Source organism: Macaca mulatta, chromosome 20 (assembly GCF_049350105.2).
Source record: "Macaca mulatta isolate MMU2019108-1 chromosome 20, T2T-MMU8v2.0, whole genome shotgun sequence".
In the NCBI taxonomy this organism is placed as follows: Eukaryota; Metazoa; Chordata; class Mammalia; order Primates; family Cercopithecidae; genus Macaca; species Macaca mulatta.
In genome coordinates, this window is record NC_133425.1 from 82,564,320 (window position 1) to 82,686,215 (window position 121,896).

The 121,896-nt window shown below is 47.8% G+C and overlaps 2 protein-coding genes and 1 non-coding gene across 5 annotated transcripts; 2 read left to right on the top strand and 1 right to left on the bottom strand.

Annotated features, from left to right (window-relative positions):
- Positions 1-30,901: 30,901 nt before the first annotated feature.
- On the bottom strand, positions 30,902-121,376 carry C20H16orf95 (chromosome 20 C16orf95 homolog). Of its 3 annotated transcripts, XR_013412010.1 has the most exons (8): positions 118,440-118,745; positions 117,154-117,205; positions 116,352-116,477; positions 110,112-110,148; positions 105,279-105,465; positions 102,320-102,497; positions 102,070-102,186; positions 30,902-34,378 (listed from the first exon to the last, which is right to left on the bottom strand). XR_013412010.1 is itself a non-coding variant. In XM_077986635.1 (7 exons), exons 2-7 carry the CDS (start codon positions 118,540-118,542, stop codon positions 102,479-102,481), a joined length of 570 nt encoding a protein of 189 aa, XP_077842761.1. In that variant the 5' UTR covers positions 118,543-119,849; positions 120,179-121,376; the 3' UTR covers positions 102,231-102,478. The 3 variants fall into 3 exon arrangements, 2 of the variants coding, with proteins under 2 accessions (XP_077842761.1, XP_014982240.1); XM_077986635.1 differs by lacking the exons at positions 30,902-34,378; positions 102,070-102,186 and adding an exon at positions 120,179-121,376 and having other exon boundaries at positions 102,231-102,497; positions 118,394-119,849; XM_015126754.3 differs by lacking the exons at positions 30,902-34,378; positions 102,070-102,186 and adding an exon at positions 111,058-111,204 and having other exon boundaries at positions 102,231-102,497.
- Positions 68,195-69,351, top strand: LOC144338150 (large ribosomal subunit protein eL39-like). The gene has a single exon (XM_077986615.1). It carries the CDS (start codon positions 69,060-69,062, stop codon positions 69,285-69,287), a length of 228 nt encoding a protein of 75 aa, XP_077842741.1. The 5' UTR covers positions 68,195-69,059; the 3' UTR covers positions 69,288-69,351.
- LOC114674521 (small nucleolar RNA U13) lies at positions 116,105-116,208 on the top strand. Its single transcript, XR_003725671.1, has one exon. It is a non-coding gene; the product is annotated as a small nucleolar RNA U13 (small nucleolar RNA).
- Positions 121,377-121,896: the final 520 nt, after the last annotated feature.

The window sequence follows — 121,896 nt, forward strand, 5'->3', positions numbered from 1 at the left end:
GCAAAAGAGCAAAACCTGCTTCAAAAATAAATGACACCAATAACAACAAAACACCCACACCAACAACAACAAAACACCCACACCACCAACAAAAAGCCCACAACAAAAAACACCCACAACAAAACACCCACACCAACAAAAAACACCCACAACAAAAAAACTAACAACAACAAAAAAAACCCCACACCACCAACAAAAAACACCGACAAAAAAAACCCACAACAAAAAACCCCACACCAACAACAAAAAAACACAACAACAGAAATACACCCAACAAAAAAATCCACACTGCCAACAAAAAAACCCACAACAAAAAAATACCCACAACAAAACACCCATGACAACTAAAAACACCCACACCAACAACAACAAAACACCCACAACAAAAAACCATAACAACAAAACACCAACAACAAAAAAAACCATGACAAAAAAACACCCACAACAAAAAAACACCTACACCAACAAAAAAACACCCATAACAACAAACACCCACAACAACAACAAAACACCCACAACAAAAAACACCCATGTCAACAACAAAAAAAACCCACAACAAAACACCAACACCAACAAAAACACCCACAACAGCAAAAAAAAAACCCAACAACAAAAAAGCACTCACGACAAAACACCCACACCAACAACAAAAAAACACCCACACCAACAACAAAAAAACACCCACACCAACAACAAAAAAATCCACAACAAAAAACACCCACACCAAAACAAAAAAACACCAACAAAAAAACCCACACCAAAACAAAAAACACAACAAAAAAAACCCACAACAACAAAAAACACCCACAACAAAAAACACCCATAACAAGAAAACACCCACAACAATAACAAAAAACCCACATCAACAAAAAAACCCCACAACAACCAAAAAAACCCACAACAAAAAATCCACCAACAAAAAACACCCACAAAAAAAAACCCACACCAACAAAAAACACTCACAACAACAACGAAAAACACACCACCAACAAAAAAACACCCACAGCAAAAAAACACCCACACCAACAAAAAAACCCACAACGACAACAAAACACCCACACCAACAACAAAAAAAACCACAGCAATAACAAAAAGCCCACAACAACAAAAAAACACCCACACCACTTTGGATGCATCATGAGAGATTCTCAGGCACTAAGTCTCACCCTCAGACTCCTGCTACTGAACGTTCGTTCTTGGGCTCATTTTCAGTAATACACAGTCTCAGAGCTCCAGAGCAGCCCGCCCAGCCTTCCCAGCATCAACACGCATCTTCCTAAACAATGCTGTTGGGCAGTAGTAAAATACTTACTAAGAGCACACTACGTACCGGGCACACTACGTACTGGGTGACAGCCCCAGGGACCTGTCAGCGAATGGAGACCCAGCCCTCAACTCCCAGTCTCACGAGGGAATAGACACAAAAGGCACATCTGCGAATGGCCAGGACAGGCCTTGGGCAGCCCTGCTGAGGACTGGAGCTGTGGCCCCCGGGAGCACTGCCCGGGCGGGGGTCCTTGAGCCAGAATCATCAGCCAAAGAGAAGTCTGAGCTGCAACTTAAATGAGAAAGGCAATGTTGAGGATGCACTTACCACAGCCAGAGCTGCGACAGAGAAGACTCTGAGGGGACACTAGAGCCATATGTGATTGAGGGGTAGTCCCATCCACTCTACATCCCCTCCATCCCTCAGTGCTGGGTCTGGGCTAGGACAGACATGGAAGAAGGCCATTGAGTGTAGCCACTAAGAGTTCAGGTGCTGGGTCAGACACACCCAGGTGCCACTCTGACCTGCCACCTCTCCGCCCAGTGTTCTCAGCCAAGTCACCTCCCCTAACCACAGTCTCCCTCACCTGTAAAGTGGAGAGAATGATCACGTTTGTCCACAGATCTTTGCTCTCCTGATCATTTACCCCAGAGAAGTTCAAACTGAGGTTCACACAAAATCTGTACACAAATGTTCATACCAACTCTGCCTGTAATTGCCAAGAGGTAGAACAAGCCCAGTTGTCCTTCAACAGGTGAAGGCATGAACTGTGGTTCATCCGCTCTGTGGGGTGCTACTCAGCAAGAAAAAGGAACAAAAGAAAAAAGAAGGAGCTAGGCCGGGCGCGGTGGCTCAAGCCTGTAATCCCAGCACTTTGGGAGGCCGAGACGGGCGGATCACGAGGTCAGGAGATCGAGACCATCCTGGCTAACACGGTGAAACCCTGTCTCTACTAAAAAAATATATATATATACAAAAAAATTAGCCGGGCAAGGTGGCGGGCGCCTGTAGTCCCAGCTACTCGGGAGGCTGAGGCAGGAGAATGGCGGGAACCCGGGAGGCGGAGCTTGCAGTGAGCCGAGATTGCACCACTGCACTCCAGCCTGGGTGACAGGGCGAGACTCCGTCTCAAAAAAAAAAAAGAAAAAAGAAAGAAAAAGAAGGAGCTAATGACACACAGGACAACTTGGGAGGACCTCCAGGAAACTATGATAAATGAAAAAAGACAATCCCAAAAGGTTACTCTACGATTGCATTTATGTAACATTTTTGAAACGTTACATAAAACATTTCATAACATTTAAAGTGTTACATAACATTTTAGAAATAGAACACAGGTAAGTGGTTGCCAGGGGTCAGGGAGAGGGGTGGGAGATGGGATGGGAGGAAGGTGGGTTGTTCCCCTCTTTGTGTCCATGTGCATTCAATGTTTAGCCCCTACTTATAAGCGAGAATATGCACTATTTGGTTTTCTGTTGCCGCATTGATTTGCTTAGGATAGTGGCCTCCAGCTCCATCCATATTGCTGCAAAGGACATTATCTCGTTCTTTTTTATGGCTGTGTCATATTCCGTGGTGTGTATGTACCACATTTTCTTTATCCAGTCTACCATTCACGGGCATTTAGGTTGATTCAATCTCTTTGCTATTGACTACACCCATTTTAAGGAGGCGGAGACTGAGGCCACACAGCTCATAAGCAGCAGTGTCCAGCTGGACCTGAGCTCTCCGACTCCAAAGCCTATACATTTTTCAGGAGCCTCAGGAGGCTGAGCCACGTCGCACTGGCAGCCCACACCCTGGAATGAGTCAGTCCCCAGGGAGCAGAGCAGCATCCATCTTAACCGCTTGTGGAGGTGAGGCCCGATGAATTTCTCATGCTACCTTTTTTTTTTTTTTTTTTTAAACAAAGTCTTGCTCTGTCGCCATCTTGGCTCACCGCAACCTCTACGTCCTGGGTTGCAATGATTCTCCTGCCTCAGCCTCCCAGGTAGCTGGGATTATAGGCTTATGTCACCACACCCAACTAATTTTTGTTTTTTCAGTAGAGATGTGGTTTCACCATGTTGGCCAGGCTGGTTTCAAACTCCTGACCTCATGATCCACCCGCCTCGGCCTCCCAAACTGCTGGGATTACAGGCGTGAGCCACCGGGCCCGGCTCTCATGCTACTTTTAAAAGCTCCTGGCCCCTCAAATCCCATCACAACCATTCTACCACCCGCCTCTGACCTCCCAGCTCCTGCCCCTGCCTGTGTTCCAGTCCCTCGCGCCCCCTTGCTGGCACTGCCACACCCTAGTGACTTTTATTCTCCCAAGCACACTCAGTTTCATGTAAAACCATGGAGTGTAACAGGCACTCCACTCTGTGTTCTATCCTCGCTTCCTTCTTTGGGGAAACTGCCCCTCCCAGCTCCAGTCTCGGGGCACCCACACATGTCAGCACATGATTGGCCCAAAGAGTGGGCATGTGATCTATGCCAGTCCAGTGAAAGTCTGCCCTGGGATTTTCCACCATAGAACAGGACAGATATTCTCTGTCCCTTCCTTGTTTTTATGCATTAAATTGGTTAAGGTTTCCCTCGATTTTTTTGTATGCTGAGTAACTTTGATTTGTATCTGGAATTTGGGGGAAATTTGAGGACGATGCTGGAAGGATAAGAGCTCAGAGTGTTCCCTGGCCATAGGCACCCCACCTTATGAAGCAAGCCTCAACACAGCTGAGGAAACAGAATGACAATTCAGAGAGAGGTGGAGACCTGTGATGGAGGGGAGAGATGGCAATATGACAGCATTTGCATTTCTGGATTTAGACGTCCCTGGGACCAGCCATTCCTACATTTTCCCCGGTTCAGTTAAGTGAGTAAATGAACACTGTTTTACTTAAGCTTTGAATTTAACAGGCTTCCACTTGCAGCCATAACTGTCCCAACCAAAACAGTGAAGAAGCCATCAGAAGGGCCTGGGATGGAGGATGAGGTGGAGTCAGCACTCTCCACCGTCTTCTCCACTGAATGCAGCCGGGATGTCCGACAAGAATGCATGAAGCAGTCGTATGAGGACTCTGAACTGTAGACCCAGCAGGCAGACTAGAAAAAAATTCAGTTTCACTGAACTAGAGGTGAGTCTCCCATTATTTCCCCCAGTATCCCCAGCCTAGACTCAAAGTGACCTGAAACTGAACACGGGTATCAGGCTCAGAGAAAGAGTGCTTCAAGAGAGGGAAGGGAGACAATTAGGGAAATCCCATTTTCCTTTTTAGTTTCTTCTGTTCTGTTACCCCCCAGTTGTCCAACAAGTCCGTGGCTTTACTAATGACAATGACTACAGCATGGCCCATGGGCCCCTGAAACTCAGGGTAGGCAGAACCTTCCTCTCTGATAAGAAAAATCTGTGTTTGCAGGAGGTCGGGGGGACCCCAGGTGTTCTCTCTCTCTCTCTCTCTCGCTTTCACTCTCGCTCTGTCTCTCTCTCTCCTCTCTCTCGCTTTCGCTCTCGCTGTCTCTCTCTCTCTTCTCTCTCTCGCTCTGTCTCTCTCTCTCTGTCTCTGTACTCCCACCTCCCAGTCCCGGACTTGGCCACAGTCATGAGAAGTATGTGGCAAAACAGAATAACTGACGTCTCAGCTTTCTGAGTGGACGACCCCAAAAGGAAGCCCCAGGGAGCCCAAAAAATGCCGGGGACATTGCAGAGAGGGCAGAGATCAGGAAAGAGAGAGTTTAAAGTTGTTCATGAATCCTGGGCTCACCCTTAAACCGCACAGGCACGCATTTGACCCTACACAGCAGACCCAAGACACTGAGAACTGAGCTCGAGGATAAACCATCGCCAGGCCCAGGCCTGGCCACTGGGTGGTGCACGCACAGGCCAGCTCTGAAGAGCACTGCCCTGCTTCAACGACTGAGTGACCACTGGGAGCACAGCTCACAAAGGCTGCTTGGAACTTGTTGCCTGAATCCAAACACCTTGATTGGCCAATGAAACCAAACTATCAGCATCCTCCATGGCATTTACACGAGACCTAGAGCCTCATAATATAGGATGCAAAATTCCAGGATACAGATCAAAGTTACTCAGCATATGAAAATACAGGAAAGTCTTAACTTGCACAAGTCAGGATAAGGAACAGACCCCAACACCAAGATGATGACAGCGTTAGAATGATCAGAAAAAGCCAGGCATGGTGGCTCACACCTGTAATCCCAGCACTTCGGGAGGCTGAGGTGGGCAGATTACTTGAGGTCAGGAGTACAAGACCAACCTGGCCAATATGGTGAAACTCTGTCCCTACTAAAAATACAAAAATTAGACAGACATGGTGGCAGGTGCCTGTAATCCCAGCTACTCGGGAGGCTGAGGCGGGAGAATAGCTTGAACCCAGGAGGCGGAAGTTGCAGTGAGCCGAGATCATGCCACCGCACTCCAGACTGGGCGACAGAGTGAGACTGCATCTCAAAAAAATGAAGAAGAAAGAAGAAGAAAGAAGAAAGAAGAAGAATGATCAGAAAAGACTTCGAAGCAGTTATTATAGAAATACTCCAAGAAGTAAGGGCAAACACTGGTAAAGCAAATGGAAAGATAGAAAGTGTAAGTAAAGAAAGAGAAGGTATGCAAAAAAAAAAAAAACCAAACTGAACTGTTAGAACTAAACAATATGATAACCAAAATTTTAAAACTCACCGGATGGGCTCAATAACAAAATCAAGATAACAGAGCAATGAGTCATTAAATATGAGGATAAATTAATAGAAATCATCCAATCTGAATAACAAAGGGAAAAAGAAGCAAAATTTTAAAACCAGAAAAAGACAAGTAAACAGAGACTGAAGCACCTGTACCAGATGCCTGATGTCCACATCGTGGGAATTCTAGACAGAGAAGGGAAAGAAAGCAGGAGAGAAAAACATGGGAGGAAAGAAACGTCTCTAATTTGTCAAAAAGCAAAACCTCCAAATTCAAAAAGTTCAGTGAATCCCATAAAAGGATATACTCAAAGAAACCCATGCCTAGACACATCAGAGTCAAAATGCTGAAAGCAAAAAACAAAGAAAAAATCTTGAAAGCAGCCAGAGAAAAACAATGTATCAGGAAAATAATGAAGCAAAAATTGATAGGACCAAAAGAAGAAACAGACAAATGATCACTTGTAGCTGGAGACTTCAATCTTATTCTCTAGGTAATTGAGAGAATAAACACGATGTCAGCAAAGATAAAAATGAACAGAATGGCACCATCAAGCAACTGGATGTCATTTACATTTACACCACACCAACAACAGCAAAAAAGGAAGAAAAAGAAAAACCTTCTCTTTGAGTACAAATAGAACATTCACAACGGCTGGGCATGGTGGCCCACACCTGTAATTCCAGTACTTTTTTTTCTCTTGAGACAAGGGAGACAAGGTCTTGTTCTGTCACTCAGGCTGGAGTGCAGTGGCACAATCTCAGCTCACTGCAGCCTCGACCTCTGGGCTGAAGCGATCCTCCTGCCTCAGCCTCCTGAGTAGCTGGGACTACAAGCACACACCAACACATTTGGCTAGTTTTTAAATGTTTTGTAGAGATAGGGGCATCAGGATTACAGGTGCGAACTACCACACCCTGCCTAATCTCAGTACTTTAGGAGGCCAAGGCAGGAGGATCACTTGAGGCCAGGAGTTTGAGACCAGCCTGGGCAATATAGTGAGATCCTGTCTCTACAAAAAATTTAAAAGTTAGCCTGGTGTGGCAGCGCTTGCTTGTGGTCTCAGCTACTCAGAGGGCTGAAGCAGGAGGGTAACTGAAGCCCAGGAGACTGAGGCTGCAGTGAGCTATCATCACACCACTGCACTCCAGCCTGGGCAACAGGGTAAGACTTTGTCTCTTAAAAAAAAAAAAAATTACAAAGCGATTTTTCTGGTTCCTAACACAAAACATCAACTAATTTAAAAGAATTAAAGTAATTTTAAAAAATTCAAATTGTAATAATACAAAGTATGGTCTCTGAAAATAATGAAATTAAAACAGAAGTCAGTTACAGAAAACTAAAAAAATTTCCAAAACTTTGGAAATTAAATAAAACACTTCTAAATTATTCATGGGTCAAAGAGAAGCTCTGGAGGGAGGTTGGAAAGTATTTTTAATTGAATGAGGGTGAAACTACAAGATATAAAATTTGTGGAATTCAGCTAAAGTGCTGGCAGACAAATTTATATCATCAAATGCTTACATTAAAAAAAGAAGAAAGGGCTGAGACTGATCATCTGAGCTTCCACCTTTAGAAACTATAAAAAGCAGAGCAAAATCAGCCAGGGCGAGTTGAAGGAAATCAGTAAGAAAAGCAGAAACCAAAGAGATTGAAAAGAGAAAAATAATAGAGAAAAATCAATGAAACAAAAAGCTGACTCAAAATAATTAATAAAATTCTAGCAAGAATGACAAGGAAAAATAGAAGGCATATATTATCAGTATTAGAAATTCAAGAAAGTATTCAATAAGACCCTCAGACACTAAAGGGATAATCAGGGAATACTACTGTGCTAGTCCATTCTTGCATTGCTATGAAGGAAACATCTGAGGCTGGGTAATTTATAAAGAAAAGAGGTTTAGGCCAGGTGTAGTGGCTCATACCTGTAATCCCAGCACCTTGGGAGGCTGAGACAGGAGGATTGCCTGAGCTCAGGAGTTCAAGATCAGCCTGGCCAACATGGTGAAACCCCGTCTCTATTAAAAATACAAAAATTAGCCGGGTGTGGTGGCGGGCACCTGTAGTCCCAGCTACTCAGGAGGCTGAAGCAGGAGAATCGCTTGAGCCCGGGAAGCAGAGGTTGCAGTGAGCCAAGTTTGCACAACTGCACTCTAGCCTGGGTGACAGAGCAAGACTCTGTCTCAAAAAAAAAAAAAAAAAAAATAGTTGCCCAGGAAAGAGGTTGGGGGAGGGTGAGAGAGAAGACAAAAGGGCACCAGAACACTCTGGAGGTGATGGCATGTTCACTGTCTGAACTGCTGTGATGGCTTCATAGGTGACTACATACATCAAAGCACCAAACTCTATGATCTAAATACGTGCAGTTCATTTTTCTTCCTCAACAGGAAGAAAAATAACCCAATTCAAAATGGACAAGAGACTTTAACAGCTGCTTCATCAGAGAGGATACATGGATGATGAGTAAGTACATAACAGGTCTCCCTCATTAGACGTCAGGGAATTGCAAATTAAGACCAGGATGACACCCCATCGCACACTCGCTAAAACAGTTAAAACGAAAAATGCAACAATGCCAAGTGCCAGTGAAGAAAGGGAGAAACAGGAACAGTCATATGCTGCTCACAGTGTAAAATGGTGCAGTCACCCTGGAGAAGTCTGGCAGTTTTTTAAAAAGTTAAATATATACCTACCATAGGACCCGGCAATCTCACTCCGAGGTAATTACCCAAGAGAAATAAAGACAAATGTTCACACAAAAACCTGCACACAAATGTTTGTAGCTGCTTTATTCATAATCACCCCACATTGGAAGGAACCCAAATGTCCTTCAACTGGTGAACGGATAAACGGAATGTCGTACGTCCAAACAATGAAATGTTACTCAGAAAGAGAAGACAGATGAATCAGTGATACACACAATGACCCGGATGGATCAGAGGCCTTATGCTGAGTGGAAAAAGTGAGGCTCAAAAGGTTCCATACCCTTAGGGTTCCATTTATAAGGCATTCTGGAAGAGACGAAATTCTTGTGATGAAGAACTGATTAGTGGGCGCCAAGAGTGAGTGATGAGGGGAGGGTGAAACTTCACAGGGATGGCCCGCGGGAGTTTTTGGAGTGATGAAACCGCTTGTGTCCTGACTGTAATGAGGGCTGCACAAATCTACACATGTGTTAACATGTACAACAAAAAGAAAGTCAATGTTCCTGTCATTTTTAAAACAAACAAAACGAAGCAAGCAGAAGAGAGTGATTAGCATCACAGCTCCCCGGCCCGCTGGCCCCCACCCTAGACCCAGTGCTGATGAACAGAAATGTCCCCCAAACCACGGGAGTCAGGCCCAGCAGAGTGCGACCCTGACTGCACTGGCTGATGTCTGGGGAGAGGGGAGAGCTCCTGCCCTTGCAAACTGGAGACAATTTGCATATTGGCTGGAAGTTGCATAACTATATTTCTCTTGCTCAGACAATTGGATCTGGAATCTCCAAATGACGTAATAATTATACAGCCTGAGGAATCTGAACAGCATGGAGGAGAAACCCCAGCAAAAGTCAGCAGAGGAGAAGTTCTACCCAGACTGGGAAACGGGAGCCTGACCAGAAGTCTTGCGGCTGCTTTCCTTCGGAAGACTGCAAGTTCTCAGCCAGGGCACTGTTGAACCCTGCAGTGATGGGGGTGGGGGTGGACATCTGCTGCAAAGGGCAGACGTGGATAAAATTCCCCACGTTGTTTCTACTGGGCACCTCTGCCATCATCAGATGGTTCTTGACCCTGCAGAGCTGTCACAATCATGGCAGAACAGTTTGCCCTCCTGGCCCCAGGGCCTAGATGTAGCAGCTCCTCCAGTCACTATGACAACCAAAACCATCCTGTGCATTTCCCAACAGCCCTTGGGTGGTACCACCCCCAATTAATGACTGTTCAAGAGGTCAGGAAAAGAGAGTGACGCTTAAGTCAGAAGCAACTGCTTCCTCCACCCTGATGTGGAAGGGTGTCACCAAAGTCCTGGGGGACACTGTGAATATACTAAATTCACCAAACTGAACACTTTAAAATGGTTAAGTTTGTACACTTCTATGAATGTCACCTCAATTTTTAAAATACCTCCTCAGCAATTACATTTAGGAAACACCAACAAGAACAGAGAAAGACACAAACCAGGGGTCCCATCCTGTATGCTAGAAGGATGCATAAACCCTGTAGGAACTTACATCCCCTGGCAAAAAGGGAAGGAAAAAGGGTGCAGAAAAAATTGACCCCCTGACAAAAAAGAGATAGAATTTTAAACCAGATATGGATGAGTTCCTTGGAACAGAAAGATGTGATCTCACAGCTCTGAGTGAAAACAGAACCTCAAGAGTTCAGTTTAATTATTTACAAATAAGGAAAAACACATTTGTGCACACCTGACTTAGAAACTGTGAGTCAATATCGGTACTGCAAGCCTGGTTTCATTCCCATTGTATGAACAAGTCTTGGGAAGGCTAAACCACTTATCCAGGAGTTACAGTTAATACCTCATACGTGAACCTGGGCAGCCTAACCCCAGAGCCCCAGCTCATACTCATTCCTTCTACCACCTCCCAGGTGAAGAGAGTTCACCTGAGCAACGGAGCAGAGAATTAAAATACATGTATGTTTGTAGAAATATGCAAAACTTGCATCATGGAGATGATGATAGTGATAATGGTGATGGTGGTGACAGTGATAATGGTGATAATGGTGATGGTAATGATGGTGGCATCAGTAATGGTGGTGATGATAGTGATGGTGATGATGGTGATGATGATGGTGATAATGGTGATGATGATGGTGGTGATGGTGATGGGTGATGACAATGGTGATGGTGGTGATGGTGATGATGATGGTGGTGATGGTGATGATGGTGGTGATGATGATGGTATGATCATGGTGATGGTGATGACAATGGTGATGATGGTGGTGATGGTGATGACAATGGTGATGGTGGTGATGGTGATGATGGTGATAATGGTGATGGTAATGATGGTGGCATCAGTAATGGTAGTGATGATGATGGTGATGGTGGGGATAATGGTGATGATGGTGATGATGATGGTGATAATAGTGATGATAATGGTAATCATGGTGATGATGGTAACGGTGGTGATGGTGATGATGATGATGGTGAATGGTGGTGATGATGGTTATGGTGATAATGGTGGTGATGGTGATTATGATGGTGATGGTTATGGTGATGGTGATGGTGATGATGATGGTGGTGATGGCAATGATGGTGACTATTTCAGTCTTCTCAGGCTGTCACAACAAAATACCATTGTGATTATGATGGTGATGGTTATGGTGATGGTGATGGTGATGATGATGGTGGTGATGGCAATGATGGTGACTATTTCAGTCTTCTCAGGCTGTCACAACAAAATACCATAGACTGGGTGGCTTAAATAACAGAAATTTATTTCTCACAGTTCTTGAGGCTGGGAAGTTCAAGATCACAGTGCCAACATGGTCAGGTTCTGGTGAAGGCTGTCTTCCTGACTTGTAGACAGCTACATTTCCCTGTGTCTTCACAGGGCGAGGAGAAAGAAAGAGAGAGAGGAAAAGGGAGAGGGAGACAGAAGGGGAAGTGGAGGAAAGAGAGAGAGAGAGAGAGAGACAGTACACATACACTCTGGTGTTTCTTCTTATACTGACATTAAACCCATCATGGAGGCTCCACCCTCATGACCTCATCCAAACCTAATTACCTGTCAAAGGCCCCATTTCCAAATGCCATCAAGTTAGACGTTAGGGCTTCAACATGCAAATTTGGGGTGGGGGGCACATTCAGTCCATAATAGTGACGATGATGATGATGATTATAGAGACGGTGACAATATGCATGGCACAGGGTGGCCTTAATGATTTATTCAGGAAAAGTATTAAAAATGCTTTCTACAATTCTTGGCACTAAGACCTCAGTGAATGCCAGCTATGATGACTGTTGTTATTGCAATAAGATGCTGATTTTAAATCTGACTAAGCAATTTTATGTATATTTATAAGCATCCCTCAATATGTGACCTGTATTAGCTGAGACCCTTTAGTTTGTAAATAGCTGATTTTTGCCAATTGGGGAAATTAACTGCTTCTCTTAACCAGAAGGTCTAGCTTCCATTAACATAGACGAAGAGGCTCAAACAATGTCTCCAAATCTTGGTCTCCAAATCTGTCCCTCTGATGGTTTTCTCTGAGCCAGGGTCATTTTAAGTAGACTATCCCTGGGGGTGGTAAGGAACTTCTGGCATCCTCAAGCTCAAATCCTCACAGTTCAGCAATCCCAGGACAAAGAGAATTTCTCTTTCTCAGGGCTACAATAAAAGATTCCTCAAGGGATCTCAATTAGTCATTTGGGATAAATAACATTTCTGGACCAATCACAATGGTCAGAAAGGGTGGAGTATTCTGGAACTCCTGGCCTCAAGGGATCTTCCAGCCTTGGCTTCCTAAAGGGCTAGGATTACAGGCATGAGCCACCGCACCCAGGCTAGGATGGAGTGTTCTCATGGCTGACACTGGGTCACATGCCCACCTCAAACCAGGTGGACTGGAAGTGGAGGGAACATGATTCTTTTAAGGGAAACTCAGGTGCTAGTAACAGGAGAGATGAGTGCTGAGAGGGCACAATCAACAGCTGAGCACTGCATGCTCAATAATGGACAAGCCTGCTCAATAGGGAAAACATCTACTTACCTGTTGACTGTTTGCCATACACCAAGCAAGGGTGTTGTGCTCTTCAGCCTATCTCCTGCCGAAGACCCAAGTAGAACTGAAGAAACTGGGCTTCCTACCCAGCCCCTAAGAGAAAACCTTAGGCCACCACAGCCTTGGATGAGAGAAGACATTCCCTTCCTTGGTTCTTCCATTACAGCAATGAACTCACAATGAAGGGGAGGAACTGCCCAGTTGGGCAGCGCGATGGGAAGGAGCCCACCCACGACTGTGGATGTTTAACCGAAGCCTTCCTGTAGGACAGTGGGAAAGACTGGGTGGCCTGAGGGCAAGGTATGCTGGGTGGGTCTCCTTACTCAGAAAGGCCAGCACCAGCAAACCACCAGGTCAAAGTTTGTCCCCGGAGAGCCCTCGGTTTGAGTTCATTCTTCTCAAGTGATATCATGAGGCATCTTTCTTCTGGAGGAGGAAAGAAAGTATTTCCCCCAGGAATGATCAATTGAAAGGTTGCTTCTGACATTAGGCAGATCACAGGAGCTGCAGAATTGAAAGCGGAGTGTGAATGAATGTGTGTGAGTGTGTAGTAGAAGGAGAAAGAATTAAGTGTGGACTTTTAGCATGAGATACTGTTCTTGACATCAGTTTCATTAATTTATATAGTGGATAAATTGTATGCTTACTCAGTAATCCACAGACTCAGCACACTGGATTATTAAAGAGTCTACCTTACTTTGAGGGTATCTGTGAGAATGTGTATGTATGTGAGTGTGTGTGAGAGAGGGTGTGTGTATGTATGTGTGTGTGATATTATATGAGCAGGGAAAGGGAGAGTGTAGGGAGACTTCAGGTCATCCTAGAAATGAATCCTCTAAAACTAATTACGATAATCGCTAGCATTCATTGAGCATGTCCTATGCACTAAGCATGCAGTGAGTGCTCTCCAAATCTTGTCTCCTTTGATCTCAGGGCAGCCAAATGGGGTGAGGGATGGACTATTGTGGTTATTTATTTCATATGAGGGGACTGCTGCTCAGAAAAGTTGACCAAAGTGGCCAACATTGCTATCTAGACCTGGGACCCAAACCCAAATCTGTCTGCTTCTTACACTGCAATCCTCCCACCAGATCCTCGGCCTCCCACTACCTGAAAAATGGTTTTTCTCTGTCTCCTCACCTAGGAATGGAAATATCACTGAAACTAAATAAAACGACCCTCTAGTCCAGTGGGTGCAAACTGGGGACTTCAGTTGGATTCACCCCTCAGGTGGCTTGTTTGGCCACCACCTTGTTTGGTAAAAATTTGGATTTGATTATCTTCGGGCAGCCTGTCATAGTCTCACCATTCCACATTTCCATGTACCCCCAAATTCCAATCAGGTATGTTATCTGCCTGGCTACTACAGGCATTAGAGTTCATGACCAAATGCTAGTCCTAATTGTCAGGTGGCTCTTTGTAAAAGTGAACTGTGACTTCTGCCCTCCTTGATATAGCTCTACCTTCTGTACATAGATGTTGTCTAATTCATCTTTCCCATGATGATGAGGATCATGGTGGCGGTGGTGATACTGTGGCAATGGCAAAACGATGATGATTTTGGTGATGGTGGTGAAGATGATCATGATTATGATGATAGTAGGGATGGTGATGATGATGCTGGTGACATTAATGATGGTGAGGAGAAGGAGGATAGGGGAATGGTAATGGTAAGGAGGATGATGGTGATAATGGTAACAGTGAGGATGGTAAATGATGATAAGGATGGGAGCTCCAGTGGTGCAATCGGTTCTGCACACAGTACTTATATGATGATAAGGATGGTGGCAGTAACAGTAAGGATTACGGTAAGGATGGTGATAATGATGGTGAGGATGTCAGTGATGGTGATGGTGATGATGATGGTGAAGGTGATGACGGCGATAGTGAAAATGATGACAGTGTCGATGGTGATGTGGTGATGATAGTGATGGTGCTAATAATGGTGACGGTGCTGATGGTGAGGTGATGATGATGGTGATGGTGCTAATAAGGATGACGGTGTTGATGGTGAGGTGATGATGATGGTGATGGTGCTAATAAGGATGATGGTGGTGATGGTGATGTGGTGTCATTTAGGGTTTAATCACAGAAGTGGAAACACTGAGAAATATAGAACAAGGGACTTGTTATAGGTACTCAATGTCACTCATTCATGGGAGCCTGTTAAACTCCCAAGACTTCCATGGAAGGTTGTTGGCTGTGGTTGGTGCTGGGCCTGAAGTCAGCAGGGCAGACAGTCAGGAGGATGGATGTGAAATGAGGGAGAGCAAAGACAAGTCAGCCCCGCATCTGCTTCTCACAGTCTCCCATTTTGCTGATCCAGGTCTCCCACATGAAAAGATGGTGCCTTCCATCATGAAGCTGCTCTCACCCCATTCCTAGATTTCAAAACCTAAAGTGGAAAATCCAGGTTGCTGGAGAAGCCACAAACAACTGCCACCCCACACCAGCCAGGTGAGAGAAAAGATCGGTGACAATGTGTGTGAGCTGCAACAAGACTTTCCCTGTAGCCACCTTCGGGGCATAAAGAAGGGTCTCCTGTAGCCCCTACTGACCTGGATCCACAGACACAAAAATCTGGGAAATGTAGTTCCAGCTGGCCTAACTGTGATGGCAAGAGAAATAACAATAACGAAAGACACATGCACTTAGGATCTATACCAAGCGTCTCCCATGTACCATTTCATTTAACTCCAATTTCATCCACATAGCTCTGATGGGCTTGTGTGGTTTCAACTCCGTTTTACAAAGCAGTGGTTAAGTGACTTGCCCCAGTTCCCTCAGCTGGAGAATATCTGAGCTGGGATTCCACCCTGCGCACATCTCCATTGTGTAACCTGAAGCTGCCAGTGTATGCTCATCATGTCTGGCCCAAGACAAAGCCAACTCTTGGCTGTGGCTTTATGTCAGTGTAAAGACATGTTTTGGAATTTTAAAACAATTCATGGGCCCTTCTTTATCACCTTCTCAGAGCTCTCAGGGTTCTAGGGCGCAGTATGGGATGTGTTGATCTAGAATAAAATTGTTCAGACATGAAGGTGCACCACCGAGGTCCTCAGCTGCAGGGAATGTGGTCAGTTAGCCGTCTGGCCCTTTTGGGGGCCTATTCCAGCTTCAGAGAGCCACCTATCCCAAGCTGCACCCTTCCTGGGGCAGCCACATCTCATGTCTAAAAGGCAGGAGTGGAAGCACCTTGGCGTTTAGTCCAAGGCAGATGCTCTGATGGACAGATAGTTCTTGCTCCAGGCACCCCACCAGACTGGCCAAGGTTCTATGAGATTACGTCAAAGTCTTACTTCTCCCTCCGCCCAACCCTGTTTGTTCTGCCTTCCTTTCACGGGTATTGATCCAAAGAAAAACTTGTACCCCAAACTGTCTCAGAATCGATTCCCAGAGAGCCCAACCTGTGACAGGTACGGTGAAGAATGTTGTCCTTTTTGCCCTCAGTTATACAGTCTCGGGGCGGGTGGATCATGGGTACGTTTGTTAGACATCCTCCCAAACCCATCTCTGATACCCTCAGTTCTCTGAGTCAGGGCTGTGGGTTGACAATGGAGACCGAAAGGAAGAAGGAAGAAAGGAGTGAAGGAAAGAGGGAAGAAAAGAGGAGGGAAGAGGAAGGGAGAGAGGGAAAGAGAAGGGAAGAAGCCAGCACCTCCCCAGACCCCACAGTTCCCTCCTGACTGAACACACTGCAGACAATCAATGTATCACTCCTTTTCCCAACTGAAAAGAAAAATGTCTTAAAGACCAGAAGAAGGTCAGGAACGCAGAGGTCTTTAACGCTGAGCCTGGCACCCAGGCCCTGTGTGGTAGCAGCTGCTCTTGCCCCATCGTGAGGGATTTTGCAGGCTTATTTCCATTGTGTGATGAAAGCACATCAGGCCATAACTCTTACGTGTACACGACCTCACTCTTCAACACACACTTTTGTGAAGGTGTTGGGAGAGAGCTCAATCTCCCGTCTTAGGGCCTGACTTCCGACTTGCTGCGGGGTCAACAAATCCCACTTTGCTTGGTAACAAGGAGACCCTCATCCCTCCCACGGGGTTCACCTTTCCATTGACAGTTCAGCAGAAAAGGCCTTTGGGTTTGACCACCACCCTCTGAGCGCTCTGCAGCAGGAGGACAACATCAGAGAGGACTTGAGGCCCTGTTTCCTCACCAGAAGGAGGGTGGCTGACACAGCGATAATCACCCCCAACCTGGAGGCCCAGACCAGAATGACCCCAAACCCCTGGGGACAAGGCCAGAAAGTGGACGTGGCCACACAGACAGGTAAGGGTCACCTGAGAGGTGAGGTGCAGTCTGGAAGGTGCTGGACCACACTGCCCAAATTCCAAGGAGAGAGATGTCCACATGGATGTCCCACAGATAATCAGGAAGCCTCACGCCCTCGCCCTGGGCAGGGGTGGCAGCTCCTCCGACTTGCCTCTCGGCTCACAGAAGTTGAAATCTACCAAGGACATGCATGGCACACGGGCGTGTACACACACACGTCTGACTCACACCTCATCCTCCCTTTCACTTCAGCTGGGGAAGGAGGTGGAAAGGTGACGTTCAAGACTGGAGGGTAATTTGCCCAAGAATGCAGCGAGCAAACATCTTAAAACACCACGGAGAGCCTCTGAAAACTGATTAGAACCATTTGTGTGGCCAACAAGAATGAGGGCCGCCGAGAACTGGAAGCCGGGGACAATATCTGCTCTGTTCTCGCGCATAGCAGATGCCAGCGCGGCTTCTGACTTTATAGCTTTTTCTTGGCCTGTGCGGATGAAGGAGGCTGATTGAAACCGGGCCGGCGCTGGATGGGGAGCAGCCTCCCCGAATGTGGCACAGGACCTTGCAGCCAGGCTGTCCTCCTCGCCGGCTCTGGCTCCGCTGGCCACGCACGACGGGCGGGCGGATCTCTCACTCTCTCCTCGGCTCGACGCCGGGACCCCAGGCCAGGCTGAGAAGCAGAGCCTGGCGGCATCTGTCAGCCTCCAGGGAGCTCACACGAGCCCCAGAAACGGGAGAAAGACACGCGGGTCTCCCACAGCCCCTCCCGCAGCGGGGCCTTGGGAGGGGCCGCCCAGGCCGGGGCTGAGCTGCGCGCACTCGCTGTGTGGTCTGCCCTGAGCCCCAGACTTTCCAACCGTCCACTTCACCGGCGGTGACTCAGGCTTGGGTAAGAAAACACCCGGTTTCCCAGCAGACTGGGACCGAGGGGCCCGGAACCCAGGCGCGGTGTCCCTGGTGCCCACTGAGGGGCTGGCATTTAAGGCGCCTGCCGGCCCCTCGCCCTTTCCTGGGGCCTTTCGGAGAATCCGCGCAGCGCCCGCTTCCCTGCCAGGGGGTGAGGCCCACGGGAGGAAGCTGGAATGCGGACTGGAAAATGAAAATGCCCTGTTAACGAGCAGCCAGAAAAGACGGGAAACGCCAGAGTTTCCAGGAAGGGGCTTTGGAGAGCGGGCGCTCGGGCCCTGGGCCTCAGTGGCCGTGTGCAGAAAATGAGGGCAGAGCCCGGTGGCTGAGGCCGGCCCAGGCCACCCAAGGTGTGAGTGGCACAGCTGGGCTCAGACCTCCGACCCCAATTCAGGGCTCCTTCCGCTATGGCGAGCCCACCACCCACCACCCGCGCAGAGCCCCTGACAGCTTCCCCAAGCGAGGCGGCGGCCCTAGAGAGGCTGCTCTGCTCCCCTAAGAAGGGGAGGGCTCCAGGCAGGCACCATCCCACCTGCTTTTCACGTAGCCACCTGAAGCAGAGCTGACCCTACAGCATGGCATGGAACCCACCACAAAGCAGAGCACAGATCTGATTCCAACACGGATCTGACCCCCAGGTGTGGACCTAACCCCCAGTACAGACCTGACCCCCGGGCACAGACCTGACCCCAGAGCCCAGATCTGACCCCGAGCTCGGACCTGACCCTAAGCTTAGATCTGACCCTGAGCGTGGATCTGACCCCAGAGTGTGGATCTGACCCAGAGCACGCACCTGACCCCCAGAGTGCAGATCTGACACCTAGTAGGGATCTGACTCCTGAACACATCCAATTCAGGCTCTGAAAGCTGTGTGGCCCCTTCCTTCCTCCCAGTGTGTTACGTGTTGTGTTTCATGCTCAAGGAAGGGTGTGTATGTGTGTGTGTGAGAGAGATAAAAGTTATGTGTGAGAGTGTACATGGATATGTGTATGAGAGTATGAGTGAGGGTGTGAGATTGAGAATGAATGTGTATGTGAGTGTGTGTGACAGGGAGTGTGCAAGTGTATGAGCGTGACTCTGGACAAGTGTGTGCATGCAGACATGTGTTTTGAGAGTGAATGTGTTTTGAGTGTGTGTGAGTGCATATGTATGTGAGAATATGTGAGTGCATGAGTGCATGTGTTTGTGTGACTGCATGTGTGTGTGAATGTGAGACTGTGCGTGTGTGAATGTGTGAGTGCATGTGTGAATGTGAGTTTGTGCAAGTGTGTGTGTGAATATATGTGAGTGCCTATGTGTATGTGTGAAGAGTGCATAAATGTGAGTGAGTGCATGTGTGTATTTGTAAATGTGAGTCTATGTGTATGTGAGGAATGCATAAGTGTGTGTGAGTACAGGTGTGTGATGGAGTGTATGTGTGAAGAGTGCATAAGTGTGTGTGTGAATGCACATGTATGTGTGTGAGAGCATGTGTGAGTGTATGTGTGAATGTGAGTGCATGTGTACGAGTGTGTGTGAAGAGTGCATAAGTGTGAGTGCACATGTATGTGAGTGTGTGAGAGCATGTGTGTGAGTGTGTGTGTGAATGTGAGTGCATGTGTACGAGTGTGTGTGAAGAGTGCATAAGTGTGAGTGCATGTGTGAGAGGGTATGTGACAGCATGTGTGTGTGTGATATTTACTGAGCCCCACACCCACTCCCATCCTAGACGGCCACGCACCCCTGTGCTGGGCACTAACAATACAGAGGCCACGAGGTTATAACTCCCGCCCCAAAGAAGTGACAATCGAATGCAGCGCAAGAGGCACAGACCCAGAGTTCCTCCAGGGCGGGGACAGAATGTCCTCTCCCTCCCGAAGCTCAGGGCTGAGCACGTGACTGATGCTAACATGCAAGGTTGGTGGTTGGTGGCTTGTTGTTGGCTGGCTGTTGATTAGCTGGTTGGTTGGTTGGTTGGTTGGTTAGTTGGTTGGGTGGGTGGATCATTGTTCATTGGTTGGTTGGTTAGTGATGTTAGTTGGTTGGCTGAAAACAAAAACCGGATAAGCCACCATGGTACCCTAAACAGAACATGGACTTTAGGGTCAGAGAGCATGAATCCCACTCGTAACTCTGCCTTTTCCAAGCTCTGTGGTCATGAGACAGCCCCTTCACACTGACATTTCCACGCCATAGGTTCCTCATCTGTAAAACAGGGATAATGGTAGCTGCTTTGCAGTTAACACAAATAAAGTGACTAGGACATTAAGGGCACTCAGTAAATGGCAGATACTGTCACTAATTTTCCAACATGGAAACGAAGGATTAGATTCTGGAGTGTGTAAGACATCTTTCCTGCAACCCCCAACGTGACATCACTCGAGATTCTGCACACCATCTCCACATAGGCTCATGATTAAAAAACAGGAGTCACAACCATTGCACAATATGAGCCAGCCTATAACTTACAAAGTACACAGAACTCTTGCAGGAATTTCAAAGCCCATGGAGCTCAAAGCCCCCCTCCTCTGGCCATTTGGGATTAATGACTAGCCCGAAATGCACATATCTCATAGAGAGAAGGCTCTCCAAAGGTCACCAGCACATGACTCAGAAGCATCCAAAACACTTCGCAGTTTGCAAAGCACTTTCACATATATTATGTCATGTGCCCTCAGTGCACTCCTGAAAGGTAGACAGGGCTCAGTTAGTCTCCCCATTTACAGATGAGGAAACTGAGGCTCAGAGAAGAAAAGTTACTGAAGTCACACAGCAGAGTACAAGATACAAGCTGCCTTTCCAATACTGAGGCACATGGCCAATGTCTTAAAGCCCAAATGGGCTGGACATGGTGGCTCATGTCTGTAATCCCAGCACTTTGGGAGGCCAAGGTGGGAGGATTTCTTGAGCCCAGGAGTTCAAGACCAGCCCTGGTAACACAGCAAGACCCCATCATTACAAAAAGAAAAAAAAAAATTAGTCAGGCATAGTGACGAGTGCCTGTTATCCCAGTTACTTGGGAAGCTGAGATGAGAGGATCATCTGAGCCTGGGAGGCCAAGGCTGCAGTGAGCTATGACTGCACCATTGCACTCCTGTCTAGGTGACACAGCGAGACTCTGTCTCAAAAAAACAAAACAAAACACACAAACAAAAAACCCTAACAATCTGAAAACTGTTCAGATCAACAAAAAAAGCACTAAAGGATACTTGGAGATGTGGCAATGTAGGAATTCCATTATAAAGTAATAAAAATTAAATTCCTAGTTCGTCTCATAGAAAACATTAAATAACTAAACATGAAAGGCAAAAAATTAAAAATTTGGAGGAAAACATAGGAAATAGCTTTATAAATTTTGAAAAAGATTTCTTAAACAAGAGGTAAAGACAATATCATAAAGGAAAAATGAATACATTTGGGGATTGAGGAGGGTTATGAGGCTGAGCCCCACTGAAGAAATCAATAGTGGCATTTCAGTAATAAGCAGAGAAAACATCCAGGAATGGCTGAATTCCTTCAAATCATCCTAGAAAGCAATAATAAATTATGTCAAAGTCTTCAGCCTACCAAGAAACGCTTATTATCACCATCGTCATCACCATCATCATAACTATTACCATAATATTATCTTCACCATCATCACCATTGTCACCATCATCATCATCACCACCACCACCATCATCCATCATCATCACCATCACCACCATCACCATCACTATCATCATCATTATCATCATCACCCTCACCATCATCATCACCATCCTCACCACCTCCACCACCACGACCATCATCACCATCCATTATCATCACCACCACCACCACCATCGTCGTCCACCATCATCCATCATCATTAACATCACCACCATCACCACCACCACCACCACCATCATTGTCGTCCACCATCATCCATTATCATCACCCTCACCATTATCATGGTGGTCCACCACCACCACCATCATCATCACCACCATCACCATCACCACCACTACCACCACCACCATCATCATCATCCATTATCATCATCACCCTCACCATCATCATCGCCATCCTCACGACCTCCACCACCACGACCATCATCACCATCCATTATCATCATCACCATCATTATCACCGTTATCATCACCCTCACCATCACCATCACTATCAGCATCATCATTATTTCTAGAAACAGTAGCAACTAGCACATACTGAGCACTTACCATGCACATTTAATCTTACGCACTTTGTCTACATTCACTCATGTATTTCTTAGAAAAACCCTCATAGGCCTAGGTAGAATCATTGCTCCCATTTGGTAGATGAGAAGCTGAGGTTCACAGAGGTTATAAGACCTGCCTCTGGTACCACCGCTGGAAAATCACGGGTTTGACACCAGGACTGGTGCACACCCACACCCTCTGTCCTCTTTAGGTGCTGGCTCATGACTGTCATGCTGAGTTCTCTGCCAAATGACTTCATATTTGCCACCTTAAAGTCCACCCTCTTCACATGTGGGCCCAAATACATCCAACTATACATTTCACAAAAGTTCGTTAAGACCTACTAGATCTTAGGGGTTGTACAAGACCCCAGAGACCTGGAGTTTGATTTCACATGGCTCATTTAATCGCGTTCTGGTGGCAAATACCAGAGCAAACTTTTTTAAGTTTAGAAATGCAAACATGTATTAAATATTTTCTAAGAGGTCCATCATATAAGCATCGATGTGAGGACATTGAGCCTAATGGAAAGTGAAAGATCCAGGCTGGAGAAGGTGGGAGTACATAAACCCCACCCCCACCCCAGGTATGCTGGAGGAACTGTTTTTGCAGGTGGAAAATGACTGCATTGCAATCAGGATCAAATTCCAAGGGCTTTGCCAGTGCCCACAAGTGCCCACATGGTGTAGAGCTCTGGCTTGGCCAACTTCCTACTCAATAACCTATTTCTACAGGTCTTTGGATATTAAAAAATACATAATACAAGATAAACTCAGCTGAAACCCAAATGAATGGATTCGTTCCCATTTTAATGTCGTTTGAGGGTGTTTTATAGCCTGCGCTGTGTATCTTTCACACATCTATTTTTAAATACTGCAAACTTAATGACCACGATAGAATATATAAAACCCTTTATGAAATTCCATCTACAAAATTACAGCAAAATCTAGGAGGTAAAAATGTGCAGTCGTTGCTGTTAGGCAGTGATGGAGGGAGCCTGAAATGTACTAAGTCAGTCCTCTTTTGAACAAGCTGCATGAGTTAATATTTGGGTCTTCTTCCTTACAGTTGCCCCAGTTGTAAACCTATCTTCTTCGTGAAATGCAGGAACTTACAAATGACCAGATACCACTGAGTGAAAGTCAGTCTACAAAAATTCCAAGGACCAGCTCATGTTCTTAAAGCCACACTTCTGTAAGAAAGGCCTTAGGCTACCTTTAAAAAAAATAAAAAATAAAAAAATAAAAAAATAAAACAGCTAACACCTAATGCAAGCCAGGTACTGTTCTGATTTATATACAGCAGCTCATTTAAGACTCAGCACAGATCTGTGAAGCGGGTGCTGTCATTGTCATTCAATGTCAGATGTGGTCACTGAGGCCCAGAGAGATTAAGCAAGTTGCCCAAAGACACACAGCAATAGGTGGCAGAGCCAGACTTTGAACTCCGGCCAACTATCTCGGCACTCTGCTCTTAACCATCCTGCTCCCCTGCCTCTTGGGAATGCCTCTGTTATAACAGCAAGGCTGTACTTGACTGTAGGGACTTTGCTAGCAGACATAGAGACAACATTATGGCCCCCAGTTTCCCCATTAGAATACAATTCCCTCCCTCCAGATGAAGCAGGCAGGGACTCCAGCCAATAATCGTGCTACAACCAGCCCATACAGAACTTTGGTGTGAATTCAAGAGAGATTTTCCTTCTTCAATCTGTCAGAAAAATGGCCACAATATACTTTTTGTTGGAACAAGTCACTTGACTGCCATCTGCCAGAAAAGTGTCATAATAAGCATTTCTATCTGTATCTGTGAAGAGAATGGAGCCCTTGGGGTTGTGCAGTGCACAACCTGAATAATTAGACATAATGGCCCTACCCTCCATCCTCAGCCGAGTCAAAACACATGCAGTTTGGACAGTGTCTGTGCAAAACTAGATGACAAAATGACAGTCAAGCAAGGGGCTAAGAGTGTGGTCCCTGGAGTCACACCTCCTACGGTCATTGGCAGGATTCAGCAGGGTAACACAATTCAGTGTTTCTAGAAAGTGCTCGGCAAATGTCAGTTATTGCTCTCATCAGTCCATTCAAACACCCTCTTCCTCTTTCGCCTCCCCAGTGGTAGCCACCAGGTGGCATCAGAGAGGCTGGACATATTAGAGAAGCTGGACATATTAGAGAGGCTGGACATATTAGAGAAGCTGGACATATTAGAGAGGCTGGACATATTAGAGAGGCTGGACATTTCTTTCCTGGGGGATGGGGAGGATGTCTCAACCCAGCTCATCAGTTCCTAAAAGACCCTGCTCTCCGCAGAGGTTCCCATTCAAGTTTTCTTACTCGTTTTGTTAAAACTTCATCCAAATGTCACATCCCCTTGCCCATTCAGGGGAATGCTGGGTTACTGGTACATAAAATGACTTGACATCTGCACTGTGTATCTTTTACACACCTATTTTTAAATACCGCAAACTTAATGACCACGATAGAATATATAAAACCCTTTATGAAACCCTTTGACACTTTTCCTCCCTACATACCGTTGGGCATATACACGATCCCACTGATCTTCCAGGCAACCCGCTGTCCTAGGTGCTCTTGTGCCCATTGCACAGATAAGAAATCTGAAGCTCAGACTGGTAAGAAGCCTTGCCCAAAGTCACATATCCTTTAAGAAGCAGAGCCAACAATTCCAACTCTGATGTGTTTGAACTTCGCAACAATCGTTCCTAACCAAAGTGGGTAATTTAGCCAAAATAAAACCATTTTGTAAACATCATAAGTAAAGCCGACAGCAGCCAAGTCACAGCCCCTGAAACATGCAGCAGATGAAGACGGCGGCCCTCGTTGGACAAAAACCACGTCTGCTTCCCACTGAAAGAAATGACAAACAGAATAGCTGTGCACCACTCACAGCAGCAGAGCCGAGAACTTAAGACGCTCCAAGCATTTTAACACCTTCTCAACTCAACGCACCAATGGAAGGGTCACCATGTACAAAGAAAAACATGTCCTTCCATTTAATATTTTCCCTTTCAGCAGGACCCCATCACCCTTTTTTAAGTAACAGCTTTATTAAGATATAATCTACACCATGCTAGGCATTTTTGTGACTACTATCTCATTTAATCCATATCATCATTCCATTGCACTAATTTGAAAACCAAAGCTCAGAGAAGTAAACGTTCTCAGAGCCACACGGTTGCTCCCTGGTAGAAGCAGGATGTGAACCTGGATCTGCCCAAGTCCAACCCCAAAGATGCTTCCACTACTCCATGTTTCTCGTGCAGTGGATGGCAGCTGCCCTTTATCGTGTTATTATGCTATGTTTCAGAGACAGCAGCCACCTGTGCTTTTGTTTGGCTTACATAAACTCAAATGCATGCGATGTATCACTGTGTCCACACGCATCCCTGGGTTGAAAATATGCCCACATCTATGGAACTCCTAAGAACAAGTATTACACAAATAAACTTTTCCCCTAAATTTCCCTCTGATTCTTGGAGCTACTGAGATAACACTCTAATATTTCTGTAATTTTTTAAGCCCACAAAGGAAAGTTAGTGTATAACAAAGGCCTTGGTGGTTTTCAGCTGCAATCCTAAGCCTCCTCTCGTTAAATGTCTTAATAGATTGGCCTCGGCCGGGCGCGCGGTGGCTCAAGCCTGTCATCCCAGCACTTTGGGAGGCCGAGACGGGCGGATCACGAGGTCAGGAGATCGAGTCCACCCTGGCTAACACGGTGAAACCCCGTCTCTACTAAAAAATACAAAAAAAACTAGCCGGGCGAGGTGGCGGGCGCCTGTAGTCCCAGCTACTCGGGAGGCTGAGGCAGGAGAATGGCGTAAACCCGGGAGGCGGAGCTTGCAGTGAGCTGAGATCCAGCCACTGCACTCCAGCCTGGGCGACAGAGCTAGACTCCGTCTCACAAAAAAAAAAAAAAAAAAGAAAGAAAAATAGACTGGCCTCATATCAGAGCCCAGGAGGAGATGGTCCACCTAGGAACAGGGGTTCTAATAGTTAACTCTGAAACTGGAAGCAAGCCAGTGACAAGGAGCTGAAACTAAAGAAGACAGGAGATCTCTGTAAATGTCCTTCCATCATAGACCTGAGGTTCTGAGCAACTTTCGGTAACGCACAAACCATTATTAAAACCAGTAAAATACCATTATTTTACCAAAAATTAAATTCAATGCCTTGAAGCCAAGTATTTATTCTATAATAAATTAAAGCTAATAACATACCATTAAAACCAAAAAATTCCTTACCTTTGGTGTTAATGACAAGACAGGTGGAATACGGTCTACAGAGACCATCCCAAGGGACAAGGTCATGGAAGGAACCTTGCACACAGCAAAAGTGGAATCCAGAAGTGACAAAAAAAGGTCTCCACTCAAGTTTGACGGATTAAAAGTGGAGAACTGTGTGAAGGAGGAATCTGAGGCTAAATCTAAGGTCAGTGGGACAGAGTTCTGAGATCAACCAGCCATGTCTGCTGTGGTTAAAGGTTGGGGAATTTGGATTATACAGATGAGGTCAGTTCTCCAAAAGAACAGCTATGATCATCCCCCCCAGAATTGTCAGGTTATTTTCCTTATAAAAATCTCCAAAAAGAGAGACCTTCAGTAACACATTCCAGGCATTAGCCATTCCCAACAGGAAATGTTCTCTAAACAGGTTTAGTTCTTGTGGACTTTCCAAGAAAAGTCCAAATTCCATCCTTCCCGATTCCAGACCTGGGAACCTAATGGAACAGGCAGTTTCCACTTTCTCAGGCCTCCGACATTTCCAAACAGGACACAAAGATGAGCAGTCTTCAAAGAATGTTTCACGTTCACACAAAAAGGCAGACTTTCCCATCTGCCTGGAGGTTGCTTTTGGGCCACAGCCATGGGAATCGCAGAGTGCATTTGGACATTCTGACGGGCTGCCCTGACAGACCGGCTTCGCCCCAGCGAGGGAGGAGTGCCAGAGTCGCTTTGCAGAGACCGCAGCCCCCGCAACAGCTCTGAGCCCCTCCTGGCCACCCCCAGGGCCTCCTGCTCTGCCTGGAGGTGGTGCGGCCTGGAAGGCCCACATCTGCTGCCCTGGCCCGGAGATGTGTGTTCCCCACTGCCAAGGCCTGCGGTGCCAGCCCCACGTCGCGAGCCGGATTGTGGTGGTCTGCCTGTGTTTGTTGAAATTGGGCTGGGAGAAAGGGCCTCGCTGTCAAGATTCCCTGGAATGTGCACCCGAGTGCTGAGGAGACGGCTCAGTCAGCAAGCTCAGGAAATGGGGCCGAAGGCTGGGCCAGGGCCCAGGTCTGGGCCAGCGTGCAGGCTGCCTGGAACAGGCCGTCAGAGAGGGAGAGCCAAGGGACCGCCAGGACAGAGGTCGGTTTTGTGTTGATGTCGTCCTACTCTCTCTCAGTTTGCAGCTTGGGGCTTTCATTACCTTGACCAAGTAGAAAATCAAGCCAAAAGAGTTGATTTTCCTTTTTGACACCTAGGGCTTTTTCCAAAAGGAAAACTGAATCGTGCAGAATTTCTGGAGGCTGGCAGCAGATTCTCTTTCGCTCCCAAAGTGCAATGTCTAAACCCCTGTCTCAAAATAACAATAGCAACACGAGTAGGAATGAAAGACGCTCCCGTTACTCGAGCAGCTATTATACAGAGAGACCGCCCTGCAGGTGATACACAAAATACTTAACAACCACAGGCAGCAGCAGATCAGAACTCACTGGAACTGGTCCCAGCAGCGTTCTCCCCAGCTATGCCAGGCGTTACCCCCTTAGTTGCTGGATTATGAGGACATCTGGAGGGGAGATACTGGGGGACAGCTGCTGCAAAAGGAAGGTCCAGGGCCTCAGGGCAGAGGTTATTTTCAAACAAGTGTGGCAAAATCCAATCTTTTAGCCACAGTCATGGTAAGATGCCTTGCATCTGAGTGTCTGCCCAGGGTAAAGCACCTGGGCAAGGTGATCGCCAAATACCCCCAAATGACTCCACCCACCCTGTACACAGGAGCCCCTGGCCACCCATTGAAAGCTGAGCTTGCACCCCCGCCCTTGACCCTGGGCTGGGCCTGCTTGGCCAATAGAATGCAGAGGAAGTGCTACCTTTGGGTCTTCCATAGCAGGTATTAAAAGGACCTAGCAGTGTCACTTCCTCTCTCTTGGAGAGTCAGGCGAGAAATCCAGGTCATTCCATTGGAGAGAACAGCCACATGGATTATCCCTAGAGAGAGAGGACACTCCTGCCACAGCCACAGCCACCACCTCACAGCAATCTCATGAGAGACCCCAAGACAGACAGTGGAAGAACCACCAGCCAGGCCCCACCGGCTCACAGAATCACAAGACACAATTCAAGGTTGTTGTTATAAGCCTTTGTGTTTTGGGACGGCTTGTCACCCAGCACAGAGGGCCAGACAGCACCTGACATATGTCCCCCTCCTTACCACCACAACTGTGAGGTGGACATCATGATACCCGTTTTACAGACTCCAAATAATGATGTTGTCCAAAACCACACTAAACACTCAAGACCAGCCTAACCAGGACCCCGGACCCCTAAAACATCCTAATTTACAGACAAACCCACAAGTTCCCTCGGACCCTCACTGTCAGACCCCCTACTCTTTATCAGATCTTCAGAAAGCACCGGCTGTGTCTCAGGATTTCTGCGTGTGATCTTCTCAACCTCCTCCTTCTGCCCATTAGGGCTTCTTGGACCCAAGGGAGCTGGCCCCGAATTGTCAGAAGAACTGAGGAACCCACTGCCATCGCCCAGTTCAGCCTCCGATATCAATGCCTCCAGCCATCAATGCCTCCAGCCCTTGGGGAACGCCACTCTGCTCACCCCCGGGCCTCCTACCAGCAAAGCTCTTCCCACCCCCACCATGTGCCAATTCTAGGCATGTTCAGCTTCTGGGAGGCTTCTCAAGATGACATTGCTGTTTCCTGGACCTCCACCCAGCCCAAGTGGAAGAGCAGCCATGCAGTCAGCCGAGCCCATTCTTCACACCTTACAAACGCACTCTGCACTCTGCAGGCTTCCTCTGAGAAACCAAGGCATTGTATAATACAGGAGCTTTATTCCTGTCGGTGCTAATGGAATTGGGGTGGGGGAGATGCTCATTTTTTTCTGCTGCAAAGTACTTTTCCATATTTCTCTTTGTTATGAAATCTCCCCAGTGATTAGCTAATTATTCAAAATAAAATTTCCCACTCCAACTGAATTCCTCCCACCAGAGGGTCAAGTGTTTTTATTCCTGCTGTGCAGTGGTTGGTCGTTGGCCCAGCTCTCCCCTCAGCCCTCATCAGGGTGATGGATGCCCAGCGTGAACAATGACAGGCAGGAGAGAAGGAGGGGAGCACGCACACCCCCATCCATCCTGTTTTTGCTGGCTCCATTTCCCTACCTCCCTGTCCTTGCCCTTCGAGGCTCTGCTCAGCTTCCCCTTCTTCCAGGAAGCCCTCAGGGAGCTCTCCCCCATCTCCATCCAATTCAGATACCTTAAGATACTGCTCATATAACCCTAACCTCTAATCTAATCTTTCTAAGTTTTGTTTTCTCAGCTATTTCCCAAGCTCCAAAATCCCATACCTCATGTTTTTCTTGTAGACAATATCACCGTCGTCACAACTCATCGCCTGCCCTGTGTTCAGACACTCGACCCCGTGCTTCATGTGGATTGCCTCATTTCATAATAGATACGATGATGTTCCCAGTCTACAGAAGATGAGGCTGCAAAAAGGTGAGCCACAAGGTGTAGCTGGGTTGTGAGCTCAGGTAGCCCAAGTTCAGAGCCTGTGTCACTAACCATATTAGTAATTAACCTATGGTCTTGATTGATCATCACAAATCAAAAGGAGAAAAAGTGAAAGAGCATATTTTATTGCAAACGGGCAATAAAGAAAAAGATAATAGTTTGGTGGTAATACTGAACACTGGACAAGATATACGAAGACACGCCCTCTACTGCATTGCTTGTGGTGGTCAACATTCATACAAACATCCTAGTATTTGCCTTGATGGCATAGTACAGGTAACCTAAAATTAGCCCAAACGTTTTACTCAGTAATTCCTGCTGCAGAATAGCCCCTAAGGAAATGAGCACAATGTGGATAAAGATTTATACACAAGGCTGTTCTTGCTGCATGACTTTCAATAGCAAACACTTGGAAACAATCTCAATGAACAGCAATAAGTATGACAAGTGGAAATCTGGCTGGTGTTTACTTTCTTCTTTCCTTTTCTATATTTGCCAAATTCCTTTAAAATGCATGTACTTCTTACATGATCGGGGGAAAACTCAACCATATTTTTAAGGCTGGGCAGGGACATAGCCCACTTCATTAGCATCAGAGAGGACAATTTTATGGATGACATTCTGGCCGCACATGTTCCAACAGAACAATTCTCCTTCTAAGACCACATTTGACACAAATCCTCACAAACATGCATGAAGGTATATGTGCAAGGACATTCACTAAAGCATGACTTGTAATAGCAAAAGGCTCAAATCAATCTAAAAGTTTACCCAAAGGGAATGGTGAAATAAATCATGGTACATCCATACAAACGCATACAGTGAAGTTAAAAAGAAAGAAAAGCAGCTAGACCATGAAGGATTGTCCGTGACATTGCTCAGAGAAAAAGCCACATTGCAGATACATGTGTGTAGTATAATCCCATTTGTATAAAAAAAAAAAAAGTATAAAGATACATGATTGTTTATAGAGACATTAGAAAGCCTAGAAGGATTTACATCAAACTCTTAGACAGTGGTTACCTGAAAGGGAAACTAACTGGAAGAATTAGACACTTTAATGTTTTACTTTGCTTTTATATTGTTTGAATCATTTCCAAGAGCGGTACTGCTTTAGGCAAGTAAACAAATCCTTTATTTACTTTTTCTGATGGAAAAATTCAAATACATGCAACCATACAAACAGCAGTGTAACAAACCCCAGTGTACCTCTCCCCAGCTTCCAGCCTTGCCAGTGATCAACTCCTGTCCAATCCTGTTTCACCCCTACCCTATCCACCCAGATTACAGTGCCACTGTCACACTCAAACATAACAGTAGTTTCTTAATGCTATCAAATATCTAGGCAGTGTTCTAATTTCCAGTCCCTCATAACATTATCCATTATTTCTAACAGTTCAAATCAGAATCCAAATAAAGGCCCCAAGTTATAATAGCTTGATATGACTTTTGTCTTTTTCTTATATGGATTATTCATTCTCTCTGTGTGTGTGTGTGTGTGTGTGTGTGTGTGTGTATACATACATATATATATATGGAGAAAGAAGTGTTAAAGAAACCAGGACATTTGTCCAACGGAGTCTCCCATAGCCTAAGTGCAGCTGGCTGCATCACCATGGTGTCATCTAACCTGTGCTTCTGTCCTTCATATTTCCTGAAAATTGGTGGTTGGATCAGAAGGCCCAATTAAATTCAGGGCTGAGGTTTTGGGCAAAGCTGCTTCATAAACCATGGTGTGCTTTGCCATCAAGAGTGTCTGGTCTCTCGTATTGTGATATTAGCAGTGTTGATGCTCCATGCTAAGCCACTGGTTTATTCTGGAGATGTGTTAAACATCACTCCCAGGCACTGTTCAGCATGAAACCAGGGTCTCTTCACTGAGCAAAGGCTGACACAGCAGGTGCATGTGGTGCTGTAATCACCTTGGTGGCCACTCTTATCACCTTGAGTTATTTGCTCTTAAGTCCCTTCAGCTTGATCAGACAGCCCCCAGGAGTGTGGGGTGGCACATACACTACATCGTCAGTGTGCCTCTTGCTAATCACTCGACTTGTCTGAGCCTCCATAACACAGAACACCTTCTCCTTGCACTTACCCAGGGAAAGTGCTTTGGAAACTGAAGACTGAAGCACAGTGGGGAAGTGTGGAAGGAAGGTCTTATTTACACAGGTGTTTCACTCCTCACACTGAGGCAACCCAGTTGAATGGATAAGCTTGCAGACCCTCAAGCAAAATGAGAGACCACCTGGGCTCTAATCAGGGCCTCCTCCCTTTCTGGTTGTATAACCCAGGGCAAGTTATTCACCTGCTCTGTGCCTCAGTTTCCCTGCTGTTAAATGGCAATAACAAGATCAGTGACTTCACAGAGGGGTAGCAAGAATTGGATTAGGTAATGTGCATAAATTGCTTAGGACAAGACCAGCATATTATGTACTGGCTTCCATTACATGACCTTTGAGGGTTTCACCTACAAATGAATCCCAGTGAGCACAAGAAAGACTAGCAACCATGCAACTTCTTGCAAGGTGATTTAAGAATTGCTTTGTTCTGGAATCAGCCATCATGGTGGTCCTGCCTCCTAGCTTTGCTGCCTTAGGCGAGTTACTTAACCTCTCCCAGCCTCAGCTTTTGCGTGGGTAAAATGGACTGTGACTAAGCCTCAGAGAGATGCTACAAAGACTGAACAACCTAAAGCATGTTCTGCTAACAGCCAACATTTATGAGAGGAGCACTTTGCTCCACTCTGTTCTGTGCTTCCTCTGCATTTAATGTCAAAATACCCTAGGAGGACAGCTTTATTGTTACCCCACCTAAGGTTGCCAGCAGTATGCCAAGGAGGCAGGACTCTACCCAGTCCACAAACCTTTATCTGCAACCTCTGGGGCCAGATGTGTTTCACAGTTTAGAGTGTGGGGACTTTAGAAGTCAATAAGGTATATCTTAACACCTCACAAGCGCCTGGAGAAGTACCTGTAATCAAGCGCATTAATAGTTCTTCAAGAAAACATATGAACATCCCTCACTAATTGGGATAAACAAAGATCTAAATAGATTCGTATCAGCTCAGGTCAAGTTTTGCCACCCAATTAGTTTGAGACAAACCTACAAAAACTGTTTTGCTGTACTGATCTCTTGAGATTTGGGCACTGCAGATGAAAGCGTGTGGAACATCAGCATAAGCATCAGAGAGACCACACATGGGGTGCAGGGGGCAGTAGGGTGACTCACCCATCAGGACCTGTTGACATCTGGGCTTTTTCACAAATGAGAATCCTGGGACCCCAAGCTGGGATAATCCTTTGGACTGTGTGCACGGCTGGGCAGTAATGGAGTCCAGGAAGGCTGAGGCAAGGATGGGGACACGTTGTTTACCACGCTTGGCCCTTCATCCATGCCCTCATTGTCAGCTGGAGATGCTGTGGGCTCCAGGAGCCCTGAAGCCCCCTGGGATCCAGGGAGGAGGAAGACCATGTTAGGGGCATGCAGTGGCCTCTCCTGTCTTGTCACCCAGCATCTAGGCATGACCCCACCTCTTGATAGAAACCACTTCTCTCTCCCTTCTCCAAGTCCATTTTCTTGTGGGGGCCGCCATATTCACCTGTGACTCTGCCTCCATGGTCACAGCTGATTGGTCCAGTGGACACATGACCCACATGATCCAATCAGAGTCTTCCTCTGAGATTTTTTTCACAGGGCTGGTTACAGGAGCCGTCCCTCCCATCCAAGGCCAGCAGAAGCCGTCAGATGCGTGGTTCTAGCGCAGGCATTTTGTAGCAGGACCAGCCGTAGACAAAACTCCTCAGACACCGGATTAAAGAAGGAAGAGGTTTTTATTCGGCCGGGAGCATCGGCGGACTCGCGTCTTAAGAGCCGAGCTCCCTGAAGACAGAGTTCCTGGCCCTTTTAAGGGCTTCCAGCTCTAGGGGTTCCACGTGAAAGGGTCGTCATAGATTGAGACCACATGTGGTTAGAGTGTGGGGTTAATAGTTTAACCTCAGGCCTGGTCATCAGTGGCACCAGCTGGTCTTGCCACTGACTTCATTCCTGTTGTTTTTCAACTTCTACTTCCTCCTCCTCTTCAAAGACGGGAGACAGTAAGAGAAATAAATGGCTTCTCTCCTCAATTTCTGCTCCCATGTGGAAGAAGCTGTTTTGGAGACAGAACAGAGTTGGCGAGCAGAGAGAAATGGGTGTGAGAGAGACAGAGGTTTTTCGTGCTTCCTAGTTGAACTGTCACAGAGATCCAGGTCCACTCCTGCCATCTCCACGGTCTGGAATTGTATCAAGCTGGAGTGGAAGTAGGGTGTGAAGGAAGAAAAGGTCCTAGCAGCTGGCTGCAAGCCGTTCTCTCACTTGTAAATGAGAGCGGTGCTGGAAAGCAAGCTCCGGCTTCTGTATTTGTTCAGGCCGTGGGGGAAGCACCTCCTACCCCAGACCCACCCAACACCTGTTGAGAAACACTGACCCCCATTGCACAGTTTGGATTTACACGGACTCTGTATAACACCTTGTAAAGAATGCCACTGGTGCAGAAGATTAAAGAACGCCATTAAGTAAGTTGTTTTATTTCTTCTGAGACCGAAGGAAGGCTGAAAAAGTGCAAGGACATGTTGCTGAGTTATTTACTCTGTTACCAAGGACTGTGCATCGCCTCCCAAAAGCACCCCAGCTGGGTCACCACGGTCGTTTATAAGGTGTGAATATGGAGGGGGAGCCAGCGCCATCCTGGGGGGAAGCTTGGAGCAGTCACGTGGATCAAAATGGAAAGTTAGTGCCAATAAAAGCTCCTGGGGCCAGGCCTGGCGTCCTGGCCCTGGCAGGACCCTGAAGGAGGTCTGCACAGCTCCGCAAGTGCCCACATGTCCCTGGGTGGAATGCCTGTCAAGACCCTGCCCAACTGGGCTGCTCTGTCCCTTTATGAAGTTCTGCAAATCCTTTTCTGGAGCACAGGGTGAATGGAGCCCCTTTCGCTCCCAGCTGTCTGGGAACATGGGAGGAGGGAGGGTTTCACACTGGGGCTGAAGACAGCTCGTGCTACACATGAGGCTGTCTGGGTTTCTGGCCTCCTTCTGGCCTGCTCCCTCAGTAGCTGGCTTTAGGGAGCACAGGGGTCTTGGAAAAGCCTCTTAGGGTTGCAGGGAACAGATGCAGACTTGTAGGGGACAGATTCGGACTTGAATTGGCTTGGGCCAAGGAGAAGGCTCTGCTGTAAGGGGACCCGGGAAGCTCACAAGACCCTCAGGCAGACAGAGGCCTTTAGGAATTGAGGCAGGCACGGTCTGTCTGTCTGTCTGCCACCCTCCACTTGACCACTCACCTCTGCGTCCCGTGTTCTTGGGTGTGTATCTCCTGCCTCTCTCCCACTCCAGACCCTCTTTCTGGGGTTGTGAATGCACACAGTGGAATATGAATGCCCCACGGCCCCCAAATGATGTGCCACCATTCAGGTCACCCCCAGAGAGCAGTGTCTCTGAATCCCAAATTTCTAAGTGAGAGAATTTGTTGGCCAACCTGGAGTCAAATGTCTATCCCCAGTCTGACTAATAATGGCCAAGGGGGTCACACAAAATGTCACTGTCTGCTCCTTTTCTCCTCCTGGAGCCACTGCTCATCCTGTCGACGAATACACTGGGCACCTACAGCGTGCCAGACAGGGTGCTAGAGGGGGACCTAAGGCCTGGAAGGAGGAAGGAAGGAGGCCTGACCTTTGCCCTTGGGATGTTGCTATCCCAGTGAGAGGGGCAAATACAGGCAGTAGTCACAGATGAAATCCCAGCCTCTGGAAGCCCCATGAGAGAAAGGTGCCCAACGCCAAGAACGTGTAGTGCAGGTCGGGGTGGAATGACCTGGGAGTTAAAATCAAAACACTGCACAGACATTAACCAGGCAGGTGAAGGAGAAAGAGCCTCCAGGCAGAGGACAGAGCACAGACCAAGGCCCTGCCCTTGACCCTAGCCTGGGCCTGCTTGGCCAATAGAATGCGGTACACAGGGTGGGGAAGGCCAGTGGGCAGCAGTCCCTGGATGAGCAAGGCAGGTGTGGGGGCAGCCGGGGAGACTGGGTGGGGGCGGAGGGTTGGCAGTGCTGTGAAGACCACGGGAAGAAAGCCCTTACTGCAGCAGCCACAGGCGGCCACTGGGAGGCTGCAGAAGCGAAGCAACTCAGGCCTGCAGGGGCCTCCAGGAGCAGCTTGTTTTCAGATGGGTCGCCTGGAAGGTGAGCCCAACTGGTCCATCGAGTTCAGCTTCACTCCCCATGCCTCCACGCTCAGTGCTCTCCACTAAGGAACTCCATTCCAGAGGATCTGAGACCGGCCTTGCCCTGTGGGCCTGCCTCTGGCTCTCCCATTTTTGGTCTGGGCAGCTTGTGCCATAGAGAAGTGTCTCATGCTTAGCCACCTGCCCCACTGGATGCTAACGTCCCCTGCACCCTGCAGGGAAACACGGGCCTGACTCGGCACAGGGACCATCCGCAGAGGCGGGCAAGCTCCATGTAAACCTGTGCCACCCCTCCCTCTGCCTGGGGAGAGACCTGCATCTTGAAGTCTTCAGAGGAAGACCCCATGAGGACAGCAGCAATGACGGTACACTTGGCAGGTACTGCCACACTGCGCATTGGCAAGGACTGGCCTGGCCTCACCCCAAGCATCAGGGCTATGGTCATCGTGCCCATCTCAGTGACAAAGAAGCAAAGGTGCACAGGGGAGGAGCCTCAGCACAGCCACAAGGCCAGGGGCAGTGCCCCTAGTTCTGAACTCATAACCGGCCTCCTGAGCCCCCATTTGAACCACATCAGCCTATGCCCCCCCAAACAGATACCCGGAAAATGCAGCCCAGTTAGGTCAGGCTGTGAGTCTGCACATCGTGCTCGGGTTCAATATCCAATCAAGTCCAAACTTGCGGCCACGGCCCGAAGAAGGCTGAATGATGCAGCTGCGCTCACCCTGCCCTGGCCACAGAGCCTCTCCCCCAGGTCCTCTGGGGACACCCTGTACCCCTGCCACCCTCCCGCTTCACACAGAACGCTCACATTTTCTGCAAGTATTGGGGGAACCCTAATTCCCCAGATGGCACAATGGAGCTCACTCTGCCTCTGTTCAGGGGAGGTCCCCAACCTCAGAGTGGGGCAGCCACAGACCCGAGCCTCAGCCCCTCCCGCACCTCCAGCTGCACCCGGGCAGGTGAGGGACCCCCAGGGGCTGACCAGGCAGGTGCTGGGACTCTGGATCCAGCACTCTGAAGGAAGTGGGAGGGTGCAGGGCTTCCAAAGGCTGTTTGAGAAGCCTGTCCCTTGGCAGGAGAGGTGTGGGCACTGGTGAGAGTTGCCATTCTTGGAAGGGAGGCACTTCACTTGAAAGACACTGACAGAAACGAACATGAGTTTTGTCTGGGTAGCAAATGAACCTGGTTGGTAGAAAAAACAACCCCAGAGGTTATTGTTTTTTTATTTTGTTTCTGCTTTTGTTTTGAGACAGAGTCTCGTTCTTGTTGCCCAGGCTGGAATGCAGTAGTGTGATCTCTGCTCACTGCAACCTCCGCCTCCTGGGTTCAAGTGATTCTCCTGCCTCAGCCTTCTGTGTAGCTGGGATTACAGGCACCTGCCACCACGCCTGGCTAATTTTTGTATTTTTAGTAGAGACAGGGTTTCACCATGTTGACCAGGCTGGTCTTGAACTCCCGACCTCAGGTGATCTGCCTGCCTCGGTCTCCCAAAGTGCTGGGATTACAGGCATGAGCCACCATGCCCAGTCAGAGGTTACTGTTTATTGCCCCATATAACATTAACTAGCTTTGTAGCTAATCTTATCACACCGTATTCCAAAAGCCTTTCCCGATGGAATCTACAAACCCCCGTTCCTGAATGCACCTGGCCATCTTACTGTTTCCAGTCTTGCCATCATATCGTCTCCCTTCCCAATCAGTTAGTCATCAGTCTCTGGTATGTTTTTATTCTCTAATTGTGTGGAGTCACGGTTTTAATTGTAATACTATACTTTAGCAAATATCATCAAGGATGGCTTCCTAAGGAAGGTCTACATTCAGCTGGGCTGGGACAGATGGCTTAGACCTCTGAGTAGGGCGGGTATGCCAGGCAGGGGCAGGACTCCAGTCTCCACCAGCACAGCCACACCCATGCCAATCATTCTGTTGCACTTGGCTGGTGCTGGTCGTAGGCAGCTTGAATTGCCACAACAAAATACCATGGCTTGGGTGACTTCAACAGGAATTATTTCTCATAGTTCTGGAGATTGTGAAGTCCAAGATCAAGGTGCCAGCAGATTTCGCTCCTGATGAGGGTTTTCTTCCTGACCTGCAGAAAGGTACCTTCTTGCTGTGACCTCACCAGACAGAAAGGAAGTGCTGGTCTCGTCCTCATCATATAAGGAAACTAATCCCATGATTAGCGTATCTTATAGGGTCCCACCCTCACACTCTCATCTAAGCCTAATCGCCTCCCAAAGGCCCCAGCTCCTAATACCAGCACGTTGCGGGTCAGGGCTTCAACACAGGAATTTGGGGCTCATAACAGTGCCTGTATTTTGAATGTTACTATTAGACAAAATAATATTGGATGGAAAGATAGCTTCACAGGAATGGATAAGGTGGGGGTTTTTTGGGGTTTTTGTTGTTGTTGTTGTTGTTGTTTTTGGTTTTGTTTTTGTGAGACAAAGTCTTGCTCTGTCACCCAGGCTATAGTGCAGTGGTGTGATCTCGGCTAACTGCAACCTTCACCTCGTCCCAGGTTCAAGCAATTCTCCTGCCTCAGCCTCCCGAGTAGCTGGGATTACAGGCACACACCACCATGCCTGGCTAATTATTTTGTATTTTTAGTAGAGATGAAGTTTCACCATGTTGGCCAGCCTGGTCTCGAACTCCTGACCTCAAGTGATCCGCCTGCCTTGGCCTCCCAAAGTGCTGGGATTGCAGGCCGGGCCTGGATAAGGTGTTTTTAAGGAAAGGGGATAAATTTATCTGGCTTCAGTGGGAGAAGCCACATAGTTGGAAATCAGGCTGGAAGAATTTGTGAGGAATAAATAAATTTAAAAACCTCTAAACAGTGCAATAGTCTGTATTCCAGAATGAGTAGCTTTGTCTGTGCTGATACAGAGAAAGCTCTAAGATAGATTAAACATATTTTATAACAATACTCAGGATCCATTGTTAACATTTTTTTAAAGTATTGAAAAAATGGTACAGGAAGAATGATATTATTTATGTATAAAACTATGTAAGTACAGATGTAAATATAAATATGATTTTATACATCAGAAATTTTCTAGACAGAACAATGGAAAGTTGCCCCAAACCTGGCCTGGGAAAGAACTGATGTTATTCACAGCCTCCTTCAGGGAAGAAATGGGTGTTTCTATGAAATGTGTTAAGTTGATTTTCAGATAAACTTCAAGTCGACCCTCGGTCAAGAATAAATGATTATTAACCAGTTACTCTTTTTTCTTGTGTCCAGGCTGAGATTTCAGAAGTGAGGGAGCCTTTTAGTCTTCATTTTGTGTGGCTTCATAATCTTTAAGTTTTGCCATTGCCAGTATTATTTTAACAAATGTTTTTGAGGATCAAACACATATCACGTCCAGGTTGTAGAGAAGCTTAAATGCTATGTGAAGAATCTGAAATTATCATGCCAGGAGGAGAGAACCATGGAAGGTTTTGCGCCAAGAAATTCCTGAGCAAAAGTGTCGTTTTTTACCTGGAACAAGTGATTTCCCTCCCGCTCCCCTTGCCTGCCTGTATTCTCCTAAGCTTCTCCTAAAATGAGGTTTGGAAACTCCAGTTCTTTCAACTGAATATTCAGAACAGATTTAAACAGGAAATGACTGTGAAGAAAAATTATAAAACAGTGGGAAGTGGGCAAAAAAAAAAAAGGTTATTGGATATCATTGGAGTGATACCTCAATTAATATCAATTAATTTTAATTTTATTGATTTCAATAATATTCAATCAAGTATCAATGGATTGTTCAATCAGTTAATTTCACTGATTCCAATGATATCCCATCATGTATCAGTGGATACTTAAATCAGTTAATTTTATTGATTCCAATGATACGAATTGGAATGCTGAGAATTGTCTAGCAAGCCCTGTGGGTCATCTGGTTCTGCAGAGCTGTGTGCTGCTGGAGCAGGCTGCTCAGCCACTCTGGACATTATAGAACACAGAGAGTAATGCATGAGTCTCACCCCTAGGAATCCAAATTACTTCTGCCCTATGGAGATATAATTAATTCGCCCTGTAGAAAACTTGGTTCCAAGCATTACATCTTCAGCCCTAGAGGTATGAACTAGGTGTGTGCCTATTCAGGAATTCATTTCGGTTCTTCCTGATTTCCTCATGCCTGTTCTTCACATTCTTTGAGTCAGCTTTCGTGTCTCAATCACTTATAAATGATGTATGTAAAATCTCTTAAATGTGTCCATGTTATACTTGCATAAGAGCCTTGATTTTACCTTTTGAAAATCGTATCGTTTAGCATGGCCAAACCAGACTAGAAGAAATGAGGCAATAGCTCTGTTCCACAGTTACCGTCGATGGAGAGAGGAATTCAAGATGACCAGAATTTAGGGTCTGACTGGTTTATGATCCAGCATGTCAGGAAGCCAGTACTGGGAAAGACAGATGTGATCTGGAGACAGGTCAGTAGTCAGTTGGGCAAGGAGTGGCAGGGGACTGCTCCAGATGTGGCAGAATGGGGTGGGGGTGGGATGTGGATGGAGGAAGAGCTGGGAACAAGGGAAAATCTGATGATCAGATGTGCAAATCGCTGACAGACGTGTTTCTGTAATTACAGGATGCTGAGCAGGACAGACAAAAATGAAGAGGTGAGGAGCTGGATGTGGGGAAACTTGTTAGTCTTGAATCTGAACAATGAGGTGTTTTCTTAAAAGATAATCAGATAAGGAAGCAAAAGAGAGATTTGCTCTGAACTGCACCCAAGCCCGTGATCGTGCAATATTTACATTAAATTCAAAAGCGAATGAAATGACAGGTCAGCCAACAGGAGAGCAGTTTTTGCCTGTTAACGTGCTCTTCTTACCCGGACAAATGGGCAGGCTGTGTTTTGAAAAACAATAATCCAGGACAGAATGGGGAAGGGGTGAGCTTTTGTGGGAAGATCAAGTATCCGAGGATCATTTCAGTGTTAGTGACCTCGAGAAGGAAAAGGAGGGAAGCATTCTGGAGCCTTTTCCTGGACTTTGGATATGGGCTCTGGGATACTGGTGTCGGGGGGCAGTGCATGCAGTGCAGGGCTGGCCAGGGGAGGGACATCCACCAGAACTGGTGGGCTCTTGGCTCCATTCCCTCTGGACCTCCGTGAGGTTGAAAGATTTTCCTATACGGACAAGGGACTGAATCTTCTCCAGCTTTGCACCTCGTATGAAGACATCAGAATAATGCTCAGACTTAAACTCCCTGCTTTTTTCTTTTAAACGATGCAAGCCGGTTGGTTTAAAACTCTTATACGAGGAACAGAAGTTGTGTAGCATTGTGGTTAAACACACAGAGCTTGAAGTCAGGGATCACATTCTTGCAGCCTCTGCCTATTGACCTTGGGTTGGCTCAACTTTCCAAACCTCTAGTCTGTCATCTGGAAGGGAAGTGAACGTCTCCCAGCATCGGGGCCAGTGAGCGGGCTGCGTGATGCCAGGCTTACCTGGAACTCTTACTCAGTGGCGCTCCAACACTGAGGTGATCATGATTCGTGGTAATGGCATTAAGGCAAAATGCAAAAGTTGAATGTGATTGTTGCATCAGGACGTGGGAGATCATTGATAATTAGTTTTTCAAATCTGTCTTGAATTTTGTTGCTTTGTCATCTTTTCAGTTGTAAAATAAAATAAGACTTGGATTCAGCAGGGAGGGTAGGAATAATGATTTCTATAACATTAAAATAATACCACGTAGCACTTACTACACGCCGGCCATGGCTCCATTCACCTCTCACAATAAGTCTATGTGGCAGGGGCTCTCATGATCCCCATTTCACAGAAGGGGAAGCCATGACCCAGAAGGACAAATGAACCTGCCAGGAGGAGATGGTGAGCAATCGGAACACACGCCCAAGAGTCTGACGCCGGGAACGGAAGGTCCCTGTGGTAAAGTGCACATCAGTAAATAGAGACAGGGTAGATGGAACACTATACAGAGACCTCTGGGTCACGAACAGGCCCTTCTGCACGCCAGGTCTGAATGACTGCCTCTGAGCTGATTTAGACCCCCCACACCCACAAAGATACCCAAGGGGCCTCTGGTTCCTGCACCTCCCAACTTGCCTTAAGACCAAACCTGTTGTGGTGGCCAGAAACCAATTCCCTCTCCCGTGGCATAGAAGAATTCCCCAGCTTCCTTTATTAAGAAAAATGAAATGTCTTGTGAATATAGCGGTGCCCTGGCTGAGCTAGCGATGTGTCCACCGTGGACGCAGTGAAAGACAGATTTCAGCCTGGACAGACAGCTTGTCTCCTGCCCAGGGACAGCCCGAGCCAGCCACCAGGCAGGGGACCAATTAATTCGTGAAGTCGGCTTTCGAGGCCCTCGCTAGCGAAGGCAGAAACTGTGCACACGGTTTTCCATTTATTCAGGAGGCAGCGGCCATGCCCAACAAGACAAACCAGCCGATTTGGTTGAGGTCGCCATCAATAGTGAGTGCCCAAGGCGCTGTCCAGGGAATGCTCACAGCCTCAGAGGCTCCTGCCCCACTGGGGACTTGGGAAGAGTTCAGCAGCGTCTGGAGGTCTGTGCATGAAGACATCCCCACAAGGCTGTGTTTGGGCACAAAAACTACACTTCTGTGTTGAGTTTCGGAACGCCTGGGCTTGGCTCAGCCAAGCTAACAGAAAGACCTTTCATTAGGCTCTCAGGAGATATTTCAAAAAAAAAGGAAAGTAAAGTAGAGCCTTTCAAAGAAGAAAGTTCAGTGCTCAGCAAAAAATGGGTTTTTTTAGACTAAAAATTTAATCAATTTTTGTGGTTTCAATAAAAGCAAAACATTTTGTGGTTTTCCCTCAAATTTTTCACCATTTTCCATAAAAACAAAAGCCAATATTTGAAACCATTTTTCCCCCAATGAAAGTGGCAACGTTTTTGCCCAGGGACAGTTTCTTGCAGAAGTATCTTTGCAAGGTTGCAGCCTTGGGATAGCTGTGGTGGGGCCTGAGAATACATGAGGTGATTTCACCTGCGGCCAAGCGTGCGCGCCTCGGATCACAGAAACGTGCTTCAGTTGGGTAATTCCACATGCTGAGAAATGATCCTTTTCCTCTCAAGAGGTGTAAAAAGCAGAGGCCGGTTTCCTTTCTAGGGAGCAGGACACAAAGGTCTGAAGGCGACTGCTGCTATCCGGGTGTTGTGCCCTCAGCAAGTCTGGTTGCAGAGAACAACAACAACAAAATAGCTCCCTTCTGATGCTCATTATAGACCCACGCACATAATTGTCCTATCTCAGATCTCAAAGGAGCGTGGCTGAACTTTCTTATTTTGCAGAAGAAGAAGCTGAGGCTCACAGCGGCTGCAGGGCTGACCCTGAGACACAAAGATGATCTGCAGAGCTGCCATTCCAATCTAGGCCTCGTCGCCTGCAAGGTTCTTTTTCCCCTGTCTCATGAGCCCTCTTAGTAAAGTTTGTTTTTATCAACTCTTAATTCCTGGAACAAACGTTATCTACACTTTTGACAGCAAATTTTAACATTTCTTGACTACCTAGAACTGAAGGTCAACAACTTTCAGCCTCTTGCATTTGAACTTTAGCAACAGATTCCAAACTCTCACAAAAATATTCCTTTCATACTGGGAGCGAGAAGGTTCCAGAACTATTGAGGGCTCGCAATTGGTGAAGCAACCCGGGACTATCACCCTCTTCTGGATTTTTGCTTCCCTGCATTTCATGTCAAGAGCAGCATTTTCCTAGTTTTGCTCTTTGCTTTGGCTGGTAGGAAGCACAAAGCTAATTTTGTCTTTAATTGCTGTAGCTTTCCTCAGTCTAGTTTTTTGTTTGTTTGTTTTTTGTTTTTTTTTTGCGACAGTCTTGCTCTAGTCACCCAGGCTGGAGTGCAGTGGCGTGATCTCAGTTCACTGCAACCTCCACCTCCTGAGTTCAAGCAATTCTCCTACCTCAGCCTCCCAAGTAGTTGGGATTACGGGCTGGGCTAATTTCTGTATTTTTAGTAGAGACAGGGTCTCACCATGTTAGCCAGGCTGGTCTCAAACTCCTGACCTCATGATCCGCCCGCCTCAGCCTCCCAAAGTGCTGGGATTACAGGCATGAGCCACCGCGCCCGGCCTCCTCAGTCTAGATGTTTTAATGTGATTTCTATCTTTGCCACTTTACTCTCTTCTCACTTGCCTTTTATTCTGGGTTAATGCTTTCTAGGTCTTGTATTTTTAAGTAAAACATGTCCATTTTTTTCTGAAAATGGATAAAGAATAAATACAAAAAAATAAATAAACACTTGTTATCTCAGATCTCAAACGAAAATAAGTGACAAAATCCCTCAATTCTAGATAGCCAAGTGCAAGGAAAACAAAAAAGTAATTATAAAAAGAACTCCCTCCCATTCCACACACACACAAAAAAAAGCCGACAAAAGAAATTCAATATGTTCATTAATGGCCAGTCCTTTAGGAAATCAGATAGTTGTCACCTCCTGTCCTACTCTGGTGGTTAACCACCACACAGAGGCAGTAAAGCACACCTCTCATTCTTAACCTTGGGCCTGTGTACACTTGATCCCTCTGCCCTCAGGATGTCAGCGCTGGAGAGCTGACAACCCCCGAGAGCACCAACTCCAGCTCCACCATTTCTCAGATGAGGAGCTTCAGCCCAGAGAGGGCAAGCAACTTCTCGATGGCCACACAGCTTGAAAGCAGTGACGCTGAGGGTTCTTTCTAGAGTATCATACCCTCCTTCTTCAATGTGCCTAATACCACCAAACCATGTGAGACAGACTCAGGAATTTAAATCACTGACATGAGTAGTTTTGTTTTTGTTTTTTCAGGCCAACGTAAAAGGTAAAAGGAAAAAGACTGTTTCTACTGACTGGTCCATGACAATATCCAAACTTGTGCTTTTCTCTCTCTCTCTCTCTCTGTGTGTGTGTGTGTGTGTGTGTATGTGCGTGTGTGTGTGTTTATGTGTGTGTGTGTGTAAAATCTTTAAAATATAGGAAATTGTTGCTAAAACAAGTTGTGACACCTTCATTGAAATTTTTTTTTCGATAAATACTCAACAAGAGTCTACGCAGTGCCACGGAGGTGGAGAGCAGTAAACAAAACAGAGAATAGTGGGACCCCCAGGGAGCTCACAGGTCAACCCCAGGAAGCTTACGTCTGAGGAAAAAACACCGTGCCCAACCGAATGTCTCCAAATAAACTCTAATGTGGACTGGAGAGAGAAACCCCCAGCCTCTCAATGAAACTGATTTCTTTTTTAACCCAGAGAAAGGAAAACTTGGCTTTCCATTAGCGGTTGTTTCTGTAAGGTGAATTAAAACAATGTGATCATTTAAACTTTCCCCACGAAACATGTGGTATCAGAGGAATGTCCGTTCACAGCCGGGAAAGCCTGGACAGGCTGCACTCGCACGCTCCACGCCCCTGGGTCTCGGCTGAATCCTGCCTTAGTGTCTGCTGAAAGCTTAGCGTCAAATAAAATGGCTTCCTGGAAACCTATGACCCACAAAGACAGGCTTGGGATCCAGAACATTAGTTTTCTGTGTGTTCGTGGAAAATGATTGATTTAAATATGCCGAGAACGTCTTAGTGGTAAAAGTGAGTGGATTTTTTTTTTTTAAGGAAAATTTTATTGGGAATATTTTTTCCCCTTAGGTGTGAAATTTGGCAGGTAACTGCATTCTCTGATGGACTGTTGAAGACTCGGTTAATTAGAAATAAGATTCAGGTCCAAGGTAAACATCTTGAGCCTGCTAAGTCTTCTTAGGATGTTTGTCTGAAATGCTTCTGAAAATAGTATAGCTTTCTATAAAGAAATCTTAACCGGTGTTCATAAGTGGAGTTGACTATGTTCTAACCCAGCCCTTACCAAACTGGTATTAGATGAGGGATTAGTCTCTGATTTTATGTGAAAATCCCAAGAGGAAAAGCAGCTCCAACCACCGCTTTCATATCCATTTTTCAGAAATAAGGCCTAAAGGCTCAGCAACTGCACCTCTTTAATCAAAGCAGTGGGAGACTGTTCAACCAGCTCCCCGGTGGCTTGGTTCCGAAAATGAGGGCAGCTAATTGCCCACTGTTTGTTGACACAATCGATCGTGCAGACGGGAGACAAACAGCAAGACATCCACAGAATTTCCGTAGGTTGAGACACCCAGTGCTCATCTGTGCGTCACGCAGCCGGGGCCACCTCCGCTTTGGGATAGTCTCGTCGGCTCTGTCCAGTCCCCCACGGTCCTTCTCTCCATCTTCCCAGTCCGTGAGGAAAACACAGTGAGGGTGGCACCTCTGGATTTGAGGGAACCATACCTCAAGCAGCCCTAGATCCTTCTGCCCTGGACACGAAGGAAGCCGCCGAGCCTTTTCTGAGCACCCTCCGAGGGCCGGGTACCAGGAAGCACATTCCCTCCATTTTCAGGATGAGGTAAGGTGCAGGACAGCTAAGCAAATCGCCCTCCCATCCATGACCAGGTGAAACGGGGATTGAACCCAGCAGTTCTGACTTCAGAGCCCTGCACGTTCCACCCTCCAACAGTGGGCCCATTGTCCTCACAGGAACAGACTCACTGAAGCATTTATTGAACCACCACGAGTCCTAGCTGTCATGGAGGATATGAGGAAACCAAGCCCTCAGCCCTAACCTGCTTAAAACAAGTCCGGCAAAGGCGGTATGGATATGCAAGTCAACACGCAAGTAGAAATTTTAGGAAAATAAAATGAAAGGAGCCATGGAGAAGAGGTTATTAAAGTAAGGAAGCAACAAAAATTGGCAGACAACTAAAAAGAGATCATCCCCGTTTCTGACTGGTAGAGGTCATGTATCAGAAGTCTTTCTCTCATAATAAACATTTTCTAATCACATCACATTTTTTAACATTCAAAATTCTCCCCCTGGGAACCTTCATACACTGTTGATGGGAATGTAAATTAGTATAGCCACTATGGAAAACAGTGTGGACGTTCCTCAAACTATTAAAAATAGAACTATCATAGGATCCAGGAATCCTACCACAGGGAATAGATCCAGAAGAAAGGAAATTGGCATGTTGAAAAGACATCTGCACTCCCGTGTCTATTGCAACACTATTCATAACAGCGAAGATATAGGATCAACCTAAGTGCTCATCATGGAGGGATGGACAAAGAAAAAGTAGTGTTGTATATACTCAATGGAATACTATTCGGCCTATCATTTGCAACAACATCAATAAACCTGGAGGTCATTATGTTAAGTAAAATACAAACATAATATTGCATAGAAAGACAAGTTCTGCATGATCTCGCTTATCTGTGGAATCTGAAAAAGTTGAACTCACAGAAGTAGAGAGGAATAGTGGTTACCAGGGGCTGGGGTGGGGGGAAAGAGATTGGGAAAATGTTGGCCAAAGATACAAAATTTCAGTTACATAGAAAGAATAAGTTCAAGAGAGCTATTTAAGTAACATGGTAACTATAGTTAATAACAATGTATCATATACATGAAAATTGATACAAGAGTAGATTGTGTTCTCACACACACACAAAAAAGAGAGAGTATGTGAGGTAATACATGTTACTTAGCTTGATTTAGCCATTTCTCCATGTACACTAATTTCAAAACATGTTTTCCACCATAAATATATGCAATTTGTATTTGTCAGTTTTTTGTTTTGGGGTTTTTTTAAATGTATTTGTTTGTTTTTTGAGACGGAGTCTCACACAGTCGCCCAGACTGGAGTGCAATGGCGTGATCTCGGCTCACTGCAACCTCCGCCTCCTGGGTTCAAGCCATTCTCCTGCCTCAGCCTCCCGCGTAGCAGGGATTACAGGTGCCCACCACCACGTCCCACTAATTTTTTGTATTTTTAGTAGAGACAAGGTTTCACTGTGTTGGCCAGGCTGGTCTCAAACACCTGACCTCATGATCCGCCCGCCTCAGCCTCCCAAAGTGCTGGGATTACAGTCATGAGCCACCGCACCCAGCCTATTTGTCAGTTTTTTTAATCTCCCCCATGTAGTGCCAGCGAGCTCCTTTCTGGTGATTAAATTATCTTGTATCCTGATGGTGGTAGTGGTTACACAGATCTATACAAGAGACCAAGAGCACAGAAACACACACACACACACACACACACACACACACACATGCATGTAAAAACCAGTGGAATCTGAACAAGGTCTGGAGTCTAGTATTGTTCCAACGTCAATTTCCTGGGGCTGCTATTTTGCGGCTGTTACATAAGACACCCCTGTTGGGGAGAGCTGCGGGGAGAGCTCAGGAGACCCTATGTGCTATTTTTGTAATTTCCTATGAAGCTGTAGTCATTTCAAAAGCAAAAGTGAAAAACAAAATCCCTCCCACAATTTCATCTATTCCAATACATTTCTTGCCACTTAATTTGGGTTGCACTATTTGTAACTCGTGACACACCCAAAATTATTTTGGTAATGAGGAGGCTGAAATGATTGGGCTTCCAGTGTGTTTTCAGCGGTTTCATTCGGGAGAGAGGCCAGGAAATAACCCCATGCCCTTTCTGCAAATGGAGCAACTGAGGCTTTGCCGAGATTCATCCACGAGATTGGGCACTCGGAGTAGGGAGCCACATTGACGGCACTCACCCCTGCATTGCCTGCCCCACCACTGAACCAAGCACTCGGCAGACACAACCAAATTTCAGTAAGTGAATACATCATTTACGACAGTCACCCACCATCGCACTGGTAACTCCACAGATGAACAATGGCAAGCCAAAACTCAAGAGAGACACCAGGAAGGTTTAGACAACATGCCAGAGACTGTCCCTGAGAGAAGGGGAGCGGAGGCTTTGTGAGCAACAGAAGTTGAGTCACTGCAGACAAATCAGTGACCTTCTAGTTCAGCTGGCCGGGGTGGACCAGCAACTCTGTTACACAGGAACCCATCGGCCAGGCGCGGTGGCTCACGCCTGTAATCCCAGCACTCTGGGAGGCCAAGGCGGGTGGATCTCTTGAGGTCGGGAGAAAAGGGAATGCCCACACACTGCTGGTGGGGATGTAACTTAGTTCCGCCATTGTGGAAAGAAGTAAGGCAATTTCTCAAAGAACTTAAAACCCAGCAACCCCATAATGGGGTATATACCCGAAGGAGTATAAATCATTCTACAGGAAAGACTTACGCACACGTCTGCATTACAGCATTGTTCACAACGGCAGAGTCATGGAATCAATCTAAATGTCCATCAGCAGTAGACTGGATAAAGAAAATGTGGTGTATATACACCATGGAATACTGTGCAGCCACAAAAAAGAACAAGATCACGTCCTTTGCGGCAACATGGATGGAGCTGGAGGCCAGTATCCTCAGCAAACTAACACAGGAACAGAAAATCAAATACCGCATGTTCTCACTTATAAGTAGGAGATAAATATTGAGTATGTATGGACAAAAAGAAGGGATCAGGGATCAAATAGATACTGGGGCCTATGTGAGGGTAGAGGGTGAGAGGAGGGAGAGGATCGAAAAACTACCTATCAGATATTATGCTTATTACCTGGGAAGCGAAATAATCTTTACACCAAACCCGCATGACATGCAACTTGCCTATATAATGAAGCTACACGTGTACCCTAAACCTAAACGTTTTTAAAAAGTTTTTAAAAAATTTATGACATTTGTAAAACAATTGTAAATATTTTTTAAAAAGATGTTGCCGGCCGGGCATGGTGGCTCAAGCCTGTAATCCCAGCATTTTGGGAGGCTGAGGCAGGTGGATCACAAGGTCAGGAGATCGAGACCATCCTGGCTAACACGGTAAAACCCCATCTCTACCAAGAAATACAAAAAATTAGCCGGGCACGGTGGCGGGTGCCTGTAGTCCCAGTTACTCGGGAGGCTGAGGCAGGAGAACGGCATAAACCCAGGAGGCAGAGCTGGCAGTGAGACAAGACTGCACCACTGCACTCCAGCCTGGGCGAGAAAGTGAGACTCCATCTAAAAAAAAAGATGTTGCCATGGCCATATAACCCCATTTGGAGAGATGTATCCTAACAACATAGCCCAAAAGAAAGAAAAAGCAATTGTTGGCAGAAAATGACTTGGAAGAAATGGTTTTTACCATCAATGCCAAAACAAAAAGGATCACTTTCTTCAACACCTGAAATATTAGAAAATAATAGGACTGAGCTTGGCACTAACACAGGTGGGGTCTCAGCATGAGGATCTGCACATAGTGAGTACCCCACGGATGGAACTTACTCATCAGTCTGTGAGCAACTCGACAGCAAGACCCAGCTCTAGTTCATCTCCGTATTCCCGCCCCTGCCAGCATGATATCGGCACATTCCACTAAATACTCACTTAAAGGATACTTAACATATCCAGTTAGATTATATTTAATGCAATGGAGAAGTCCAGATTTTACCAGTGGGATATTCAACCAAAATTAATTTTAAGTTTATACTTATGCCAAAAATATTATGAGATTGAGCCTTAATAATCTGGCCAATTTTAAATCCCTGGGGTTCTTGGACGTGTTTATTTATCTTCCATCAGCCAAACACAATTAGTTCATGTGAAAGGATGAAGAACACTCAGGAGTGTGTGAACACACAGAAGTGCCAAGGCTGGCAGTGAACTTGGGCAGGAGGCTGGAGGGATCATTACAGCTGCATGGACTTCAGCAGAAAAGATTCAATCAACTGAGATAATGGGGCTGAAAGGGCTCAGCCAAGTGCAGAGTGAAACAGATGGAGGTCCCCTACACACCGCTGACTCCGGGAGCTGAGAGGGACAGGAACCAGCCAAGATCAAGGCACACAGCAGTCTTTGGGAATCACACTCAACACTGAACCTAAAAGGGGGGAAAATTCCCCAAACTTGAGAAAAACCTGATCCCCCCGGGAATTGGTACGCCCCACCCGAAGGCCATATGAGATGCCTGCACCTTCCGTCTAATTTCCAAGAGGCTGCATCTTCAGAAGAGGGGAGCAGATGCTAAGAACAATTTTAAGGTCTTCAGAAGAATTAGAAAATGCAACCACTGTTATGAGAAACTGACCAATGAGAAGCTAGAATGCCATCTGAGAAAGTCCCAGCTGCCCTTTCATGAGCTTTGAGAACCTGTGAAAGGTACAGCTAAGCACGTGGGCTGCAGAGTCCAACCACCTGGCTCAGTCATCCTCAGCATGGTGCCTGGAATATGTGTTCATATTCAGGTATGGATACAGCACATTCCAGGCAGGTGCTCAATCAACAGTAGTTACATTATTGCCAAGACACCCTTTCTCATCTCTTTGTGGGAGGCAGCAATACCTCCAGCTGGGTTGTTGGAGAGAATGGCTCTGGGTGTGAAGGGGAATCCAAGCCTTCCCCATCCTGATGGCTTCTTCATCAAACTGAAAATCAAGTGACAGGACCCTCAAAGCTGGACCATGAAATAACCAGGTGAGGAGCAGGGCCCCCCAATATTCTTTTTTGTTTTTTTTGAGACAGGGTCTCGCTCTGTCACCCAGGCTGGAGTGCAGTCTTGCAATCTCAGCTCACTGCAGCCTCCACCTCCCAGGTTCAAGCAATTCTCCCATCCCAGCCTCCCAAGTAGCTGGGACTACAAGTGCGCACCACCACGGCCAGCTAATGGTTTCACCATGTTAGCCAGGCTGGTCTCAGACTCCTGACCTCAAGTGATTTGCCCACCTCAGCCTCCCAAAGTGCTGGGATTACAGGCGTGAGCCACCATGCCCGGCTAATTTTTGTGTTTTTAGTAGAGACAGGGTTTCATCATGTTGGACAGACTGGTCTCAAACTCCTGACCTCAAGTGATTTGCCCACCTCAGCCTCCCAAAGTGCTGGGATTACAGGCATGAGCCACCGCACGCGGCCACAGCCAAACATAAGCTGAGGACAAAAGGAGGGGTATCGGGGCAAACATCTGGGGTTCCCCAGAACCTACTTGATCACGGCATGCATTGAAGTCCCACTCAAAGTCAACACACCCACATACCTCCTAACGCTCAAAGATTAACCAAGACAATAGACATAAAGAATGAAAAACTATTTTTAAGCCAAAGCCCACCCTTAGTCGGCCTCAGAGTTCAAGAGATGCCAAACTGTGTATCATTCATAGATGCACAGAGAAGAGTGCCTGCATGGTGGCAGCCAGCCCCTCACCATATGCTTACTGCAAAATGGTGTCATTGAAACCTGCTCTCACCCAACAGAAATGTGGGCATGTGCTCGCCAAAAGACATGTATTAGATGAGCCATCTGGAATTGCCATGTTCATGGGTTGAAAGTAGTTGTATATCTGCACTCCCCCATAGTCAGGTCTAACATGATTTATAATAGTCCCAAACTAGACACTATTCAAATACCCAGCAGTAATAGAATGAATAAAAAGTCAAGGGAGAGGCTTGCGATGGAGTAGCAGACAGTAGTGAAAAGGAGCCACCATGCCAGGCGTGGTGGCTCACGCCTGTAATCCCAGCACTTTGGGAGGCCGAGACAGGCGGATCATGAGGTCAGGAGATCAAGACCATCCTGGCTAACATGGTGAAACCCCATCTCTACTAAAAATACAAAAAATTAGCCGGGCGTGGGGGCGGGTACCTGTAGTCCCAGCTACTCGGGAGGCTGAGGCAGGAGAATGGTGTGAACCCGGGAGGTGGAGCTTGTAGTGAGCAGAGATCATGCCACTGCACTCCAGCCTGGGCGACAGAGCTAGACTCCATCTCAAAAGAAAAAGAAAAGAAAGGCCAGGCGCGGTGGCTCAAGCCTGTCATCCCAGCGCTTTGGGAGGCCGAGACGGGCGGATCACAAGGTCAGGAGATCGAGACCATCCTGGCTAACACGGTGAAACCCCGTCTCTACTAAAAAATACAAAAAACTAGCCGGGCGAGGTGGCGGGCGCCTGTAGTCCCAGCTACTCGGGAGGCTGAGGCAGGAGAATGGCGTGAACCCGGGAGGCGGAGCTTGCAGTGAGCTGAGATCCGGCCACTGCACTCCAGCCCGGGCGACAGAGCGAGACTCCGTCTCAAAAAAAAAAAAGAAAAGAGAAGAAAAGGAGCCACCTACAACCATGCCCAGTGGCACTGATGAATCTCACAGATACGATGGTGAGTGAAAGAAGCCAGACACGGAAAGATGCACAAACAGGAAAAACCATGGTGACCACCAGAGTGGACACCTCCAGTGAGAAGAGACGGGGGGTGACTGAGAGTGCATATGGGGCCTTCCCAGGGCTGGCCACTGACTGCCACTGAGTCTGGCACTGATTACACGGGTGGATTCATGCTGTGAAAATTTGGTGCACTGACAAGTATGATTGGTGCACGTTATCTGCATGCATGTTTTACTTCCATAAAACGCTTTTTCAAGAGATACGGAAGAAACTTAAATGCATAAAAATGCATAAGAAAGAAGCCAGCCTGGCCACGTGCAGTGGCTCATGCCTGTAATCCCAATACTTTGGGAGGCCAAGGTGGGCAGATCACTTGAGGTCAGGAATTCAAGACCAGCCTAGCCAACATAGTGAAACCCCATCTCTACTAAAAATACAAAAATTAGCCAGGCATGGTGGTGGGCACCTGTAATCCCAGCTACTCGGGAAGCTGAGGCAGGAGAATTGCTTGAACCTGGGAAGGCGCAGGTTGCAGTGAGCCAATATTGTACCACTGCACTCCAGCCTGGGCAACAGAGTGAGACTCCGTCTCAAAAAACAAATAAACAAACAAAACAAAAGAAAGAAAGAAAGAAGCCAGCCTGAAAAGGCTGCATGCTATATGATTCCCAGCTCTAGGACATTCTGGAAAAGGCAAATCTATGGAGACAGTAAAACGATCAGGGTTGGCAGGGTGAAAGGGAACAGGCGGAGGGATGAACAGGCAGAGCACAGAGGAGGTTTAGAGCCGTGAAACTCCTCTGTGGATACTACGATGCTGGAGACGTGTCAGGATGCATGTGTCCAAACCCACAGCATGTTCAACACAGAGGGAAGCCTCGTGTAAACTATGCACTTCATTCAATAACAATGTGTCAATGCTGGCTCATCACCTGTCACACACGTACCACACCAAGGCAAGATGGTAAAAATGCTGGAGGCTGGGCGGGGAGCTCTACTGAGGGCTTCATTTTCTATAAATTGCAAACTGTTCTAGTAAACAGTCTATTAACACAAAGAAAAGAAAAGAAAATCCGAGAGCTAGTTCATGATCTCAAACAAAAGGAGCATTAACAAGTGAAAAAATTATCTGAAACATTTGCAACAAATAGGCACAGGGGAAACTGGACAAATGTGTCCCTCTCTCCACCCTCCTGAAATACATCATGGGGTGCCCTGTTTCACGGCTCCAGGGCAAAAACAAGGAACCCCAAGGGGCGTCCAAAGCAGCCACAGTGAACCTCCCTCCTTCAGTGTCCGTCCTCTCCTCCTTCCTCAGTCTCGTAGATTCACTATCTTCATGCAGCCAGACTGGCTTTATTTCTACCTTTCTTGCTGCGTGCACAGAATGCTTTACACCAAAGGAAAATTATACAGTGCAAACATTTATTCAGAAACCTGGCTTGCAGTGCTACCTCCCTGGAGTACTTGGCCAGGAATGAAAGCCGGGTACACACTGCCGCTGGCGGAGGACAGGAGATGGAATCCTTTGCTCAATATAGTTCCAGCTTTTATGAGGCAGCTTTGGTGGGAATGTGTCAACTTCTCACCTGAAGCCCAGGCTGAAAAGAGCCCTGCCCTACAAAGCCAGGCAAGCGTCGGGGCGCAGAGAAGGGGCAAGAAAATGGGAGGTGGCGGGGGGGTCTTGGTGCCCAAGTGACACCCTCGGGGACTTTCATCTCAGCTTCAAAGGGAAAGAATAAAATGAAAAGGGGGTGGAGATGGACAGCAGTACTCATTGGGTCAGAAGCAGGTGGGTCACTCGTCCTGGACCTTAAGGCCATGGACATGGGGATGTTGGCGCCTCAGCCACACCGTGCAGATGCTTGGAGCAGCCCTGGTTCCAAAATCACGCTCCCCCTCCAACCCTGGCACTGCCTCTCCCTGCTTTATTTTCTCCATTGGTGGGCTTCATCATGTCCCCAGAGATATACCCAAGTCCTAAACCGCTGGTACCTGTGATGTGACCTTATTTGGAAGAGGGTCTTTGCAGATGTGATCAAGTGAAGACAAGATCATACTGGAGGCGGGTGGGCCCTCATCCAACGACTGCTGTCTTTGTAAGAAGAGAGGACACAGACACATGGGGAAGAGGCCACATGGAGACGGAGCCAGGACTGGAGTGACGCAGCCACCATCCGAGGAACGCCAAGGAACAAGAAGCCGAGAAAAGGGCACAGATCAGATTTTCCCCACAGGTTTCAGAGGGCATGCGGCACCTTGAAATGTGACTTCTGGCTTTCTGAACCGTGAAAGAATTGATTCGTGTTATTGGAAGCCCCCTGTTTCTGCAACCACAGGACATGAATCCATGCATGGGGGTTGTTGGCTGAGGAGTGGGGGTCCACGGGAACAAGGTTGGGGGCTGCTGTGGTCACTGCCCGGGACCATGGGCCTGGCACCAAGTGGGCCTCCAAAATTATGTGCTGAGTGGGTGGAGTCTCAGAGGAGGTCAGTTCAACATTTTACAGGGCAACACAGGGGTCCTCCTAGAGCTGGATTTGGGGGGTCTTGAAGCAGTGGCGAGAGAAGGTTACCTGCTCCTCCTGGCATGTCCTTCCTCACTGAGCCCCACGCCGGCTTGGTGTTCTCACACCCCCCCCCCAACACCACAAAACCACAGCGCAGCACCCTCCCCCTCGGGCAGGTGGGCAGGCAGGGCCAGCTTTTCCTTCTTCGCTTTTCCATGTTCCTCTCTCTGACCCTTGCTTGTCTGGTTGATGCATTTGTGCCTGAGAAGCTCCAGAGAGAGGAAGGGATGGAGGCACCAGAGAGCAAGGAGAGAGGATGGCATTTCTGTGCGTGTGGAGCCAGATCACAGCTGCAGCCACTGCGTCTCACCAGAGCCACCACTCCGAAGCTGGCAGGGAACAACCTAAGAGGTGCCCGCGTTGTTAAAGGGGCCATAACAACCAGGAACCAGCCCACTGACACCTCCACTCTGGACTTCTCATCACCAGAACTGTGAGACAATAAATGGCTCTTGTTCTAAGCCTCCAGATGTATGGCGCTTTGCTATGGCAGCCCCGAGACACACAGACACCCCAACCTCAGCTCGGAAGAAGGACCCCTGAGATGCACAGACACCCCAGTCTCGGCTCAGAAGAAGGACCCCACCTGAGGGGCCCAGCCTAGCTGAGCAGGTGCCTCGTTTTGTTACTGCAGCGACTCCTGGGAAGGACCCTCCTTGTGACTGAAGCAACACAGCTCCTCATTGCAACCCTCGATTGTTCCATAAAATGCAAAGCCAGGCCCGGCGCAGTGGCTCATGTCTGTAATCCCAACACTTTGGAAGGCCAAGGCAGGAGGATTGCTTGAGGCCAGAAGTTTGAGACCAGCCTGGGCAACATAGTGAGACCCCATCTCTTAAAAAAAAAAATTTAATTAGGCGGGCATGGTGACACATACCTGCAGCACCAGCTAATCATGAGGTTATGGCAGGAGGATTGCTTGAGCCTAGAAGGTGGAGGTTGCAGTGAGCTGGGATCATGCCACTGCTCTCCAACCTGAGTAACAGAGTGAGACCCTGTCTCAGAAAAAAAAAAAAATTAATTAAAAAATAAAATGCAAAACTGGTGATGTGTAGACATGGGCCAAGCTGTAAACAAGTGGGAGGCCCAGTGGCAGTGGTGAAGCCTGTGGATTCAGGTCTGGCTCAGCCTCCCCAGATGCAGGGTCTCACTGAGCTCAGGGAGCACAGGACCTTCCTCAGAGGTGTTTTGTGAAAGGTCAGCGAGCTCATGCTGATAAAAAGACAGAGTGCAGGGCCCGTCCATTGACAGTGATGCCAATAAACATCAATTCCTGTCATGATTTTTATTCCTGTTATTTTTGAGCCTCCAAAATATTCATACTTTGCCAGGCATGGTGGCTCACGCCTGTAATCCCAGTACTTTGGGAGACTGAGGCAGGAGGATCACTGGAGGCCAGGAGGTCAAGGCTACAGTCAGCTGTGATTTCCACTGCACTCCAGCCTGGGACACAGAGCAAAACCCTGTCTCAAAAAAATAAAAATTAAAACATGTAAGGAAATATTCACATTCTTTGATTCAGCAATCCCACTTTGGGGAATCTACTCCTAAGAAAATAAAACTAAATGCAGGGAGAAAATATGTTATACTGTGCTATTTATGGCTGTATGCTATTGGTAATATTGAAAAGTTAGAAGCAGCTCGAGGTTCAGTAATAGGAATGTGATTAATTCACCTAAGCATCCAACTGATGAACTATCAGGCAGCCACCAAAAATAATTTAAAGATTGTGTAATACCTGGGGAAATGCTTATAATTTCAAGCAAAAGAAGCAAACTATAAAATTGTAACTATGCATACTGAGGCATCAAAAAACAGATACGAGAAAGTAAGACATCACATTTAATAGGGTTGCCTATTGAAAAGATGGAAATGCGTTTCTTTAATGAGTATGTATACTTTAGATAGTAGGTAGAAAAAAGTTTTAAGAGGGGCCAGGCGAGGTGGCTCATACCTATAATCCCAGCACTTTGGGAGGCCACGGTGGGCGGATCACCTGAGGTCAGGAGTTTGAGACCAGCCTGGACAATATGGGGAAACCCCATCTCTACCATATAAAAATCAGCCAGGCGTGGTGGCGTGTGCCTGTAATCCCAGCTACGTGGGACGCTGAGGCAGGAGAATCGCTTGAACCTGGGAGGCGGGGGTCCCAATGAGCCGAGTTCGTGCCAGTGCACTCTAGCCTGGGCGACAGAGTGAGATCTCAAAAAAAAAAAAAAAAAAAACTGTATCAAGATAATTTGAATATACATACTTATCCATACAGAGTACATATATGCATACATATATGCACATTCATAAATATATACCAGATAGATAGATAGATAGATAGATAGATAGATAGATAGATAGATAGATAGATAATGTGAGTCTGTGTGTGTCAATCAGGATTTTATTCCCTCAAGGAAAAGTTACAAATCTTAATTTGAGAAAAAAAAAACATCCCTGAAGGTGGGCTCCAAAAGATCTGTGGAAACAGGTGACCAGTCTGAACACACGAATTCATGAAAATGAGTTTATGAATACGTGATGTAGAGAGGAATGATTTTACACATAGCATGTTCCTGGCAAAGTGTCAGCCATACATTTCAAAATTATTTTTTAATTAATTTCAGCAATAAAAAAGAAAAGAAAAAGTCATGGAGTAATTAAATTCCCTGCCTCTAAGCATTTTCACTTAAATAGATCCATTTGCTTATTAACGGACTCCACAGAAATTCATAGGCTAAAATCATGAGTCCTGAGCTGGTAACCTTGGCCTCACACCACAAACCCCATGGCTCCCAGTTCTGCTCTGGGTTCAGATTTAACTCCCACTGTGGTCCTTGGCAGGTGACTCGGGCCTGGATTTCCACTTCTTTGCAGAGAGAATTAAAAATCATTGTGGATTCTGCTGACAGGGCTGGGACTGGCCACATAGTGCCCACCTGCTGTCCACTTTGGGCAGAGAGGGCAAGGTCGGGGCTCCACACACAGCGCCCACCTGCCACTCACCCACTAAAGACCACAAGCTAGAGAATGTTCCTTCCCGAGCCTCACTTTCCTCTGCAGAAAAGTGGGAGTAACAAAGCACCCCTTATCAAAATGAACGAGACAAAACTGGGGTTGGTGCGTGAGTTGGGAAGGCTAGGAAAAAGTTTAAAAATGTTTTAAAAGATGAAACAGGGGGCCACGTATAGTGGCCCATGCCTGTAATCCCAGCACCTTGGGAGGCTGAGGCCTCAGGGGCTCGAGAGTAGCCTGGGCAACATGGCAAAACCCCGTCTCTACAAAAAAAACAAAAATTAGCCAGGCATGGTGGCATGTGCCTGTAGTCCCAACTACTCAGGAGGCTGAGGTTGGAGAATCCCTTGAGCCCAGGAGGCCAAGGCTGCAGTGAGCTATGATTGCACCACTGTACTCCAGCCTGGGTGACAAAGTGAGACTCTGTCTCAAAAAAGAAAAAAGAAAAAACTGATAAAACTGGGACTCACAGGTCAAAGGTTTACCCCACACTGGACTTCATGCAATGGTTTTTACTTCCTCTTCCCAATTTTTTTTTTTTTTTTTTTTGGTCTTTTATTTTTTCCTTTAAGAGGTGGGTTCTTGCTCCATCACCCAGGCTGGAGTGCAGTGGTGCAGTCTTCAACTCCTAGTCTCAAGCGATCTTCCCACCTCAGCTTCCCAAAGTGCTAGGATTACACATGTGAACCACCATGTCCAGCCTCTAATTATTTTTTTAATATCAGGTTGGTGCAAAAGTAAACCGTGATTACTTTTTACTTTTGTACTGACCTAATAAATGACTCACCAAATGGTTGAGTTTAAGCTTGTGTTTTTCTCTTTGCCAAAGACTGGTTTTGAGTCAACGATCATGGCTGGTTTTATTGGCCACTTACTATATACCAAGTGTTTATCCTATCTTCAGCCACCTACCCCTTTCAGGAGTCCTGTGAGTTCCTGATGTTATTTCCCTATTCAACAGATAGGGAGACCGAGGCTCAGTAAGCAGTAGAACTAGGATTTCAACTCAGGTGGTCAGACCCAAAGCCCCCGAGCTTAACCCATACTCCATGCTACATGGATCTTTCATGAAGGGTCAGGAACAAGGACCTGGGCAAACTCATTCTCTAAACATGAACCCTAATTCCTATTGGGAATCAGTAGGAATCGGCACTGCCACCTTCCTGCCCACTCCCACCTGCCATCAACTCCAGGGTTCTGAGGTTAAGACCCAGACTCGGGAGCCAGGCAGGATTCGAATCCCAGCTACTCGCCGGGCACAGGAGTTCCTGCCTGTAATCCCAGCACTTTGGGAGGTCGAGGCAGGTGGATCACTTGAGGTCAGGAGTTCGAGACCAACCTGGCCAACATGGGCAAAACCCCCTCTCTACTAAAAATAGAAAAATTAGCCAAGCATGGTGGCACGCACCTACAGTCCCAGCAACTTGAGAGGCTGAGGCAGGAGAATTGCTTGAATCCAGGAGGCAGAGGTTGCAGTCAGCTGAGATTGCACCACTGCACACTGCACTCCAGCATGAGCAACAGAGCAAGTCCTTGTCTCAAAAAAAAAAAAAAAAAAAAAAAATTCCCAATTACCATTCACAAGCTATGTGATCTCTGGTGGGTTACTAGGCCTCTCTGTTCTTCCATTTCCCCAGCTCCCAGATAACAATAGTGCCTGCCTCACAGGCTGTTGTGACTATTATCTGAAATAACGTACGTAGAGTGTGCGCAGATCCAGATGGAGATTCAGGGAAGCTACTGAATTCATTCAATGTTTCACACTCCAGGTCTGCGCACCAGCCACCAGGGACACCAGAAAATCCGAGAACAGGATCATCATGGTTGACTTAGACCAGGGGCAGCAAACGTTTTCATAAAGGACCAGATGGTAGAAATCTGTGGGCCTCCAAAATAATTGGAGGTTGGTCGTGGTAGCTAAGCCCTGTGGTCCCAGCACTTTGAGAGACCAAGACATGAGGATCACTTGAGCCTAGGAATTCCAGGCTGCCATGAGCCGTGATCATGCCACTGCACTCCAGCCTGGGTGACAGAGCGAGACCTCATCTCAATCAATGAATCAATCAATAACAATAATACTTGGGAAGAGGAAGTAAAAGTTTCCATCAAAACTACTCAACCCTGGACCCCAGAGTAAACTTGAAAACCGAGTTCTCAGCCATGATGGCCTAGGGGGTCAGACACACTCCTTATACCCCTCCCTCACTAGCCATGATCTCGCTTTCTCCCCTAAGGGCTAAACAGAAAGAGTCCTTACAAAACAGAAAGCAGTCCTTACAAAAGCCATCCACCTACCACTTGAGGCTGCTCCTCCTTTATGCCTGATAAGAGACCACCAACCACGGAGTGGTTCTGGCCAGTGTGTGGAGGATGCGCAGTGAGGGTTTTCCTGTCCTCCACTTCACCTTTGACGTCAGAGTGCTGAAAACTCCACCCTCAGATTATGCCAAGGCCGCCATTTTTTCTACATGGCGCCCATGAAGGAGCATGAAGCTCAATTGTGCATATGTGTGTTTCTCCTTTCATAAATACTCATGACTCCTCCTATAGCGTATTGAATATGTATATTTGGCCTCCCTGCTCTACATAAATTCCTGTTCCCTTCTCCCCTCCCTTGAAGTGTCTGTTTCTGCTTCCCAGCCTGTCAGAATGGTCACTCTGCAGGCTGTAACCCTTTATGAGAAATAAAGCTCTCCTTCCCAAATTAAGCAAACAAACAAACAAAAACTACTCAACCCTGTTGCTGTAATGCAAAAGCAGACACAGCCCCTCAATGAATAAGGGTGGCTGCATTCCAGTAATACTTCACTTATGAATGGGGGCTGCAGGGTCAGACAGGTCATGGTCTGTATTAGCTCGTTCTCACATTACTATAAGGAACTACCTGAGACTGGGTAATTTATGAAGAAAAGAGGTTGAATTGACTCACAGTTCCATAGGCTGTACAGGGAGCATAACTGGGGAGGCCTCAGGAAACTTAGAGTCATGGCAGAAGGCGAAAGGGAAGCAGGCACATCTTCACAGGGCAGCAGGAGAGAGAGAGGCAAGAGGGAGGTGCTACACACTTTCGAACAACAAGATCTCATGATAACTCACTATCATGAGAACAGCAAGGGGGAAGTCCGCCCCCATGATCCAATCACCTTCCACCAGGCCCCTCCTCCAACACTGAGGATTACAATTTGACATGGGATTTGGGTGGGGACCAAACCATACCGTAGGCCAGCAGTGGGGCTGGGTGCCCTGAGGGACAGTTTTGGCAGAAAGGAAAAGGAGGGATGGATACTGGGTAAAGTAGTAACAGAATATGCCATAACCACCGAGCTAAATCTGTGTGCCAGGAGATGCACAGCACAGCAGACAACCAGAACCAGGCATTGCCCAGTGGAGGAAGACCCCTGCCAGGGGTTCACGGTGCTCACAGGAAAGGAGAGGCTGTCACAGGAAGACACCCTTTCTCCATGCTGCTCCCAGGATTCTCCACACACCCAGTTCCAGGTCTGCCTTCTGGGATGGAAACTTGGCATCTAACAACACAGGCAACCATGGCACGAAGCCTGCCCACTGGGCAGTTGGGTGCAGACGGGGCACTGAAAGATATGGCTCCTTCCACAGCTTAGGCCTCCCACAAGGGGCTTTTTCCATCACTTTACACCTGGGGCAGACTTGCGTCAAACTCACCAAGTGCCTTCCAGCCTCAGAGTCTTCGCACATGCTATCCCTCCTACTGGCCCACACTGTTCCCCCAACTTACAACATCCTTTCCTCTGCTCTTCACCAGCCATCTCCTTCCATCCTCAGGTTCAGCATAAGTATGACTTTCCAGGGACAACTTCCCAGGGCGCAGACACCAATCCCACCCTCTACTAGCTTAGGGCTCCCTTTCACAAACTCCCGCGCACCTGCACCTTCCCCTTATAATTCTTTTTTTTTTTTTTTTTTTTTTTTTTTTTTGAGACGGAGTCTCGCTCTGTCGCCCAAGCTGGAGTGCAGTGGCCGGATCTCAGCTCACTGCAAGCTCCGCCGCCCGAGTTTACGCCATTCTCCTGCCTCAGCCTCCCGAGTAGCTGGGACTACAGGCGCCTGCCACCTCGCCCGGCTAGTTTTTTTTTTTGTATTTTTTAGTAGAGACGGGGTTTCACCGTGTTAGCCAGGATGGTCTTGATCTCCTGACCTCGTGATCCACCCGTCTCGGCCTCCCAAAGTGCTGGGATTACAGGCTTGAGCCACCGCACCCGGCCTCCCCTTATAATTCTAACCACATTGTGGTTCTACAGCATTTGTCCATCTCCCCTCCTGGGCTCAAGCCTATGTAAGCTGGGACCACGCTGGTCTTATTCTCTGGGGTTTCCCCAGTTCCTAGCACAAAGTCTGACGTAGATATTTGTTGAATAAATGTGCAAGCAGAATTCTCTGATTCCAAAGATGATGCTGAAGCTCAGCAGCATTACATCAAAACGAAAAGTAATGTTTTCACCTTGTTTTCTCTTATATCTTCCCATTTTCTTGCTTTCCAAATTTAGAAAGCTAGGTAAAGTGAGTTCACATAAAGGACTAATCTCTTTATTTAAAAAAAAAAAAAAGTTTTTCAGTGACTGGTACATTTAATTAGCATCAAAAAAATAGTTACATTATACATTTTATAAAACTACTAATCCACATGTGTGCAAATTTGCCTCTAAGGACAACTTACTATTTTTACGATATGCTTTCAATATTTCCCCATTGTTCCAAAGTAATATTTTTTGTTATTAAAATATATAATAAAGTTCTCGAGAAATAAAAAAAAAACCAGGGTCACTCTAGGCAAATAAAAGTGAAAGACTAAGAACGTACATGACCACTTTTCTTTTTTTTTTTTCTTTGTCTTTGACAAGGAAAGGGTCTGAAATTAATTTTACCTTCTTGATTAAAAAAATACCTTGAAATGGTCCTAGGCAGGCTTTACGTCGAACTTGAACTTGTCACGCTGCTTCAGCTTTCTTTCCACAAAATCAAGAGGCTCAACTGATCCTATTCTGGGAAGACACAGTGGTGTGCAGGCCAGTGTCCAACAAACGGCTCTTAAGTCAGGGAACCCTGATTTGCAGCATTTGCCAATTGCTGTGGTATGAATGCCACCAGCCCGGCTGATTTCACACAGACATGACATGATGTACACACTCCAGAGAGGTATCCTGCGCCAGCTCCCAGACTGCCGGCAGAACACATCAAAGGGATGCCATGTGAGGGGGTCTATAATCTCCTGCCCAGTTCACTATGCTTAGTAATTGTTCCATAAATGTTAGATTCTATCATTGGATGCTGACCCATTCTTTTCTTCCTTTTTTTTTTTTTTGAGACAGGGTCTTGCTCTCTTGCCCAGGCTGGAGTGCAATGGCATGATCACATCCCACTGCAGCCTAGACCTCCCAGACTCATGCGATCCTCCCACTTCAGCCTCCCAAATAGCTAGAACTACAGGCGTGCATCACCATCTCCAGCTTATTTTTGTATTTTTTTTCTGGAGATGGGTCTTGCTGTGTTGCTCAGGCTGGTCTCAAACTCCTGGGCTCAAGGGATCCTCCTGCCTCAGCCTCCCAATGTACTGGGATTACAGGTGTGTGAGCCACTGTGCCTGGCTGGTGACCCATTCTTTAGTAACTGTTCTTGTGGGGAGGAATCTGACGCCCTGGTGCGTTCTCATGCACTATGCCAACCAGCCTGCCAGGGCATTCCCTGAGCACTGGGCACAAGGAAAGCTGGACCACCAGCTCTGGGGCTTGGCAAAAGGGGGCCCTCAGTGGAAGGCTGAGTCCTGCTGCTTGCCCTGAGCCAGGGAAGCCCAGAATGTCTCAGAAGGAGATGCAAAGGGCATCGGGCATCCTGGAACCCATAAAGCTTCTAGGGTCTGACACTGCAAACCACATCATCAGGAGGGCAGGACTTGGCGTCCGGTGAACTGGGATGGAAGGGCTTTTTTTTCTGTCCCCACCTTGCCACGTACTGTGTGACCCTGGGTGAGTCGGCAGCTCTTCCCCTCTGAGCCTCAGTTACCTCGTTTGTAAAAGAGAGAGGCCCACTGCAGAACTGTGAAGGTTGTGAGAGAAAACGTAGGGGAAGCACGTGGCTGAGATTCAAAGAGCCCCAAACCACCCAGAGGCAGTGCAGGATTCAGATGGCGCTGTCCATCCCTGGAGTCAGCACCAGCCCCACTAAGCCACGCAGACATAGGCCTCCCCAGGAACTAAGGATGAGGGACACAGAAGGAGTCGTAAACACCATGGTGTGGAAAATGGTTCGTGCTGTGGCTTCAGAGCACCCGAAACATGGCTGGAACTGAGACAGACCTCAGAGTAAGTCACACACTGGATTTCAAAGGCTTCATATGAAAAAAAGAATGTAAATATCTCATTAATATTCTACTGTTGCTTACATGTGGACAGGGTAATATTTTGGATATGATGAGTTAAATAAAATATATTATTAAAATTAATTTCAGCCAGGCGCAGTGGTTCACACCTGTAATCCCAGCACTTTGGGAGGCCGAGGCGGGCAGATCACTTGAGGCCAGGAATTTGAGACCAGCCTGAGCAACATAGAGAAACCCCATCTCTACTAAAAATACAAAAATTAGCCAGGCATGGTGGCAGGTGCCTGTAATCCCAGCTACTGAGGAGGCTGAGACAGGAGAATCACTTGAACCCAGGAGGCAGAGGTTGCAGTGAGCCGAGATCTTGTGCCACTGCCTTCCAGCCTGAGCAACAGAGTGAGGCTCCATCTCTAAATAAATAAATAAACAAACGTAATTTCACTTTCACTCTTTAGAATGTGGCTGCTGAAAAATTTAAAATCACACGTATGGATCATATTATGTCTCTATAGGACGGTGCTGGGGTAGACAGACCATGGATTCAAACCACTTGCATCATGTACTGTGTGACCCTAGGCAACTGCCCCCGCATGCCCAGCTTCCTGATCTATACCTGACAGCTGTTCCGCAGGCTCCACCACCTGGAAAAGAGTGCTTCCAAATGGGCCCTTCCCCCAGGTGTGTCTGATGGACTCCTCTCTGGGAAAAGCTCTTTCCTTCCCTCTCATCTTGGCAAGCCCTGGGGACTCACAAAGCCTTTGTTTGCTGAAGAACTGACTGGCAGGGAGACACTAGGCAAGAAAAACAAATAGGGCCCCCTCCACATGGTTATTTAAGAGAAACAGTGAAAACAAACAAGAGAAGAAAGAAGTAGTCAAGAGAAATCCAAGTCATTAATGAGGCGCCCTTAGAAATCACTCCAAGCTCCAAGTGGGAGGGAGAGGAGCAAAGGAGAAACCAGGTGGAAGAAAGGGGCTATAAAGATGCGGAAGGAAATCGAGCAGGGAGAAACCAGGCGAATCTGGAGGAAGGCACACCCAGCTCAGGTGGGAGGAGGAAAATGGTCTCCACGTTTGGAAGTAATTACTTAAACATTTTGCACCTTTCAAAACAACAGACAGCAACTTCCAATTCCAAATATCTTTGTACTCCCCTGTTGCAGAGCCTATTGGCCTCTAAACCCAGCAGGCTGAGAGCAGCTTTCAGCACTAGCTCTGCCAAAACTGAAGGAAAATATCTCAGCCTGGGCTTGAAGAGAGGGGCATTCCACTGGGGTCCCTCCATGTGCCACCCCAGGCTGAGACCATGGAGAGAGAATGCAAGGATGGTTTGTCTGCTGCCACTGGGATGGAACCAGCTGGAACCCACTCACATCCTACACCAGCAAGTAGATGCATTGTGATGGATGAGGGTCAAGAACCTGCCCCCAGCCTGTGTCCTGGAGTGGGAGGGGCTTCAGTGGAGCCCCGGAGTCTTCTGGGGTTGGGAGGGTGGAATAAAGCCAGCTGAGCCTCACAGCAAAAGCTGCTATCTAAAGAAGCCTTTGTCAGGGGCAGTCTATGCAGACTTTGACAAGCAGAAATAGAGTCCTACATCCTATGATGTCAGGAGGGAATCCCCTGCACCATACACCACCTGGAAATGCTGTCTCAAAAGACACTGACCTATAAGGTCAGGTGAAATCCTTCATTTGGCCTGCTTTTTCAAGAGACTGATTAAGACCCTGCCCATGCCAAGCTAATAAAACGTAGGTTCCTCTCTGCCTTGGCTCTGCTCCCTCTTGTAGGCCCCATGCTGATTACCAGCTTCCAAGGGAGGGGGCAACACCAGCTGGGCCCAGGGAGTTTCCCAGAGTGCACTGCCCTGAATGTACCCCATCACCTCATCCTGGCAGGTGCCTGCTCTCCCTCCTCCTGATCCTGCAGAAAAGGCTTCCCTGACTCTCCTGCTTCCTCTGGGCTAAATCTTCCCCTTGCTCCACTGGCTCCAGCACAGTTGTGGGTGCCCTCTGCCTTCTGCAGCATAATTAGTTATGGATTTGTTCATTTCTACAGCTGGCTGTCAGCTCCTGGGAAGACCATGGGTGCCTTGATCTAAACCATCTTGGCATTTGCTTACTGAAGGTGCTGAATACAAACTGGGCGAGTGAACGAATGAATGAGTAAAAGAAAATTGACGAGGGGACAGTTCAGAGTCATTTTGAGCTCTTCCTGTTTAACAAGGAGCACAGGGATGAAGAGCACAGACTCCCATGCAGTGGTCTGGCTTTGAACCCGCTCCCCACCACTGTGTGACCTTGGGCAAGGTACTTAACATCTCTGTGCATAATTATAGTACCCATTTCTTGAGGTAGGAGTAACCTAGTTGCTCTCTTTGAAGCACTTAAAGCAGTGCCAGACACACGGTAGGTCCAGGGAAATGGAGGAGTGTCAGCTCTGATTATTCCATTTGCACAAAGAACACAAAACCAAGTGCTGTTTAAAAAATTCTGATGTCGGCCGGGCGCAGGGGCTCACGCCTGTAATCCCAGCACTCCGGGAGGCTGAGGCGGGCGGATCACGAGGTCAGGAGATCGAGACCATCCTGGCTAACACGGTGAAACCCCGTCTCTACTAAAAATACAAAAACTTAGCTGGGCATGGTGGCGGGCACCTGTAGTCCCAGCTACTCGGAGGCTGAGGCAGGAGAATGGCGTGAACCCAGGAGGCAGAGCTTGCAGTGAGCCGAGATCACACCACTGCACTCCAGCCTGGGTGACAAAGCGAGACTCTGTCTCAAAAAAAAAAAAAAAAAAAATTCTGATGTCAATCCCAATAGCCCATTTTGAGCTCACTGCCTTAACACAGAAGGCAAAGAGTTAAACCCTTCAGCCTCAGGAAAAAGGGATTAGCAGTGGTGTGTCTGTTTAGTTACTCAGCTCCCTACCTCTCCAGAGAAAAATATCTTGAAAGATTAGATTATGTAGCTCGGACTTCGGGGCCACAGTGGAGAGAGGGGGCTGCTGTCACCTCCCAGCTAAGCCGAGTGCTGGAGGCTAATTTCCCGTAGGTGGTCTGGCCAGATTTCCTGGAGGCCACGGGCTGTAGCAAACAGCCTTTCCTGTCCCCCCAGGGATTACAGCGTGAAAGCACTTTTTAAACCTTAAATTAAAAAACTGAAAGGCCGTGTCCATTCTGCCAACTCTGCGTATTTAATTTTTAAAACAGCAGCACATCACGTGTGCTTGAAAGTGACGGACCCCTGCCCTGGACGATTGAAAAGCATTCGCCTTCATGAAAAACAATTCAAGTGGAGTGACATGCGCCTGACGAAATGGGCGTCTTTCCTCTTCTGGAACCTTCTTCACTTCTCCAGGTGTTAGGGCCGTGGTGGGCGTTTACGAGGGACGTTTGGAAATCATTCATACTGTGATATTATAACCTTTCAAGGTTGCCATGGCATAGTACCCCTAGAATAGGAAAGTGTCCTTGTTCCAGGCATAAAATCAACCACGGGCATGAAGCAGAGACACGGCACTTTCTGTTGAAGACTGTGGTTGTCCTGTGTGACCATGGGCATGTTCTTCAGACTCATGGCAACAGCCAGAGAAACCCACATGGAGCAAAGATCAAACATGGAGCAGAGAAGCTACAACCCATGATGGCTGAAATTTAAAGCTCATAGATGAAGCACCACAAAACCCCAATTCCAGCCTTCACTCTCCACTTCTGAGCTGTGTGACCCTGGGCCAGTTTCTTGACTTCTCTGAGTCTCCAGTTCCTTATCTGTTTGATGATAGAAATATCCTTACCCGTTTTACAGGTTTGCAGTGAAGATTCAGTGAGACCTTGGACCTGAAGATGTTTTATAAACTGTTACACAACATTCAGATGGGAGCTGTTATTGTTCTTACCCAGAAAATGGATTTGTTTGTTCTCTTTTCATTCATGCCCGGGAATGACCCAGATATACCACTTCTCACTCACTCACTGTGAGTGTAGAGAGTGAAGCTTCATAGGAAAGAAGGTCAGTCTCAGAAATCTATGGAGTAGCCACCCACCGCTCTTCCTTTCTCTGCCATTGTGGTGTGTGCTTGACTCCACTTCTTGCCATGTCTTCTCATGAGACTTTCAGAATTAAGCAATTCCTGGCCAAGAAACAAAAACAAAATCGTCCCATTCCTCAATGGATTCAGATGAAAACTGGTAACAAAGTCAGGTACGACTCCAAAAGGAGACACTGGAGAAGAACCAAGCTGGGTCTATCAGGAATTGCACGTGAGATGGCACACATACTTCTGCTGTCTGAAGGTCACAATCATGTTACCATATCAAGCTGAAAATGTCACCACTGTCTGGAGAGTCAGACATGTTTTACTGGGAATTTCTTTTTCTCTGAATCTGTTATGAACACGTTGTTTGCCTAGGTTTAGTAATAAATACACAAGACCTTTCATTTCCAAAAAAAATGAAATCTATGCAGTGATTCCCCTGCTTGAGACTCATTTAAAGTCTATTGTGCATTGGCCAGGTGTAGTACAGTGTTCCTTTAGAGTCCTGTCCTGGCCGGGCACAGTGGCACACGTCTGTAATCCCAGCACTTTGGGAGGCTGGGACAGGCAAATCAGTTGAGGTCAGGAGTTCAAGACCAGCCTGGAAAACATGGCGAAACCCCGTCTCTACTAAAAATACAAAAATTAGCTGGGTGTGATGGCGCCTGTAATCCCAGCTACTCAGGAAACTGAGGCACAAGAATCGCTTGAATCCGGGAGGCAGAGGTTGCAGTGAGCCAAGACCATGCCACTGCACTCCAGCTTGGGCAACAGAGTAAGACTCTATCTCAAAAATAAATAAATATATATATATTTTTTTTTTAATAAAATAAAATAAAAATCCTATCCCGAACCAGTCTGAGATGCTGTCAGGTCCCCTCTTGAACAAGCCCATGCTCCATCCACTGCCCTATCAGAGCTCATGCCCTGAGCCCCTACACACCTTACCTATCTCCCCAGGGCCAGGTAAACCTGACAGCTAGGGACAGCCCTATGCTCTGGAGCCCATGAAATTTTTCAAATTGGTCCACAGGAGCCCACAAAAACTAGTTAAGTCCACTCCACTGACCACACGTAAGCTGCTGGCTATAGCTGCTCACTGTTACCCATCCCTGGGTGCAGTCCCCTGCATGGTCCTCCCTGGCAGCCAGCTCCCATTTGCAGCTGTAAGTAATAGTGTCCTGTCCTATCAGGGTATCATGTCCTGCCATCAAAAAATTTTAAATCTTATCAAACACTCAGGTTCTCAAAGCGACGTAAACCAAGACTTCCGCTGTTGTGCTTTTTAATAATGGCAAATCAATTAGAAGTCAACTTGATGTCCATCAAAATTCAATGTTACCTCTGGACATTAAAGAGTACAGGGCAGACAGACGTGGGGAGAAATCCTAGATATTTTGTGAAATGGGAAGGAAAAACTAAGTTCCAGCATCATATGCCTGGAGCCTGTGAGCTGTGGAATGAGGGGACCATTTTTGTTCATTATTCAATCTTCAGCTCCCAGCTTTACACCTGACACACAACAGGTGCTAGGAAATACCAGTGAACCCATTAATAGGTATGGGATTTTTCCACTGATGCGGCAACCTATGAGAAAAGGCTTACTCTCCATACACGTGCAGAAGTGCCCAGGAAGGAGCCACCTAAACCATTCAGGTTTCAATTATCTGGGGAGGATAGGGGGTATCACCTTTTTCTCTGAACTTCAGAATTATTTGAATGTTTAACCTTGAAGATATATTACTGCATGGCTTGTATAATCTATAAAACAATCTATAAAGAAATAAAGACTCCACCCTCACCAAAAAAAAAGGAGAAAGAAACACATTTGTGATTAATACCCTCTGTTGAATCACAAGAATTCAGGAGTCATTAGAAAGAGTCATTAAGGACCCATAATTTAAAAGTAAAATTTAAAATTCCAAGAAGAAATCTGTGCCACACCCTTCCCTTCTCCAACCTTCCAGGAGTGAGGAACTGATAAGACAACTAAAATAAAGAATTACTATGTATTAATCAATAACGAATAATGAATCAATGAATAAGGGGCTGAAGCTAGAAATCAGAGCACTCCCAGCTTTGCCTTTGTATTGTTATCAACCAAGATCACTTTGGTTAATAATAAAAGGCTCAAAATACACAGATGCAGCGAATCCTGGCACAGAGCCTTACAGGAATGAGAATGCAGTGGCCCACTTCTCTCTCATTCCTTCAAAGCCTGTGTACAAGAAGAATGGAGAGGTAAGAAGGAAAGTAATTTCCCTCCCCTCTACCTAAGCAAGGGGTATCCCCAACGTACAGAGAGGAAACTCTGGCGAGCAACATTGCTCTTTATTACAGCATGATAGGCTGGGTGCAGTGGTTCATGCCTGTAATCCCAGTACTTTAGGAGGCCAAGGCAGAAGGATCACTTGAGCCCAGGAGTTCGAGACCAGCCTGGGCAACATGGCGAAATGCCATCTCTACCAAAAAATGCAAAAATTAGCCAGGCGTAGTGGCGCACACCCGTGGGACCAGCTGTTCAGACGGCTGAGGTGGGAGGATCACTGGAAGGCAAGGCCGCAGCAAGCCGTGACTGGGCCGCTGTACTCCAGCCTAGGTGATGGAGCGAGACCCTGCCTCAAAATAACTAAATAAATAAGAACATTTTATTCTCAGTATTTTTCTTTTCATACACACACATACACAATACATGTGCCCACATACACACACATACACAATACATGTGCCCACATACACACACATACACAATACATGTGCCCACATACACACACAAATACATGTGCCCACATACATACACACACATACACCAAAGAACTTCTAAAGCAGATTAATTCCAAAACCAAGGTTAGGAAGGAAATCCCCTAGGACACTGCTCATGTTTGATGTTGGTTTTCTGTTTGTTTCTCTTAGAGCTCTCACAATCTCTTTCCTGAACAATGGGTGAAACATTTTGGGGGATCCGGCAAGGAGATCTTCCACTGGCTTTTAGTCAAAAGCTGAGCCAACAGACATTCCAGCAGCAACAGACCCAACCACCAACAGACCCATTGTTGGACAAGTACCTACTACGGATTTGCAAACCGGCACAGCCACGCCCCAAACGCACGCTGTGCACTCCTGGGACCACGCTGCGGGTGAGCAGAGCTGCAAGTCTGCAAGTCCCCAGATAATCCCTTAACTGCCCAGTTCTCGCTGGAAAACCCCCAGCTGCATCTCAGATTGAACCTTAGAAGCATCTTCTCCTTCTCCCATTCCAACTCTCCCACTCATGACCCCTTCCCCACACGAACCTTCTCATCCCTCTCCAAGTGCATCCCCGTGTTGGGGCTTTTGTATCTTTGGTGAATTCTGCCATCTGGCCCAAGCCTTTGGAGGCATCCAGGAGGCTTTGGAGGGGAGGATATTTGATAAATGATAGTTGCTTTAAATGAGCCAGAACAAGACACAGACGGAGACTTCCCATGGAAAGCTGAGATGTCACTGAGAAATGTTTATTCCTAGAAGACAGTGGTGACACAGTACCCAGCCACCTGTCAGTCAGTGATGCAGGGTTGGTGGCTCTGAAATGTTGGGTCTCCCCAGCCCAGACACACACGGCTGTCTTCCAGCAACTGCTTCTCCGAAACTAATCATGCGGGTCCATTAGAAGCTGCCATGCTCTTGAAGGAGCCCCCACCACGTTCTGCCAGCCTCAGCTCCAGAGGTGTTGGTGGCCTGAGGACGCTGGTCATGGAGGAAAACGAGGCAGGAGTGGAGATGCCACGGAGTCTGGCAGTTTTGAGACCCTTCCTGCAATCTGGTTGCTCAGCCTCAGCTTCCATTCTAGGAACTACTCACTGCCTCGCCTCAATCTTGTTTCTGTCACTTACACCCAAAGTGTTCTGTTGATTCCAGGGGTTTTATTGTGGTAAAATATACATAATGTAAAATTTAGGCTGGACATGGTGGTTCATACCTGTAATATCAGCACTTTGGGAGGCCAAGGTAGGTGGACTGCTTGAGCCCAGGAGTTCAAGACTAGCCTGGCTCATGCCTATAATCCCAGCACTTTGAGAGGCCAAGGAGGGCAGAAGCAAGCAGATCACTTGAGGTCAGGAGTTTGAGACCAGCCTGGCCAACAAGGTGAAACCCGTCTCTACAAAAAGAAAAAAATATATACAAAAGATTAGCTGGATGTGATGCATGCCTGTAATCCCAGCTACTTACGAGGCTGAGACAGGAGAATTGCTTGAATCTAGGAGGACGAGGTTGCAGTGAGCTATCATGCTATCGCACTCCAGCCTGAGCTACAAGAGCAAAACTCTGTCTCAAAAAAAAAACAAAAAACAAAAAACAAAAAACCAACCTGGGCAACACAGGGAAACCCCACCTCTATCAAAAAAAAAAAAAAAAAAAAAAGCTGGGATGTAGTGGCACACACTTGTTGTCCCAGCTACCTGGGAGGCTGAGGCAGGAGGATCACCTAAGCCCAGGGAGGTTGAGGCTGCGGTGAGCCACGATCACACCACTACACTCCAGCCTGCCAGACACAGTAAGACCCTGTCTCAAAAAAAATCTATCATTCTAACTATTTTTAAAATGTAGAAGTACGTGGCATTTAGCCCATTTACAAAGCCACGCCACCATTGCCACCCTCTAGTTGTAGAACATTTTCATCACCCCAAAAGGACGCTCACTCCCTGAGCAGCCACTTCCTGGCCCCACTCTCCCAGCCCCTGAAACCACTCACCTGCTTCCCGCCACTGTGGCTTTGCCTGTTCTGGACATTTCATTCCAACGGAGTCATACGGCATGTGGTCTTTTGTTCAAATCCAGTTTTAGGGCAGTCCTAGAGCAGCACTCGCCACTCAGTCGGAGGTGGTTTCCCCCTCTGACAAGGTCCCCTTGGGAGTCCTGGCTGCCCAGTCCCTCAGCCTCACCAAGGGCACTTTGCTAAGGCAGGTGGGTGGAGTGGATGGCCAGGTTCCTATGAAGCCATATCAGAGTCTGAGTCCTCCCTCTTCTCTTTCATTCACTGAATACATGTAAGCATCTATTTGACACCCACTACATGCCAGGTGCTGTATGCGATTACATGAGATGAATAAGGTGCGGTCACCAACTTCAAAGATCTCAGTAGCCCGGGAGGTCAGGGGGCAGGGGGTTTGGGTCTGTTTTCCCATTTCTTTGAGCTTCTGTCCTAATCTGTGCAAGGGGCCGATCCCCTGGCCTTACAAAACTGTTTTGGCATTTCCATGGGGTAATGTGCAGGTCCAGGACTAGGGTGAAGCAAGAGAGGTGCCCACCGCTGCAAAATTTAAGGAGGTACTCTCAAAGCCATGCAATGCAGGGTTGACACCTGAGAACACGCGTCACCTCCAGTTTTACACCTAGGTGCCTCACTGTCCTGGCCCTGGCTGGGCCCTAACAAGGTGTGCACACACAGCAGTGCCCTGCACAGCAGGCTGCCAATGACAGCTTCCTCCAGGCCTGGCATCTCACCACAGACTGTCCTCCTTCTCTTTGAACATAATCATCTCAGCAAGCCTATGAGACATCTCGGTCTCTTAACTTCCTTCCTACAGATGAGCCTCAGAGAGGTTTAGGAGCTTCCCTAAAGCCACAGAGCATGTGAGGGGCCAGCCTGGAGTATGAGCCCAACTCCACCTGGCCCCCAAGCAGAAGCTTGTCCTCCTAAGAATGAAAGCACTCATCCTATGTAGTGCCCCAAAGTGGGGGACCTTTCTGAGGGCTTCACCTGCATAACGCATCCCCACCCCCTGCTCCCCACCCTCCGATGAGACAACTGCTAATTTCACCCCCCTTTTACACCTGCAGCCCGGTGGGTAGGGGGTCAGTCAGCTGGCTCAGGTACAAGTTCACAAGGGGAGGAGCTGGGTGGGGACCTGACGATGAGGCTGCACGGTCCCCCAGCATCTTCTGCATTTGGCCCACATACAATGCCACCTGCTCTGAGTAGATATTCGGGGCTTGCCGCCATTGAGTTAGCCTTGGTCCATAAGAGGTCATCATGACCCACTCAGAATTTCACTGCCTGAGACGCCCTCTCCCAGGACCCTGCCCAAGGCAGTGACTGTGGGCGTTATAGCCTGTGTCTACTGAAGGGGGTGTGTCCACCAGGGAATTCACCTGCAGTGGCGTGTGTCCTGAATGAACATGCACACGCCACTGCCCACACACATGCACGCACATGAACATGTGTGTATTGGAAAGCAACCCAAAATCCCTAGGAGACCTAGAGAGGCGTGGAGAACACATTTCTGATGTTTGCAGACACCCAGTGGCCAGAGACCACTGTTATACAGCTCTAGCCTGAAGCCCTTGCTCCTCTCAGCCAGTGTCAGCCACAGCTCTCCAGAGAAACAGAACTAACAGGAGGTTTAATATGTGCATGCACGTGTGTGTGGAGAGCGAGAGAGAGATGTTTAGGAATTACCGTGGAGGCGGGCAAGTCTGAAATTCACAGGGCAGGCCGGCAGGCTGGAAACCCAGGCAGAAGCTGATGCTGCGGTCTTGAAGCAGAATTCCTCCATCCCAGAAAAACCTCGGAGTTTGCTCATAAGGCCTTCCTCTGATTGGATGAGGCCCACCCACACTGTCAAGGGTAATCTGCTTCCCTTGAGGACAGCTGATGGGAGAGGCTAACCATGTCCACCAGCACCTTCTCAGCAGCACCCATATGGCTGTCTGACTGGACCATTGGGCACGGAAGCCTGGCCACAGGACATGTGAACCTCACCATCAGCCCATCAGGGTCTGAGCCAGGTATCAGAACCCACTCGAGTGTCAGAACCCAGGACCCAGTGATACCAGAGGATCGGAACCTGCTCGGGTTGACACACCAAGGAGTCACACCTGCTTCTCACTCCGAAGTGCTTCCCGGAGACGTGCTTTCACATGCTTTCTTTGATATGAAATGTTACTTGGGAGACTCTCCAGCACACTGCAAAATGTAAACTGTGATTGTATGCATATGTGCCTGTGTATCAGAGGATCCAGATGCGACGTGCTGTTTAAAATCTTTTTGTGGGGTTGCCTCAGAAGGGCTGTTTTGCTAAACAAGGGATTCTACAAAGTGACCACGCAACAAAAAGAAACTTCAAGTTTTAAATTTCCGCTAATTCTCTCATCTACAACAAACCCTTCTTTAATAAAAATGACTGCAATGAAAAAACTTCCTAAATAACAGAAAAACTGCCTGACTCAAATCAATGAGCAATATCACTCCAGCCACATCCAAGGACTGAAATGGCACAAGATTGCTGCTATGCGATCCGACCCGTAGAATTCAAATGTGCATGACCTTGTCCTTATGAAATGAATGGTGGGAGCGGAGAAGCCAGCAAAGGAGAGTTACATTCAACTCAAAACCAGGAAGTCAACTTCTCCTAAGAAAGGCCCCTTAAAATGTTCAGGAGAGTTTGTATAATCGCAAATACATGGGGGAAAAAATCGTAAATATACTTTTGATTATGGTTGAAGAAATGGAAGAGAAGTCTACTTTGTAAATGTGGGGGCAAAGCCCTCTGACTTATGAAATGGGCGGTAGGGGAAGGGAAGGAAACATTTGGGATTAAATATTGTCATCTGAGTGGCGCAGCTGATGAAAGCCAGGAAATTCTAAATGTGTGCACCGACAATCTGCCACTCCAATTTTACACTCTGGACCCCTGAACAAAAGCTACACTGTGGGGTGCCTGGGGACGGCGCTGGCGTGACTGCGGAGGGAATGGGGCGCACGTTTCCTTTCAATTTAATGACTTTTCAGTGGTGAGTGTGAAAACCAAAATGCTGTTCTGCGAGGCAAGGCGGACGCTCGGCCCTGCCCCCTCCCCCAAGCACTCCAGTGAGATGATTTCGTGACTGGGGAGAGTCATCCTGCCCTGCGTCACCTCGAAGCATTTAAATCCAAGGGTGCTGCCACCAGTAGGATCCCTCCCGCCCCCGACATGGACACAGCAGGGCAGCCACACCATCCCTGCGTCCTGAGCCCAGACAACCCTGGCACTGTCCCCACCACAGTGAATCAACCCTGGCCACGGCTGACGCTGGCTCTCTACAGAAAGCCAAATGCCAGCGTGCAGGGAATCAGCCCAGGAGGGGACTGTGTGTGTTCAGAGTCAAAGAGCCCCTTAGAATGGCAGGCACTGTTCGCTGACGCGCATTCTGGAGGGAAATGACAAGGAGACCGTAAGTCACAGCGACCCCAGGGCTCCCTGTGTTTATTTACTGAGTTCAGCCAACAGCCTTCGAAGTGATTTAGACGGCCCTCCAGATAAAACTCTGGGAGATTCAAAAGGGGCTTTTACAAACTTAACCTTGCCTGGGTGGTGGGCACAGGTGGGTGGGAGAAAGCACAGAGGAGGCGTCGGAAGGGGCCTGGGGCCTAAGACCACCTCCCGTGACCGCCTCCGAAGTCTAGGGGTGGTTCTCTGAGCACAAGACTGGGGTGTCCAAGGGACAGAGGTATCCTAGGCCCCAGGCCCAGGAACCCAGAGCAAAGACAGCTCCGCAAGTCGCCTGCCCAAGCGTGAAGCTGCAGAGAGTGTCGGAGGAAAAGAAAAAACACCCAAGCCTTGAGAGCAGAGGGAGAAACCATGAGGCAACGGCCAGGTGCGGCGGCTCACGCCCATAATCCCAGCACTTTGGGAGGCTGAGGCCAGAGGATCGCTTAAGGCCAGGAGGTTGAGGCTGCAGCGAGCTGTGACTGCACCACTGCATTCCAGCCTGGGTAACAGAGCAAGACTCCATCGCCATAAAAAAATAAAAATGAAAATGAAAAATAAAGGAGCAGAAGGCCGGGCATGGTGGCTCACGCCTATAATCCCAGCACTCTGGGAGGCCGAGGCAGGCAGATCGTTTGAGGTCAGGAGTTTGAGACCAGCCCGGCCAACATGGTGAAACCCCTTCTCTACTAAAAATATAAAAATTAGCTGGGTGTCGTGGCAGGTACCTGTAATCCCAGCTACTCGGGAGGCTGAGGCAGGAGAATTGCTTGAACCTGGGAGGCAGAGGTTGCAGTGAGCCGAGATCACGCCATTGCATTCCAGCCTGGGCAACAGAGCAAGACTCCATCTCAAAAACAAAAAAAAAGGAGCAGGAAGAGAAGAGACATAAATAGTAGATTTGCTGAATCCGAGAATTCTTTCTCTTTGTGCACTTTCAGGCTGAGATCTCTGGGCTCTGAGAAGAGCCACCTGGAACCTTGCCAGTGGCCTCCGCCCTTTTTCAGAGGAGAGCAAACACTGGTGCAGCCTGCGCTTGTCCCTTATTGTAAGGGATTTCTTTGCCCTGGCTTAAAGAACATCCCAGCCTGCACTAATGGGCCTAGGGCGATGCCCACACTCGCAGGGACCCAGCACACACCGCCTGTCCTCCTCCTCCAGGCTGCCCCGCAGCCCTTCAGCCACGCAGGATGCTGTCCCGCCTCCACACCTCCATCTAGGCTGTTCCCTCTGTCAAATGCCCTTCCCACATGACTTCCCCCTAAGAAATCCTAATTGTCCTTCAACACCCAGCTCAAAAGTCATTTCCTCCAATGCACCTGGGACAGAAGAGACCACACTCTGCCCGTGTTCTGCAGAAACTCCAAAGGGAGCAGGACACGCTTACCCCTGTGAGTCTCAGAGGCGGGGTCCGGTGTTCATCTGCGTGCTTGGCCCCTGAACATGGCAGGTGTTCCATAAATGTTGGGCCCACTCCCCTAGACATCAAGAGGGCTGCATTCTTCAACAAAGCCCCTCTCAGTGACAAGTGTATCTCAGAGCCCCCACAGTCTCTGACCATAGCAACAGGACAAACACCCCAGTCGAAGTGGGGGCATCCCAGGCAGCAGGCCGGGACTATGCTGCATGTTCACGGGCTCAGTTATAGCCCTCAACCATGCCACAACGCCCGACCATACCACGGTGCCCGACCACGCCTCAACCATGCCACGGTGCCTGACCACGCCTCAACCACGCCACGGTGCCCGGCCACGCCTCAACCATGCCATGGCGCCTGGCCACGCCTCAACCATGCCACGGTGCCTGACCATGCCTCAACCATGCCATGGCGCCTAGACTTTTATCTCTATTTCTCAGGTGAGGACCTGAGGCTCGGGGGGCCCCATCACTTTCCCAGGAGCACTGGGCAAGAGGCAGGGACTGTGCACAGCCCAGAGCCACCGTCTCTATCCCTCAGAAAAGCAGCCCTGGGTCTCAGCCTTTCCTGCAGGATTCCCAAGCAGGGCTCAAAGAAACCCCTTCCTCACTCTAAGATGGTTCCTAAAAGCCCAGATGCTGGACCTGAATAGAGGCCTGTGCTCATTGATTTGACTTTTCCTTCTAGATAACTGGCCCAAATATCTATTGTTTTCCCTTGATCTTAAGGTAGCATTTTCGGGACAAGCAGGAGAGTCTCTGCTCCCCTTCACCTCGAGCCATAAACCGGGGGACAGCACCACCTCCTGGCCGGCAGGGATGCAGCACCTGCTTGGTGTCTGGCTTGCAGGACCCCAGCAGCCCTCCTCGGACGTCCTGAGCTGCCAGTCTCTCCAGTGCCAGTTAGCAGAGGAAGTCAACGAGGCACGAGGTTCCCGTAAGGCAAGTAGGGTGGGCTGGCCTCGCTGGGCTCAGGCAGTGATGCGAGAGTGCAGGTGCTGTACCGGTCAAAGGGCAGGCCCAAGCCTGGCCCATGAACCAGAGGACGTGGGCTCCCTGCAGCTGGGAGCGGGAAGCACCCTGGAGAGGAGCCCAGGGGAGCTCCAGGAGGAGGACGACTGGGCCAAGGGAGTCCCATACATGAGCAAGATTGGTGGGGAGAGGGGCCAGGAGAAGAAATTAGAGGTGCAGGGCAGACAAAATCGGAAGCCGCAGTTTCTCAGTGCCCTGGGTACAACCTTGCACCAGGAGACACCTAGCCAATATGTCACGAAGAGAAACTGGAGAAGTTGTCAGCAAGGAGGCATGTGTGCCGGCCGCGCACGACAGTGTGTGTGTGCTGGGGAAAGACATGGATGAGGCAGGCAGGGGCCGCTGCCTGGAGCTTCCACAGGGTGGGAGAGAGAGCAGGAAGGACACGCACAAGCACACAGACAATGGGGATGCATCATTTGTTAAATTAAATTTCCTCCCTGGCACTTCTGATAAATACTGTTGAAGGACAAGCCAGGGTCCCCCGGAGGTAGAGGCCACTTGAAACTTTAATTCATTCATTCACCTGCTCGCTCATTCATTCAGTAAATGTGAACGGCACCTCTGTGCCAGGCCAGGTGTTGCAGTAAGCACTTTATCCACATCATTGTATCATCAGATTTTTTTTTTTTTTTTTTTTCTGGAAAGGAGTCTTGCTCTGTCACCCAGGTTGGAGTGCAATGGTGCAATCTCAGCTCACTGCAACCTCCACCTCCTGGGTTCAAGCAATTTTCCTGTCTCAGCCTCCCGAGCAGCTGGGATTACAACTGTTCACCACCTGTGCACAGGTGCACACCACCACATCCGGCTAATTTTTGTATTTTTTTTAGTAGAGATGGGGTTTCACCATATTGGTCAGGCTGGTCTCGAACTCCTGACCTCAGGTGATCCATCCACCCCAGTCTCCCAAAGTGCTGGGATTACAGGCATGAGCCACCATGCCCAACCTGTGTTATTAGATCTTCAGCATAACCCCCATGCGATAGGAATCAGATATGAAAATTGTGTCCCAGAGAGGTTAACTAACTTATTCAAAGTTACACAGCTCAGTAGCAGAGCTGGAATTTGAGCCAAGGTTCAGCCCCAAAGTCGAGGTATTAATTGTGATAAGTTCCACAGTGGCCCTTCATGTAGAAGGTATTTCCTGAGCTCCTATCACAGGGCAGGCAGTTGAGCCAGGCTCAGGGACTACACCGGGGACCAGAACAGAGCTGCACCTGCTCACACCAAGCAGATGGGCAGAGGGAAGGCGTGGATGCACAAACCAGCAAGAGAAGAGGCACCAAGCAGAGCTGCCTCCACCCTAGCTTGCGTCTCATGGCTCTGAGCCTCAGTTTTATCATCTGGAAAACAGGGATAAAAGTAAGTTGATGTGAAAATTTAAAAAGATCTGACACTCAGGATGTAACACTCCTGGTGCCCCTAAATACTTCAGTGTGTATCTCCTGAAAACACAGACATTCTCTTTCTCAAGACAGCACAATCCTCAAAACCAGGAGGATTGCCTGGATACAATGTTACTATCAAATCTGCTGACCTGTCTCCCATTTTGCCAAGTGTCCCAATAAAGGCTCGTGTACCAAAGAAAATACTGAACTATGCATTGCAGTCTTGTCACATCTTTTTTATCTCTTTAGTCTCCTTCATCTGGAACATTCCTCAGTCTTTCTGGCCTTTCTCTCAGGCCAGTTATTGGGCAGAATAACTTCAGCTGGAGTTTGCCTGATGTTTCCCGATGGTTAGACTCAGGGTTTGCATTCCAGGCAGGAAATCTGCAGAAGTGACGTTGCATCCTTCTCGGTGCTGCATGTCGGGAGGCCATGAAGTCTGTCTGTCCACACCTGGAAGATGCTGACATCGATCAAGGTGGTGTCTGCCAGCTTTCTTCATTTGAAAGTTAAGACTTCACCCTTCGTAATTAGTATCCTGTGAGGAGGTTCTTGGAGACCATGTAAAATTCCTGTTACCCGTGAAATGTTCACCCACTAGTTTTAGCATCTACTGATGACTCTTTCCAAAATCAATCCTTACCATGATGGTGGCCGAGTTGTGGTTTTCCAATCACGTTCTTTCTTCATCGGCTGGCTCTGGAGCAGACCTTCTTCAAGGCTGATTTTCACCGAAGACTGGGAAATCCATCTCCCGGCATCCTTCTCATTCCTACGATTTGTTCTCCCCACAATACTCAGAGAGGGCTTCTAAACGAGGAAGCCAAAACGTGTTCACATGCAAGAGCGTGAAGGGGGAACCCCCATCCCATTCCATGCACAAGAAATTAACTCAAAGTGGATCAAGCCCTTAAATGTAAGAGCCCAAACTTTAAGCTCTTAAAACATGAGGATAAATATTCATGACCTTGGGGATTTCCAAAGGATTCTTAGCTATGGCACCAAAACCACAAGCAACAAAAGGAAAAATATATATATAAACCTCATCAAACCCAAAAAGCTTCAGAGGACACTATCAAAGAGGGAACAGATAATCCATGGATGGAAATAAATATTTGCAATACCTTGTACTAGACATCTTGTCATATATCTAGTACGAGACTTGTGCCTAGAATATATCATTAATTTTTAAAACTCAATAACTAAAAGATAACCCAGGTGCCTGATAAATACTTGTTCAATAAATGAATTAATGAAAACCATACACACACACACACACACACACACACACACACACACAAAATTTGCTATGGTGCTTACCTTCAAGACAATAGTCATTTTAAGAGAGAAAACTACTATTGTACTAGCATTGATTTCCCCGCAACAACCATCTTCTAGATTAGTGTTTTCATAGCACAAAGTTTGGGAAATTCCAGACCAGGAGTTTGCTGCTCACCGAGACTCTCAATAGTTGCCAAAATTAGACCAAGACTCAATATGGTATGAGCAAAATGAGCATTTTCATGCACGCCTGGGTGGGGGGTGAACATTGGAACCATCTTTCTAGAGGGTGATTTATCAACCATAAGCCTTAAACCTGGGTACACCCTTTTACCCAGGAAAGTTCTTCTAGAAAATTACACCAAAGGAATATTCACAGATTGATATAAAGACTGGACGATGAAGATGTTTCTTGTAGCCGTGTTCATAATATCAGAAGATGGCATATAACCTAAATGACTAACATTAAGTAGTGATTAAATGCATCACGGTGCCCCAGACCATGCCATGGAGTGCTGTGCTTCTGAAGATGAAATCATAAAGGAACTCTGACATGGAAATTGTCATAGCATATTGTGTAGTGGGGGAAAAAAAAGTGGGTTATAAAATATTACATAGATATAACAAATAAAGGACATGTATCCAAGATATAGAAAGAATGCTTACAATATAAAAATAAAATAACTAATTTAAAATGGGGCAAAGGGCTGGGGGCAGTGGCTCGCGCCTGTAATCCCAGCACTTTGGGAGGCCGTGGTGGGCTGATCACCCGAAGTCAGGAGCTCAAGACCAGCCTGGCCAACATGGTGAAACCCCATCTCTACTAAAAATACAAAAATTAGCTGGGTGGTGGCACGTGTCTGTAATCCCAGCTACTCAGGAGGCTGAGGCAGGAGAATTGCTTGAACCCAGGAAGCGGAGGTTGCAGTAAGTCAAGATGGCGCCATTACACTCCAGCCTAGGAGACAGAGTAAGACTCCGTCTCTAAATAAATAAACAAACAAACAAACAAACAAACGGGGCAAAGCATTGAAGAGATATTTCTCCAAAGAAGCTTCAGAAATGGATAGATACCAATAAGCACGTGAGAGGATGTATCAGGAAAAAAGCAAGTCACAATCGCAATGAGATACCACACCATGTCTGCTAGGATGGCCAGAATAAAAAAGACAGACAATAGTTGGTAAGGATGAGAAGAAATTAGATTCCACACGCAATGCTGGTGGGAAGGCAGTAGTGGAGCTGCTATTGAAAGCAGCTTGGCAGTGCCTCAAAATGTTAGCTATAGATTTACCATATGATTCATCAGTTCCACTCCTAGGTATACACCCAAGAGAAATGCAAACCTCTGTCCCTAAAAAACATGTACATAGGCTGGGCATGGTGGCTCACACTTGTTATCTCAATGCTTCTGGAGGCCAAGGTGAGAGGATCACTTGAGGCCAGGAGTTTGAGACCAGCCTGGGCAACACAGCAAGACCCTATCTCTAAATTTTTTTTTCTTTAAATTAGCCGGGCTTGGTGGTGCATGCCTGTAGTACCAGCTACTCAGGAGGTTGAGGCACGAGGATAGTTTGAGCCAGGGAGGTCGATGCTGCAGTGAGCTATAATTGCACCACTGCACTCCAGCCTGCGCAACAGAGCAAGGTGCCATCTCTTAAAAAGAAATAATGTGGCCAGGTGCAGTGGCTCACACCTGTAATCCCAGCACTTTGGGAGGCCGAGGTGGACGAATCACTTGAGTCTAGTAGTTCAAGACCAGCCTGGGCAACATGGTGAAATCCTGTCTCTACAAAAAATACAAAAATTAGGCAGGCATGGTAGTGTGTGCCTGTAGTGTCAGCTACTAGGGAAGCTGAGGTGGGAGGATGGCTTGAGCCTGGGAGGCAGAGGTTGCAGTAAGCTGAGATTATACCACTGCACTCCAGCCTGGGTGACAAAGTGAAACCCTGTCTCAAAAAAAAAAAAAAAAAAAAGAAAGAAAGAAAAGAAGTAGAGACAAGCAAATCTCCAAAGAACAGCTGCCAGGGACTCTCTGTTCACTAGGCTGGGGAAAAGGGTTGAACTGGGTTTCCTCTCCCTGCAGCAGGAGAGGCTGCTCCTTACCCCCATCCACCACCAGGGCACAAGACCCCCTCCAGGTCTCCAGGTGCCAAAAGACTGGCATTTCCAGCATCCCCTGAACACCCGGGCAGTCTCTTTGTCCCTGTCCACAGGGTGACACTTTCCCTGCCCCCATAACTAGGGGAGGAATGGGAGGCAGGCTTTCAACTGGGTCACAGCCTGTTGGGCACAGAGCTGTTCCCACTTGAGCCACCTCTCCACAGGCTCCTGTGGACCTGCTGTCCAGCCTGCCTGACAGCCCCAGACTGTACCAAATGCCACCCACTCCTACATGCCTGCAGCTCTGGCTCGTCCCAACCTCCCCTCATTGACCATACAAGGCAGGACATCTGAAACCTTAATGCACAGACATGTCACCTGGGTCTGGTTAAGGTGCAGATTCTGCATCTGGAGTCAGGAATGAGGCTGCATTTCTGTTGTTCTAGGTTCCAAGGGAGGCAAAAACCCGGTCCATGGAACACATGTTGAGTTACAAGATCATGAAAACCCTACTACTGAGTCAAGTAATGGGATACGAGGTTCTCTTCCTGAACCACCTGCTTCCCACGCTGTCCAGAGGCCCTGGGGAGGCTGCTCTGCTCTGTGGGCAGTGTCCGGGGATCGTATTTGTCTCCTTGCTGACAATCAGGCTGTCAGGATTTGGAGATACGGAAGGCGAGGAGCCTGGGGAGCACCAGCAGAGTAATTTCCCACCCCCAGAGCTTGTTCTCTAAAGAAAGACGACCATCTTTCTTTAGGGGTAGAATTTTGCAATTCTTGTGCATTCTAAGGTTGATATTCTGCTTTCTTTCCAGGAGGGTAGAGACAAATACAGGAAGTGAATTAAAAGTTAGTTTAGCTGAGTATGAAAGGAGATCAAAAGTAACAGTTAGGGTGGGCACGATGGCTCATGCCTATAATCCCAGCACTTTGGGAGGCCGAGACAGGGAGATCACAAGGTCAGGAGTTCGACACCAGCCTGGCCAACATGGTGAAACCCTCTCTCTACTAAAAATACAAAAATTAGCCAGGCGTGGTGGTGTGCACCTGTAATCCCAGCTACTTGGGAGGCTGAGGCAGGAGGATCACTTGAACATGGAAGACAGAGGTTGCAGCAAGCTGAGATTGCACGACTGCACTCCAGCCTGGGTGACAGAGACTGTCTCAAAAAAAAAAAAAAAAAAAGGCCCAGCATAGTGGCTTGTGCCTATAATTCCAGCACTTTGGGAGGCCAAGGTGGGCGGACTGCCTGACCTCAGGAGTTCACGACCAGCCTGGGCAACACAGTGAAACCCCGTCTCTACCAAAATACAAAAACATTGGCCAGGCATAGCAGCATGCACCTGTAGTCTCAGCTACTCGGGAGGCTGAGGCAGGAGAATTGCTTGAACCCAGGAGGTGGAGTTGCAGTGAGCCGAGATCGTGCCACTGCACTCCAGCCTGGACTACAGAGCGAGACTTCGTCTCAAAAAAAAAAAAAAAAAAGTAACAGCTAATGCCGGGTGATGACCAGAAAACACAGTGCCCGCCTCTCTTTCCTTACCTCTCCCACCCATCCTCACTGGGGATCTTTGGATGGCTGGAGCCCCTGCCTACATCTAATGGAATCGCAGGAGAAGTGGGGGTTGGGGGTTGGAGGATGAGAAAGAAAAGTATTTGAGGACCTCCTCTAGGTCTGGTTCCGACACCTCAGGCCCCTTATCCCTCTTTATAATTATTATCCCCCTCTTCTACAGACTTAAGAAACTGAGGCTCAGAAAAGGCTAAAGGATTTGTCCAAGGTCACATGGCAGACAAGCTGGCAAAAAATGTTTGTTTTCCTGACTCCTAAGTCAGGTGCTTTCTATACTATCAGAGTCTCCTAAATCGAACGTCTATATTAGCAGGTAAAGCAAGTACAAATGGCATCATCACAGGGTGGCAGCTGCATAAACTGACATACTCCAATTAATTTGAAAAAGCATGTTGGAGAAAGCAAGCATGAGGAGAGGCAGTAAAACTGGTGGCAAGGCATGTGGAATCTTCCAGATACAGGATCTTAAGGAATTGAATGAATGAATTGAGACTAGGTATTTATTTTAAGAAACCAATAGAACTTCAAAACTCCCATTCATTCAAAAGTATTTAACAAGCATCTATTGAAGAGGCCAGGTGCAGTGGCTCATGCCTATAATCCCAGCACTTTGGGAGGCCGAGGCGGGTGGATCACCTGAGGTTCAAGACCAGCCTGGCCAACATGGTGAAACCCTGTCTCTATGAAAAACACAAAAATTAGCCAGGCATGATGGTGCACACCCATAATCTCAGCTCCTCAGGAGGCTGAGGCAGGACAATCCCTTGAACCAGGGAGGCAGAGGTTGCAGTGAGCTAAGATTGTGCCACTGCACTCTAGCCTGGGTGACAGAGTGAGACTCCATCTCAAAAAAAAAAAAAAGAAAACAGCATCTATTGAACACCAGGCCTGTGGTAAAGGAGAGAGAGAGGGTGATAGGGATCACTGCAGTTAATTCTCACAACAGGCCGGGCGCGGTGGCTCAAGCCTGTAATCCCAGCACTTTGGGAGGCCGAGACGGGCGGATCACGAGGTCAGGAGATCGAGACCATCCTGGCTAACACGGTGAAACACCGTCTCTACTAAAAAAATACAAAAAACTAGCCGGGCGAGGTGGCGGGCGCCTGTAGTCCCAGCTACTCGGGAGGCTGAGGCAGGAGAATGGCGTAAACCCGGGAGGCGGAGCTTGCAGTGAGCCGAGATCGCGCCACTGCACTCCAGCCTGGGTGACAGAGCCAGACTCCGTCTCAAAAAAAAAAAAAAAAAAAAAATTCTCACAACAATCATTTGTCATTCCTTTCCATGCATGAGGAAACCAAGCCTCAGACAGGCTAAGTGTCCTGCCCAATTGGGATGTGAACCTGGTCTGTCTGATCCCAGAGTCAGCAGTCCTGACACTGCACATCCATCACTCCCTTTTCACCTCAGAAACATCCAGCTCTAGTCTCTATGAGCACATAAAGAATGTATCTGAGATTGTTCTCAATGCTGGCCTAGACTCAGAAAAATCCTGCTCGTTCTGATCCAAGTAAGTAGGAGACTTACTTACTTTATGCTATATAGTGATATGCTACCTACAAGAAATAAACATTAAAGGCATAGACAAGTTTGAAATAAAAGCATGGTTCTGGCAATGCTAGAATAATAAATACCAGACTCATCCTGCCATACTATACAGCTAAGAAAATGAAATTGATGAAACGGTTATCAATTCAAGAGATCATGCCTGAGGGAGGAGAAACAAATGAGGTGAGCCCTATGAAAAAAAAATAGGTGGTGGCAGAGATAGAGAACGTCCTTCTCATGCACATCAGTGGACTCCACACAGTAGAGGAAAGGAACAACGAACTTAAGACAGCATAATAGAAATTATTCAAACTAAACACAAGGAGGAAGGGGCAGGAGAGGGGGAGGGGGAGGAAGGGAAGGAGAAGGGGAGGAAAAGGAGGAGGAGGGGAGGGAGAGGAGTGGGAGAGGAGGAGAAGGGGCCGGGGAGGAGTGGGAAAAGAGGAGGAGGGAAGGAGGAAGAAGTGGAAAAGAGGAGAGGAGAGGGGGAAGGGGAAAAGAAGGAGGGGAAAGGGGGGGTAGGAGGGCAACAATGATGACAATGATGTTTTTAAAACCCTTGGAACAATATAAATAATCTAACACACATGTGACTGGAATCTCAGAAGGAAAAAGAGGGAACAATAACAGTGGAAGATATATTTGCCGAGTCAAAGGCTGAGAATTTTACAAAACTAATCAAAGACATCAACTCACAAATCCAAGAAGATAAGAGAACCCCAAGCAGGATTTTAAAGACACATAATATTTAAACTACTAAAAAATAAAGAGAGGCCAGGTGTGGTGGCTCACGCCTGTAATCCCAGCACTTTGGGAGGCCGAGGCGGGCGGATCACGAGGTCAGGAGATCGAGACTATCCTGGCTAAGACGGTGAAACCCTGTCTCTACTGAAAATACAAAAAATTAGCTGGGCGTGGTGGCGGGCGCCTGTAGTCCCAGCTACTCAGAGGCTGAGGCAGGAGAATGGCGTGAACTCGGGCGGCAGAGCTTGCGGTGAGCCAAGATCGCGCCACTGCACTCCAGCCTGGGCAACAGAGCGAGACTCCGTCTCAATAAATAAATAAATAAATAAAATAAAGAGAAAGAGAACATATTTAAGGGCAGCCCAAGAAACTAAAGAGCAAAGTTAAGAATGACAGCAGATTTCTCATCAGAAACGACATAATCTAGAGGACAGTGAAGTGTCATCTTTAAAGTGCTGAGAGATAAATAACTGTCAGCACAGACTTCTACCCCAGGGAAAAATATCTTTCGTAAGTGAAAGTAATTTTTTCATTTCAGAAAAACAAAATCTGAGATGAATAATTATCAGTAGACTCGTGCTACAATAAATTAAAGGAACTTTTTCAGGTAGAAGGAACATGAAACCAGACAGAAACTTGGTTCTATACACAGAAACGAAGAGCTCTGGAAATTGTTCAAACGAAGGTTTGTACGAAAGAACTTTTAAATCACTCTAAAAATATTTAATGTCTAAAGCAAGCTTGTCCAACCCATGGCCCACAGGCCACACGCAGCCCAGGGTGGCTTTGAATGTGGCCCAACACAAATTTGTAAACTTTTTTAAAACATGATCAGATATTTTTTGTGATTTTTTTTTTCTAGCTCATCAGCTATGATTAGCGTTAGTGTATTTTATGTGTGGCCCAAGACAATTCTTCTTCCAATGTGGCCCAGAGAAGTCAAAAGATTGGACACCCCTGGTCTACAGCAAAAATAGAAGCAAAGGATTATGGATTCAGAAGTACATGTATGACAATAATATACAAAAGATGGGAGGAAGAAATTGGAACTATGAAATTCTTACATTATCCATGCATGATATCTTATTTGTAGGTAGATTGTGAAAAATTAAAGATGGATGTATACTGTAAACCCTAGGATAGCCAAAGAAATATCATTAACTGTTCAATACAAATACAATTATTTGGAAAAACAGGTCTAAAAATAACAATACTGGCTAGGTGCAGTGGCTCATGCCTGTGTTCCCAACACTTCGGGAGGCTGAGGTGGACGGATCACTTGGGGTCAGGAGTTCGCAACCAGACTGACCAATATGGCAAAAACCCATCTCCATTAAAAATACAAAAATTAGCCAGGCATGGTGGGCACCTGTAATCCCAGCTACTCAGGAGGCTGAGGCAGAAGAATCGCTGGAACCCAGGAGGCGGAGGTTGCAGTGAGTCGAGATTGCACCATTGCACTCCAGCCTGGGTGACAGAGCAAGACTCCATATCAAATACTACTACTAATAATAAAATACTGAAATAACAAAAATGCAAATACAATAACAATGTATTGTGGCATTTGTAATACATGTAGAAGTGAAATGTATGAAAAAATAGCAGGAAGGTAAGGGTGGAAGAAATGTTTACTCTTCTCTCTTCGACCAACTAACCACACCTGTAAAATGAGAAGAAAGTCTATGTCATAGGGTTATGAAAAGAACTAAATGACTTCACACATGTACAGTACCAAGCCTGGCGCTTGATGTGTGGTGAGTGCTTGGTAAATATTTGTTAAATGGACAAGTGAAGTGTCTGGTGTCATATATTCATTCACTATAAGAGAGTCAGGATTTCTCCCTAAAAAGCTGAACGTAGATTTCCTATATGGGGCTCACCAGGAAGTTGGTTAACTGCCAACAAGCGTTGTGTCTTCAAGCCCTAGTCTGGAAAACAGTCCATCATCCAATTTTACCTCCCAAGACTCGGTTCCTTCCCAGGAGCTTGTAAGTGAGGCAGACAGAGTTTAGTTAGTAATGGCAGTCAGGAAAAATAAACTTGCCTAGAGAAAGGGACAAAGAGAACCACAAATAGCTTATGTCGGGAAAAGGAATGTTTTCATCTCCTCGACATCTGTAATGCACATTTATCCTGTGATGAGCAATTGCACTTCTGTGTCTGACCTTGGGAAGACCCTGGAAAGTCTGGCCGGTTTGAAGACAAATGTATAAACCACACGCAAATTTCACAGCAAACCAGCCAGTAAATATTCTCCAAACTGCCCTTGACATGTAAATGTTACCATGACTCTTAATGGCTTTACGCCCAAATCTTAGGCCTAGGAGCAGTCAGTAAAGTCCATGGAAAGATGTTCAAACGGGCTGTTGGTCAACGGAATGGCCCATTTTCCACTTTGCGTCAGAGAAACGTGATCCTGCTTGGATAGAAAGGGAGTTTGTGTGAGCAAAGGAGGTGTGTGGGAAAGCCCGGGGCATGGCGGGGAGGAGCAGGTCAGTCTTGGAGGCTGGCATGTTGGACACTCCATGCCCTTGATGCCATTTTGCTCTAGCAATTTCTGCACCAACCAGCTGTGCACAGGTATAGCCAACACCCTGCCTATCTGCACCATGTATATCTTGCTTTCAGCCCAGCCTCTCTGCCACTGCCTCATGGGACCTGCAGAAGCCATCCAGCTACAGAAATGCAAGGACACGTCACCCTGTGGGACAGCCCACAACAGTGTGGGCAGACAGCAGTAACCCCTGTCGAGTTTCCTAGGTGCAGCCTGCACACATCCTCAGAAAGCCCAACAGAACTGGGTCCCGACTGCCCGCCAGGGCGAGCGGCAGCCCTGACTGGAGTTGATTCTCCTCGTGCCACTTACCCAAAGGGAGCATCTTGCTGGATGAAACCAACTTGTGGAACTTACCAAATTTGATAATTTACCAAAAATGTGCAAATTTTAGCTCGTTAAAATGTGTATAGTAATTTATATTGGATGGGATGGTTTTGATAGATTTTGAAGATTTCTGCAAAGCTCTAAGTAACTGGGTTTTTTGGGGGGTGGGGCTTATTTTTGAGACAGGGTCTCACTTTGTCACCCAAGCTAGAGTGCAGTGGCGCGATCACGGCTCATGGCAGGCTTGACCTCCCAGGTTCAAGAGATCTTCCTCAGCCTCCTGAATAGCTAGGACTACAGGCGTGTGCCACCATGCCCGACTAATTTTTTAATTTTTATAGAGATGGGGTCTCACTATGTTGACCAGGCTGGTCTCAAACTTCCAGGCTCAAGTGATCTGCCCTCCTTGGCCTTCCAAAGTGCTGGGATTGCAGGCATGAGCCACTGCACCTGGCCCCTAAGTAACTGATTCTCATTTTGTCTTCATAATAGCATTTCCTCAGCAAAAGGAGAAAGGTATACAGGAGACTTGGCACACACAGTGGCCTGGGCTGCTGATGCTGGGAGGGGCAGTGGGAGACAAAGTGAGGTGGTATAGGGAGGAGGGTGTGCTGCGCCCACCCCCTGCCGCCATCCTCTTGCCCTAACAACCCTGCAAGGTTGAACGCCCTGCTCTGGTCGCTGCCGGCTTTAGGCATCAGCTCCAATTCCTGATGGCTCTGGGGGCTTCTATAGCCTTCTCTATAAAGAGGGACGGCAGCATCTGGGGGCTATCCTGGAGGCTGGCCACCACGACATGTCTGAGATCAGTTCCCAAAGACACCATCCCATCTGGTAACACAGATGGGAGCATCTACATCTTCCTCTGGTGCATCTTCAAGTGTGGCTGCCATCCATTAGAATCAAGAGCTGAGATGGCAGCTCCTGAAAAGGATGGGAAGGCTGTGACCTCATAGTTCATGGACGAGGTTGTTGTGTATGTTTCTCACCAGCTGCAAGACAACTGGTGGGAAAATGCTCAAGGCATTAACACTTCCCTAAGGTGAGCACAGTCATTTCAGCACATTAGCAGGCTGGACTCATGCATTTCAGAAACGCAAGCGAGAACCAGAGCCGGGAGGTCAAGATGGCAAGTCGTTTCAGATGGTCTTAAATTTTATTTAAAAAGGAAGAATGCAGGATTGCACAAACAGGGGCTTTCTGTGCCAGACCTGGTCGTAATCAGCTTCTCTCTCACCTGGGAGGACAAAAGTAAAAGAGATGTTTGGAAATCCCAAGAAACGTATTTAGAGTGGTTGAAGGTGGGGTGGGTGGGAAGGAAAGTAACTATTTCCATAGAAAAGAAATGATGACATGATAATCTTTTCATTTTTCATCTTTTCACTGTTTCCAGAGGTAGAAAATTACAGCCTCTTGGCTTCCTTCCAAGCAAGCCCTTGGAACCAGGACCCTAAGGGACCCCAGGGATCTGGAAGGAAGTCACAGTGACTTGGGTAGCAAAGGGCAGTTCCAGGGCTCCGGCTGTCCCAGGCCCTGCACATTTCACATCTACGCTGTGAGAGGCAGCAGAGCCGAAGTCCAAGCTGTGTGCCCCCGTTTCCTCATCTGGAAAATGGGGATGCCAGTGGTACCTGCTTCAGAGTATGACCTTACTATGGAGGATGCATTCAATACCTGCAGCTCACTCTGTGCCTGGCACTGGCTGAGCATGTCACCAGCACTACCTCACTTAGCAAGTGAAAAATGAACATCCAGAAAGTTGAAGTTGCTGGCCTTGCCCAGAGGGCTACGTTCACCAATTGTCCCCAGGGCTGTTGGACCCTAGACTGCGTCTCAGCCTGGGCAGCTCAGTGTTACTCTTCATCCAACCAGCGAGCCAGTGTCATCCCTCAGTGTCTCAGAGGCCCCTCCAACTAAGCTCCTCCTCTCCTCCACTCCCCTGCCCCCACCCCTCCCCCACACAGCCCTACCTGCCCCCTCCCCCATCCTGTCCCCACCTGTGTCCCATTCAGGATGAGCAAATCATCTGCGGTACCCAGTCTCTGGAAGCTGACACTCCAGTGCAAGGAGACACACGGGACACAAGATGCACAAAAGAAAAAAACACACAGGCAGCCCTGGCTTACGATGGCTGGGTCTAACCATGTTTTGACTTTACATCGATGGGTGGATGAGTCAATCGGTAGGTGTATGGATAGACAGATAATAGATGAATGAGTGGTTGGGTGGATGGGTGAGTACGTGGATGGGTGGGTGGATGGGTGGGTGGATGGATGGATGGATGGATAGATGGATGGATAAATGGATGAACAGATGAGTGGGTGGGTGAACGAGAATATGGGCGAGTGAATGGATGAATGGATGAGTGGGTAGATGGGTGGGTGAGTAGGTGGGTAAATGGAGGGGTAAATGAAAGGATGGTGGATGAATTGTTGAGTGGATGGGTGGGTGGATGGATGAGCGATAGGAAGATGAATGGATGGTGACTGGCTGGCTGGCTGGGTGAATGGTTGAGTGGATGGATGGATGGATGGATGGATGAGTGGACGAGGGTACTGATGAACAGATTAGCAAATGGAGGAACAGAATCATTGTTCTGGTTGTAAGAAGTCCAACTCCTTCCTTTAGGAGAAGTACTGGAAATGTCCATTTTCGTTTTCTATAGTCTTTGACAAATATTCCACAGTTTAACAAGGTTTGGCTGTAAAATGCCTCTTCCTTTTCTGAGGAAAAACAGCACCTCTTTTTTCTTTCTTGCAAGTGACGCAAAACATTTCACATGGCCTCAAACAGATCTAGCACCTAAGGGTCAGGAGCTGGAAACTTCGCCAAACGCATACATCATTACAGTTCTCCTGAAAGTAATGGTGCCACTATTCATGACCATGAATACAGCATTAAACAAATACTGAGATGGGGAGAGCTCGTTATCCAAGGCCATTAAACAGCTCAGGAAGAGTGCAGTTATGTTAGAAGCCAATTAAGAGGCCTCACACTGGTTGTCAGCAGCCCACAAGGTGCTGAGGCGTCCCCTAGCACATAGTAGGCACCTCGTAAAATGTGTAAACCAAAACAAGAGAGTCAGATTAGCAGTCCAACGACAGGGCTGTCCAGAACGCTGCCCTTCACCATCCCCTGGGCCGCGTGCAACATGGACCACAATGCTCAGAGTCCAGGACCATTCGTGAACACACAGAGCAAACAATGCACCTCAATGGTAAATACCAACGATTTAGTCGTTTATTTATCAAACACTTCCTGAGCACTTGCCTGCCAGACACTGTTGAAAGTGCTTGATAATTATTAATTCATTAAATCATCACAGCAACCTTATGAGGTAGGAGCTATTATCATCCTCATTCTAAAGATGAGGAAACTGAGGCATGGAGATCCAACACACAGTAAGCTGTGGAATCAGGATGTGAACCAGACTATTCAACTCACAGTTCATGTCTGAAACAGACAGCAAAGCGGAGGAGCCTGATGAAGGTTCACTACACCACAGGTGTTTACACACACACTCCCTTATCTAGGGGGAGGAGCCTACTGAAGGTTCATTATACCACAGGAATTTACACACACTCCCTTATCTAAGCAGAGGAGCCTGCTGAATATTCATTACACCACAAGAGCTTACACCCTGTTTTGTGGAGAACAGGGTCTTGGTATATTGCCCAGGCAGTTCTTAAACTCCTGGGCTCAAGCGATCCTCCCATCTCTACCTCCCTAAGAGCTGGGATTATACGTATGAGCCACTGTGTCCGGCTCTAAAAGCTTTTCAGTCCTATTCTGTAGCCCCCAGTGAAACAGTGTATCCAGTTCGTGATCACCAAGGGATGCCAGACATGGGCAAGGTCTGCTGGGCCCAGGCTGACGTGCCAGGGCCTCCTGGTCAGTCTTTGCATTTCAAGAGTGAGGCCAACAGCGTCGCGAGCCTGCTGACACATGTATGGTGGGCACAGAGCCCGGCCCAGGAAGCTACCTTACAGAAAATATGACAAGCCAGTCTATCAAACTTTTAGGTCAACTACAAGTTTACAGGAAACACAGAGCAGAGAAGAGGGAAAATGCATGGTGGTTAGATTCTTTTTTTAATCTTTGCCCCTTTTAAAAATTTCAGATCCATATACCTGTTTTTATAGGCAGAACGGTTTCTGGGAGGAAGGAGAGAAGGTAGGATAAAGGGCAGTGGGTGGGGGGCCTTGCTCAGACAGAGAGCAGAGGTCAGCTGGGGGTGCAGGGAGGAGGCTGAGGCTCCTGAAGCTCACATGGGTGAGGAGTTGTGCTTTACAATCACCTCCTAGAGGACTCTGCCTGGCGCTATAAGCACCCCAGCACCCAGGATCTCCCACTGCCCAAAGCCCATGCTGTCGGCAATATGAGGGACGAACCCCAGCAGCCAGGGTAGAGTGGACGAAGACGCACACGGAGACCTGCTCTCCGCCACCTCCTGCTTCCCACCTGGGACCCGGGAGCTGGTGTCCTGTGATTCCTGGAATCTCACACCCTGCCAGTGTGCTGGGAAGGACACACTTGCCTGACTGGTGCTGAGACAACATCCCCCACATCTGGAATGCCAGGCTGGCCTCCTCCAGAATGCCGCCCCTTCCACTGCCCATGGGTTGGCCTGAAGGTTTGTTGTTTTCACATAAAAACGGGGCCTCGGCCGGGTGCGGTGGCTCACGCCTGTCATGGCTGAGGCAGGCCATGGCAGGCAGATCACAAGGTCAGGAGATCGAGACCATCCTGGCTAACACGGTAAAACCCCGTCTCTACTAAAAATACAAAAAATTAGCCAGGCATGGTGTCAGGTGCCTGTAGTCCCAGCTACTCGGGAGGCTGAGGCAGGAAAATGGCGTGAACCCGGCAGGCGGAGCTTGCAGTGAGCCGAGATCGCGCCACTGCACTCCAGCCTGGGTTACAGAGCGAGACTCTGTCTCAAAAAAAAAAAAAAAAAAAAAAAAAAAAAAAAAAAACCAGGTCTCAAACAGCACTCTCTCTCTTGGAAATGACGAAAGCAGGAAGCTTCCAAGTGCCCCGGTGGGCTCCCAGGGATCCCAGACCCCCCAGTGCAATGCCCACCAGAGAAAACAGCAGGTATCCAAAATCAACAAGTACTGACGCAGCACCTACTGTGTGTCAAGCACAGCAAGAGTCCCTGGGACAGCCGCAAAAGCCCCATGATACTCACACCACTGAGCCTCAGCCCAGCCTGGACCAAACATCACTAAGTGATCACAGAGGTGCTTCCTCAAGGGCCTGGGTGACCTCAGGGGTCTTTGCTACAGTGTCCAGGCAGCACAACCCATTTGCAGTTCCTCCAACGGGGAGGCTTAGAAAGGGTCTCCCCAGAGTGGACAAATGGAGAGGCACCACCTGGAACTGGGAGGCCGCCGAAGGAAAGGTGACCTGGATGGGCTGCAGGAGAGCCAAGGCCAAGTCTCGCATGTGCCACCAGCTTCTGTGTGGCTTGGGACAGGGCATGGCCCTCTCTGGGCCTCAGTGTCCCCATCTGTGAATGAGGCGATTGGACCAGTGTCCCCATGGCCCCTCCCAGGCCCCAAGTCTTGGCACATAGGTCACCAGAGAGCTCTCAGAAGATGGGGCCAGGCACTGCCAGGAGCAGCCCGAGAAGCCACCAAGACCTGGGTTGGGCTGGGCTGGGCAGACTGCAGTGCCTCCACCTGCCATGGCAGCCTGGCTGGGCCAGTGGGATTCCGGCCACATGTGGTTCATGGCCCCTGAACCAGATGGTACAGACCACCTTTTCCACCATCGCAGAAAGTTCCACTGGGCAGGGCTGGGCTGTGTGGTCATTACCCAGTTAATGGCCTGGGGCAGAGTGAGGGGAAGAGAGGCAGAGGGGAGGATAAAGGAAGGGAGCAGGGGAGGAGGAAGGGAGGGCTGTGTGGCTGGGTGGAGGGGAGACGGGGAGGGAGGGACAGAGTGTTTCTCTGGGCTCCTGACTTGAGTCTGGGGTACAGACAACAGGAGCATCTTCTCCAAAACCCTTTAAACAGCTTTACCCCACATTTCACCTCCCTGGGCCTCACCAGGTCCAGGAAGTCACAGCTCCCTCTCCCACAAACCAAGGGCTGACCTGGGCAACTGAAGCCCCCTCCAGCCCTGGCCTTCTGGGGCTTCTATGCGAAAGTCTCTCAACAGTGCCCTCTTGTGGCTCCTAACGCCAAGTTTCAAGACGATGCCTGCAGGCAGAGGGCTGCCTGGGGTCCGTCTATAGAAGCCATGGTCCCGTGTGGGCTGCAGCGACATTGTCCCTGGGTTAATCAGGACATGTGGTGCAGCCTCAGGTACCACTCCCCAAGAGCACATCCTCACAGATGTAGACAACAGAGCCAAATACCCCTATGCACCTGGAACACAGCCACTGCTACCACCACCGAGGTCCAGACACCGTTGTCCCCCACCAGGTTTCCTGCTGCAGCCTCCAAGCTGGCTTCCCGTGTCCACTCTCGCCACTCTATTCCATCCAACACACTTCAGCTGGAGTGGTTTCTCCAAAATGCAGCCTGTGGGCACAGGCTGCTGTGGCCACTGCCTTGACCTGTCCTCCCCGGCCACTGACAGGGCCAGGGGGCCCAGGACTTCACAGCCTTCTCGAATATGCCCTCAACCTGGCTGTGGTGCAGGCTTTAGCCACACAAGTGTGATGCCCTGGCAGCCTCCCCGGCTCTCTGCCATCCGCTTCATCCTCCAGTGCTCTTGGCTGCCCATGCCACGACCCAGCCACCCTAAATGGCTTATGTGGCCGGAATGCCCCCACCTGTCACCTCCAGACTGTCCCCCCCTGCTGTGCCTGTGCCCGGGCACTCTGGCATCACCTCTCATTGCCAGGTTACCTGGAATTGTCTTCAGATCTCTGCTCCAATGGCGCTTCCTCCCTGACTGGTGAGATGGGGTCTGCTCACCTTGTCTTATCTTGATTTCACCCCAAAAGCAGAGCCTGAGGCAAGGAATGAGTGCAAGTGTTTTTTGGGGGAGGTGATGCAGGAAGCCCTGTGAGTGAGTGGGGAGGTGAGGCAAGGAAGGAGAGCTGGGATGAAGGACGTTGGCAAGAAGGTGGCCCCTGTGGGTGGTAGGGGCTTAGTCCTGCTGGGAACACAGCCCAGAGCCATCCCTGTCGAAGGGCGAGGGGACAGAAGTGCTGACCCACACCTCCCACCCATCATCGACCAAGGGCTGCTCCTGGGGCATCACCTCCTGTACATCCAGCCTGTCCCTGCAGTGGCTCCCGCAGCAAGAACACCCCAGACAGAGGTTGCTGGTCCTTGTGGCAATGTGGGAATGGATAGCAGGTCACTGACAGCGCTCCTGGGCCCTCCTTGTGTTCATGTGTGCCTCAGTCATGACAACAACGACCCTCACCTCAATTACAATACCCCCGCAGCCCAGTGGCATCCTGGGGGCAGCATATGTCTTCTTATGCTGTCTCCCTGGTGCCAGGCATCCAATAAATATCTGCTGATTGAATAAATTATGTTTAATGTTGCCCTAGGGCCACTGAAGATGTGCCCCAGGAGAACACAGCTTCCATTCCCCCAGGGAAGACAAGAGGCCCTCCATGGTGGCCACTGCAGAGATACGGATGTGCCCAAGATACCCCGAGGCCCTGGCCCACTCACTGTAGCCCTCTTTGTTCTGTGTATCTCAGACCCCCACATCTTTCTTCCTTGTCTCTAAAGTGGACCCCCCAGTTCAAGCATCCCAGAGTCTGGTTCCTGTTTGACACCTTTTTTTAGAGAGACAGGGTCTTGCTGTGTTGCCCAGGCAGGAGTGCAGCAGTGTGATCACAGCTCATTGTAGCCTTAAAGTCCTGGGCTCAAGAGATCTTCCCGCCTCAGCCTCCCAAGTAGTTGGGACTACAGGCATGCACCACTATGCCTGGCTAATTTTTATATTTTTTGTAGAAACAGACTCTCGCTATGTTGCCCAGTCTGGTCTCGAACTCCCAGCCTCAAGTAATCTTCCCCAGCTCCTGAGTAGCTGGGATTACAGGTGCGAACTACTGTCCAAGCCTGTCTGTCACCTTTACGTCCTCCCTTTGGTCACCCCCGGAGGAATGTGTCCTTTCCTTCCTGCCCAGGCAGTAATAACAGAGATCTGCTCACGGGGAGGAACTGCGTGGTTTCTATTTTCTTCTTTGTACCTTTCTGTATCCTTAAAGTCTTTCACAGTGAATTGTGTTGCTTCTACAATTAAACTTCTCATTTTGAGATAATTATAGACTCACATACACATATAACAAATAATACAGACAGGCCAGGAATGGTGGCTCACAACTGTAATCCCAGCATTTTGGGAGGCCGAGGCAGGCAGATCACTTGAGGTCAGGAGATTGAGACCAGCCAGGCCAACATGGTGAAACCAAATATTAATATTAGCCAGGCATGGTGGTGCAAGCCTGTAATCCCAGTTACTCAGGAGGCTAAGGCAGGAGGATCGCTTGAGCCCAAGGAACGGAGGTTGCAGTGAGGCAAGATCATGCCACTGTACTCCAGCCTGGGCGACAGGGTGAGACCCGGTCTCAAAAAAAAAAGAGAGAGATAATACAGAGAAACCTCATGTTATCCTTTATTCAGTTTGCCCCAACTGGTAACACATGGCAAAACCACAGTACAATACTGCAACCAGAATACTGCCACTGATGTGTTTCCAGCCACAAGAAGGCCTCATGCTGCCCCTCTATAACCACAGGCCCTTCCTTCCCACCAGACCCAGATCCTTCCTGAGCTCCCAGAAACCACTGATCTGCTCTCCATTTCTATACTTTTATCATTTCATGGTGTTATGCAGGACAACTGGATATCCACAAGCAAAAGAATGAAGCTGGACATCTACCTCATACCATATACAGAAACTAAACTCAAAATAGATTTTAAAAACCTAAATGTAAGAGCTACAACGATAACACTCTTAGAAGAAAACACAGGGCCAGGTGCAGTGGCTCACACCTGTAATCCCAGCACTTTGGAAGGCTAAGGCGGGCAGATCACTTGAGGTCAGGAGTTCGAGACCAGCCTGGCCAACATGGAGAAACCCTGTCTCTACTAAAAATACAAAAATTAGCCGGGCATGGTGGCAGGCACCTGTAATCCCAGCTACTTGGGAGGCTGAGGCAGGAGAATCGTCTGAACCCGAGAGGTGGAGGCTGCAGTGAACCAAGATCACACCACTGCACTCCAGCCTGGGCAACAGAGCAAGACTCTGTCTCAAAAAAAATAGAAAAAAAAAAGAAAACACAAGTGCAAGTCCCTGTGATCTTGAATCCAGCAATGGTTTCTTAGCTATAAGCATACGACCTAAAGTCCATGCAACCTAGGAAAAAATAAACTGTGTTTCACAAAAATTTAAAACCCACGTCTACTTCAAAGGACATCATCAAGAAAATGGGTCTAGTATCCAGAATATACACAGAATACTTACAACTCAATAATAAAAAGTTGGACAGACAACTCAATTAAAATGTAGACAAAAGGCCAGGCATGGTGACTCATGCCTGTAATCCTAGCACTGTGGGAGGCAGAGGCAGGAAGATCGTTTGAGCCCAGTAGTTCAAGACCAGTCTAGGCAATAAAGCGAGACCCCGTCTCCACAAAAATAAAAAAAAACCTATTAATAGCCGGGTATGGTGGTATGTGCCTGTGTTCCCAACCACATGAGAGGCTGAAGCAGGAGGATTCCTTGAGCCCAGGAGGCCAAGGCTTTGGTGAGTTACGACTGCACCACTGCACTCCAGCCTGGGTGACAGAGTGAGACCCTGTCTAAAAACTACATATATGTGTGTAGGGGCACATCTATATATATATGTGTGTGTGTGTGTGTATGTGTGTGTGTATCTATGTATCTATATATAGACAAAGTATTTGAATAGACACTTCTCCAAAGAAGTTATACAAATGTCCAACAAGCACATGGAAAGACGTTCAACATCATTAGTTATTAGGAAAATGCAAATGGAAACCACAATGAGACACCACTCCATACCTGCTGGGATGGCTATCAGCAAAGTCACAGATGAAACAAGTGTCGTGAGGATGCAGGGAAATGGGAACCCTGGTGCACTGCTGGTGGGCATAGAAAATGGCACAGCTGCTGTGGACAAGAACTGGGCAGTTCCTCAAAACATGAAACACGGAGTAACATATGATCCAGCAGTTCTGCTCAGTTCCTCAAAACATGAAACATGGAGTAACATATGATCCAGCAGTTCTGCTCAGTTCCTCAAAACATGAAACATGGAGTAACATATGATCCAGCAGTTCCACTCAGTTCCTCAAAACATGAAAAATGGAGTAACATATGATCCAGCAGTTCCGCTCTGTTCCTCAAAACATGAAACATGGAGTAACTCTGCTCCCAGGCGTACACCCCAGATAAATGCAAACCTCTGTCCACACAAACACTTGCACGTAAATGTTCAAACCATATTATTCACAAAGTAGAATCACCGAAAAGCAGAAACAACCCAAAATTCAGCCATCAAAAGAAATGACATACTGACATACGCCTCAACATGGATGAAGCTTAATGCCAAGTGAAAGAAGGCAGTCATAAAAGACCACTCATCGGATGACAGCATTGAGATGAAATGTCCCAGAACAGGCAAATCCAGAGACAGAAAGTAGATCAGAAGTCACCAGAGGTTGGGGGAGACGGGAAGGAGTGACTGCTTAATGGTATGGGACTTTTTGCAGTGAATGTTCTAGAATGAACGGTGATGGTTGCACAACACTGTAAATATATTAAAAACCACTGAATTGTATACTCTAAGAGTGAATTTTATGACACGTAAAAGAGAGCTCAGATTTTAAAATTCAATTCACATATACAATGTTCTGCTACTTAAAGTGAGACCCACCTGACACAGGTGCTGATACCATTTTCGGACCCTTGTCCAGTGGATCTGCTGTCCCTGAAGAGACACTCGGAAATGGCTGCCCTCCCCCAGGGACACGGAGATGGGGACAAGTCCCCCCTTAATGAAGGGAAATCAGAGGATATCATTTAAGAGGTGGCCAGTTTAGAGTTTCACGAATAACATTTATTGACCACATTCATAACAGAATCTCACCCACATTCATATGAACGTCGCTACAACCAAGAATCACCTGATGAGAAATAATTTGGGTTGAATCCTGGGTGTGGATTCTGTTCTATGAGAAAACAGCGGCTGTCACAGACGCCTCCTGATTGGAGGACTCTCGTTAAAGATCTTGATTGTGACATATTTTTGTGGATATTCTTGACAGTAGCTGAAGATTCCAACTTCAAATCCCAAAAAACTGGCTGGAAAGCAAAGCGAGAGACAGTTACTAGGACCCGGCCCCAGGCTGAGACCAGCTGCCCTCAGCATGCCCTTGGGGAACCTCCAGGAGTGGAAGGCAAAGGCACTCCGCGGTGCACAGGGCTGGAGGAATCCCAGGCAGGAAAGGGGTGCGGGGACAAGGGGTGGGATGCAGTCCTGGCCACATCACTTTCCAGCTGTGGGACCAGGGCAAGGCATTCCACCTCTCAGTGCCCACTTCTTCTGAAAAGGGATGATAATGCTGGCTTTGCAGAACTGTAAAGGGAACAGGTGAAATGAAGGCAGGTCTCGCCCTGCTCTTGGGGGCTCCCTGCCGAGAGATCCTAAGTCCACTCTCTCCTTCCACCCCCAGCTGCTGCAGCACATCTCTCCAGGCCAGCAGACCGGCAGCTGAGGCTTCCCCTGAGATAAGCTGGGTGTGTGGCTTGCGGCACCTCACAGGGCACCCACACATCCCAGCCGGACAAGCTGTGCCCTCCCCTGGGATGCTGGTTGGTGCCTGTTCCGCTGCCCTGGCAGCTTGGCTCAGAAGCAGACACCTGCTATGGAAGCGTACGGACCACCAACACCACAGGGTGAGTGGCTTCCTGGGACTTTCTAGACAAGCTGTTGATGAGGATGGGAAAATATGGGGGCCTCCAAGTGCCAGGATTCGGGGGCTGGAAAAACAGGAAGCTGCACCGACATGCAGGTGGGTCTCCACCTGGACTGCACTTCTGGGGAACTTCAAAACAAAAGCATGCCCAGGCCCTCCCCAGAACAGTTACTCCAAATGTCTAGATGAAGCCCAGGCATCTTTCTCTTTTTCTTCCTCTCTCCTTCCTTCCATTCCTTCCATCTTACCAGGTAATTTGAGCTTGAGGCCAGGGTTCAGCAATTCCCTTTTGGGTTCCCGGACCATCTACTTAACATTGATCCTTTAAAATTGTTTCTTAAATTTATTTTAGAGATAAGATCTTGCTCTGTTGCCCAGGCTGGAGTGTACTGACACAATCAGCTCACTGCAACTGCAAACTCCTGGGCTCAAGCAATCTTTCCACCTCATCCTCCCAAGTAGCTGGGACCACAGCACCACAGTCAGCTAATTTTTTTATTTTGTATGGAGATGGGGTCTTGCTATATTGCCCAAGCTGGTCTTGAACTCCTGGGCTCAAGTGATCCTCCCACCGTGGGCTCAAGCAATCTTCCCACCTCATTCTCCCAAGTAACTGGGACCACAGCATTACACTCAGCTAATTTTTTAATTTTGTATAGAGATGGGGTCTTGCTATGTTGCCCAAGCTGGTCTTGAACTCCTGGGCTCAAGTGATCCTCCCACCTTAGCCTCCCAAAGTGCTGGGATCCAGGTGTAGGCCACCACACCTTGCCCATCCTTTAAGGCTGGGATGCGGGTGTGGGCCACAGCACCCGGCCTCGCCCATCCTTGAAGGCCAAGTGTTCTTCTTTGCTCCTCCCAGTGTGGGTACAAAGGAGTCAAACAAAATGTGATCATCAAGTTGCCAAACACAAAAAGAAAGATAAATCCACAAGAAAAATGACAAAGGAAAGCTCTCACTGTTGCCCAGGTACTGCTTATGCTCGGAGACCACACAGAGCTCACTGTACCCGCTCCCAGCCCCCTTCCCCATGCATGGCCTGGAGAGGCTGGCGCCCAGGCCCACAAGGGACCCATACCTGATGCACATTACCTGATGCACATCACAGCCTCGACTGTGACTGCCCAGGGAGCGGGAGGTAATGTCCAACTCTATGAGAATGGATAACCCAAAAAACAGGGGAGGGGCTCCCACTCCCAGCCGTGGCAGAGTGACCAAGACCGGGCTAAGCTCCTGCTGTGAACAACTAGAAAATAGGGCAGGACACCTGGCAGCTATCTGCAGACACTGCACATTTTGAATCTTCCTCTTCCAATTGCGTGGAGGAGACAAGGAGCAAACAAGTAAATGCATGTAAATTCGATGGTGTGTGCACGTTTGTTCACAGGTCTCCACGTCCATGCAGGGTGACGCAGGCCTCCAGGCAGGAAGGAGCTGCAATGGGCAATGACGGGGAGGAGGAGGGGAGGAAGGCTTTGCAGAGGAGCCACTGCCTAGGCCGAGAGTAAATGGGGAGGAAGAAGCAACTGTTCCCTGAAGTCCTGCTGCGGCCTGGGGAGTGGCCCTGGAGACTTCCTGGGGGAGGGATCCCAGCAGAAAGCCATGGCTGTGAGCAGCAAGAGTGCCAGGGGAAAAACTCGAAGCCTAGGTGAGGCTAGGGACTAGAGACCAGGGAAAGGGGCTTTCTAGTACGGAGCCTGGTGGCTAGGGTTCGAGCTGGGGGTACAGGCAGGAGGTCCCTATACCTGAGGGGGTGCTCAGAGCTCAGAGGCTGGAGGGCGAGTGGCTGTTAAGATGCGCCATCGACCCCAACATAACAACGGAAATGTGTGGAAACTGGGACCCGTGTCCTGCTGGGAGCAGGGCCATTTTAGAACTTGGGAACAGAGAAGGGGTGGAAGTGCCCCACGAGGCCCCCGCCGCCCCCACGAGGCCCCCGCCGCCCCTACAAGGCCCCCGCCGCCCCCAGACTGCCCTGGCATCTCTAGGTGAGGCGGGGCAGAGCCTGTGCCGTGCAGAGTGCCACAGGACACACTCACAGCGCCCCGCCTCGGCTGCCTGTCAAGTTAACCCCTGCCCCTAACTCTCCCTCGGTCACCAAGCGTCCCTCAGGTGGACATCACCATGCCAGGGCCACCCGCTGTCCCCCATTCCCCACCTGCTCACCGAATGGCCACAATGACCCTCGGGATGGCCTGGAGGAGGGTCAGGAGGGCAAGGCGCAGCAGACACACTGGGCGAGCCGGTAGCTCGTCCTGGTCGGGGGCCTGGAGCTGCTGGCACTTGGGCAGCAGGCGCTCGTCACCGCAGATCCGCCAGCAGTTGTGCCAGGAGCATGCATCCAGCGGGGGTGCTAGGCACAGAAAAGGTGGGATGAGGACAGGGCGTGTTCCCCAGGACTCTGTGAGCCACAAGGAGGCTGCAACACCAGCCCTAGAGCCTCTGGGAAACGGGGACTTCCAGGGCCCAGCCACAGCCCCGGGGTGGGGACACTGATCCGGAGCTAACGAGATAAAGGCCATCTTGCGGGTTTATGATTTCCTGGGTAACACCGGCCTTGGGGCTGTTTTTCAAGAGGCTTTCTCTTTTAGAACCGCATATGGAACATGTACAACGTCTAACTAGGATTTGCTTCCAAATCATCTTTTTTGGAGCGGGAGTGGGTGGTGAAGATCAGAGGAACCACACTGGATAATGACTGGAGCCGAGTGATGCTGATTTAAGCCAATCTCCACTTCAGGGAGTATTTTAAATTTTCCATAATAAAAATTTAAGGAACGCCACAAGCACAGATGGAATTCTGGCATTTCCATTTCCCTGATGCTCTTCAGCACTTTCCACACGGGGTCTGGTCAGCACGTGATCCTCCAGATACCAGAGTTTGTTTTTATTTTTTATTACACTGTTAATATGCTACTAATATAAAATATATACTAATTATGTTAACATAAATATCATAAATATACTTTCCTTATGAAAAATTACGGCACAAAAACATAGAGGAGAAAAGCATCTAAGTCCGTCTTTACAAGAAAAAATGTAAGATCAGAAACGTGAACTTTCTTGTTAAAATGGAAATCAGTCAGATTTGAGGCCAAAGAAAATGTCTCACAGTTTTAAATCACTCCCTACTGGAGGCCAAAGGGGAGAACGATCATAATTCTCTTGGCAGCAACAAGCCCTGCTCTCTTAACTCTGCTGGGAAATCTTCTGGCGTGAATGGGTTTGAGGCTTGAAACGTTACTTACATAAGTCACTTAAACTGCAAAGCAATGATTGGAGTAAAAATTAATGCTGTTTTTATTTTAAGTATCAGATACCAGATGATGCATGTCAACTAAGCTTTTAGCTTTTTTAAAAAGATGCAAAGTTTTCAAAGCCAAAAATATTTAATAAAAATAAACCCAAAAATGTGTGATTATACGGTTCGAAGAGCCATAAGAGGTGAGCAGTTGGTTGGTGATTATTTGTTTCCCAAGCATTCCCCGACTCCTGCCTCCGGGGGTTCCACTCAAATCACTCACCTTTTCCAGGGACCCCAACCCCATTCATAGATTTACTCATTCATACATTCCATCAAAGCAAACCCACCGCAAAGAGTCGGCGCACCAAGGGAAGGACGTGATGCCAGCCCAGAAAACACAGACACGGCAGCCCTTCGCACCGGGAAACACCTTCAAGATCAAATCCAGCCCACTCCTTTTAGAGACAAAGAAAGTAATGGTGGGGGTGGAGGTCCTGATCTCCCCATATACTATGTCATGAGAGCAGAAATACACATATATGCCAGGTCACAGATAGATCAATCTACATACCAGGTCATAGACACAGAAAAACGTAAATATACTTAACTACGAATACATAAGGGGACTGTAAAAAGTTTGTAGAAGATGGAATTAAAAAATAAAAATAGGTCAGGCACAGTGGCTCACGCCTGTCATCCCAGCACTTTGGAAGGCTAAGGTGGGTGGATCACCTGAAGTCAGGAGTTCAAGACCAACCTGGCAGATGGTGAAACCCCATCTCTAATAAAAATACAAAAATCAGCTGGGTGTGGTGGTACACTCCTATAGTCCCAGCTACTCAGGAGGCTGAGGCAGGAGAATCGCTCGAACCCAGGAGGCGGAGGTTGTAGTGAGCCGAGATCACGCCATTGCACTCCAGCCTGGGTGACAGAATGATACTCCATCCCAAAACAAAATAAAAATAAAGAAATAAAAAATATCAAGTTTGTTTCTCAACATAAGCTCCACAAGGTCAAGACACTTTTGTCAGTGATGACACCAGCCGTTTAGTCCATCTTGAAAGAGCTGAGGGTCCTGGGAATTTAAACACATCAATGCAGTCTTTTATTACATTATTAACTGAAGACAATGGGTGCCCTTTAAAGATGTTTTAAGATTAGAAAACAAAGAAGACAGAAAGAGCCGAATCAGGACTGTAATTTGGCTGTAAGGTGGATGCCTAATAATTTCCCATCAAAACTCTCACAAACTTGCCCTTGTTTGACAAGAGGAATGAGCGGGAGCCTTGCTGTGGTAGAGAGGGACTCTGGTGGAGCTTTCCAGAGTGTTTTTCTGCTAGAGCGTTGGCTAACTTCCTCAAAACACTCCCATAATAATGTTGGCCGGACACAGTGGTTCAAGCCTGCAATCCCAGCACTTTGGGAGGCCAAGGCGGGAGGATCATGAGGTCAGGAGTTTGAGACCAGCCTGACCAACATGGTGAAACCCCGTCTCTACTAAAAATACAAAAATTAGCCAGGGGTGGTGGCGCACGCCTGTAATCCCAGCTACTCGGGAGGCTGAGGAAGGAGAATCACTTGAACCCAGGGGGCAGAAGTTGTGGTGAGCCCAGATTGTGCCACTGCACTCCAGCCTGGGCAACAGAGCGAGACTACATCTCAGTCAATCAATCAATCAATCAATAAGCAGATGTTATCATTCTTTGGCCCTCCAGAAAGTCAACCAGCAAAATGCCTTGAGCATTCCAAAAAACTGTTGCCATGACCTTTGCTCTTGTCCCACCCACTCTTATCATGATAAGACCACGTTCAGCCCTCGACAGCCATTGCTTTGGTTGTGCGTTGTCTTCAGGATGGTGCTGGCGAAGCCATGTTTCATCTCCTATTACAATTCTTCAAAGAAATATTTTAGGATTTTGATCCCACTTCTTTAAAATTTCCACTGAAAGCTCTGTTCCTGTCTGCAGCTGGTCTGAACATAATGGGTTTGGTGCCCTCAGCGTGGAAGGTTTGCTCAACTTTGATTCTGCAGTCAGAATTGTGTAAGCTGAGCCAGTTGAGATGTCTGTGCTGTTGGCTAGTGTTTCTGCTGGTAATCATCAGTCCTCTTTATTTGGGGCATGAACAAGATGAATGTTTTTTCTCACAAACTGATGTGGATGGGCTGGCACTGCAGGCTGCACCTTCAACATCGCCTCATCCCTTCTTAAATGAGTCACCCATCTGGAAACTGCTGTTCTGTGGTGCATTGTCACCATAAACTTGTCATAAAGTATCAATGACTTTACCATTGTTCCACCCAAGCTTCACCATAAAGATGATGTTTGTTCTGGCTTCAATCTTAGCAGAATTCATGCTGCTCTGAAAGGGACTCTTTTTATTTTTCTATTTTTTTTTTTTTTTTTTTTTGAGACGGAGTCTTGCTCTGTCGCCCGGGCAGAGTGCAGTGGCCGGATCTCAGCTCACTGCAAGCTCCGCCTCCCAGGTTTACGCCATTCTCCTGCCTCAGCCTCCCGAGTAGCTGGGACTACAGGCGCCCGCCACCTCGCCCGGCTAGTTTTTTGTATTTTTTTAGTAGAGACAGGGTTTCACCGCGTTAGCCAGGATGGTCTCGATCTCCTGACCTCGTGATCCGCCCGTCTCGGCCTCCCAAAGTGCTGGGATTACAGGCTTGAGCCACCGCGCCCGGCCAGGGACTCTTTTTAAACTGATGTCTTCTCCTTCTCAGCACCTCAAACTAGACCCTGTTCAGATATGTTATAATAAGTTAATATGAGTTTAGTCTGGTGCAAAAAAAATTGAAATCCATACATTGTTTCATTGCTTTTTTAATTATATACATTTTCTTTTTCTTTTTTTTTTTTTTTTTTTTTGGAGACAGAGTCTTACTCTGTTGCCCAGCCTAGAGTGCAATGGTATGATCTCAGCTCACTGCAACCTCTGCCTCCCGGGTTCAAGCAATTCTCATGCCTCAGCCTCCCAAGTAGCTGGGACTACAGACATGTGCCACCACGCCCAGCTAACTTTTTGTATTTTAGTAGAGACAAGGTTTCACTATGCTGCCCAGGCTGGTCTCAAACTCCTGAGCTCAGGCAATCCAGTCTCCTCAGCCTCCCAAAGTGCTAGGATTACAGGTGTGAGCCACAGCACCTGGTATATTATATGCATTTCCCATAAACTTTTTCAAGGCCCCTCATATGAATACATATTGTATTGTGACTACATGAATGTGAGTATATACTACGACTATCATGAACATGTGAATGTATATACACCAGGTCACAAATGTATGAATGTATGAGCATACTATGTAATGAATAGAGACGTAAGTTTTGTGTTTTGAATATACAATGTGCCATGAATATATGAATGTATGAGGATATAATAGGATATATATAGGAATATGTACTATGTCATAAATATATATACACACACATACTATGTCATAAATTATAGAAGATTAGAGCTTAATAAAACCACTTTAGGTCTCATCTAAGCCCAGGCTGGGAGTTGGCTTCATCCGGAGAGCCGCTGCTGGCAGATGGGTAGGGTCTGCTGTAGAGCAGAGGTTTCTCTGGGCTCACTGGGGGAAGGTAGTGGCTGTTGAGCAGGGGAGGGAAGCCACATGCATGTCACTGTTACACTATGGGCAGGTGTCTGGGGATGAGAAGTTCCCCCGCCATACACCATGATGCTCACGAACCTCGCCTTTCTGGGGAGAGGGATGACATGAGACACACGCACACTGGAGTTACCTTGGATGCCTTTCAAACTCTCCTGCCTCCTGACCATCTAAAAGACAAGAATGGAGGCAAGCAGTCAGCCTGGTGACCCTCCAAGGGGGGAGAGCCTGGTGATTGGGACTCCAAACCTCCAGGAGGGGTGCTGGCTGCCTCAAGATAAAAGCCCTGGGCTCCTCCTTATGAGGCCTGCAGGCTCTTTTCTCTGAGGACAGCCTGCCACCCAATGATGGAAAACCAGCAACTGGAAGTCAGGGGGAAGGAAGGAAGCTCTTGTCTACCACCCAGGACACGGGGAAAGCAGGGGAGTGAGAGGCCCAGGGGGCTAGGAAGAGGCCTGCTGCCGCTGCCCAGAACTAGTGCTGTGGAGGCAGCCAGCAAGAGCAGAGAGGACAGGCCATCTGGTGGTGGTCCATCCGGGGCACCCTCCTTCTCACCTCCCTCTATGCAGCCAGGGCCAGAAGAGAGAGTCAGAGGAGGGGCCCGGCCAGGGAAGGGAGGTGGTGTGAGAAGGAGGAGGCAGGGAGGTGAGAGAGGTCGAGGAGAATGCAGAGTGGGAGGAAGACAGGGAGGAAAGCAGCAGCAGCAGCAGTGAGGGCCAGAACAATCAGCCCTCTGCAGAAAGCAGCGCGGCCCTGCCCTTCCAGTGCCAACTGGGAGACGGAGCTGGCCTCCCTGAGCCACACCTGCCCTCTGTGCTCCCAGGCCCATGGCCACAACTGCCAGGGGATCTTCTCTGGACACCACAGTGGGAGACTGAGCCGGCTTCCCTAAGCCACACCTGCCCTCTGTGCTCCCAGGCCCATGGCCACAATTGCCAGGGGATCTTCTCTGGACACCACAGAGGCCTCTGTGGGAGCAGAGCCCAGGTACCCCTCTTCCCCTTCTTCCTCCCGTCTCCCCTTTTCCCGGCCCCCACCTCACTCTTCAGTCCTCACTGCAGTGTGCGCCTCCTCCTTACCTGCTGCTGAGACCTCAGAACCTGGGGCACCCAGTAGGGCATCACTGCCTGGTCCCTAGGCATCGGGAGGCGGCCCCCAAAGCGATGGCATAGGCAGGGGCACATCTTGGTGGTTTGGGGGATATAAAACTGAACCATCTTTTGACTCTAACAGAGAGGATGGGAGGAGAAGATTCAGAAGGGGATGGAGCCACTCCTGCCCCCAGCGACTCCCTGATGGAGCCATTCCCCAGAAGCGACTCCCTGATGGAGCCATTCCCCAGAAGACTCCTGGCTCGGTCTTAGTATCAGGGCAGGCCCTGGAGAGCTGTTCCCACCCACAAGCACACCCAACCACTCCAGATAAGGGACTGTGGTCTACCGTCTACAACATGTCCATTGTTGGGAGACACGGGACCTCCGTGGCTCACCTGGCTTCCCTACCCCTCATCTGCACCTGTGCCCTGGCAGAGCACGCAGGTTGGTATTGGAAGACCTGGCTCTGTCCTGGCCTGGTGGTCTCCAGCTGGGGCCCTTGGGCATGACACTTAGCATCCCTGTGCCTCGGTGCTCTCAGCTATGAAGAGGGCTCTGCTGGCATCTTAACAAAGTCTATCAGGTTCTAAAACAGACAGCCTTTGATGCGGCAATTCCACTTGCAGGAATGTTTCCTATGAGGATGCTTTCACATCTGCAAAGTTACTATGTATAGAAATATTCGCTGCACCATTATCAGGAGTGACTGGACAGTCTGAATGTCTTTCAGTAAGAGACAATAAATGACAGACATCGGGCAATAGGATATAGACAGCCTTGGGAAGAATGGAACAGAGCTGTCTGGACTGACATGGAATAAACTCTGAGACAGGATGTAAAGTGAGGAAAATGCAGCACTGTGAGTTCAGTACACTACCATTTGCATTTTTCAAAAAAGAATGTGCACACAATCGTATGTATGTGAATTATAGCAAATGACACTCTTGCCTCAGTTCCTCACCCTCCCTACAGCCCACCCTTGGCACTGTGACCCTGCAGCCTCTCCAGCGGAAAGACAGGGTGGTCCCACCTCTCAGCTGCGGGTTCGACCAGGCATATGGTTTGGGCAACAGGATGAGGAGGAGGTTACAGCAGAAGGAGGAGTTACAGCCCTGCACGTAGTGGTAGGGGCTATCAGACATGGGGGAAGGCCGGGAGCAGTGGCTCATGCCAGTAATCCCAGCATTTTGGGAGGCCAAGGCAGGTGGATCACTTAAGGTCAGGAGTTCGAGACCAGACTGGTCAATATGGTGAAACCCCATCTCTACTAAAAATACAAAAATTAGCCAGGAGTGGTGGCAGGCATCTGCAACCCAGCTACCTGGGAGACTAAGGCAAGATAATCACTTGAACCTGGGAGACAGAGGTTGTAGTGAACCAAAATCATGCCACTGCACTCCAGCCTGGGCGGCAGAGTGAGATTCCATCTCAAAAAAAAAAAAAAAAAAAAAAAAAAAAAAAAAAAAAAAAAAAAAAAAGAAAAGAAAAGAAAAACAAAAACTGAATGCCATCCCTCATAAGCAGGGTAAGAATGTCTCCTCACTGCTCTATTCAACACTGTAGTGAAAGGTCTAGCCAGTGTATTAAGCAAGAAAAATAAAAGTCTCCAAATTGAAAAGGGAGAAAGAAAGCCATCTCTACTTGCAGATGACACAATCATCTGTGTAGAATATCTGATGGAATCCACAAAAAGAGCTACTACAATAAATAAGATTAGCAATATTGTAGAATACAAGAACAACAGACAAACATCAGTTGTACTTCTAAATACCAGCAATGCAAAGTCATACATTGAAATTCAAAAACAATGTCATCAAAATTATGAAATACTTATGGGTAAATCTGACAAAAAAATATATAAAGCCTATATAATAAAAGTTGCAAAATATTTCTGGGAAATATTAAAGAAAACCTAAATACATGTAGAAATGTATCATGTTTATGGGTCAAAAGACTCAATATTTTTCACAAGACAATTCTCTTCAAACTGATCTACAAAGCCCATACAGTGCCAATCAAAATCCCAGTAGGGTGCTTTTGCAGAAATTGACAAACTGATTGTAAAATTCACAAGGAAATGCAAATATATATATATATATCCAACTCTGAAAAACAAAGCTTGAAAATGAGCCCTACTTGATTTCCAGACATTATAAAGTCAAGACACAATAATCAAGACAGTGTAGTATTAGCATAAAGATAGACAATTAGATCAGAAGAGGGTTCAGAAATAAATTCATAGATATATGAACAACTGTCTTAGTTCACTTGTGTGGCTATAAAGGAATACCTGAGGCAGTGTATTTTATTAAGAAAAGAGGCTTGGCCAGGTGTGGTGGTGGCTCATGCCTGTAATCCCAGCACTTTGGGAGGCCAAGGCAGGTGGATCACTTGAAGTCAGAAGTTTGAGAGTAGCCTGGCCAACATGGCGAAACCCCATCTCTACTAAAAATATAAAAATTAGCCGGGCATGGTGGCGAGTGCCTGTAATCCCAACTACTCAGGGGTCTGAGGTAGGAGGCAGGGGACTCACTTGAACCTGGGAGGCGGAGGTTGCAGGGAGCTGAAATCGATCATGCCACTGCACTCCAGTGTAGACGACAGAGCAAGACTCCGTCTCAAAAAAAAAAAGAAAAAGAAAAGAAAAGAGGTTTATCTGGTTCACGATTCTGATGGCTGGAAAGTTCAAGATTGGGAGTCTGCTTCCTCTCATGGTGGAAGGTGAAGGGGAGCCCACATATGTTGAGATCACATACGAGAGAGGAAGCCAGAAAGAGGGGAGGAGATGCCAGGCTCTTTTTAACAACCAGCTCTCTTGGGAACTAGAAGAGAGAGAACTGAGTCACCACCATAAGGACAGCACCAATCCACGCAGGAGGGACCTGTCCCCCGTGACCCAAATACCTCCAACACTGGGGATCCCTAGCTCCAACACTGGAGATCAAATTTTATCATCAGGTTTGAGGGGACAAACATCTAAACTACAGCAACAACTAATCTTTGACAAAGGTATAAAGGCAGGTCAGTAGAGAAAATACAGCCCTTACAATAGATGGTGCTAGAAAAATTAGACTGTCATATGCAAACAAACCCAATTCAAGGCTGGGCACGGTGGCTCATGCCTGTAATCCCAGCACTTTGGGAGGCTGAGGTGGGCGGATCACCTGAGATCAGGAGTTCAAGATCAGCCTGGCCAACATGGTGAAACCCTGTCTCTACTAAAAATACAAAAAATTAGCCAGGCATGGTGGTGTGTGCTTGTAGTCCCAGCTACTTGGGAGGCTGAGGCAGAAGAATCGCTTGAATCTGGGAGGTGGAGGTAGAAGTAGAAACAACCCAAATGTCCTTCTGGGTGAGTGAATAGACTGTGATCTATTCATATAATGCAGCATTACTCAGTAATAAAAAGAATGACCAAGATCATGCCCCTGCACTCCAGCCTGGGCGAAACAGCAAGACTCTATCTCCAAAAAAAGAAATTAAATCCATACCTCACACTATATACAAAAATTAACTCAAAATGGATCACAGAAATAAACATAAAATTATAAAACTTCTAAAAGGAAACATAAGAAAAAACCTTTTCTGACCTCTGGCTCAGCAAAGATCTGTTAACTACGACACCTGAAGCATGATCCACTGCTGTGCTGGGGATAGGCACATCTAGGCAAGATCCAGAAAACATGGAAATTGATAAACTGAACTTCACCAAAAGGTAAAACTTCTCTCTCTCTGAAAGATACTGATAAGAGAATAAAAAGACAAGCCAGGTCAGGTGTGGTGGCTCGCACCCTGATCCCAGCACACTGGGAGGCCGACACAGGTGGCTCACTTGAGCCCAGGAGTTTGAGACTAGCCAGGGCAACAAAGTGAGACCTCATCTCCATAAAAAATAAACAAAATTAGCCTTGTATGGTGGTGCACACCTGCGGTTCCAGTTACTTGAAGGGCTGAGGCGGGAGGATTGCTTGAGCTGGGGAGTTCAAGTTTGTAGTGAGCCAAGATTGTGCACTCCATTCTGGGCAACAGAGTGAGACCCAGTCTCAGAAAAAAAAAAAAAAAGACAGGCCAAAGACATGGAAAGATATTTAAAAATTGAATCTCAGATCAATAATTTGCATCTAGAATATATAAAGAACTATCAAAACTCAGTAATTTAAAAAAGCAATTCTTATAAAGGGGCAAAACAATTAAACAGATGCTTCATCGAGTAAGACATCAGATATCAAAAGCACATGAAGAGATCCTTGACATCACCAATTATGATGGGTATACATATGAAAACTATAATGAGATAGACACCTATTAAGACGGCTCAAATTAAAAGATCAGCCAAACCAAGTGTTGGTGACAATATGGAGGAATTGGAACTTTAGATACTGCTGGTAGAAATGTAAAATGGTGGAAAACAGTCAACAGACTTCTTTTTTAAAGTTAAATATACAACTACCATATGATTCAGGAATTCCACTCCTTGGTATTTACCCAAGAAGAATGAAGGCATATGTGCGTACAAAGCCTTGTACACAAATGTTCATAGCAGCTTTGTGTGTAACACATAAGAAGTAGAAACAACCCAAATGTCCTTCTGGGTGAATGAATAAACCGTGGTCTATTCACATAATGCAGCATTACTCAATAATAAAAAGAATGACTATTGATGCCCATGATTACGTAGAAGAATCTCAAAATAATTATGCTAAGTGAAAGAAGCCAGACGAAAGAGTACACAGTCTATGACCTCATTTATATAAAATTCTCAGAAATGCAAATTAATCTACAGTGACAGAAAGCAGGTCAGTGTTTGCCTGGGGATGTCAGGGTACAGAATGTTGGGTAAAGTTAAAAGGAGCCCACGGACATGGTTAAGGGTTGTGTATATGCTCATTATCTTGATGGTGGTGGTGGGTTCAGGGGGGAATACCTATGGCAAGACTTACCAGATGGTACATTTTCCACACATGCAGTTTATCATATGCCAATCAAACCTCTAAAAGTCTAGTTTTTAGAAAAAACTGTTTAAAAATCACAGATCCTTTTACAGTTCATAAGTATGATAACTGGGCACTCACGCACATGTATGAGGTGTGCCTCCCTCAGGCCTTGCTACGATGTCAGCACATTACCCATCTGACATGAAAATAAATAAATAATATCAAACTGTCTTCTTGAAATGTTAAAATATCCATTCATATAATACTTCTAATTCTGAGGGGTGACTGGTCCCCTGACATTCACCCTGGACCCTAGGTGAAGACCTCCTGGTTCAAGTTACCTACCTGCTTTCGGGGTCTCAGGGACAGAGGGACCCAGTAAGGCAGTGCTGCTTCCACCCTGGGCACAGGTAGGCGGCCCCCGAATCTGGTCTGGCACTCACAGCAGACGGCCCAGGGGCCAGGGTGCATCTGAGTAAGATCCAGAAACAACAGAACTGAGTTTGATGCTGCATTTGCAGGGATACAGGAGGCTCTCAGGCACAGTAGATCCGTGCTCAGGAAGATGGTGTCCGGGGGCAGGGTCCCTGGCTCCTACTGCAGCTTGGAAAGAGGCAGGCTACCATGGCTTGCCCTGAGGCCTCCAAGGTCATTTGGAGGGGGATCTGCCAGAGCTTGCAAACCAGGTGCACTGGGATTCTCGGCCATTTACTGCCATGCTACAATGAGCAAGTCTCATGGTCCCCTCTGAAAATGGAGATGTACAAGCAGCTTTAGAGCTTATGGGCCCATGAGTACTGCCTTTATGGCCATCTGTCTCACTCTGGTCTGCAAGAGCTTCCACATCCATCCCGTGTGACCTTCGCAACACCCTCAGGCAGGAAGGAGAGGGGCTGCCATCACCTCCAGGGGCAGACGGAGAAGCTGATGCCCAGAGCAGGTACATTTGGTGGCCTCCTGAACTCTGAGGTGTTGTGACAGCCTGGCAGGTGTTCTGGAGGCCCAGGGATAGCTCCTGCAACCACACTTTTGTGTTTGGAGCATTCTCTCATGGGATGCAGCTTCTGGACCCACATTCTCTGCTCTCCTCACCCCACAGGGGCATGTTGGGGTCACGGCCAAGTGGCTGAGGATTTGCTTTCCTTACCGAATGACCTGGGAGGCACACTTCTTTCTTGTAGGTTTGAAATGGGCTATTCCTAGAAAAGAAGAACAGAAAAGCTTAGGGTTTGTGTAAACTAGGGGGCAGGGATGCTAGGGCACAGGCCTGGGCCTGCCTTCTCAGAACTGACTCTTAACAGTAAAGCCCAGGGGTGGAGGGGACAGGGGAGGATCCTCTGAGCCCAAGAAGAGTGAGGGTGACATCAGAAGCAGGTGTGTGCTTGCTCACGCGTTCATGTCTAGGGGATCCTGGGGGCTGGCTGTCATGGAATCTTGCATTCCCAAGCCAACCAACTTCAAGCTGACTCCAGCTAAACTTGTGCTTGGACCATCAGAAAAGATGGGAGCATTCCAACCTGGTGAGAACCTTCCTAGACATGGAGCTGCCAATCACATCACCAACTTACTGAAATACTGAAGGAAAACATCGTCAAACTGTCCATTAACAAACCTCCTTCTACTATAAAAAACCAGGCGCTTTGTCTCTGGGATGACAAAGCATTTGGGGTTACACAGCCTGTGTTACTCTTCCCTGTTCCACCCCACAACAAACTGCTTGAATGTTGGCCGATAAAGCGTCTCCAGTGGGTGCAAAGCCCTGCTTCCCTGACAGTGGTGGATCAAAGTGCTTTGTACTGTGGAAACCGTAAGAGTGATACAAGTGTTTTCAGGTTTCATTGTCATAATAACCGTTATTATTAGTGCTGTTTTTTGTTAGAGTAATAGATTCAAGCATCAACTCTCCCAGCTAATGCTTGAAAACAGAGGATAGGGGCATTGCCCTCCACAGCATCCAAGGCCCCTTCTGGTAAAGACAGCACTGCTATATTCCTGGTAGGGGAGGGGGCCCACACCCATCTCAGGTAGTTCAGGTGGGCCCAACTCACCACTGCCCAGCCTGGAAGGCTGGGGAAAAAAGAAACTCCTTTCTGTTGAGGTTGATAATCTGATAACATGTAAACCTCAGGAGGTCCTGGTGATCATCTTGCCTTCGCAAGGAAGCCAGTAAAAGGAAAGGAAGCTGAAAAATGGAGAGAAACCTTCCAGGACCATGGTCAGTGCGTACCTGGATACATCCATGCCTGAAGCCCTACTTCTGATATTTTCAGTTATGTGGAACCATCAGTTGCGTTTTTGTGCTTATGCCAATGTGAGGTTCCTGTGGGTCGCGGTCAAGAGTTCTGCCTACGTACAGGTAATGCAGCAATGCCGGGCCGGGAACTCACAGACGCGGTGTCGGGTGCCCGCGGGCAGGATTCAGGACGCACTTGCCTGCCATCCTGCGCGCCGGGTGTGAGTGCCAACCTGCAGAGCCCGACGCACCCCGCGCCCGGATCCCCGTCAGCAGCGCCCGAGGCTGCTCCAGTGGCCTCATGATGATGGTGACAACGCCGCGGGGGCAGTGGGGACCGGCTCGCACGCGTATGGCTTCTTATGGCTGACGCGCCCTTTCACACACACATCGTCCGCAGGCCCTGACGCCCCGGCTCCCGCCTTTCCCTCCTGCCTCAGCCCGAAGCCAGCCCGAGACCAACCCAAACCTCAACATCAAACCCTCTGAGGAGCCCAACAGTCCCCGCGCGCCCGCCAGTCCCGCTGATTGGCCCGCGCCCAGCCAATCAAAAATGGCCTTCTGGGTATGTGAACTTAGCTGGCGGCTGATTGGTCCCTCGCGCAGAGACGCGGGGTCAGCGGGTCAGAGTGCGGCTGTGTAGGGCTGCTATTCCCGCTGGGGTAGGTTCTGCAGACCCCGGCCCCTGGAGCCACTCACCGTTTCCGACGGATGGGCCGGAGGGGCCGCCGGCTGCACCAGCCAGGGTCTCGGTACCCTGCAAGGAGAGAAAGAGGTGGGAGCAGCCCGCGCGGGGCCCTGCGTCTTGCATAGGCGCTTCTGGTAAAGTCACTCATTTATACATAAAGGAGTTGGCGCCGGATCGTTGCGTCCTCAGGTGGGGCTCGAATCGTGACTTTTAGAGAAATAGTGTTTTTGTTCGTTTGTTTTGTTTTTTAAAAAACAACCTGGGGTTTAAAGGCCGCGGAATTGGAAGCAGTCGTCACCCGGTGGCCTGAGCGTGCAAGCGCCGAAGCTCTGGCTGGCCATTAGCCTTCCCACTTTCGCTTGAACGCGTGTACTTTGCGCAGTTGCCGACATGGAGACAGGACGCATAAAATATTAATGTCTTAATATTTTAGTAAAACCCAGTGCTCTCTGCCTCTCTAATTATCTTAAGTTATTGTCAGTTCCCATTTGTATTTCTTGCAAACGGTTGAGTATACCCTCACTTTTCAGTATTTTCATGCAGACTCTGATACTCTGGATTAATATTTGTATTTGCCCAAACCATCACGAGCACCTCTAACCCTGATGGGTGATACTTCAGGGTGCTGCGTTCTAGCCACAGAGCAAACAGGGTGCTCTCGGGCACTGCCCTTTGGGATTTCTTGGCTTATTTAATCATTAAGATCATGACCTATGAGCAGGACTGAGTTTCCAGCCAGCACATACACACATCCTCTCCTGGCCAGCATCCATACTGATTAGGCAGTGCCCCTACCATACTAGCTGCTTAATATTTCAGATACCCCACCCCGTGTGTGTGTGTGTGTGTGTGTGTGTAAATCATGTTGTCACTGCCCTCTTTGTAGCTAATGACAAAATTATCTAAGAGTCTCACTATTAGCCTAGCACTTTTTTTTTTTTTTTTTTTTTTTTTTTTTTTTTTTTTGAGGCGGGGTCTTCACTCTGTTGCCCAGGCTGGAGTGCAGTGGCACCATCTCGGCTCACTGCAAGCTCCGCCTCCCGGGTTCGCGCCATTCTCCTGCCTCAGCCTCCGGAGTAGCTGGGACTACAGGCGCCCGCCACCGCGCCCGGCTAATTTTTTGTATTTTAGTAGAGACGGGGTTTCAGCGTGTTAGCCAGGATGGTCTCGATCTACTGACCTCGTGATCCGCCCGCCTCGGCCTCCCAAAGTGCAGGGATTACAGGCGTGAGCCACCGCGCCCGGCCTAGCCTAGCACTTTATTTATGCCTGTCTCATTTCTGCCCACTTTGGAGCACTCGGCTTCTCTGCTGTCTCTGTTTTCCTCCTGAGCACAGTGAAACATTGCTGTAGCACAGCAGGGCATAGAAGACAGGCTCATGCTCCCCTGGACGCTCAGGCCTTCACCTCTGGCACACTAGGTCTTGTCATTCCATGTCAAGAATGGCTCTTCACTGCTCTCACCCACCCAAGAATGGCTAAAATTAAAAGGACTGACGATACTTAGTTTGTCAAGGATGTCGCAGCTGGAACCTTCATACATTGCTCATAAAATTGATACAACCACATTGGCAAACTGGCAGTATTTACAAAACCTAAACATACGAATATCCCATGACTGACTAATTCCTCACCTCACCCAAGAGAAATGAGAGCTTATGTGTACCAGAAGACATTAACAAAACTACCCACAGCAGCTTTCCTCCTGATGGCCCCAAACTGGAAATGACCCAGATGTCCATCCATAGGAGAAAAGATTTTAAAAAGTAAGTGTGGCATGTTCACAGAGAGGAGATTTTGTGCAACAATGGAAAAGGGCACACAACCACAACCCGCAACAATGTGGATGAAGCGCACAATGAAGTCACTCCAGGATGTACGGAAAATTCCACGTGTGTGATGTTCAAAACCAGGAAAGCAAATCCATCATGACACAGGCTGGGGATGTGAAGGAAACTCCAGCCACCCTGCCCTGTGTTCTGAGTAACAAGGCCTAGATCCCAATCCTTGCTCTGCCTCTTACCAGAGACAGGTATCAGACAAGTTGCCTAACTTTTCTGAGCTTTAGTTTTGTGTGTAAAATAATGATAACCATAGAACCAAGTTTGAGAAGATCAGACATGAAAGAGCATGAGAAGTGCTTAAAAACCAGGGACTGGCATGGTAGCTCACATCTGTAATCCCAGCACTTTGGGAGGCCAAGGTGGGAAGATCACTTGAGCCCAGGAGTTCGAGACCAGCCTTGGCAACGTAGTGAGACCTTGTCTCTGCAAAAAATTTAAAAATTAGGCATGGTGGCACATGCCTGTGGTCCCAGCTACTTGGGAAGTTGAGGTGGGAGGATCAGTTAAGCCCGCGGGGCTGAGGATGCAATGAGCCATGATTGTGTCCAGCCTGGGTGACAGGGCCAGACCTTGTCTCAAGAAAAAAAAAAAAAAAAAAAAAAAAGGCTAGACACAGAGTCCAGCACACGTCAGTTTGTGACGTGAGCGTGCTTCAGGCTGGAAGTTTGGCCACTACCACTGCCTGTTCTAGGCTTTTGTTTCCAAAACCCTCAAGTAGAGGGAAAGAGGAACAGAATGAGATCTCTGTGAACCCAAGGTAATGGGGACCCAAGTCATGCCTACAGAACCTCCTTGATTCCAGGGAGAGAGTTGCAGGTTCCTCCCAGATCACACCTCCCGGGCAGCCTATACCCAGACAGAAGCAGGGCTCCTGGGCACAGTTGTGTGGTTTCTTCACCAATCAAGGGTCCCTTGCCAAGAACCCAAGTGAGGCTTGCATTTCCCCCATGCTCAGCTCACCCAGTCATGCACCCCAGCCTGGGCCTTAGCCTGCTCCAAAGGAGCACCATGTGTGAGTTTACACAGGAGCACACTGGGCTAGCAGTGGCCCTGCAGAGAGGCCTGACACCTGAGCAGCAGGAGTTACCCCAGACCAGAGGGGACCATCAACCTGGCTAGACAGGG

Coding starts and splice junctions, on each gene's coding strand:
- LOC144338150 (XM_077986615.1), top strand. CDS start 69,060: ATGTCTTCTCATGAGACTTTCAGAATTAAGCAATTCCTGGCCAAGAAA.
- C20H16orf95 (XM_077986635.1), bottom strand. CDS start 118,542: ATGAGGCCACTGGAGCAGCCTCGGGCGCTGCTGACGGGGATCCGGGCG. Junction 117,206..118,393: donor GGGCACCCGACACCGCGTCT/GTGAGTTCCCGG, acceptor CTTCTTTTCTAG/GAATAGCCCATTTCAAACCT. Junction 110,149..116,351: donor CCCTGAGACCCCGAAAGCAG/GTAGGTAACTTG, acceptor CTTGTCTTTTAG/ATGGTCAGGAGGCAGGAGAG.